Source organism: Leuciscus leuciscus (genome assembly GCF_965113295.1).
Source record: "Leuciscus leuciscus genome assembly, chromosome: 5".
In the NCBI taxonomy this organism is placed as follows: Eukaryota; Metazoa; Chordata; class Actinopteri; order Cypriniformes; family Leuciscidae; genus Leuciscus; species Leuciscus leuciscus.
The window spans coordinates 45331298-45475476 of record NC_138729.1 but is presented as its reverse complement, the minus strand read 5'-3'; the positions used below and the strand labels follow the sequence as shown (position 1 = coordinate 45475476).

Here is a 144179-nt window from a genome sequence, read left to right as displayed (position 1 = left end):
TGTGGAAGGGATTGTTTTGTTCACATGTTGTTTGCTCATGTCTTGATATTGAGCCCTGTAAATAATCATTGCTATTTTTTGCATTTTAAATGATTGCATTTGGGCATTAATAAATGCATTTTGCTAAAAGTTTGGCATGTTCATGTCTCAATCTTTTTATTTTTGTTTGTATGGTCCAGTGTTATTTTAGTTTTATTATAGTTGTATTAATATTTAGAATTAGCCTACATTTTTATTTTCATTTTTTTGTTTTTTTGTTTTGTTTACTTTTTAGTAATATAATAGTAAGTTTTAGTTAGATAGATAGATAGATATATTATTATTATTATTATTATTTTATTTAAAAAAAATTTTTTTATTGCAAATCAGTCAAAGTTCACTCCAAGAAAGTGGCATTACAGCACACCAAGCTAATTGTTTTGGTCATATTTTGTTCCTTTACAGCGCTTGACTGCTCACTATGAACTCTATATATATTTTGTGTTCCACAAAAGTCATTCAGGTGTAGAACTACATGGGGTAACGCGTTACAAACAACACGAGTTATGTAATCAGATTACTTTTTCAAGTAACGCAATAATAAAATATTTGAAATAACACAAATGTACTTAATGTATTTAATCTCACTTTATTAACCAATGTCTTTGCTGCAGACCTTCAATGATCCAATTCAATCATATTAATAAGCAAAAATGACTTTAGTTAAACCACATTTATGTTTCTTTTTTGTTTTGTTTTTATTGCTGAAGTAAGTGTGTTGAACTTATTTATTTGAGCTGCTAACTAATCCAATTAGTTACTTTTTTTTAGGGAGTTACGCAATATTGTAACGCATTACTTTTAATAGTCACTTTCCCCAATACTGATAATGAGAGCGTTCCTTATAATATCTCATTGAATAAGGGTTCGGACCAAAGTGAAAAAAAGACGTTTTCTAACTAAACCAATTGCTGTTCCTGTCATGAGTGCAGGTATTGTGTCCTCCAATGGGATTTACATTTCCAGAATGTTGAATGGAAAATCTTTGTAGTTCACACAATAGAGCAGTTCTCTGTTGTTATGGCTGCAATTTTTTTATGTCTTTTCCTGGAGGGGAGTTTCCTATGTTTGCTTTCTTTTGTCCTTGACTGTTCTTGCTGATTGTGTGGGTTTTTTTCTATTATTTACTTCTTTTTTTTCGACCCAAGCGTGTTTCATATACAGCCTCGGGAGCCAATTACACAAGCTGACTGTTTCTGAAAGTTATTGCCCATTTTTCTTCCTTCTGTCGGCATATGAGGATGAATCTCACGAAACCTGTCAGGTGAAGCTTTTCTCCTCAAAATCAAAATCAATAAATAAATAAATGATATATCTAAGTATTGTCACTTTTTATTGTTATGACAATTAATCATGTTCACATTAGAAATGACTTTGAGACTCACCACCGAGAATAATTGTAGAAAAAAAGAAAAGAAAAAAAATATCCAGCTGCATTACATTAATGGGAATTTGGGTCATGTAAAAGTTAAAAAAGATATATATATATATATTTGGTAAAATATGACCCATATACACACTACTGCTTAAAATTTGGAGTTAGAATAAAAAATAAAAAAATTAATACTTTTATTCCGTAAGAACTTAATTTGTTCAAAAGTGACATCATATCATCTATATACAGGTGCTGGTCATAAAATTAGAATATCATCAAAAAGTTGATTTATTTCAAGAATTCAACTTAACAGGTGAAACTAATATATAGACTCATTACATGCAAAGTGAGATATTTCAAGCCTTTATTTGTTATAATTTTGATGATTATGGCTTACAGCTTATGAAACCCACGAAATCAAAATCCCAGAAAATTAGAATATTACATGAAATCACACAGTAATCACACAGTGATACCATGGTCATTGAACCAGGTTTTGGTTCTTTTGGCAGTGTGGGCAGGTGCAAATCCTGCTGGAAAATGAAGGAAGCATGAAGTGCTCTGGAAATGTCCTGGTAGACGGCTGCGTTGAGTGGACAGCACAGTGGACCAACACCGGCCGATGACATGGCTCCCTAAACCAACACAGACTGTGGAAACTTCACACTGGACTTCCAGCATCTTGGATTGTGTGCCTCTCCATTCTTCCTCCAGACTCTGGGACCTTGGTTTCCAAATGAGATGCAAAATTTGCTCTCATCAGAAAAGAGGACTTTGGTCCACTGTGCTTTATAAAATCCAGAGTCAACGCAGCCGTCTACCAGGACATTTTCAGAGCACTTCATGCTTCCTTCATTTTCCAGCAGGATTTGCACCTGCCCACACTGCCAAAAGAACCAAAACCTGGTTCAATGACCATGGTATCACTGTGTGATTACTGTGTGATTTCATGTAATATTCAAATTTTCTGGGATTTTGATTTCGTGGGTTTCATAAGCTGTAAGCCATAATCATCAAAATTATAACAAATAAAGGCTTGAAATATCTCACTTTGCATGTAATGAGTCTATATAATATTAGTTTCACCTGTTAAGTTGAATTCTTGAAATAAATCAACTTTTTGATGATATTCTAATTTTATGACCAGTATATATATTTATGATAGTTTTATAATTCAAATAAATACTATTCTTTTTTTCTATTTTCCATTATTAAAGAATCCTGAAAAGAAATTGTCAGTTTCCACAGAGATATTAAGCAGCATGATGTTTTCAACATTGATAATAATAAGAAATCATTTATTGAGCAGCAAATCAGCATATTAGAATGATTTCTGAAGGATCATGTGACACTGAAGACTGGAGTAATGATGCTGAAAATTCAGCTTTGATCACAGGAATAAATTACATTTTTAAATGCATTAAAATAAATGCAGCTTTGGTAAGCAGTAGAAACTTCTTTCAAAAACATTACAGACCCCAACATTTTGGACTTTATATATGAGATTGAAGCGTGTCTTTCAGGACACTGAAGTGCAGATGATGTTTCTGTGTGTAAGTGATACAGACAGGTGTGTGAGCAGGTGTGTGAGCATGTCCTGGTAAACAACTTGTGGATGTGCCTTCTTCCGGCCATTACGTAACCCTGCATGTGTCTTCTGCATGCCCTGCTCTTGTGTGTGTGAAGTGATGATCAGTCAGTCTCTGGTGGTTTACAGCATCACTGAAGTCAGGCGGGCTCGTCTATAGGGTCAGAGTGCAGGAGGAAAGCCCATCCCAGTGCAACACACAAATCTGTCACTGTTTCCCGAATAGTTCAACTTCCCAGCAGAGCTCCACATGTTCCTCCTAACTGGCGTAAGCATTTCTCGTTTTCCCATACACTATTTGTGTGAAATTACTGTGTCTGTGAACCAAAAACAGCTATTTATGATGTTGCCAACACATTAAATGTGTTGAATAGCATATTTTGAGGCTTCAGCGTGTGTAATTTCTTTAATGTTGACCCCAGTAATGTGTTCGGAGAGAGAGATGGAGATTGATGGATACTAGGTTTGTCGTGTCACAATATATCGCAAAGCAAAAAAGCAACAATATGTATCGTGGATAGTTCAACCCCCAAAAAAGAAAAAAAATTACTATGTGAGGGAAAAAAATCAAGTTTTCAGAGTTTTATTGTCAGTACTACATTAACTACTATATATAATAATGCAATGGGGAAATATTTGTGGGTCCTGATAATGCCAAATGTCTTATGTTACCAGTAAAATGTGGCCTACGTTATTTTAGTCAGTGACAGAGTGCAAGCATATTCGTTCAGAATCATGAATATTTGTACTCTGGTGTCTCTATTTTCCTGTGCATTGGGTTTCCAGCACCAAGTCCAAGCCTATTCATTTCCACACCCAATGTAATACCAAATTTAGCATTTTAATCAACAGTTCGTTTTTTTGTTAACCTTTTATCATATGACTTGGTACCCTGGAAATCCAGAGTTCTCGCGAGAGCACAAGTTGAATTTGCTCAGCGAGTTTACTCTGGCGTCGATTAAATGATGCTCATTAACTATGCCCTTGTATCCAAGCTGCACCAATCACATCGGTGTATCTGATATAGGCGGGCCAGAGGCGAGCTAAACAGATGACGACAGCGCTGTGACGTCGAAGTCATTAGTAAACATTGCAAAATGGCTATGGATGAACACCGGTTGTTTGAAAGTTGAGTTAGATTTGGCTTTTTATCTAAAACAGGAATAGAAGACGGCGCTCGAATTGTTCCTTTGCAAGAAGGGCGTTTTTGCTGTTTTGCCGACCGGATACAGTAAGAGTCTAATCTACCAGTTAGCTCCGCTGGTGGCTAAGCGATGTTGTGATTGGTCGTAGTGTTATCCAATTGCGTGCAGTGAGATTTTCAAATGCATGCTTGGTGCCGCCCCTCGAGCTGGCTGATTTTCATTAGTCGATGCCAGACCATTAATCTTTCAGATTTAGGTCTGGATTTCCAGGCTAATGACTATGAGTATAGTATTGCAATAATATCGTATCGTGATATATATCGAATCGTGACATGAGGGTATCGTTACATAGCCTGGTAATACCAAACTCTGCTACTTCGCTTTGCTTCGTAGACAGAGTCTGGAATGGCATAATAGAGAAGTGTTTTCTCTCTCGCGGGGGGGCGCTTGACTGAAGTTTAAAATCATTGGTTACCCGTAAGCCAATCACATAACGTTTGGTTATGGTGTGTGTTATGCGCATGCTCAGCCGCATCTAACTTCTACTGTAAACACATGTATGATGCGAAAACAAAAACCATCGAGCGAAATACCGGAGTGAACATGGCTGTGAACGACTTTTGCAGATTATGTGAAGTAAATCTATGCATCCAATCAGCGTCTACGTCACGGCTCTCAGCCCGCCCTCTGTTCGTTGATTGGCCGGCTATTTTCAGGCCGGAGGAAAACGGAAAGCTATGACGCTGTCTCAGACTGAGTACAGAAGCGAAATGAAATTGAGCGGAAGTACGAAGTCTGACGTAGTCAGGCTAATTGTTACACCCCTGACGCCGGTTTCACACCGCAAGCGTCAGCGGCGCGTGAACAGCGCGTATTTTTTTCGGCGTCCATGTTAATCAGTGAGTGCATTCACACCGGGAGCAGGAGCAGCGCGTGAGCGTCAAGCAGGAGCGTCGCGTGAACAGCAGTGCAGCGGGGGTTTCGGCGCCGAGTCTATTTTTGCTGCGCTGCTTACGCTGAATTAAAGTGACAATGCATTGATCATGGCCAAAATACACCGGTTTTATCCAAAAAGTGCATTGATGATATCTATTGTGTTTTAAACAGTCAATCAAATGACCAACAGCAATTTAAAAAGAAAACAAATGTCCAAAAACAAACTTGTTGCCAGAACAATAAAAACAAAGATGAACCAAAAGATATATAAATGACATGTTTAATAAAATAAGCTTCTTGACAAGTCTTTTCTCTTAAATGTATTTGAAAACGAAATAAAGCAATGCCAACTTATCCATTATAGAGTACTCTGTCTGTACACACGCCGCGGTTCAGCCGGGCGTGACAAACGCTACCAGTGTGAAAGCAACACGCGCGTGTCCTGCTCCTGCTCACCATACGCGCTGCTCCTGCGCTGCTTACGCTCTGCTAATGCATGCAGTGTGAAACCGGCGTAATGGATACATACATATATGGATGGATGGCTACTTAGATGCTTACATTCTTATATGTAGTTCATCATTGTCATAATTGTATGTATTAAAAGAACATAATTATATAGTGCATGCAGTGGTTGAAACTGGTTCTAAAACCTGTTTAAGATTTAAACATTTTGAGTTCATGAACTCATCTTTAGCGGTAACCATCTGTTCCTGACACAGGATCCAGGAAAATGTCATGTTTTGTGCCATTTCTTTGATGTGTGAATGCCAGAGTCTCTTTGGATTGTGTTTAAACTGTGATGATGGACGGCACTGACTGGCATTGAGACAGATGATTTCACTTATTTAAAGCCTGAGCAGCTTCTTTAAAGTTTTGAAACATACAGTCTACATGAACTGGCATGTTACAGTAAGTGTTGTTGTGTCAAAGACTTTATAGGCCTCAGATGACTTGATACACTGCCAGTCTAGCAAGTTTGGAATAGATAGATTAATAGATAGATGTTTTTGAAAGAAGTATTTTATTCTCACCAAGGCTGCATTTATGTGATAAAAAATACAGTAATATTAGAATTTTAAATTATTACAGAATTATTACACTAAATTGTAATAATATTTCACAATGTTACTGTTTTTAAGGTACAGTACTGTGCAAAAGTCTTAGGCATGTTAATATGCGGGAACGTCTCCAAGATTTTTGAAGAAACCTTCCTGCAAAGCTCCCTGAAAAACCATGCGCAAGTGTACCTGGACAAAAGCCGTTTTAAACGCAAAGGGTCGTTACACCATATATTGATTTGAATTAGTTAATAGAAGTTAAATCATAAATAAATTCAATTTCTGATTTAATTTTTTGAAAGCATTCTCACTTTACAGCATTTTAACACAAGTGCCAGTACTTTTCACAGTACTGTAGCTTTGCAGGAAGGTTTCTTCAAGCATCTCGGAGACGTTCCCGCAGTTCTTCTGGATTTAGTTTGTCTCAGTTTTTTCTGTTTCTTCATGTAATCACAGACAGACTCGATGATGGTGAGATCAGATCATACCGGCTGTTGTCAGACTCCTTGTGCATACACAAATCTCACTGGATTATTACAATTAATGGCAAAAAGAATGTTTGGAAATGTAAACTGATATTTCCTACTGACACACTACAGCAAAAGATATAAATAACTGACTTAAAGCCATTTTTTGGGTGGGGGTTGGGTTGGGGGGGTTGCTCTTTGCTTTGTTGCTCTTTTTGTCATGTTTGGAGTTCAACAGCACCCATTCCCATCCGGTTTTATTATTTGGTAAAGAGCAGCAAGAACAATCTGCTTTTAAAAGACATCAGGCTAAATAAACGATAACATCATTTGTATTTTAGGGCTGAGCTAAGCCTTTATGATCCTGAAGCGCGTTGCGTGGATTGGATGCGTCAGCTGTTCTGATGATGTCATCACGAGCACCTGTGGCTTTATGAGATCAGTGTGTTTGAACTTGTTGGACAGTGAGTTGACAGTGACAGATGCACTCGGAGGATCGGTGATACAGCCGTTCAATGAGAAATGATCAGCGGTTATCGTCACTAATGTGTGTTTCTGAGGGAGAAGATCTGGGAATCAGCTCTCTCTCTCTCTCTCTTTCTCTCTCTCTGTGTGTGTGTGTGTGTGTGTGTATGTGTATGTACCTCTCACAGGCTGTTTTGCTGACAGAATAGGTGACAATGGCAGGAGCAGCTGCTGACAGTTGGGAACTTTCCAGCCCTGTCTGGTCCCCTGCCACCCCACCAGTGCCCGACCATCACCAGTGCACCATTACATGTGTTTGTGTGAAAGTGTGAAAGCGAGCTGCTGGGATATCTTGCATTTGAGCTCAGATATCTTGTTTGAGAAGTTGGTGTAATTATGAGAGATGAGTGCAGAACACACTTTTGTTCAAGTAAATGTATTTTTTTAATTAATTTAATTTAAATTAAAATAGTAATTTATTTAAATAGTATTTTTATTTTTTTTACATATGGTTTTATTTTTAAAAATATTATTTCATTTCGTTTTGTTTTTGTATTTTATTTCATTAACTTCATGCTATTTTTATTTATTGTTGATTATTTTTTATTTTTCTAATAATTATTTTCTTTTAATTCATTTAATTTTAGTATTTAATTTAATTTACTTTAAATAGTATTTTATTGTAGCACATTATACTTTTAAATTTCTTTTATAATAAACGTTTTTTCATTTTGTTTACAATTTAAAGTAGTGTTTCTTCTTGATTTAAAGTATTTTTTGTTTTATTTTAGAAATGTTTTATTTAGATATTTTTCAGTTTGTTTAATTTTATTTATTTATTTTAGATTTTTTGGGGTTCTTATTTACCTTTTATCTTTCAAATATTCAATTATTTCAATTACTTTTATTTCTTAATCCTTGTTTACTCAATTTCTACTGTTGTTATTTTACATGATTCTACTTATTTTGCATCCTCCTTTGGTCATACAAGTAAAGCACATCAAATAGGAAACCTGTTGATTTGGGGCTTCATCGACTAACCAAGTGTAAGGCCCATTGAGACACAGCTGGTGTGTTTCACAGGGTGAATATGATTCAGAGGTGGGAGGAGCCTGACTGACTGATTGTGCTCACACACACACATTATATTAAATACAGAGCGGGAGTGTGTATAGATGGATGGATGGAGAGAGACGAGTGAGGCAGAATCGGTTCGTCGAGCCTCAGCTGGCATTTTTAGTGTCAGCTGTAAAAAATGCCCGAGGCGCAAAATGTGTGTATCTATTGTGTGTCTCTCTCTGATATAAGTCTCAGTCCTTTTAAAATAGCATCTCCAAACTAACACTGATTGGAATAGGTGGTAATACTTTAAAGACCATATAAAAACAAATTCGACCCCATTTTAATTCCGTATACAGTAGCTGCTGTAAGCATTTTCTTTCAGCATCAAATGTCTTATTTGACAGACGACTGAAATAGGTGTCTTGAGAAATCACACCTGTTCCTGTGACAGCTCCAGACTCTGTAAGCAAAATATGTGTTAGTCAGTCTGAAAATGGGGAAGCTTGAGTTTGGGTGAGACAATTTGCTGAACAATGGTGGATGGAGGGAGTGTTTGGGAAAACTGTCTGGAAACAGTCATTATCCTAGCAGCACAAAATTGTTTATTGCAACCTTTAAAAAAAATCCCCTCTTACTGTCTGTAATTCTTCAGTACGTGTTTTTCTTTTTCTTTTTTCAAGAAAATATTATTTATTAGGGTTTAGGATTATGCTTTTATTCAATTATAATTATTCCGTTTTCTATTTGAATATATTTTATTTATTCCTGTGATCAATTTCAGCATCATTACTCCAGTCTTGATCCTTCAGAAATCATTCTAATATGCTGATTTGCTAATTTGTTAACTTTATTTTAAGGGGCAATAATTATGCGCTTAAACATTAACACACCACTAGTTGATGATTAACTGAACAAGTAAAGGCATATAAGACATTATTTATGTAGTTAAGCTTTAACAAACCAGTAATTAATAGTTAACTGAACATATATTTTGGGCATATTAGCATTATTTACAACTTCTCAAACATTTGAAGGATAATTAAGTAGAAATAAGCCAATAATTAATGATTAACTGACTGTTCAGTAAATACCTATCAGTGTTACATTTAATTTTGATATTCCACTTTAGACATTCCTTTGCTACTACATGTCAACTAACTCTAATTAGAGTATTAGTAGACTGTTAGGTTAGGGTTCAGGTATAGAATAAGTTGCCTGTCGCAAAGTCTGTTGTTGATCATCAAAATAAAGTGTTAGTAGATATTAAACAGACAGTACTAATACACTAATGAGAGTAAGTTGGCATGTAGTTACTTATAGTAAGTAGAATGTCTAAAGTGGACTTTTGATATAAAGTGTCACCCCTTTAAACCATTATTTACAACTTAAACTTTTTTGTGTGTGTTGTAAGTCAAGATTCGACTTATTCAAGATGAATAGAAAGTTCAAAAGAACAGTCTTGACTGTCACTTATGATCAATTTAATGCATGGTTGGTATGTCTAAATTTGGTCAGTCTAATTAAGTCATATTTCTTTGTTTAAACTGAAAACTCTGTCATCTTCTACCCATCCTCATGTTGCTATTTTGCCTGGTTGAGTAAGAATATATGCAAAGTCGGATTTGAAATTTTAAGTAGGAAAGTTGTTTTGGCCTATAGTGCACAAAAGTCCCATTAAAATCAAGCCCCACTATACATAAGTATTCTACTTGAAATATACAGCATGTCACATTATGGAAGAATGCATTGCAAATACACATTTATTGTTGTCTATGAGTAACAGGATAACAGCTGTATTAGTGGATTGTGTCCTCGGTGTCTCGCGGCTCACACTCACTCCTTAGCACTTCTCCCGGGCCAATCTGTTAATCCAAAGTCACCAACACCAATGTGTTTAGACCTATCACAAGCTCATGTTCTCTAGCACGAATGTGTAATGTTGTAACGAGGATGAATGAGTGGAATACAGGACTTTGGGAATAATGGATAGCCATAGAACATCATTTGAGCTTTCTAGCGTTTTCTGTTGACGCTTGCAACGCCAAGGTCATGGGTTCGATTCCCAGGGAGAGCAAGAACTGATAAGAATGTAAATGTGTACCTTGAAATGCAATGTAAGTCGCTTTGGATAAAAGCGTCTGCCAAATGCATAAATGTAAATGTTCTAAAGCACTCTTGGCCGCTGGTTGCGTGTTCCCCTTTCAGCTGTTATTATCCTTCTGAAGGGATGAGTCACCCCTGATGCTGCCACTATCTGTCTGCCTGTTTACGTGTGTCTCTCCCTCCATATAAATCACAGACCCAACCGCATCACTGCCACAACACAGCTTTCTCTCTCTCTACAAAACTCAGGAGAGGATCTGAGGTCAATGCATTCAATGCACTTGAGATGTGTTTTACCAGCGTATGGTTTGTCCTGCGTCACTGCTCTGGTTTCAGGTTCCTCAAAAAGCCTGTTCAGAGGTGAAAATATAGAATATCAGAACCAAATACATGAAAATACTCTTGACTTGAAGTAATTAATATAAAACTCATTCATTTTCAATGAGAGATTCCTTATATAGAACATTTTTAATGACATTTTAGTGGTAGTGATGTTCACCAGGGAAGAACTGAACTATATTTCAAACTTATAAATTGTAAACCATCACTTCCATCCAGTGGTCATACTGTATGTGGGTTCGTGAGTTCACGCTTGATTTAAATGTCAGCACATTGTGAATCTTGTGCGAGAAGTGACTGTCTTCTGTCACTACTCATGTGATGCAAGTTCTTGATGTGAACAAGCCTTAAGGTTTATTTTTTTATTTTTTTATTAATACTAAAAGCAGTACATGACCACTCGTAAAAATGGGTTTTCAACTAAACTTGGCTGCCTATATACAGTAAAAAGGCGAGAACATTTTTTAAATCTGTGCTACCTGACTAGAGAAAAAAGGCTGTTTTCTTCCCTTTTGCCAATTAGGTAGGAAAACTTCAACACCCACAATGCACTGGACATGTTACAGTCCCAAGGCCACTCCCACCAGTCTGTTATAGGCTTAACAGAGTCAAATAGCGCCTTGCTTTAGTAGAAAATACTTCTTAGCAAACTTAGTCATAATGGTGTAGTCTTGTATTGTTCCCGAGTGCAAGAATTCAAAGAGTAAACGTTTAGCAGGAGTGAGTTACTATCAGTTCTTCATGTGAAGAATCCAGCGCCTTGTAAGCAGTGACTAAAGGCTGCAAAGAATCATAAATATGGAGAGAACGCTGTGAGGGAAAATCTGAAAAAGGCGCCATTTCAAACTGGATGACCACAGTGTTTTAGCCAAACAGAGGGGGAAAACTGAAGGTAACAAAATGACCAAATAATCATGAATATCTCGGACCAGGTAACACGGTAATGAGTAAACATTGTTTATTTACACATCAACATTGGAACAAAACGACGCGGGTTGAAAATCGACATTGATAACAATAATCAGATCAGCATATTAGAATGATTTCTGAAGGATCATGTGACACTGAAGATGCTGAATTACATTAAAATATATTTCAAATAGAAGTTATTTTAAATTGTAAGAATATTTCACAATATTACTGTTTTTACTGTAGGCTATTTGTTTCAATAAATGCAGTCTTGGTACTCAAAAGAGACTAAAAAAATCAGCCCCAAACTTTTGAACGGTAGAGAATGTTTACAGTATACTACACTAAAGCTATCACTAAAAATGGAATATACAATATATATAAATAAAAATCTTAGATGAAAGTAAAAAAAAAAAGTATTTACATTATTTCACAGATCATTGCAATGCATACTGGGATTTCCTTTGAAGGTTACATAATTATGACTGCCTTAAAATGTAACCAAAAGAAGGTAGCATCTTTTTGTATATTTCTTTGGTAAAACTTTACAATAAGGTCTCGTTTGTTATCTCACGTTAGTTGCAGAGTGCATTAAATAATGTTAACAGATGTTAACTTTATGAAATTAAGATTAATGGATAGTTCACTGTTAGTTTAGGTTGACTGTTGACAAATTGTAAAGTGCTACCATTTTATTACTACTTTTCTTTCTTGTCTTTTAAAAATAATTTCTCCAAAGCAGAGGTGGACAGTAACAAAGTACATTTACTTTAAATAGTAAACATTTACATTTACTTCAAGTACTTTACTTGTGTATTATTTTTTCTGGAAACGTTTTACCATAACTTCCCTACATTTGAAAGACAAATATTGTACTTTTTACTCCACTACAATTCTGTCAGGTCCTTGAGTAGAAAGTAGTGACGTCAGTCAGGGGATGATTTTGGTTGCAGGTGCATTGTGGTTGGAAATGAAAGTCGGGTTGACATCAGAACCCGACAGATGTTGGTTTCTGACGTCAACCTGATTTTCATTTTCAACCACAATACAACGTCTGCAACTTTGGAGATTAAAGGGTAACTGTCGCCAAAATGCAACCTAGGGTATTTTTGTTAATATTTGCATAATCAGAATGGAAATGCTACTTTTAAAGGTATAGCGGAGGATTTTCCCGAATTTTTTAAAAGAACCGCCCTCTCCACTTTTTGAAAAAATGCACATGCGCAACACTCTACCTGCTCCCGAGAGGGAACGCCTATTAAACGCTAGCATCGCTAATCATAGCTTACATTAACTTTTACTAGCAGTGATTTTAAATGGATTTCTCCAAATAGCATGCCAAACTTTACCTGTCGAGTAGAAACTTCGCGACTGAGGCATTAGTGGGAAGCCCAACCTGTGCTTTTAGCACACAACAGCGTGTGAAATATCCCAAAAACACTGGTCTTGTTTCTTTCTTCAGAGGCCTTTCTCTTCTTGTCATACAATTCGTAGACACTTTTTCTCTTGCGACCCTCAGACATTTTGAAAAAACCCGGTGAGAACGGCGAGCTTCAATGAATGGCTGAAACCATAGCTCACCACACATATACACCTGAAAGTGCATGCGCAGAAAGGACGAGCACGTGCGACGGCCTTATGTAAACATATCACCAGAATGATTGACAATTAGGGGGACCAATAGTCTTGATGATCCACCCGGAAAAAGAAAATCCTCCACTATACCTTTAAGTTTGACCGTATTTTCGTTTTCGGTCAAATTGCCTTTTGAATGTGTCGAGCCTTCTTAGTGTTTTAAAAATAGCAAGTTTTGATGCTTTCATATTAATGCCCCAAGCACTCCCATTCAACAGGCAATTTGACCAAAAAATACGGTCAATCTTAACAGTGGCGTTTCCATCCTAATTATGCTTTTAAACGAAAGTTTGCCATAGATTCACAAAAAGACCCTAGGTTGCATTTTGGCGACAGCTATCCTTTAACGTCAATCTGGCGTTGGATTCTGACATCAACCTGATTTTCATTTTCAACGTTCTTCTAAATGTGAATTTTGTCATTGTTTTGGAGCACACTAGCTTATAGTTAACAGTAAGGCTAAGATACATTCATACTAAAAGCCCAAAAACTTTAAATAGGGCACAATTTGAGGGAACAGCCATTTGGGTGTCCGAAACGATTCTGGACGTTATTGAGTGCACTTTTTCAATCTCACATTCAATCCCACGACTACGGGAACTGTGTTCTAGAAATAAATTTGATATTGATATGAGGGTAGGCAGGCATAGATTCAGAGGCATAAGGTCCTGTAAGTATTACATAGAACAATGCAACAATAATAAAACAATGCATTGACATTTACTTTATAGATACTTAAGTACTTTTAAAAACGAGTACTTCTGTACTTTTACTTAAGTAAAAATCGGTCTTTACAACTGTTACTTATAACGGAGAAATATTTGACTAGTAGTATCTGTACTTTCACTCAAGTAAGGAAGTTGTGTACTTTACTTTGTCCACCTCTGCTCCAAAGCAATCAGTGTGGACATGAGGCCCATGCGACCGGCAGCTGGATTTGAGTTCTCCCCGGAGGGCCTCTGGGACTGTGTTTCCTCTGTATGACAGTATATGTACACAATCAGTGGGAGGGGCTTTCTCAACGGTCCTCTCTGTTGGCTCGGTCACACAGCCAAACCATATATTTTCTTTACCGCTACAGCAGAGACCAGTCTCCCCACAGTAAGTCTTTTTGTGTGTGTGTGCGGACCACATGCTGCTCCTGAAATAAACACTCGGCTAAATTTAGCATTAGCGCTGACCCCAGGCAGTGACTTCTAATGGATCACTAATGCAGCATTGAGACACCAGCCTGACTTCATAAGATGCGGATCTGCGGAGGGAGTTCGTGTATGTTTAGCTACTTTTTATTCCTCCCTTTCATTTCTCTCTCTCTCCCTCTCGCTCTCTCAGCTAATGCAGTGAAGGTTTAGGCGGTTGGTTGGTTTGTGTGTGTGTGTGTGTGTGTGTGTGTGCGTGTGCGTGTGTGTGGATCTGGAATCACGCCAGTAGCTTGTGGATCTGGAATCACGCCAGTAGCTTGGCTTGACTAGATCACGGGCCTCTAGTCCTGACATTGAAGCAAACGGGGGTGAAGTGTGGGGGAGTACGACTGTTTTCTTGCTGAATCTGAGGGGTTGATTCAGTAAAAGCAATAACATTATTACAATTTAAAATAACTATAAATAATTTTACTCGTTAATTTGAAAAATGTAACTATAAATTAATTTTCAGCATTTATTTAAAATGGAAATCTTTTCTAACATTATGAATGTATTTTACTGTCACTTGCTGAATAAAAGTATTAATTTATTTTCTTTTTTAAACAGCATTATTACATTTACAAAGGAAAGTACCTTAAAATTACCTTATGAGACCATCACTGTACCCTACACAAAAGTATTAGGACGGTAAAAGGTTACAATGATGGTATTGTACTGAGAAGTATACCATGGTATTTACATGGTACTCCATTGGACTTCCAAGAGAACTGTATAATATCATGATACAAATCCAAAAGGTAAGTACCATGTGTATTGATTAAGAGAACAGCTGAGTCATGACGTTTAAAACAAATATCCAGTTGGAGCCATGGCTCGGTAGTCTTGTGATTGATAGTGAGTTGTGCTCAGTTGAGAGATGCAGGTTTCAAATTTCTTGTCATTTCCCAATTCCGTTCTCCCATCATTTCCTGTTATCTCTCTAGTTTTGCTATCAATAAAATGGCGAAAAGCCTTCAAACATTTTTCAGAAGCAAACATCAACAGCTTTAAATCAGAAACAGCAAAACATCAGATTGAGGGAGAGAAAAAGGGCAGAGAGAGAAGATTAACAAGACTCTGATGAGACTGATTAGAATATGAAGAGTGGGAGACTATAGAATATGAAGAGTGGGAGACTATAGTAAAGATGCAAATGTAATAAAATAAAACAACAGAACTACTTCAGCAAAAAAAAAAAAAAAAAAAAAAATCATATACGCATGATGTTTCAAACTCGTAGGAATCTTCTTCTTTAGAACACAAAATATATTATTTAGAAAAATATCCTGGCCACCCTTTTATTATTAATATACTATTATAGTAAAAAATATATATATAATTGTAATTTTCTACATTTTAAATTTTCATTTTACTTTTCGTTATGTGCTTTTTTATTTCTGTTTAGTTTTTTAGTTTTTTTCAGCTATAGTTATTTTAGAACTTATTTTATTTCAGTTAGTTGCCAAGTTTTTTTTATTTAAGTTTTTCACCTAATATTTTATTTTTATATATTTTATTTCAGCTTTATTTCAATTAACTAAAACAGTTTCTAGTTTTAGTTAACAATAACAACACTGCTTTAGAGTCTTTTCGATGAATCAGTTGTAGTTTCAGAGTGCGTACTCACTGGCTCTGGTCAACAGTGGTTAACAGCTCACTGAAGGGGATCATTATCAGTGAATAATAACTTCAATTTCTTTGTTTTACCTCTCACAGAAAGCTATTGAATGACTGCAGAAGACTTGAAATATAAGTCATAGAATACAAAGTTCTGTCATGAAACTCTAGATGGCGCAGGCTGACAGGTCCTTCACAATCTGCTTGCAGTCGCATCATTAGGGCACAGCTGATTGGTTCCTGCTGTATTAGTAGCCAATGAGCTGCTCAATCTTGAAATACTCAGTCAGCATTTTCTGTAGCAGTTGCAGAAACCCTCCACCTTCCCCAGCTCCACCTGTATCTGCTACAGGTAATTCAAGCTATATTGTACAGCAGCAGCATGTCTTACTTGCTCACATCAGTGTGTCTGTGTATGTTTTGGCAGTAGCAAGTCCTGTACTTGCTCTGCAGCAGCAGCGTAGCAGATTTATTCCTCCAAGTCCAAACATTTCAGCATCGTCATATCCATTACCTTTCCAAACACTCCAAGAGTTGTCATGACAGAACTACATTTATGATACTATTTCTGTTTTCTCATTCACATTCAAAGAAAAGAGTGACCGGGATATTTCTCAGTTTATCTTTTATGTTCCAGAGGAGAAAGTAAGTAAGTTTTGAAACAACATTCATTCTTTGGTAAACTACTCCTTTAATATAGACACTGTGTTGTCCGTGTTTCTCTCTCTCTCTCTCTCTCTCTCTCTCTCTCTCTCTCTCGTTTATGTGTGTTTGTCTAGGTGGGTGGATGAGAGGAGAGACGCCACCAGCTGCTCTCAGAGTGAAAGATGTATTTTATTTCACTGCACATGATAACACTCTGTTCCCTCTCATTCAATAACCCCATAAACTACCTGGCGTCAAACAACAGGTATTTCTGTCCTTCGTTTTTCCACTGAACAACAACCATAGCCCTGTGCTTGAGGGCGTACGCTCGAATCAAGATAAATTCGGTATCATTTAATACTTGTGTGAAAAACAGAACAATGTGTCAGTGCTGTCACCATGGTAACAATAGATGTTGAGCGCTGGATCCACTGAAGTGCGTAGGATTCTAAAGTGTGATGACATCATAGGGGAAGACAACTTCCTGTCCAGATACAGGTCAAAATCAATCAGGTCTAATCACCATGGAGCTCTTATGAGTTACATAAAGTAAGGTTCACACAGACAGTATGAACGTTATGGAGCGTAAGGTATTAAATAGTGACTATTCTCATTTGTAATGTTTAGGGAATGTGTGCTTTTTACTGCTATACAAATGCAAACGTTTATTGTACTCTGTGTGTAAAGGAACAATCACATATAGATAACATATACAGCAATTTGGATTGATAAAACAACCAGAAGTCACGAATGAACAATGAATGAACATGGACTATTTCTGGCACATTGACAATGTGACAGCTGGGACAGCTCTGTCTGACGCACCCACCGCTAGCCTAGCTTAGCACAAAGACTGGAGGTAAACGGCTCCAGCTAGCATACTGCTCCCAATAAGTGACAAAATAATGCCGCGTTCCAGGCAACCTGTAACCCGTGTTTTTCCAACTCGTAACTGGGAGTACATTGTTCCAGGCAACCTGTATCCCGTGTTTTTCCAACCTTATACCCGTGAAAGTGCACTGGAACGGCAGTCAAACCCGTGACTTCCCACCCGTGAACTCGTACTAGATCGATGTACTGCCAATTACGAGTTGGAAAAACACGGGTTACAGGTTGCCTGGAACGCGGCATAACACCAACATTTTCCTATTTACATGTTGTGATTTGTATAGTCAAATAACAAGGTCACATGAGACACAGCCATCTTCTAACCGTATACATACTGGGAACTATATTCTATATACTATATAAGCACTGCTACTTCTGCGGAGTGACTTACTCCAACTCTGAGCGAACTCTCTGCTCCTCACCCCGGGGCTTCTCAGCTGCTGCGAGCAAATCACTCCGCCCAAGCAGTGCTTCGCCTTCTGAGAATATAGTTCCCAAAAACTTGGCATGTTCCTGTAAGTCATTTGAACTTAAGTAACATTAAACTGAGTTAAATGAGCTGAATCTTATTAAAAAAAAAGTTGAAAATTGCTTAACTTATTTTGATGAGTTAAAACCATGTAAAAACATATGTTGTTATAACTTATTAATCATAATTTTTACCTAATTTTAAGCTACATCGACAATGAAACTGAGAAAGTGGCTTTCAAAGATCAGTCTGTCTAGTCAAAGAGACCAGATTTTGGTCATCATTTTAACACAGTGTAAGTTACAGTATTTTACAGCCTTTGCATGCAGTATTCCTTTAAAGAATCAGTGTCTATATTTATTTTATTTGCAGGGCAGTGTCCAGGCAATGAAGTCATGTTTATTGTTAAGTGTGTGTGTCAGGTTATGAGTCATAGCATCGTGAATCTTGTTGCCAGGGCCTCCCTATGATGTCATCAACAGCCCAAAATAGCCGCTAAATGCTAGTAGGAGCCAAGCACTCTGGACACTTCATCTGTTTAAACACTCCAGAGAGGAAGAGTGAGAACGAGAAATCATAGAGTAAGAGAGCGGGGTAGATTTACAGTTATACAGCAGATAGAACAGCATCCTATAAATACTCAAGAGAGTGAGAGAAAACAGGAAGAGCACTCGGAAAATCCCTCTTTTTGGGAGGGATGGATGGATAAGGATGAGATGAACCAGACTTCCATCATGTAAAAAATCAATTCGATTGTTTGATTGAAATGTTTCTTGAGCAGCAAATAATTTCTGAAAGATCATGTGACACTGATGACTGGAGTAATGATGCTGAAATCAAAAACAGCTATTAATTTTAAGATCAAATAAATGCCACTTTTGAGCATAAAATATTGTATTCAGATTGTTCCTAAGCTCCTGCTTGCTACTCTTTGGAAGGCTAGTTCAAATAAAATAAAATAAAAAGTTAATTGTGAGTAAAGTTACATTGTAAGATAAAGTCACAAGTAGTAAATACACTCACCTAAAGGATTATTAGGAACACCTGTTAAATTTCTCATTAATGCAATTATCTAATCAACCAATCACATGGCAGTTGCTTCAATGCATTTAGGGGTGTGGTCCTGGTCAAGACAATCTCCTGAACTCCAAACTGAATGTCAGAAAGGGAAAGAAAGGTGATTTAAGCAATTTTGAGCGTGGCATGGTTGTTGGTGCCAGACGGGCCGGTCTGAGTATTTTACAATCTGCTCAGTTACTGGGATTTTCACGCACAACCATTTCTAGGGTTTACAAAGAATGGTGTGAAAAGGGAAAAACATCCAGTATGCGGCAGTCCTGTGGGCGAAAATGCCTTGTTGATGCTAGAGGTCAGAGGAGAATGGGCCGACTGATTCAAGCTGATAGAAGAGCAACTTTGACTGAAATAACCACTCGTTACAACCGAGGTATGCAGCAAAGCATTTGTGAAGCCACAACACGCACAACCTTGAGGCGGATGGGCTACAACAGCAGAAGACCCCACCGGGTACCACTCATCTCCACTACAAATAGGAAAAAGAGGCTACAATTTGCACAAGCTCACCAAAATTGGACAGTTGAAGACTGGAAAAATGTTGCCTGGTCTGATGAGTCTCGATTTCTGTTGAGACATTCAGATGGTAGAGTCAGAATTTGGCGTAAACAGAATGAGAACATGGAAACCATCATGCCTTGTTACCACTGTGCAGGCTGGTGGTGGTGGTGTAATGGTGTGGGGGATGTTTTCTTGGCACACTTTAGGCCCCTTAGTGCCAATTGGGCATCGTTTAAATGCCACGGCCTACCTGAGCATTGTTTCTGACCATGTCCATCCCTTTATGACCACCATGTACCCATCCTCTGATGGCTACTTCCAGCAGGATAATGCACCATGTCACAAAGCTCGAATCATTTCAAATTGGTTTCTTGAACATGACAATGAGTTCACTGTACTAAAATGGCCCCCACAGTCACCAGATCTCAACCCAATAGAGCATCTTTGGGATGTGGTGGAACGGGAGCTTCGTGCCCTGGATGTGCATCCCACAAATCTCCATCAACTGCAAGATGCTATCCTATCAATATGGGCCAACATTTCTATAGAATGCTTTCAGCACCTTGTTGAATCAATGCCACGTAGAATTAAGGCAGTTCTGAAGGCGAAAGGGGGTCAAACACAGTATTAGTATGGTGTTCCTAATAATCCTTTAGGTGAGTGTATAAACTGAAGTTGCAAAAAAGTCAAATTGTGAGATATAAAGTCCAAATTATAAACTTTTTAGACAGAAATGCACTTTCATACTACTGAGCGTCTCAAACAAAGTCAGAGGGATTCACGGTGAAACTTCACATCCAAATCCATCAACCGGATTAAAGCTTGTCGTTTTGAGAATTTTGTTTTTTTTTAAAAATTTGTTCAATACTGTATGCATCAAACAACCCAGTCCACGTGTTTACCATGTGAGCCTGATAAAGTTGAATGGCAGATATTTTGCTTTGTCTTTCTATGATAAACAAATCCCAATAAACTGTTCTCAATACTGTATTACACTTCTTGTTTTTTGTTCTAGTAAACTAACAGTCCCCTGTCTGGCATTAGGGGTTTCCTGATACTCTGGCACAGTTGTTCTGCAGGGACACAATGTCCAGACAACTGCTATGGTGGAGGAAGTCATTATGCCATCAGGACATCGTCTTATGTGATCAGTATGTACTAGTTTGAGTGTGTCTGCCTGACCTCCTTCACACTGACAGAGAGGCGTTCATGCTCCTGCATTCACTAATGTGATAGAAGTGGCATTCACTTTTTTTCAAATCCTTGCAAATAAAAATAAACGTCCTGGAGGGAAAGTGTTTGTATTTAAAAAACAGCCGTGCAAAATTATATCATTATATCATGAATAATTATCAGTGCATAAATCAACTTTTTTTCAATACGCATTATTGTTTTAAATATTTTATTATTACTGTATGCAGGCAGAGATGCACTACAGTTCAGAAGTTTGGGGTCGGTAAGTCTCTTATTTAAGCTTTCTTTATTTAAACAAAATACAGTACTGCACTGATAAAAATTATTTTGTGGTAAAGTAAATACTACAGAAAAAAACAATGTAATTTACATGAAAAAGTTAGTTCAAAATTAAGTAAATTCTATATTAGTACTCAATTCAAGCGTGTAGAAATGAAAGCGTAAATATCAACGTTATAAAATTAAGGAAAATTATACTCAACTTTTCTGATACTGGTGTTCCCATCATGCACTGGGCCTTGAATAATTAATGAGGTTGATTTTTCACTGTTTTCAAACTGTATTTACACTGTTTCATCATTGCTTTTGTTGTTAGGATTAGTAACATGCCATTTTGTGACATTTGGAGTTCATTTTCTACTCAAAATGACACATTCAAACACAAAAACGATCCATCAAATGTTACCGTCATTGTGTTTTGTCTACCAAGTATTGACGTCTCTGCGTTCACATAATGCTTAACATCTGATATGTAGATATGCTGCCTTACACAATATCTATTGTATTAATTACTTGGGTATTATTAAGTGAAGCATATACTTAATTCAATATCATATTGTCTGACTGAAATGTATTGCAAATGAAAATTCAACTAAATAAATATTACTCAACCTTTTACTAGCCAAGTTAAAGTACTTATTTTCTTTGTTGCTTTCACTTAACTTAGTTAAGTAGAGTTTACTTAATTCCATATGTGAAATTTACTTAAAAAATATGTGTGTGAAATTTACTTTAAAAATATTCGTGCAAAAACTTGCCAAAAGAAAAATTTTGTAAATTTTACTTATTGTTTTTTTCAGTGTGTGAAATATTATTGCAATTTAAAAATAACTATTTTCTCTTTTAATATAGTTTAAAATTGACCATTACCATCACAGAAATAAATTACGTGTCGGATGATCCTTCGCAAATCATTCTAATATGTTGTTTTGCTGTTATAAAGAAACATTTCTTATCATCAATGTTAACAGTTTTGCTACGTAATATTTTTGTGGGAACCGTGATACATTTTTCCAGGATTCTTTGATGAATAGAAAGTTCAAAAGAACAGCATTTGAAATATAAATCTTTTGGAACATTATAAATGACTTTACTGTCACTTTTGATTAATTTAATGTGTCCTTCAGAAAAACGAATCTTACCATTCCCAACATTTTGAACGGTAGTGTAAATCATAAAGAACAGGGAAGATGCTCACAGTAACATTAACTTCTCTGTCTCTCTGACATCAACTTAACTCCCACTGTGTCGCTTATTAATTGCATAAAGCAAAACTTTTCTCAATTTTTCTGAACTTGCCCTATCGTGTCATCCCTGTAATCGTCTCAGCAGAACTGGTTGTTCTCCCTGAAAATAAATGGCTTTTGGTTGCCTTGTCACTGCAGATGTCTGTTGATGGGAATCCACCTTAGGAGACAAGTAATGGAGCAGACAGTTTCACTCGTATACGAGGGAAGGAAATATTATATTAAATGTATCTGCGTCACTGTTATTATAGACTTCAGTCAGGGTACATGTATTTCATTTGAAGCGAATGAAAATGAGGCTGGAGAATAGAAGTACACACTGTTCAATTGTTTTACTGTTGTTATCTGGATAATTCAGCTGACAGAACACTGAATACATGCATATTCAAAATATGAAAATATGGTTTGTGCAAAAACAGATGTTATGTAAGCCCGCATGATAGGATGAATATTGAGCAGGATGTATGTTTATTATGTATGTCTCTTTTTTATTAATGTCAAATTAATCAGCTTTTTGACAACACTTTAAAAGTAAAGGCTCTAAAAGGGGGGTTTCGCAGCGATGCCCTACAATATCCATTTCCGGTTCCCTAAAAAAAATTTTCAGTGAACAGTTCTTAAAGGAATAATTATTTTCTAAGTGCGAAGAACATTTTAATTCTATAAAGAACGTTTTGTGCAATGGAAAGGTTCCTTGGATGTTAAAGGTTCTTCATGGAACCATCAATGCCAATAAACAATCTTTATTTTTAAGAGTGAAGATAACCATAAGTAAACAATTTGTAGGCTGATTTCTGATAAAAAGGGTAAACACTGTGATATACACACACGCACACGCACACGCACGCGCACACGCACACACACACACACACACACACACTCTCTCTCACTCTCTCTCTCGACTCTTGCATTGTCAATACAAGATCATGACCAAAAATGTATGCTCCTCTTGAAAAACATTTATTTCAAATTTTTGGTCAAGATCTTGTATCAAGATCAGCACATCCCCAAGACTTTCAATGAATGTAAGGGCTGGACTCAACGATTCTTCATGCTCCCTCCCAACCATTCTTTCACAATTTGAGCCTGATGAATCTTGACATTGACATCCTGGAATATGGCCATGATGTGTCTTCCTACATAGATGTTTAAGAAATGAAAAGCTACACACTCCATCAATTAGTGTTAGAAGAACTGTTGCCAAACATGTAAGATGCTAGAAACATTATAATAATGATCCAATCATAGACTAGACAGAAGCATGTGCCTTTAAATCCAAGCATTTAAATCCAAACAGTGTGTGTGTGTGTGTGTGTGTGTGTGTGTGTGTGTGTGTGTGTGTGTGTGTGTGTGTGTGTGTGTGTGTGTGTGTGTGTGTGTGTGTGTGTGTGTGTGTGTGTGTGTGTGTGTGTGTGTACTTGTACAACTATCTTTGTGAGGACCAGTTTGAGTTTTAGAACATTGGAGTGAGGACAAAGAGAGTAAAGTGAGGACATTTTGGCCGGTCCTCACTTTCTGAGACCCCTTTAAAGGCCTGTTTGAGGGTCAAGACTTGGTTTTAGGGATAAGGTTATAATTAGGTTTAGGGTAAGGGTTCGGGTTAGGCACTAAGTTGTGATGGGTAAGGTTAGGGTAAGCGGCTAGAGATTGCTTTGTGTCAATGAATGTCCTCATAAAGATAGATGTACAAGAAAGAGTGTGTGTGTGTGTGTGTGTGTGTGTGTGTGTGTGTGTGTGTGTGTGTGTGTGTGTGTGTGTGTGTGTGTGTGTGTGTGTGTGTGTGTGTGTGTGTGTGTGTGTGTGTGTTAAGCCAAGCCATTCATCTCTTTGACCTTCATGCACATTTGGAACAACTGTATTCATTAGCATCTATGTAGAAACGACTGCACGCTCAACCTCTCAGCGCATATTCTCAAGAATAGAGGCACACACTTTATTTAGGCATACATGGCACTAATTAAGATCTTAATCTGAGAGGATGTGGAGGGCAAGTTTCATGAGGACAACGCACACACACACACACAACGTTTGAGGGAAGTGCACAAAGCTAGTGGAAGAAAAAAACATGGAGATGGAGAAAAATAAATACGCAAGCATGTCATTATAAATCCCTTGGGTTTAGAAGGGACCATTTTCTTTTACATTAATGGTACGTGACATTTAATGATTAACCAGAAAACTGTTGTTGCACCAGTGGATCTAGAGTGGCCGTTTATGCAGATTTTGTCATTTATAATGTCTTCAGGTGAGAAAATGGACTTGATGTCAGTGTCTGGGATTCTGGGTAAATTGTCGTTTTTCAGTGAACGTCAACATTACTTCCATCTACCTTTATAAAAAGGAAGATCATGGCTATGATTTAGAGCCAGTGACGCAGGTAATCTAGTTGAGCTTTTAACCCTCTAATACTCATTGTTCTAACAAAGGAATATTTGTTACATATTGTTTTTATTACTGCACTTACAAAAGTAAAAAGTTTTTTTTAGTTTTTTTTTTTAAGAAAGGTGTGTGTGTGTGAGAAAGAAATTTGAATTTCCCCCTCTTCTGAACACTCAAAACATAAATCATAATTTATTCATAAATGCAGCTATTACTATAAACACATAAATAAATAACTTAATATAATTGATGCCACAGTCTTCCACTGTGATAAAGAGTTGCCATAGGGCAAGTTTATCTGTGGAGGGAAAAAAACAAACATTTATTTATCTTATGAAAGATGCATGCCATGAGGAAATCCAGATTTAGGTAAAAAAAAAAAAAAATTAAATGTGTCTATTGTAATTGAGGAGCATATCAGTGTGTCTTTAGAGTGACCTTAGAAAAAAAGTCATGGAAAGAAAATCAAATGTCATGTGTGTCATGTCTCTTAAAAGCAAATTATTGGTTGCTTAAAAAGGCTGATCTTATAATTCCAACAATGCAATATGTTGTAGTTTTTTCTTAATATGTCGTTCCAAACCGTAAGACGCTCGTTCATCTTCGAAACACAAATGAAGATTTTTAAACAAAATCCGAGCGATTTCTGTCCCTCCATTGACAGCTACGCAACTACCACTTTAATGCTTCAAAAAGTTCATAAAGAGATCGTAAAACTAATCCATATGAATCGAGCGATTAATCCAGATTTATATGTCCAGATCGCTCTATATGATGAACAGACTGAATTAAGGCTTTTATCCACATATGAACATTCATCAACACACACATCAGTTGTGACGACATGAGGGTTTAGCTGCAGGCATTTGTGAAGAGACACGTGTGAGTCCCGCACATGCTCATGTTACAACACCTACAATCTATAGGTTTTCAGGAAGCAACTCCATTGTTTACGTTAACGTGACATTTGACGCAATACTGTGGTGTTCATGTGACAGTCTTTGCTGTTGTGTGTAATGTATGTACAATGTCAATGCTGTATTGATGGGCGGACAATGTTTCATTGATTGTTTTTGCGGTGACCTTCAGCTCTGTGTGCAGGCCTGTACGGGTGAACACACAGGTTTCACTTACACTAACACACAGGACACCCTTTTCTCAGTGCTTAATGGTGATCAGAAGTATTCAAAGTACATCAGAGACATACAAATGAGACTAGAATTGTGACTTGCACATTCAGATAATTTGTTTTTGGAGGAATTTGATGAGTTAATTTTGAAATCATGTTATCTTGGCAAATCTGAGCATAATTGAAGACATCATTCAGAATACTGACATCTTTTCCCAGTAAAAATAAATCTGAGAATCTCACTTAAAGTGAGATTTTACCCTCAAAATACATATTGTGTCATTATTTACTCACCCTCATGTTGTTCCAAACCTGTATGACTTGCTTTCTGTGGTTTGTTTGTCACAATAAGTTGATCCAAGTCTTCTGAAGTGATATGCTAACTTTCTATGTATCTCATTGCTGTATAGAAGAAAGTTGAGAATCTTTTCAATGGGAACCCAAACAACAAGGAACTAGTCATATGTCTCTTCTGTCTTGTTACACAACAAAGTTGGTGATGTAATGCAGTGCACTTCAAGAAAAATAATCACAATGGATTGAGCTTGTGCCAGAAAAATCATAATTTCCTTTCCAGTTTCGTAACACTGGGGCAAACGGGGAAATCTGAAAGAATAGAGCATGTGATGAGAACTTTTGTCAGTCAGTAATGAATGTGACTATGTCCTCTTCTTTCAGACCATTACCACACAAACCAGGCAGTGTTATAAAAACAAAACTATTCTCTTGTTGCTTTTAGTGAACCTGCTTTAAAATGAAATGGCCACTCTGTGAGAAAGGGAAGAAAGAGAACAGCGGAAAAAACACTGACGTCAGAGTAATAAACAATGGTGTCCAATCACAGGACATCTAACGGGATATTTTAGTGAACCCGTGTCATCAAAATCCTCACGAGTGATGGTTAGAATGCTCTTTCAAAACAGAAACTACATGCATTCTGGTTCTGTTATTATATTCTGGGTTTAATATCACTTCAGCTATACATTTACAGGATTTGTAACATGATGTCAGTTCTCTCGGAAAAAACTTCTCCCTCAGTTTTAAAGGCAGAAATGAGAACCTTGTATTTTTGTCAAAGCATTTACATAAATTGTTCTGTAAAAAATTTTTTTTGATATATTTGAGCTGTAAAGTCTAAATTGGCCTTTTGAAATGGGACCGTGAGTGAATAAACTATGAGTGAATAACATCATGGCAATGTTTTCTGGTTTTATTAGTAGTAAATTTGGGTAACACTTTATTTTAATGGTCCCTTTTGAACATTTAGTTGACTATAAGTAACTTTGCAACTACATGTCAACTAACTCTCATTATAGTATTAGTAGACTTTCTGCTTAATATTTACTAACTATTTATTATGATGGTTTTCCAACAGACATGTCAACGTATTCTAACCCTAACCCTACCAGTCTACTAATACTCTACTAATACTCTAATGACAGTTAAAAGACTTGTAGGTGCAAGTTTACTTATAGTCAGCAGAATGTGTTAAAGGGACCATCAAAATAAAGTGAAACCTAAATTTGTAGTAATTTTCAGGCCTACCTTTTCGTACTAATCAACTCATACTATATCTTGTTTGAATTTTTATGACTTCACATGAGCTGAGTGTTGCACATATAATGTGTTACCGGTTTAGATAGTCATGACATGACAAGATTATTCTGAAAATATGACAAATTTATTACACAAGATATAAGCAGGAATACAAGCAAAAATGTTGTAGACTGACTATCCCAAAAATGCGGTTTACATGGAGCAAACTCCATCACATTAGAAATTAACCCGCCTAGAAAAGTAGTCCCACCCCAAAATGATGATTTAGATCATTTTGCAGTCAAATAATAAAAAAAATTACTGTATAAGTGCCATTAAAAATATGAGCTTCATGTGTCTGATTAGTGATTATCATCTAAATGCTTTTCCCCAAAAAAATTTTTTGAGAGAGAGATGAGACTATTTCTATGGTTATTAATACAGCCTGTTTTTTTTTTTACTCAGAATATCCCTTTAAACATTAGTGAAGGAGACATCCAACACATTTATGAACTTATATGAATGGTTGTTGTTTTTTCCCCGAGGCAAAAATGGCAGTCCCTTCTGGATTACCTAAAGAAATTTGGCCATTATTTTGGTATTTGAAGGTTACCATGGAAACAGCACTCTGTGTAGCAAGGCAACACAATCTAATGGTTGCTTTTTCACGATGATAAGCCATTGTAGCTAATGCAACCGCTAGACTAGAACTAATCAAATCATGATCTCTGACGATGTTTTATAGAGTTGCTATATATATTTAAAAAATCCACCTTCTTACCCTCACTCGATTGTGCTCTGTTTGCTGGCATCAGGAAAAGCATCGTTCTCGTAGACACGTAATAATTATGCATTAGAGTGCATGTTAATGCGTGCGTGAGTGTTCGCACATGGTCCTGGAAATAAATCATTCAAAGCTGAAATTGGAAGCAGGGAGATCATGTCACACCTGGTACATAGAGACAGAAAACTCTCGCACGCACAAAGAATGGCCTTATTTAAATTCAGCGTAAACACCCTAATATATTAAGACTATAAAAACAGGCCTTTCATTACCCACAATGCATATGGATACTAAACATTTACTTAGTTTTAGCCATAAAATGAGTGGACAAACTACATTAAGCCATTGTTTTGATTAAGTTACTCATGCAACTCTTCATCTGTCTTTATTTAAAGACTGGCAAATCTGTTAGTCAGTAACTAAAAACACTTAAACGGCCTCTAAGCCGCACGGCAATAAAGCGCCGGTCGCTAGGAAACCACAGAATATTCTTAGCACAAAAAAAGGGAGTGAGAGGTTGTTGAACGTCCTCAGTGGCGAGAGAGAGAAAATCACATCTTATCTGGTTTATCCAGGCACCTTATTCAACGGCCATCGCTAGTCTTTGTTCCCCATTTGGATTCATGCCAGCCATTGATAAGACAAAGGCGACCTCCAGACCTCTTACTCCTGTGCTCTTCGTTAGTGTGTCACTTACCATATTTACACACTTGATTGTCGTGTTCGGCTGTTAACTGAATATCTATGTCAGATCAGGACAATTTTCAAGTAAATGGAACGTAATGGAGCCATTGCCAAATGACTGAACTCTTGCCGTATTTTGTCTTGACATACAAATTAGTAGGCCTAGACATGAATACCATTGTGTTGAACATTCAAATCTGATGTTCAGCCAACCTCGAACTTTCAGAGCAGATGCTTCTTGATGATAAAAGGAGAAAAAACACATAGTAAGAGAGAAGTTCTGTTTTCTTATGATATAGTGATATTAACCATGCATTTAAAAAAAACAAAAAAAACACTGGCTTTCAAATGTTGTGTGCATGTTTAGTACTGATACTGGCTCAAACATTTTTTACCTGGGTGGTTTTGCATGATTTGCTCTCAACACAGGACTGAATATGTTTCAGTTTTCTGACGTTGTTTCTCGATTTTTTTTTGTTTGTTTTTTGCAAAAGAATTAAAATTGCCTCAGCAAGTATATGCAAAGATATAGTGACTAAAGTTAGCATATACAGTAGAGATTCAGTTCTGACATTAGTGGTGGAGGATTCCCTTGATTACAGAATAATTACTTCAGTGATTGTACATTTCAAGCTTAATCATTACATATGCTTATTAGCCTTAGGATTTAAACAGGTCTAGTGTGAATACAGACGTATATAGTCCACACTGACTGACTTGGGTTTCAGGTCAATGAATCAGGTCAAAGGACTTTAACGTAAAACTCTTCTTTACTAGTCTGACTAAACATCATTAAATGCTTTATTTTCCTTAGTGTATAACCCAACTTCGATATCTGATAGATGCTTTTACTTCAATATAACCTTCTCTTGCAACATTAAAGGCATGCTGTTGATTACCACAGTAAGTAATTTCAACTTGTGCCTGAATTTATAAAAACAGAAAAGATTTGAAAGAAAATACACCATTGAAGTCTATAGGTCGACAATAAATGTTTAAAAGAGGAAAGAAGAAAATGGCTTATATGGAAACTTAAAGGGTTCTGTCAGGCACTATACAATTGGGAGTTCCCATCATGGATTTATTTTTTATTCATTTTTAATTTTAATTAAAGCTCATAAACATACTCTATCATTAGGAAAACATTTTTTACCTGTAAAACATCAAAACATCAGTAAAACGCTGGCTATATATAGAACCCCATTATGCCATTGTTTTCTAAGGGTGTAACACTAAAACATTTGTCAGTATGAGAAATGTGTGATAGAATCCATTCCTTCAATTCATGCCGATATGCACAAAAAAAAAAATCTATTAAACATGGAAACTTTCACTTAAATGACTATGCATACAGCACTGATTTACTTAAAATGTAAAAATGTTACTTAAAAATGTAAAAAAAATCTGTCAATCTGTCCACTATGCTACAATCACCCATAGACTTTGTAAATGCATTTATAAACTAAATGTATGCTATTAATGGAATATTCCAAGTTAAATGAAACTGAAGCTCTATTATTTAATAGCCTGCATAATAGATTATGATATAAATCTAGACCTTTGTGATATCAGATATTACAGAAACTACATATCAGCAATAGTCAAATGCAAATGGCCAACGAGACTCAGAAGTGATAAAAGCATTTGCTAATGTTTCTGACAATGCATTGCTTTAATGCCACGACTTTTGAATTTTAAGCCAATATGCAAAGCTGGTGAGTGTCAATAGACCAAAAATACTCTAGAAAAGGATGTTTGATCAACAGGAGAATAAATATGATTAGAAAATGTAATGAAAAAAATGCTTTTTGATCAGTTTTATGAAGGACAGCTGAAGGATACTTGTGATTATTTTTTTAAGATATTAAATTAAATAAAAAAAGATCCAACAAATCCACAATACCATTTAAGCTTTATTGTGATATCGGATAGTCTACAATACAGTGAAAACAGACAAATGTGACTTTTCTTTACTAGGACAGAATGCAAAGCAATGTAATCAAGTAAAAAGAAGAAAAAAAGCTTTTTTTTGCATTGAAGAAAAAAAAAGAAAGAAAACCAGGCACGACTTAATATAGCCATTATAAACACAACATGCTTTAGACCTTATATTTTAACAGTCCTAAGAAAAGAACTCTGCAAACTTATACAATCGTTTCCTTTGCATACCACTGTCGCCTAAACTAGATGTCCTTTGAATGACAAATCTCAAATTAACAGCTCTAGAAATGTTTGAAACCAGTGTCACCAAAAGAAACAGCAAAAAAGGGAAGTAAACAATCTTTTCTACCGCCAACACCTCAATATGTTGCTGTAAAAGACAAATAACAATTAAAAAAATATTAATTTCCCACTTGGTATTCAGAGAGGCCACAAACTCACTTTTTGGTTTGACCAAGTGATTCAGTTTCCAGATTGGTACTATATGTTAAAAACAACGCTCTTGGCTGAAAGGTTTCATCATTTTTGGTGCACAGACTGCACACTGACAGTGACACTGGTTTGGATCTAGTTCTGATTCTGAAAGTCTTAGGGAAAGCTGTTTTTTTTTTGTTAAATGGTCTGGGTTCGGCGTTTCTATTGTGAAATTTCGGCAGGTGAATCCAGCTCACCGCTGACCATGATGCTAAAACACGACCAGCAGACTTTCTGCTATTAGGCTCTCAACAGGAAACTATCGAAGGATGAAAATCAACTTTAATATATAAAAAAACCACAAAAAAACAAAGCTTATTATCATCAAGCTAAGAGAGCACACATCAAAACACGCTGTGATACAGCAAAAGAAGTGTAATAAAGGAAACAGCACAGAGTAACTAGTGAACAACAGCAAAAACGGCTACAAATAAAGTGAGGAAAGTAAGGGAACACGCATACATGCATCCATACACACACACACTCACTCACTCGCTCTGTCGTCATTCACACACTCACATATAAAGCCAAAGGTACAGTGAACAAAAGTGCTTCAAGTCGGGGAAGTAGAGAAACTAACCCAGTAGAAATATGTATAAAACCTTAAATATGTTACTTTATGTACAAAACTGTGTGAGAGGGACAATGTATTGTCTGTAACTCTGTATCATCTTTCAAGTAAGATATATCTACAACTATTTTGTTTGCATTGTCTTTGACTGATTCAAAGGTCACGTGACCTGACTGACCTTATCGGTGACGAACCCTGACTGAGGGTTCGCCACTCGTTCTACTATTGCCCGCCGTCCCACCCGCCCATAAGCACGACAAAACCTCGATATTTATTCATATCATTCATTATATATAGTTATACTTGATAGAAATCTACATTAAATTCCCCTCTTTACCTCTACAGGAAGTAAGCTCCGCCCCCTCCCGCTCTAACCACCCCGCCCCCTTTTATATACTTTGCAGGATACAACCACTGTTTCATAACATCTCTAGCTTTGACATAGAACTATGAAAAAATACTGGATTATATTATGCTTCGGTATAGACTTTCGAGTGGATAGAGGTTCTGTGAGGTTCGTTTCCAAGTTCGTGTCGTTTTTTCGAGTTCGAGCTCCCGCTTCTAGTAGATGTGCTGGGTTCTCGGAGTCATGCGCCGCACAACAACAGGAGAGGGAGATTTCTTTTTTTAATCTTTTGAAGAGGCACAAGATTCATGCTGCTTAGAGGCAAAGACTTGGAGAAAAGCTACAAAAGGAACGCATGGGCTCGCATGCTCGCAGACAGTCCGGGTAAAGTGCAGAAGGTTTAAAAGTGAAAGCTCTGGATTGCATTTATCTCTATTAGCAGCAAAAGAATCACGTAACATCACTTTGAATGGTGTCTGATTGTTAAATTTGAGACCCGTTTCTGATGCGCGCATCAAATTGAACGAATTGTGAGCGTAGCGAACAGGTCTGCCAGCCTGTGGAAGAGAGCGAAAGCAGCAGATTTTGTGTGTTTGAAACGAGAGGGAGATGATCAAGCCAGCAACCACCCAACCCTGCAAATCATTCAAAGCATCTCATACAATCATTCGATTATTATCAATGAAAAAAGGCCATTCAATGGACAGACTTTTGCCTCTAAACCCATGAACAAGGCCTCTGCAAAGTGCAAACAAAGTAACTGCATTCAAGTATGCCATAAACATAATGCGTAAAACACACAGAGCTAACATGCGTGTGCATGTCCTAACGTGGTTGAACACATAAATTACACATAGCAATGAACATACACATGATTGTAATATCAACAACAATAGTTTTGTAAAATCATTTGGCGTGAAGGGGGATGAAAACGTAATGCAAACATTGTTCCGAGGAGGACACTAGTTTCAGTTTTCCCCTAATGTCCAGTGCATCCAACCGGCTGTAGCTTGTCTTGTGTTTTTCTCTCGTTTATAGTACGGTTGCAAAAATGGAACCTGCCACAAATGCCAACTCAAAGACGCGCGTTTGTGTAATCTCACCAAAAGCACCAGAGGCAACTAAAGCTCCTGTAGGGGTCAGACGCTACTGCTGTACCAGAGTGTCCCGCGAATTGCACAGTGAAGTCATCCGAGGAAGAAAAGAAACATTTCGATTCGGAAATAAAATGGTTAAAACGCAAGGGAGATCATAAATACAAAAAAATGCTATGCCACTGCAATGCTGAACGCCCACCCCATCCAAAATATACTGCTACATAGCCTCTAACGTATATGTCAATCGTGTCGGTCGCCACCCCAACGTGAACGGAAAGACAATCAGAACGGGTCGGACTCGGAGAAGGAGAAAAATGCTAACCAGTAACATCGGTCCACCAGGGAGGACTCCAGATTCCCGTCGAAAAGAAAGTATACACACTAGAGCGCACACCTCCCGCTTATTCACAAAAAGAGCGGAGGATGTTAAACGGAAAAAATGAGACTGTCTTCTGGATACTGTTGACAGCTTACGAGGAGGGCCGAGCACACCGAAACCAGTTAATGGGGCGGAAACTGAGTCCAACAGGAAAAGGAGAAGGTTCGGATCCCAAAGTGTTGACATGTACATCTCCGAAAAGGTCCTAGAGAGTCTTTCAGTGACCGTAGATGTCTTTGATACGCTTTCCGTCACTCTGTCTTTGAGTTTTGCGATGACCCAGTCAAGATGTGTCATGGTTGACCGTTGGCGTGTGTGTGCGCGCGCGCGTGTCTGTGCGTTTTATTTTCGTTTGTGTACGTGTGCGTGTGGTGGTGTCACTCGGCAAAGTCCACAACAGAGCAGCCCAAAGGTCACTGAGCAGAGAGAGGAAGTAGGCCAAGGTCACTCCCAGCCATTATCTTTGATCATGTGAGCCAGCTCGATGATGAATTTGCCTTCTTTGTATTTCTGACTGCTCTCAAATGCATGCTCCTGTAACAGAGACAAAAACAGACAAATGTTACAACCAAAAAAATAAATAAAACAAATACACAAAGCAGTGTTGACTACTGAAATCAGAAAATATTTTTGTCCACTTTTTCATGCTCTTAACTCTGTCCCCCACCACTGACGGAATTTTCCGGCAATCCATGTTTTCACTGTTATACGGTAGGGGGCGCTATTACACATCTTCTGAAAGAGTAAAGGATCTCGGGATCGAAAAACAAGCGAAGAAGCAGCAGCAGAAACAAGCGATGGAAGCATTGCTTACGCATACATAAGTATGTAAGCGAACATGATCAACAAACATTAAACAGCATATAAATCAAAACTGCCAAAACGTTACTTAATGAAATGTTGAACCCATGAAGAGGTATTTGATTATCGTTCTGAATCTGTCAGACATATCTGTTGATACGTCGTATGTTTAGATATTTATACATAAAAATATTCTGGGGGTCTTGAAAGTTTTGAAAAAAATTATCAAAAATGCTGCAGCTGGCAACTTTTGTAAAAAAAATTATAATAAAACATTTAAAAAAAACTGGCGGAGAAAGAGTTACAAGATCATAATCATCGAATTGCGATTTTCTGATAAAAAGAAATTGCGATTTAAAATGCGAATTTTTCAACAAATGAAAAATAAGCTCCAGGTTTACTGTACTTGTTTGTAAGGCTACACAATGTGGCCAAAACATTTCTGAATATATATCAATATGACAATAAAATAATAATAAATAGGGGGGAAATACAATGTTATAAACTTGTATGCTGAAATGATGGTCTTTTTAACCCCTTTTGAACCTCCTCTCACACATGTCCATTACTCATCTGGACTGAAATCGGCCCACTAGAGCAGTGGTGTGTCATCGTGCCTCAGGATGATAACCCTAAACTTGCAGCTTCCTGAAATAACAGCTGTTCCAGAGAAGTTCTCATCAGATGATGATGAAAAAGCTAAGAAAAACTGGTCTGTGATCAGTGTTCCAGAGTGACTTCAATCTGAAGGCTCTGTAATCAAACATGTGGAGACCTGAAGACTAACAAGATTGAGTCATGATGTATAAATCCCTCTTAACCAATCCCGAGACACGATTAGAGCTCCTGTTTAATCAGGAAGAGAACTAAATAAAGCCTCAATACCCGCCATCAACAAAAACTGAGCTTTCTTTTTATCATTAGTTTTAGGTGAAATGATAATAGATTACAAAAAATTTTTTTATTAACAATATACCAATGCTTTCCAAAGTAGAGATACATACACCTTTGCTTTTTCTCACCATAACATCCAATTAGGGAAGTCATTTTGAATAGGCATAGGCTGGAATATATTTGACAACTTGATTACATATTTTGCATTTAAAGTAGCTCATTGATGATCCAAATTTACATTAATCAATATTAAACCATATTTCGCATTTAGTTACATGTATACTGTTCAAAAGTTTGGGGTTGGTTCGATTTTTTAAGTTCGATTTTTTTTTAATTGTATTTATTTGATCAAAAATACAGTAAAAACACTAATATTGTGAAATATTACTACTTAAGATTATTAATTTAAAATAGCTGTTTTCTATCTTAAAATATATATATTTTAAAAAGTAATTTATTATATAAATGTCTTTACTGTTTGACTAATGCAATGTGTCCTTGCTGAATAAAAGTATTATTTTCATGATTTTTCAAACTATTTTAAATGCACATCACATGTGCGAGCATTATATTATGAGATAGTGTCTGTTTAAGGATTTATCAATGAACGTTATGATGAAGTGTTATTGGTACTGATCTATTAAGTGTCTGCTGTAAAGATTGCATATGAAAACGCAACAGCGTGAACACTTACAGCATCAAAGTGGGCCGTAATTGAGCTGTGAATAAAGACATATATAGAGCTATATCTGTGCTGGACTGCAGTGAGAAGTCAATGCAAGGGCATGTTAATACTGGTCACTGGAGCCCAGCTAAGTAACAGGATATCAGTAGACAAAAATAAAGAAACCCACACAGCTCAGATTTGCCAACTGCTGTCACTGCAACTGCAGAACAAGCTCTCTGACAAGCACATATCAGCAAAGTGCAACACATTGAAACAAAAAGCAGCTTGTATTGTGATGCAAGGAAAAGAAATGCAGGAGTTTAAAATAATAGTCTATAATTTGTGTGTAATGGAAGGAGAGTCAGTCAACTTACGTATTTCCAGCCCAGAGTGGTTTTACAATTTTCACAGTAGATGTCTGCCACAGCATGTAAACCTGTTAGGAGAACCCTCTCCTCCGCTGGACCACAACCGACATTCACACTGAGGGAAAAGAGGTTAATCAGTGGTCAAAATGATGATTCATGTGACTGACCTGTTTCCTGAAAGTCATTGTGGGTAATCTTTACTGGATGACCACTAAGTAGGTCAGAAGCAGATGTGAAGAGACCGACGGCCATGCAGCATCACAGTGAAACCAGACTTGGATACAGCTAGGATAACTTTGCCACATTTTATTGTAACATAAACCCACAGGCATTTAAAAAAAGACTAAGAACAAGAAGTTTGCCAAACCATACATACACAAACACAAACTGCAGCATTCAATTAAATGCAAATGACATAAGAATAGATTTGCAAATGATTTACACAGTTCTGCTTGTCTTTAATGGGGCTCAATGTCAGTAAAGTTACAAATTTAGAAGCAAAAGATTATTTAAATTAGCAGGTGGGGATCAGACGCATAATGAGCTGGCTTTGATGTTATAGTCAAAACTTATTTAAATACATAATGAATAATAAACTAAAAAAAAGTTTTTTTTTATGTTTGTGAAAGAATTCTCTTGTGTTCGCCAATGCTGCATTTATTTGATCAAAAATACAGTAACATTTTGTGAAATATTATTACAATTTAAAATAACTTTTACTTTGACACTTTAAAATGTAATTTATTCCTGTGATGCTGATTTGCTGCTCAGGAACATTTCCTATTATTATAATCAATTTTGAAAACATTTGTGCTGCTTAATATTTTTCTAGAGACTGTGATGCATTTTTTCTGATTTTTATTTTTATTCATTGATGAATAGAAAGTTCAAAATAACACCATTTAGTAAAAATAGAAATCATTTGGAACATTATAAATGTCTTTACTGTCACTTTTGATTAATTTAACCCATTCTTGCTAAATAAAAGTATTAATTTCTTTCTTTTTTTTTTTTACTGAAATCTTACTGAGCTTTTGAACAGTAGTGTATGATATATCTGTAAATATTGAGACGTGCATAAACGAGCTTTTTTCACACGCGTGATCTAATTTTGCAGCCAACTAAATTTGTTGCAATGCAATTCTCACATACAATTTCATAAAGTCTGTATAGGTAAATATTGTATTATTCAGTTCATTTCAGCATTCAGAATATTTCAAGGGACACCAAAGCTCTCTTAACAAAATAATCTTTCTTGCGTTTACATTAGAAGCCGAAACTTCCACATGTGATGACAGCAGTCTCTATATTTTTGCACTGGCAGTGTTTAACACTTGTGCTCTGCTGTTCAGTCTGTGAATTGCCTGAGGAGTGTCACACAGGTCACTAACACGAACAGTCAACCTCGACTTTATCATCGTAATATCTCACACACACCAGAGCGCTAGCTTAAACACACTGGTAGCGCAATGCTGAAATATGATGAATCATCAACTCGCATCATTAGATAGCAGTGCTATGTTTAGGCCTACAGCTCTTTTAAAATGCAAAACAGATTAATAGCCATTCCTCTATGAGTCTCAGACAGAGATATAAGGGATAATGTGCAGTCAAACGGTCATTTTCACAAAATAAACCCCTTCAGGGTGATATAAGACCCCTCTGCTTTGCACTCCCTCTGGGTTTATTTTGCAATAACATCCAGAAACATTCTCCCTTATATACACTACCGTTCAAAAGTTTGGGATCAGAATGATTTTTTTATGTTTTTGAAAGAAGTCTCTTATGCTCACCAAGGCTGCATCTATTTGATCAAAAATATAGTATAGTATAAAATATGAAATATTTGTATTTTATTACAATTTAAAATAACTGTTTTCTATTTGAATATATTTTTAAGATGTAATTTATTCCTGTGATGCAAAGCTGAATTTTCAGCATCATTACTCCAGTCTTCAGTGTCACATGATCTTCCAAAAATCGGTCTAATATGATGATTTGATGCTCAAGAAACATTTCCTGTTATTATCAATGTTAAAAATTGCCGTACTGTCAATGTCAGCTTAATATTTTTTATTTAAAATATAAATCCTTTGTGCCATTATAAATGCCGTTACTGTCATGTTTGATGCATCCTTGCTGAATAATTAATTATTTAAAAAAAAAACATTTACTGACCCCAAACTTTTAAACAATAGGTGTATCGTCTTAATTCACAACAAGAAAATGCTATAAATTGTTGATGTGAATGAGATAATTACTTACACTGAATTAAAGAGGTAGGCTCGTCCCTGGCTGCCTTGGAATGACTAGAGAGACAAAAAGAGAAATATAATGTTATGTATGAATGATAATGTTCAGATCAGAGTTCTCGCACACTCACACTCACAGATGCATCGGACACGCACATGGTTTTCCATGAAAGATTCACTAAGAGGCATTAAAAGAGAGTGCGTGTGGGCGTTATGGTGCTCTGTCTATGTTTGTTTGCGTGTGTGTGTGCGTGTGTGTGTGTGTGTTCATGGAAAGTCTGTCTGAAATACACGGTGTTCTGACAGCCAAGTTCTGGTCACAGGCCAACATGTGCATTTGATAAATGGTTCTTAGCATATGTGTGTGCAAGTATGAAACAGTGTTTCTCTTTAGAAAATGTGTGTGTATGTGGGCTTATGACACTCTACATAATAAGCTCCACACATTGAGCTGACTAACAGACAGTGAAGGAACAGAGGTGCTTTTATTCCTCCTCATAAAAATGGACATAAAGCTACACTGAATGGAGTCGCTTCTGTTGGGTTTCCATTCAGTGTTCAATGATATAGTTCACCCAAAAATGAAAAGTCTGTCATTATTTACTCATGTTGGTCCAAACCTGTATGGCTGTCTTTCTTTTCTTTAATTTTATTTGTGGAACACAAAAAAAGGTGAAACTTTGAAGAATGTCCTGGCCACTCTTTTTAAAAGAATCAAATCTGTCAAGTCCAAAAATGGCAAATAAATAAATTAAATTAAATAAATAATACAAATTAATTAATTAAAACACATCATAAGTGATCCATAAGACTCAAGATTGCCTCAGTTTGAATGGGCATAACGCCTCTGAACTCACATAAAGATATGATTAAAAAATTAAAAAAATAGCGTACAAGTCACTATAAGCTTGATATCTCCATTTCCATTCAGTGTAACTATGAGGAATGATCAACATACCCCTAAAAAGATCTTCTTTTGTCTTCCACAGAAAAAAAAAAAAGTCTAGAAAGTTTGGAGCAACATGATTGTGAGTAAATGATGTCAGAACTTTCATTTTTGGTTGAACTAATCCTCTAAGTGTCAGGTGTTTTTAAAGCCGTCTACGTCCTCCTTTCTTCTCTGTCAGTATCTCTGGCTCCTTAATCTCTTCTCTGGCCACTTTCTTCTCTTTGCTGATGGTTTTGAAAGCATTAACCTGTTTAGCATCTACCACACCCTAATAACACCGATCAGAGAGTTTAGTCTAATGAGGGCAAGAATACTTCAGCCACGTACACAAACAGCACTGCAAAAGCAGCATTAATAACAGCATACAAATAAAATGTAAATACTGTTCATATACTATAAAGTTTGTATACAACTTACTTTAAATATTATTTGGTTTATTATTATTAGTGGTCGACCGTCCGACATAGATTTTTCGCTGGCTGATATAAAGCCATTATCACACTAATTGATTTTAATTTGAAAATGCTAAGTTTAGAAAGGATTTTTTAACAACTTTACAAGACACTTCTTTTTAACATGTTCACATTCAGAATGAGCAACAATTAAAGTGACACTTTCCTTAGCAACCACCACTAATAACGGCACTCAGTGATGGTGAGAATATTGTGAGGAGACTGTGAACAAACACACAAGGGAACTTAGTCATAAAAAGTCGGTCTGTAATATATTCTAGCAGTAAGTCGTGTGCAAAGGTTAAGCAGACGCATTCATGGATGGAGCACTGAGTGCTCTGACGAACCAGCTAAAAATATGGATTACCAACAACAAGTGCGATGCTTTGCAGATTAGGAAAGCTTTTTTGGAAAACTTAAAACGGTTATAATAATGCACCACCAATGCATTCACACATGAATTTTCAAACTATCCACATATGTACATCCATGAGTTTTCTCCGAAAGCAGCGCATGCTTGTTGGTGTAGGTGGTTGGATTTAGGCCAGTGTGCTCCTGGTAACCAGCTGTCATCCTCGGTCGCAGGAGCTGGGGCATGGGCGAATCGGCTTTACTTTTCCACTGCCGGTGACCTGAGTTTAGCTACAAGCCTAATAAAGACCGTTAAAGCCCACAGCGGCTGTCTGTGCTCTTCTAAGAGGAGTGTCTAACCAGCTCACGCTGAAGGCAAACGGGTAATTTTATAGGGACATTGACACAATGAAAGGCCCCCAGCTGTGTCGTTTAACATTGTGGGACAAGTAAATCTGGCTGTTGTTACAATGGCAGTGTGTGCATAATGCACATGGGAATGAGAGGAGGGGCAAAAGCTGTGCATTTAGGAGGAAGAGAATGCATTCAAGCCAGATCGTTGAGATTTAATTACAGATCTGCCTCTATTATTATGTCATAATTACAAAAGCAGAACGCTACAGTCCTGGGAAACATTCAGTGCAAATACGCAAAGAGATACATTAGCAACTGTTAACAGAAAGTGTATTATACAAGCTTCCGAGTATGAAATGTTTAAGGTTTACTCTTTTGTTTCAGAGCTTCTCTTAAAGGGATAGTTCACTTTGAAATTAAATTTTGGTATGTTTTAGCTTACCTCAAGGGCATCCAAGATGTAGGTGTCTTTTTTTCCGCAGTAGTTTCAATTTTTATATTTTTAGGTCAAACCGTTCTTGTCTGTCAGTCATATAATGCAGGTCTATGGTCACTGTCTCAAAGAGCATGCACAGAGTCCAAATTAAAACAATTCCCCGTCGTCCAAATTAAACAATTCCCCATCGTAAGTACACATTGATGGCCCAAGACACGAAACGAGCGGTTTGTGTGAGAAAACAAACAGTATTTATATCGTTTTTACCTCTTGTACACAGCCACGTCCAAGTGATCTGAGAGCGCGGGCGGGTATAGATATATACAATAGATGTCGCATTGGCTACGGTTTCGTTCCAATGAACTGCAGCCAAGGTGACATCTAGTGTATATATCTATACCCGCCCGCGCTCTCAGATCACTTGGACGTGGCTGTGTACAAGAGGTAAAAACGATATAAATACTGTTTGTTTTCTCACACAAACCGCTCGTTTCGTGTCTTGGGCCATCAATGTGTACTTACGATGGGGAATTGTTTAATTTGGACGATGGGGAATTGTTTTAATTTGGACTCTGTGCATGCTCTTTGAGACAGTGACCATAGACCTGCATTATATGACTGACAGACAAGAACGGTTTGACCTAAAAATATAAAAATTGAAACTACTGCGGAAAAAAAAACACCTACATCTTGGATGCCCTTGAGGTAAGCTAAAACATACCAAAATTTAATTTCAAAGTGAACTATCCCTTTAATAATTTAGTCATTACAGTTACTTTTTTTTTGCAGCAGAAATGACTAGTGTTCCAAGGGACTCGTTTCTTTAAGGTTTTTGACATGCCTTGAGGATATCTTGGGTAAGTGTTGCTTGGTTTTGAACTACTGTAACCATAACAGCAGGCCACACAGAAGGGATCCCTGGGATTCGACAACTCACTCATATTTGCCCGTGGTAAATTTCTCTTTTAAAGCGATTAATGAACACTTTAATGTTTTTTTCCCCGTGACAAGGGCCAAGGCTATTTGGGTTAATCTGCAGATGCAATGAAGTGTAGATCAATTATTTTAAAATGGTGGTTTGGTCCGTGGGGCCTAATGCATAAAAGCTGCATACAAAAAAGGGGCTTTTGCCACAAGTAATACAATTTACTTCATCAGGATAAAAAAAAAAAAAAAAAAAACTTTCCAAACTTTCTACCAAAGCTATGCATACTTGTACTGGTGTTTTCATTTTAGTGACTCCAGTGGTCAGTGAGCAAACTGCACAAACAGATACAAGAATTAACTTTAGCTGAATTCAACAGTCATTTTGAAGCCATTGTTCATTTTACAAATATCTTTGGCATAATTTACTTTCAGATGTCAAACTGTGATTGCCTCGGACCAAAGTAGGTGATACCTACATTTTAACTAGTAGTCACATTGACAATTCACATCAATTTAAAACAATCTCTTAGCAAATATCTGAACTGTGCCAACTAGCTATATTATTAAGACATCAAATGGTAACATAAGCTGTGTGCCAGTTTAGAATATAGACAGGGAATAATGCATAAAACATACACTTACCATTCAAAAGTTAGTTTTTTATAAGATTTTATTTTATTCTGCAAAGATGCATTAAAATGATCAAAGGTGACAGAAAAGACTTTTGTAACATTATCATAAATTTCTTTAACTTCAAATAAATGTTGTCAAACTTGATAATATTAAGAAATGTTTCTCGAGCCCCAAATCAGCATTAGACTGATTTCTGAAGGATCATGTGACACTGAAGACTGATGCTGAAAATTCAGCTTTGATTACAGGAATAAATTACATTTTAAAACATATTCACATAGAAAAGGGTTATTTTAAACTGCAATAATATTTCACAACATTACTATTTTTAATGTTTTTTTTATTATTATTATTAAAAAGAAAGCAGCCTTGGTGAGCATAAGAGACACTTCTCTCAAAAACATAAAAAAAAATCATGCCGTACCAAACTTTTGAATGGTAGTGTATGTGAACGAAAAGTTAAATGCATTCTGGCATATATGCAGATAAAGCCAGTTGTGCATCCTTAAATTATATACTTCAGTTTGCACTGAAACGACACACATACTTGAAAATCTCAGAACCACTGCACTCTAAATCAATGGAGATTTGGAGCATGTGTATTATCACTTTAAATACCAATTAGTAGATTTATGGCATCAATTTATAGATTCATGCTCACATTATAAACTTTGACCAGTATCATCCACACACTTTCAAGTCAGAATATTTGGTCCACAACCGTAGAACATAAAAAAAACGGACATTTCTCAGGTCTTTATGCTAAATGTTCTTCCAACGCAGGCTGATTTTATTGTGAGGCTAAAACTTTCCACCTGGCTTGAAGACAAAACCACCCATTCTTTTACTGCCTTCATTTATCTATTGGCTGAAGATCTGCTCAGCACTGACTGGCTGACTTTCCTCCCTCTCTCACTGGCCTTAAACTCTTCAGCTAATGTAACCTGAGATTACTGTTGTTAAAACAGAACAAGTGGGTCATTTACTGTTCTCATCAAAGGCACCTGGCTCAGAGACAAACTGCAGTCAATGCTGGGTTTGTTCTAATTCTTTTCAATCACTACGTGATTGTGGGAGCAGTTATGAGGCACATCTGATAGTAGGGGTTTGGTAATTCACTTTAACTACAGAGGAGGAGAAATGGGGAGATTTACAGAAAAGGGATCAGAACCTGCAACCCATCAAATAACACTTCCAGATAAAGGCGCCAACATGGGCAGCATCCTAACTTCATAAACCTACACAGGCAGCAACTCCACACTTCACTTCAAAAATTCTTTATGGGAGAGTTGCATTGTTATCTAAGCATCTCTCTAATCGGACAATACTCTGATAAGCATAAAAATACATAGCACGCTTAAATAATTTTCAGTATTAAAAGAAAAATATTTATAAATCAACTTTTTTTCTTGCTTCATCCATCATCTCGGTTTTACTTTTTCACTAAATTTGGCATAATGCATTCTGGGATTATAATTTGGCAGTAATGAGATTTGTTCATTTCTAACCCACTTTCTACATCGTATATCACTTAATTCACTAGTTCGCATGCCCATTCAGTCTTAAAGGTTAATAGTAAACTAACTTGGCTTGCTGTCCTTGGAGGAAGCTCGAACCCGAGGCTCGGCTTGAGTTAAAATCCCCCTATGATGGAATTGTGCATAAGAGGATAGAGATAATTTACTGGAGGAGAAGGGGAGGAGGAGGACTCCTGGAAGAATTTGTCAATGGGATGACGTGCTTATATAGTACGCTCGTAATGATGATTGACAGGACTGAATGTTTAGGCTCCTCCTGAACCTACTGTACATTTGGAGCTTCATTACAAATAATAGAGCAATGCATTGTTTAGGTCAATTAATCTGACGATTTTTGACCGGTTTTCAAAAAATCATTCTGCCTGGTGTTACTTACAAAATCTATCAATAGCCATGTAAATATATGGTATACATTTTCTATTTTCAAATATTATTAGTGGATTTTGGGCAAATAAATATATAATATAAATGTAAATAAGTGTAAATAAATATTTATATACATGTGTACAAATACACATACGTGTGTGTGTGTGTGTGTGTGTGTGTGTGTGTGTGTGTGTGTGTGTGTGTGTGTGTATATATATAATTTTTTTAGGGGTGTAACAGTACCCTCATGTCACGATTCGATACATATCACGATACTGAACTCACGATACGATATTATTGCGATACTCAAGAGATATCATAAAGGTTAACAAAAATTAACTGTTGATTAAAATGCTAAATGTGGTATTAAATTGGGTGTGGAAATTAATAGACTTGGACTTGGTGCTGGAAACCCAATGCACAGGACAATAGAGACACCCGAATAAAAATATTCATGATTCTAAAGCTGAAAACAGAATTATTTTAGACAAAATATGCTTACACTCTTTCACTGACTACATATATTTAAAATAATGTAGGCCACTTTTTATTGGTCACATAAGACATGTGGCATTATCAGGACCCACAAATATTCCCCCATTGCATTATATATAGCAGTTTAATGTAGTACTGACACTAAAAAAACTTTTTTCACGCACAGTAATTTTCATTTTGGGTGAACAATACATATTGTTGCATTTTTGTATTGCGATATATATTGACACGATATATTGTTAAACCCCTGGATATTAGCTATTAATATCTGCTTTGGTGAATCACTGCAGTTTTAAAAAATTTACCAAAATAACATATCTTAGAAGGTAAAATAATAATGCTGCAATTTTTTTGGAGGCACCCAGTATAAGGACTTAGACACTTAGACTTACACTAGATTGCTTAAAGGGATAGTTCACTTTGAAATTAATTTTTGGTATGTTTTAGCTTACCTCAAGGGCATCCAAGATGTAGGTGTCTTTTTTTCCGCAGTAGTTTCAATTTTGATATTTTTAGGTCAAACCGTTCTTGTCTGTCAGTCATATAATGCAGGTCTATGGTCACTGTCTCAAAGAGCATGCACAGAGTCCAAATTAAAACAATTCCCCATCGTCCAAATTAAACAATTCCCCATCGTAAGTACACATTGATGGCCTAAGACACGAAACGAGCGGCTTGTGTGAGAAAACGAACAGTAATATCGTTTTTACCACTTATACACAGCCATGTCCGAGTGATCTGATCTGACGTGTGCGCAGACTGGTGCATAGATATATACACACTAGATGTCGCCTTGTCTACGGCAGTTCATTGGAACGAATGTCTTTAAGGCGACATCTAGTGTATATATCTATGCACCAGTCTGCGCACACGTCAGATCAGATCACTCGGACATGGCTGCGTATAAGTGGTAAAAACGATATTACTGTTCGTTTTCTCACACAAGCCGCTCGTTTCGTGTCTTAGGCCATCAATGTGTACTTACGATGGGGAATTGTTTAATTTGGACGATGGGGAATTGTTTTAATTTGGACTCTGTGCTTGTGTTTTGAGATAATGACCATAGACCTGCATTATATGACTGACAGACAAGAACGGTTTGACCTAAAAATATCAAAATTGAAACTACTGCGGAAAAAAAGACACCTACAGCTTGGATGCCCTTGAGGTAAGCTAAAACATACCAAAAATTAATTTCAAAGTGAACTATCCTTTTAAAGTATAAAGATCTTGATGTAGTGCTATACGACCCACTGTCCCATCTCCGGAGCAGATGGGGTGTCTGTCTGTGAGTCAGAAGGGTGCTTGACGATGACTTACTGACAAAGCCTTAGCTTAGCCTTTCCACAATACTGTCCGCATTCAGTCAGTGACGTTTGATGCCAATCCAATAGTTCAGCATGCAAGTCCTGCTTTTTATTGGCTAGCATCATGCCTGCTAATCCTTTCTAATACTGATCCAATATTTGGCAGGTTTGTGACAGCATAATGCAAGATATCATACCTCACCTCCTAGTTTATGAAAGAATGCATTAGTAGGACGCTATGCATCCTTTCAATGGGGAATTCACCACAATTAAATGTCAAGAATGATTGCATGATAACAACGAGAAGACTGAGAAAGATATCTGACATGGTAAGTCTCAGCAATGCTGGAAGAGTGAAAGTACGTCATAAACAAATTGGCCGGCTTTAACAGTTAAAACAAAAAACCACAACATTTTCCACTTTTAAGTGCTAACAAAGGCCTCCATTCTGAAATAAAGTGGGTCATCTATAACAAAGCCATCTTTAGGCATCATCTAAATGTCAGGATATGTGAGGAACATCTGTTGAGCTTTTCATTGTGTAATGTCAATTCTTGCCCTTAAAATCTCCTCACAGATGACAGCGCAGAAACAATGTACCTTTCATAATATACGGCCTGCCATTGAGCAGGTCCATTTGTTAATGAAATAAAGATGCGTGCCATGAAAAGAGCCCTTAGGTTTGGAGTAGCTACAGGAGAAAGGTGCCGGACCCAGACTATCACCCTCAACGAAATGACATAATCAGCTTAGAGGTAATTCTTGGCATTGAGGAGATGAGATAGAGAAAGGAAGTCGCAGGCGAATCCAGTGCAGTCATACAGTAAAGCAGAATCTCTCTTCACCAGAGCGACACACCTCCCCAGAGCATGTGGTGTTTTCCAAAGTGCTAAGAGCATTAATGCCTTTATTTGGACACACAAACAATCCTTGCCTGCTGGATGAAGGAAAAGAGACTTTCTGACAGATTCTGGAGGATGAACAGCTTGAGCTGAAGCCGATTGACATGAATTTTGTTTTGCTTACTGTGAAATTCCATTATTTGTCCTGAAGTTTGCCCCTGGTCTACCTTCATTTACATTTATTCATTTAGCTGACATTTACATTTATTCATTTAGCTGACGCTTTTATCCAAAGCGACTTACAATTGCTATATATGTCAGAGGTCGCACGCCTCTGGAGCAACTAGGGGTTAAGTGTCTTGCTCAAGGACACATTGGTGTCTCACAGTGGATTCGAACCCGGGTCTCTCACACCAAAGGCACGTGTCTTATCCATTGCGCCACTACCACCCCCTACCACTACCACCTTCATGCCCAAAACAAGATCGTCTAACTGGCATGGGCGCATACAGTCAGTCAATTAATCAGCGTGTAAAGAGGGCATGGTATTATAGGGACTGCTGCTCTCCACAGATCTTATTTTAGATTTTGTGTGTATTTATATACAGATTGCAATGCATCACCAACCATTACAAGTCATAACTTGGGTGGTCATATGATTCATACATTTCTACAGTACATTTTAGATATACTGTATGGAAATGTGTTTCTTAATATCAAAAAAAGACTGATTTAATTTAATAAGTATATAGTCTGTTTGCACAGTGTTTTAAAAGTGAAACCAGTGTTTTCCGTGTCTCTGAATGGCTCAGTTCACAGTAAAATACTCCATCTCCACATGTGAGTTTAGCATGCATTTGGGAACGTAGGTTATTTTCACATCTGCATAATTTCCTAAATGTTTATGGGCAGATGATTACAGCATTTCACTAGATTTGTAATGAGACACATTTGTAAACCCATTTTCACAGAAATGGTAGTTTGGTAGAACTGCAGTTCCCATCAAAATAAAAGCTCAAGGGTTTATCTCTTGCAAGTGAAGAAGTATTTCTAATTAACAACAGTATTCTAATTTCCCAACTGCAGCATAATGTCAAATTATATACTTAATAAATATTAATTTGCATTTGTTTTACAATATATAGGCTATTTCTCTCATAGGAATAATAATAATAATAATAATAATATACCATTATTATTATTATATTCTAATTGTTTGGCTTGCTATAACACCAGTGTGAATGTAATGTAGACCAAAGCACTATATAATGACTAAAGAGAGGGTTGATTCCCCTTTAAGGTTCAGTCAAAGTCAATGCACAGACTTTTTTCTTTGTTCAATTTGCAGACTGAACATGGGTTGGAGCTCTTAATTTTGAACTCTCAAAGTGCACCAGATTGATGAATTTAATTTAAAAATAAAACTTTTTCTTATGAGGCGCCATGCCCCCGGACCCCCAAGAAGGACAGAGGTCCAGTCCCCATACTCTCACTCTGGGAAACACTGTATGCACATTTAGCCTTGACCTCTTTGTAATCTTAATACAATACAGGATTGCATGACTGCATATCCACATAATCTATGACCTTAAAACAACAACAACAGTCTCTAAATACAAGTTAACCAACATTCCATTCCTCAGGTCAAAATAATCAATAAAACGTTGCTGGATCACTTGGCAACTCATGAAAACTTGGAGGACACGTCAAACAGCTTCAGATTTCGGACCCATAAACCAGCTATGTGACGTGGCTTCTTTTTGTTTGTAAAAATTTTAATTAGACCTTTTCTTTTCTTATAAAAATCAGAAAGCAAATACAGTGGCTGGATTCATGAAATTCTTCTTAAGAAGCTAAGAATTTTTGTTAAGATAATGTTCATAAGAATGTTCCAAAAAGGGATTCCAGAAAACTTCTAAAGTTATCAAAGATATTCTCTTAAAGGGATAGTTCACCCAAAAATGAAAATTCTGTCATCATTTATTCACCCTCAAGTTGTTCCAGACCTCTATGAATTTCTTTCTTCTGCTGAACACAAAAGGTATTTTGAAGAATATGGGTAACCAAACAGTAGATGGGCCCCATTGACTTCCATAGTATGGAAAGATAAAAATACTATGGAAGTCAATGGGTCTCATCAACTGCTTATCGACATTCTCCAAAATATCTTCTTTTGTGTTCAACAGAAGAAAGATATTTATACAGGTTTGGAACAACTTGAGGGTGAGTAAGTGATGACAGAATTTTCATTTTTGGGTGAACTATCCCAGCTTTAGGAATAATTGTAATCTTAAGGCGAGACACGGCTGGCAAAAACATATTTTTTTTTCACTGGTCAATTTTGAGATTTTGGGATATTTGTCTTCAATAACGTCTTCTTTCAGACTTGTGATGAAACAAAGTCATCAAAAAAATCCAAAATACACATTTAGGTCTTTATTTTACTACACTTTGTCTGTTTGCGTCTGTAGATTTCTCCTAAATTCAACAAAAGTTGGTGTTGTAAATCATCCCCCTACTCCGCGACCGTTGTCTGCACCCTGTCATCACACACACCGTTAGAAAGCTCTCTCTCTCCTGTACAATGCTGTCGGATCCAAATATGGTCATTTCCTTTTTATCAGCAACCAATCGTGAAAGTAAAAGGGGGGATTTAACTCTAAATGCGCAATCTCATTGGCTGATATAAATCTTTAAAGCCCATTTCTCAAAATGACTTTTCTGAGCCTGGAATCTCCACTTCAGTAGCACCTATATACACCAAACTTTCCAGTCTTGTACCTAGTTATATTATGAAGACATTTACAGAGGGATTTGTAAATATATTACTCCTAGCCTGATTTATATAACATTTTATTCCAAAAAACATGGCGAAAATCTAATTTTCTAAGGCTATTGATAGTATATTCTGATTTACAGGATAACAAAAGTAGATATCCATAAATGCCTCTGTAATTTTTTTCCCATCTAATATGTGAACACAATGAAAAAAGAATTTTGAACCTGGCTTTATCCAATACTCAGATTTTGTTTTTTTAAATATATGCAAATTAGCGCATATTTAATTAGATCATTCCTAATTTGCATATTTAAACATTAAATTACAAAAAACTTGTAATAGATTTTTTCCTCATCTTAATGTAGGTAATCAACTGGGAATGTTTCATGGTGATATCTGCTAGTTAAAATAGGCTAGGTTCACCTGTAGTGTCTCGCAAATTTTCAAATCCCTTTAGCCTGGAAAACAAGAAATCAAACAGGTTAACAAAACCACCTGTTCCCAGAACTACAAGAGTGGTTCCGACTGATCCTGACAGGTGCTGTGCATACTGGGAAGTGGATCATCTCTTGCAGTAGCGTTAACAGCTTAGCCATCTGGGAGAGTGGCACGTGCCTCGTGTGTGAACATATCCTGCTAAATCCACCAAACAAGATGCAAAGTGTCTGCTGTGGTATCGCAGTATACCATACACAAAACCATACGTCAGCTAGACTGGTAAACCTATTATGGGTGCTGTCAGGAGACACAAAAACCGTCTAAGCACAGCAGAGACGTGACTTACAGCATGCTGCAAGGTAACAGAAAAATGTTATCTAGTTTATTACGCACACATATACATATGTATATGAGAGTTGTCATTTTCCCCCACTAAGTTTATTATTTTAAAATTAAGTAAAATTACTAGGTAAATCATTTTTAAAATCTTTTATCCAAAGCAACTTACATGGCATTTAAGGTATGCATTTTGCAATTATGCAATCCCATGTCCTTGGTGTTCCTGACGCCATGCTCAACTTGTATGAACTAACTATTTCTTTTAAGTATTTTGGTATCAATATTTTTATGTGAGGACCGTTCTTCTCAACTCGTGTTTCTTGAAAGCTACAATACTTGGGCTATGATGACCACAGTGCTGACTAATGTAGTTAATTTAGTAGCATCGCTACTTTTAGTTAGTTACTCCCCAACACTGCCTGTAAGTCCATTAGAGTCGCCACTGACCTTTGAGATGAGCTCATCGTGATTGGCGAGATGTGCCCGGCAGTGGATGCAGCTGTAGGTTCGGTGACAGTTGGGCAGGTAGGCCTGGAAAGTCTTTGACTTTGTCATTTTGACCATCTCACAGTCGTGGTTCTCTTCACTGGGTTCTTCTGGGCTGGCACTAGACGAGTTGCAGCTTTGCTGAACTTGCTGACAGAAGAAACACTGGAAGATGCAAGCAAAAGCCGTCGTTGTTGTGGAGTGGGTGTGTGGCACGCTCCACACAGACACCACGGGAGAAAATACGACCTGGAAAAAGAAGGCAAGAAAAGGAGGATGGAGAAAGTCATTATTAATTGGCTTCTACCAAGCTATAATAAGATAGGGTAATCTTAAACTGACCTTTAGGACCCAAAAATCCTCATGATTTTCATCATTTACTCAACTCATGTCATTCCAAAACCCTATGACTGTCTTTTCTGCTGTGGAACACAAAATGAGAAATTGCACGGGTTACTTTTCCATGCAATTACGATGAATGTGAACCAGAGCAAAAGCACCACAGAAGTAGTTGTAAGCTTCACAAAAAAACATTCTTTTGAGTCGGCTCTCAAGTGATCCAGTTCACAAAATTTTGAAAGAGTGAATCTTTCAAGAATTGGACTGATTTGGTTCTCTTGATCCTTCATTTAGTCCAACTCAATGATCCGTTGCATTTAAACAAAATTTAACTAAAAGGCTCCTTAAAAATATGGTCGTGATGACTTTGAATATAGTTCACGAGTTATATTGTCCACATTTATGATACTTTTATGGTACTCTTGCATCCTATTTGAAGCTTAAAATTGCATGGAAAGAGTAACCATTAAATGATGACAATGTTTTCCATTTTTGGGTTGAACTTACATTTGCATTTCGGCATTTAGCAGATACTTTTATCCAAAGCGGCTTACATGGCATTTAAGGTATGCATTTTCAATTCAATGCGTTCCCTAGGGATCAATCCCATGTCCTTGTGTTCCTAACGCCATGCTTAACATGTATGAACTAACTATTTCTTTTAAGCATGAACAATTTGTCTTAAAATGGCAACAAACAAAAATGTTGTATGCAAATGAGCAGCTCAAATCAGATAAAAGCAAAAGAAAACAATTTCCTCTTCACCCTTGACAGCTTAAGCCTGATCAGCCTGTGAGACTGATGAAGTGTGAATAATAAAGATTTTCCCTCCAGCGAACACCACATATTTAACATTCACTTTTAGACAAGTTGTTTAAGCATGTCAAAAATGGCAGCTAGTTGCCCTGTGCACCAAGAGGACCAAGCTAAGCTCTATTGCCACTGTGGGAATCTACAACACAATAACATTCAAATCATCTTGATTTACCAGACCAGACTGCCCCCTTTTTACAAAGCCAAAATAACACTAAAGTAGTGAATTAATTGTGGAAAGTTATTTATACATCAACGATGTTAGCTAAAGCACTTCCTTTGATTATCATGCAAAACCTTTGAACATGAACATGGCTTTCAAAGTACCATATTGCCATGTGATGCCACTGTATCATGGAACTTTTCTGCAATAAGAATAATTTCACACTTAAAGAGACAGTTCACCCAAAAATGAAAATTCTGTCATCATTTACTCACCCTCAAGTTGTTTCAAACCTGTATGAATTTCTTTCTTCTGTTGAAAACAAAAGATATTCTGAAAAATGTCAATAACCAAACAGTTGATGGACCCCAATGACTTCCCTAGTATTATTTTCTGCATACAATTGAGGCCAATGAGGCTCATCAACTGTTTAGTTACCCATATTCTTTAAAATATTTTCTTTGGTATTCAGCAAAAGAAAGAAATGGATACAGGTTTGGAACAATTTGAGGGTGAGTAAATGATGGCAGAATTTTCATTTTTAGGTGAACTATCCCTTTAAGGCACTGGTTGATTTTAATATGTGGCTTTTCTAAAACACTGTCTCTTTTTGACATTCATCATTCCATAGTTCCCATGCTGTTCACACAGACAAACAGAAAATAACAGGAAACTCTGTATAATGCGCTAATGAGGGGGCAACAACACTGTATGCTAAAGAAAACAGTCACTTCCGCAATAGCACAGGAAGCTCCAACCATGCCGACCAACAAAGCGCTCTGGCGCCGATGGGTTGCCAGATCTCGCTAAAAACATGCAACACACTCTGACTTGCCTAACCAAAATAAGTCTGAAGAAGCAACCCCATGCTGCTTTTGTTTTGCATAAAACATACATTATCAATGCAAAATTAATTTTTACGCTAAAATGTCTTTTCGAGAACCATATCCTTTTCCTTAATCATTTAAATGTCTCACATATTACAAATGACCCCATACATAAATCTCACTCGTGCACACACGCACACAGATAATCTGAGGAAAGCAGACACGGATGACTAAAGAGGAACTGTTCAACAATACACTGGGATTCTTCGTACAGCAAGTGGGAATATTTGACATCTGCTGCTATTAGTGGTCGATCATACGTCATTGTGATGTTATCAATCTCAAATATGCAACTGTATTATGTTAACAAGCCCTCAAAAAGGCCCATAAATTATAAGCGACTTTACGTAAACAAAACACAAATTCGCTTATAATAAGCGGAGTTGGCAACACTGTCGCGCGTGCACGAAGACAACAAGACCTCGCGCAGCGCTCGATGTGGCACGCGTCTCGGTGGAAATGAGAACTTTACCTGTAAACATTATATCTATAGATATTCTGTACTACATTATTGATTTTTTTTTTCATCTTACAAATCTATTAATCACATAAATATGCACGAAAAATATCGAGATTATTCCCTATATTTAATGTAATTAGTACAAATTATAATGTAGCCTTAACACAAAAATAAGCACTAACGTGCTTGCGCAAATTACACGTCAAGCGTGCTTTTACAAAGACAAATTAACTGGAAAGAACACAGACATCTGTAACATTGTAAAATTTGCGAAAAATATGATCATAACTGTTCAGTTATAATATGTTTATAACTTCTCACCCTGTAAAAGCGCTGAAGTTTTGCAATAAAACCAGAGGACGGTCGATCTGAAGGAAGATCAACAGCAGACAAACAAAGGAGGCTCATGAGCGCGTGTTAACCTGACAGGATAAGGCTAATCATGAGTATGATGGCTTGAGAAAAAACAATAACAGCTATAACAAATCTTACTATTTAAAAGCTCGAATAGCTACTAATCGCTTATAAATCTAAGCAAGTTACTTATTCAGTGCAACTTATTCCGCATACGCATCTATTTGTCTCTTTTGTTTTACTTCCATGTGACAAACAACTAAAGCAAGATGTTCATAAAAGCAATTCAGTGCGTCAACAATAGGCAACCAGTTACAAAAGGTGCAAATAGATTGTTGTCAGCGGGATCTTTAGAGCAAACAACAAAGAAACCGTGAGACCAACGTGGATACAAAACAAAGGCTCGTGCGTTGACAAAACCAGGAAGCGCAGTGACAGAGACCAAATTTGAGTCTCGGTATCTGCAAACACTAATGCCAACGATAAATGGTCATTCTTTATGCAAACCAAATACGATATTTGTGTTTTTGTACCGTGCAATTAACTCACAAATCGCGAGCATGCACCCAACTCCACATTTTTTTTCAAAGGCAGACGAGAGATTTAGACAAGGAAATGTTTTGAGCTTGTGTACATTTACTAATAATCGTTCTAAAACAATAATCTTGTTTTCACATATCAAATATACAAGTATATTAGTTTGACATGAGCAGAAACTCATTAACTTACCACTTGAACTGGATCTCAATGCGAAGTTTGGCATAGATTTTCTATAGGGAAGCTGATATTTCTTTCCCCTCAACGTATGATTTGTGATATTTATTTATTTATTTTTGGTTCTGGTTGTCTTGTCTCGGTGCAGGTTCCGTCTGAGATCTCAAACTGAGACTATCTGACAGTTTTGTGTGTCGGTTAGGCTGTACATTTCTCTAGTCTTTGTTGCACTCTTTGTGTTTGTGTGATAGACTTGCTGCTTTGTGAGTGGGCGGGGCGTCGCATTACTGGCGTGTAAAGCAGCCAATAGCAGGGCTGCGAGGGCGTGGCCATCAGTGAAGCGAAAATAATCCCGGATGTGTAAATAAATACAATGCAACTCAACGATTATATAGGTTAAGATGATGACTTCATCGTATCCATGTTTTGCATTATGTCCCCAGGCAGCTCTCAAAATGGAGAGCTGTATGTCCCAATGAAGAACAATTCAACGAAGTGTAATGGATTTAAATGTTTAGATTTTAAAAATTGAATTGAGTTAATTGATTGAATAGTTCTTAGAATAGTCTGTAGTCTGTGCCCTATAATGTCACTGATTCCTTTTTATTATGATACATACACCCACACAAAGTCCACATGTGAAACATGCAATTCATGTCAACGTGTCAAGACAAGAGTCATCATAGAGCAATATTGCTTAATTAATGGTTTGGGACTTGTGTAAGGGTGGGATTCACAGCCTGACAGCATTAAAGAAATGGCCCCATCTTTATGCGTCAGAGAGCATCTGCTACGCCTTATAAATAAGTGAAGAGACTGCCTAAAATAAATGATGGTCACAAAAAAACAACCCAGTATTCTAGCAACTGTGCACAACTATAAAGCCAGATGCAATGCATAAGATAAAACTTATCCTTACTATATTGACATGCATGTCATAGTCATCATATTCACTGACAGTGCGCTGTTCAAAGATAAATAACCCATTACCTATTGACACAGGCAGACAGACGCAGTGTTCCGACGATAATCAATACTCATCAATAGTTTCAAAAGCGAACAGGAAGGCGTGAATTCGTGGAATATTATCAAGTCTTCGGGTAAATAAGGAAGCCTGTCGCGTCGCCACCACTGTCCTGATGATGTCATATGTTTTCATTCTGCGTCCCATTTTATAACTCCGCGCCATAGTAACCCACAGTAAAGCTTTTCACACTGACTCAAGGCAATTATTACCCAGCTCACCATATAAAATCAAAATACAGAGTGTTACGCTTGACAGCGTCGTGTTTTAACTTGCTGCCTGCTGTAGGGATATAAAAACACAGCACTCCAATGTGACCTTCGCTGAGGCACTTATGGAGTCTTCTTAAAGCAACTCACACAGTCGGGTGTTTGCACAGGAAAATATCAGCGAATTTATAAACAAAACATGCCAAATGTTGCACGACGCAGAATGTGATACCTTTTAGGTGGCCGTGGATCAGTTGTTCTCCCCACTGCAGGGTTTCTCATTCAGGAGCACTGCTGTGGTGTCCGCATGTGTCACGACGGTGCAAGATGCTGTTGTTGTTGTTGTTGTTTAGAGTCTTCTGTTCATATTTCTTTCGCTCCGACACTCTTCTCTGCGGATGTTTTTTTTTTTTTTTTGAATGAGACTGTGATGCGATCACGTAGGCTACGAGGCGGAGGTCGCTATTAGTGTGCGCTCCACGCTCACTAACATTTACATCTGTCCCGTCTTCATTCACAAATATTTTGCAAGCTAAACAAGTACGCGACTTTTTAAAAATGCATTAAAAATAAATAAATAAAATAAAATAAAAATCACAATTTGGGAAAGCTCCATTTGAATTTTAAAGAATGTAAAAATACAGTTGCAAAAAATGTTGCCTATAGTTTTTTTCACTGCTGTATGTAGGCTAATTATCCTATTATGATTAATTGAAAATGATCACTCTAATTCAAAAAGAATCAGTTTAAGCATGTTGTGGTTCACTTCAATTTAAATATCAGCTATACTGCAAAAAAGAGAAAAGAAAATATAAAATAAATTACATATATAGGCCTAATAAAAATAATTACTTTGTTAAGCTGACTAATATTTATTTCGCATCTTGATAGTTTCTGATTTATTTCTAAAGAGTTATACTGTTACTGCTAGGGAGAATTTGAGGTACAGCAAGTAGCCTACAATTATGTGTGTCGGAAATAATAAGACAAATTTATAATAAGCGTAATTTATTTAAGATAATTAGTGAAGTCACCACTGAATGTTCTCATTAAATTTCCGTATTTCTTTCTTTAATAATTTCTGTATTTGTACACTTACTGACTCGCTGGGTAGAATTCATTGTGAACTTTAAAAGACACCTCGTCATCTTGGTTGTTTTGATTAATTTGCGTTTGCTTAATTTGAACGTTTCCCTCGAAAATATTTGAGAATACGTAGGTTAATCATGACGGTATTCTCTTCCGCAAATATGACAACTAATCAGGTTGAGAATTATTTGTGTCAACCAATCAGCTGCCGAGACAGATCGCTCACAGAGCCAATCGCCGAAGGCTCCGCGCTCCAGACAAACACAGAGCCCGCGCTCACAGCATCTCGCTTGTTTTCGATAATGCGCGTTCACTGCAGAGACACGTGCACGGCAGCGCGCTCCAGTCCTTAAAGCCATAACACGTGGTTCAGGTAAACAGTGCAATGGCCCGGATGTTGGTGCTATATTTATCGTTTAAATTAAACAGCAAGGTCATAAGTTATAATGGAAATATATTATGTAACGATAATAATGATGTAGCCCTAGTGATTATTATTAACTATAAATAAAACTGTTTGGCGAAATGGAAGTAGAGTTCTTGATTACAGTCTCGAATAGGAATATAATAAACGATACGTAAAAAAAGAAAACGGTCCTCTCACCCAATCTAACTTACATTCTCCATCGGCAGTTGTAGTTTAGAAACTACGGTCAATAATAGGTATAACTACGTAGAATGAAAACAATTCTTTATTATTAATATAGTTAAACTCTGTCGCCATCTAATGTACCAACACTGCAATTGCTCCAAACGCTACAGACATTTTCATTATGATCAGAAAAATACTGTGCTAAACTGCAACGTATTACAGTTATATTAATAATAATAATATAATATTTATGATAATTATAATAATTATTATATAGTACTATTTTTTATTATATATATTCATTACATGAAGAACTGATTAAGGACAACTAGACAGACATTTCTGTTCAAGCAGGGACCTTTTTAATAGTAACTTTTAGACTATTATGCCAAAAAAAAAAAAAAACTCAAAAATAAAGATCCTCTTGAAAGGGACACCCTTCATAAAATATACAGGAAGCTATAGTATGTTCATATATACAGTACCTCCTGCTTATAATGTGTGAGGAAAAATAATATAATGATATTATGTATAATTATTTGCATTGTGAGAACTTACCCCATAATGTGACAACATGCCCCACTGTTTTACAAAATACTTTTTTTTAATGAATTGTGACAACAGCATGCACTGCTGTTTTACAGGAGGCATTTTCAATGAACAGCATCTTTTTTCCTGTCTGAAATCTTCAATACGTTTTTTTTTAGTCAAGACAGATGTCAGATTTTTTTTTTAATGTGACAACTTGCCCCAGTCTCCCATATTTGAAAAAGCCTATTGACAGTTGGCGGTTCAAATAAATACCTTGCCATCATGCATTAGTGTTGGATAAGGATCTAAGCATGTATGATGAATTATTATGTTATAATGCATGTCACATTCTCACAGGAAAGCATTTATCCTGCAGTGTGCTTGTCATCAAGAACAGCAACAGCACTGTTAGCTGAGGGTTAACGCAGAGACTCGTTTATTTTGATCGAGCGTCTAAATAGTTTTCATCAAGCTGCCACTGGTTGTCATGGATGGCAGCCGCTCATGCTTGTTTTATTACATCACTGCACTTTACCTTTTCTTATTCACTCAATCAAGAGTGCAAAGAAGCACTTCTGTTGCCGTGACAACCAAGACAACACAATGGAATCAGAGTATGACGTCGCTGTCGCTGCCCTACAGACAACCTGAACAATACAGGTTCATAAAGCTCAAGCATGTTTGCCTGATGTGTGAGAACCAATGAGGTTCATTCTCGTGTTACGCAGCACGTTTGAGCATCCACAAGAACCAATGAGGTTTGTTCGCACGTCAAGTAATTTCGGTTGCGCTTCTGTTCATGTTCACGGATCAATATGTGAATAAAAGCCTAAATTCAATCTGTTCATCATTTAAAGCGATCGTGTCTCTTCAGAAAATGTGGACTAAACCGCTTAATTCATATGTATTCATTTTACGATCTCTTTGTAAACATTTTGATACCAAAGTGGTAGTTGCGTAGCTGTCAATGGAGGGACAGAAACAGCTAACATTTCATAAAAAAATATCTTCATTTGTGTTCCTAAGATAAACGAAAGTCTTATTAGTGCAGCAGATTAATGGCATATTTCAAGAGAATCGTTCAAATTGGTATAGAAGCATGAAATTTGACACAGATACTCTCTAAGGGTCACTTTTTGGGAAAAAGGCGTTGGCCACCGAAAAATTCAACATGGCGGCCATTTTTTCAAGATGGCCGCTATTTCTGTAAAATGCTCATTATGTCAATTGTTAAAACAGTGATGTAGGCATAACATTTTGTGAAAATACTCTCTTCAGAATGTTTTTTTGGAAAACAGTGCTTGTCCCTCAAAAATTCAAGATGGCTACCAGTTTTCAAGATGGCCGCCATTTCTCTTGAATCCTTACATCTTTTTTTCAAATGGTGCTGCTATCATGAAATTTGGTACAAATATTCTTCAAGGAACATTATCATGGAAAAAGGTGTGTGCCGCTCAAATTCAAGATGGTGACCATTTTCAAGATGGCCACCATTTCTGTCAGAGCTCAATTGAATGTGTTAAGGAAGGTTTTGTTTAATAGAGTGAACGTCATTACACAACCAGGGCACACTGGTGACTTAACTGCTGTGGAACTCAGCATGGGGTTCAGTGTCAGCTGATCTAGTTTTACTTACACTGTAGTTCTTGACTAGTAGTAATAGTATAGCTAAGTTTAGTGTCCCAAATGCTGTCTACCAGCCCCTCATCAATTAGCTAGTAATAGATGTAGTTAGATAGCCGCACCTGAATTGACAGGTTGTGCCAGCGCGGGAGAGCCGAGCCAAGGGTAAGCGGGGCAATACATGACTTGTTCATGTATGCTTACCTGGAAGGTGTACAGATCACACGGGACTTAAATGGCACTGGATGAATGATCGGGCTAGGTGTAGGTGACCCGTACCTAGTTGTATCCCATACCTGAATGTGTACTATGTCTATGATTGAGGTGGTAAAAGGATAACCCCTTGGCCTTAATCAGACAACAAACCCCCAAAATGGCAAATGAAATTCCCATGTCAGCCAAGAGGCCAACTGATTGGAAGAAATGTTGTCTTTGTCAGACAGACACAAAGGAACCCCTCCAATCGCCACCTACCCATCATGTTTCTCAACATGATGGCTATAAAATGATTGCCACCAACATTCCACTCTTACACAAGATGAACAAAATGCCAATGACCCTGGACCTGGAACGACTGGATGAAGGTGGTGGTATAGAAGCTTTGAGAAGGAACCAAGCAAAGTATCACTACAATTGTCGACTTCGGTTCAACCACACAAAGTTACTTCGTGCCCAGAAGCAACAATCCGATGCTCAATGTAGTGAGATAGATGAAGGCCAAACAAAGCATCGCAGAACCATGATGCAGAAAAGTCTAGATGATCAGGTTTGCTTTCTTTGTGATAACATATCTCCTGAATCTGACCTACGTCAGGTAATGACACTGCAACTGAATGACAGACTACATGAATGTGCACAAACACTGAATGATGCTAAATTATTGTCTCAACTAAGTGGTGCTGATGCCATTGCACAGGAGCTGAAATACCATCATTTGCGTCTCATTTATCTTTACAACAGAGAGAAACCTCAGAAGGCTTGAGAAAGAGTCACAGAGTGAAACGATTCAACCAGCCATCTTTCCTATGGCTCTTTCTGAACTGGTCACCTATATTGTTGAAACCAGTCTCAATTCTGATGGTCCTTCCGCCTTCCGTCTCGCAGATACAGTGGGGAGAACAAGTATTTGATACACTGCTGATTTTGCAGGTTTTCCCACTTACAAAGCATGTAGAAGTCTGTAATTTTTATCATATGTATTCTTCAACTGTGAGTGACGGAATCTAAAACAAAAATCCAGAAAATCACATTGTATGATTTAAGTAATTAATTTGCATTTTATTGCAAGACATAAGTATTTGATACATCAGAAAAGCAGAACTTAATATTTGGTACAGAAACCTTTGTTTGCAATTACAGAGATCATTCGTTTCCTGTAGTTCTTGACCAGGTTTGCACACGCTGCAGCAGGGATTTTGGCACACTCCTCCAGACCTTCTCCAGATCCTTCAGGTTTCGGGGCTGTCGCTGGGCAATACAGACTTTCAGCTCCCTCCAAAGATTTTTTATTGGGTTCAGGTCTGGAGACTGGCTAGGCCACTCCAGGACCTTGAGATGCTTCTTACAGAGGCACTCCTTAGTTGCCTTGGCTGTGTGTTTCGGGTCGTTGTCATGCTGGAAGACCCAGCCACAACCCATCTTCAATGCTCTTACTGAGGGAAGGAGGTTGTTGGCCAAGATCTCGCGATACATGGCCCCATCCATCCTCCCCTCAATACGGTGCAGTCGTCCTGTCCCCTTTGCAGAAAAGCATCCCCAAAGAATGATGTTTCCACCTCCATGCTTCACGGTTGGGATGGTGTTCTTGGGGTTGTACTCATCCTCCTTCTTCCTCCAAACACGGCAAGTGGAGTTTAGACCAAAAAGCTCTATTTTTGTCTCATCAGACCACATGACCTTCTCCCATTCCTCCTCTGGATCATCCAGATGGTCATTGGCAAACTTCAGATGGGCCTGGACATGCACTGGCTTGAGCAGGGGGACCTTGTGTGCGCTGTAGGATTTTAATCCATGATGGCGTAGTGTGTTACTAATGGTTTTCTTAGAGACTGTGGTCCCAGCTCTCTTCAGGTCATTGACCTGCCGTGTAGTTCTGGGCTGATCCCTCACCTTCCTCATGATCATTGATGCCCCACGAGGTGAGATCTTGCATGGTGCCCCAGACCGAGGGAGATTGACCGTCATCTTGAACTTCTTCCATTTTCTAATAATTGTGCCAACAGTTGTTGCCTTCTCACCAAGCTGCTTGCCTATTGTCCTGTAGCCCATTACACAGCTCTCTGGTCTTGGCCATTGTGGAGAGGTTGGAGTCTGTTTGATTGAGTGTGTGGACAGGTGTCTTTTATACAGGTAACAAGTTCAAACAGGTGCAGTTAATACAGGTAATGAGTGGAGAACAAGAGGGCTTCTTAAAGAAAAACTAACAGGTCTGTGAGAGCCGGAATTCTTACTGGTTGGTAGGTGATCAAATACTTATGTCATGCAATAAAATGCAAATTAATTATTTAAAAATCAAACAATGTGATTTTCTGGATTTTTGTTTTAGATTCCGTCTCTCACAGTTTCGGTGTACCTATGATAAAAATTACAGACCTCTACATGCTTTGTAAGTAGGAAAACCTTCAAAATCAGCAGTGTATCAAATACTTGTTCTCCCCACTGTATGTGCAACCTGTACCAGCAGCGTATCCTTTTTCTAACAGTGGCAATTCCTCTCTGTGGACTACACCTTGCCGTGGTGGAGAGGCTTGTGTACTCCAATGAACCTGAGACCTATGCCGGTGGGGATTTTATAGCCCTGGCAAGTTTAACTAAGCTGGACAGGTCAAAGGAGAGGAGGCAGACAAAGCAGACATTATGACTATTTGACAGAAATGGTGGCCATCTTGAAAATGGTGTCCATCCTGAATTTTTGAGTGGCACATACGTTTTTCCAAAAGAGTGTTCCTTGAAGAATATTTCTGCCTAATTTTATGCTTGCATCACCATTTGAACACTTGAAATAATTAATATTCGACAGGAACGGTGGCCATCTTTAAAAATGGCGGCCATCTTGAATTTTTGAGGGACAAGCATCTTTTTCTATTAACATGTCCTTCAGAGCGTATTTGTATAAAATGTTATGCTTAGATCACTGTTTGAATAATTGATATAATAAGCATTGAATAGCAATGGCGGCCATTTTGAAAAATGGCCGCCATATTGAATTTTTGAGTGGCCAACGCCTTTTTCCAAAATAGTGGCCCTTAGAGAGTATCTGTGCCAAATTTCATGCTTCTATACCAAAGTGAACGATTTTTTTACTAATCTGCTGCACTATATGGGTTTGGAACAACATGAAGGTTAGTAAATGATGACAGACTTTACATTTTTGGGAGAACTATCCCTTTAAGGCTGCCAAATTACGCCTGCTTTGACTAGGGTTGGGTATCGGTTGGGTTTTATCCGATACCAGTACCTACTCGGTATTTTTCAAACGGTTCCGGTGCTTAAACGGTTCTTAAACCGGTACTTAAGAAAACGAAACCGCACACACTTTATCAAAAAAAATAATACCTGTGTGTGTTTTCTGAAAAAGATTTTCTGATTTCTGATTAAATAAAAAAATTGTGCCGTTTAAAAGGCTACTGATGTAGCCGAAAACACTTAAGTTAAGATAAAATTTTTGTCTTCTCATATTATTTATATATATTATATATTAGGCTATATTACGTATTATATATTATAGACTTTTACAAAACAGAGAAATATCTGACACTGAGCAGAAATATTTAACACACATAGTATAGCCTCATATAAATATACTTGATATACTTCATACTTGATATGCAAGATTTGCAGTTGGCATTAAAATACTAGACTTACCCGAAGAGGAACACTGCAGCTGAACTTGAACTTTAGTCAAGAATGTGAGAGGTTTTGGGTTCTAATCCGCCTTCGTAGTTTTTTGTTTGTTTGTTTGTTGTTGTTGTTGTTGTTGTTTTTTTAAACCGATTATGCTCATCAGTGGTTGTATATCAAGCAGGGACACTTTGTGTGCATTAGGCTATATTTTTTTATTTCACCAGAACTCTCCACGCACATACTCATCTGAGACGCGAGCGCACACACACACACACACACACACACACAAACTCGCGCACATACTCATCTGAGACGCGAGCACACACACACACACACACAAACTCTACACACACGAGACGCGCGGAACTCTCCGCGCACATACTCATCTGAGACGCGAGCTCACACACACACACACACACACACACACACACACACACACACACACAAACTCACGCACATACTCATCTGAGACGCGAGCACGCACACACAAACTCTCCGCGCACATACTCATATAGACGACGCCTCATAAATAGATCGATCTCTGCAACGTATTGAAGCGCGTCCGCGTCCAAAGTATTGAAGCGCGCGTGAAGAAAGTGCGGTGCGCGAGCCACAAGAATCCGCGCCACTGATCGCAGGCAACGAGCACTTTGATCATTTAAAAAAAACACAATTCAGAGCTAGATCGTCTCTTATTTAACAAACGAACTAAATGAATGCTCTGCTGGTTAACTGGAGATGTTTTGTTATTGGATCATTCGTGCCGCGAGATGTTTTATAGGGGGCGGTGAAAAAAGTCAGGCACCGAAAGTTGCGTTCTTATTCGGTCTGGTTACTACCGTTTACGTCGGAACCGGTTCTCTATTGGAACCGGGTTTCGGTACCCAACCCTAGCTTTGACCCACCTCAGAACCTAGTGTCAAAGTATACAGTTGAAGAAATTGCTATGTAAATGCATTTATGCCACCTCTGACTAAGCAGCATTACAAAAAAAGCCTGTGTAAAGACACCATAATTCCAGCACAGTTGTGCTTCTGTGCCTCTTTTGCAGTGTACATTTAGATTGATCTAGACGGAGACATTTCTGTTGAAGCAGGGACCTTTTTAATAGTAATTTTCAGAATAATTAATGCAACAACAAAAAACTCAAAAATGAAGATCACCTTGTGAGGGACCCCCTTCATAAAATATTTATTTTCATGGATATATACTGCTTAAAATGTGTGAGAAAAATACTATATACAGACCCTTTCCAAAAAATTTGAATATCATGGAAAAGTTTATTTCTTTCCATAATTCCATTCAAAACGTTAAACTTCCATAGATTATAGATTGAGGGCCCACAACTTAAACGATTTCAAGTATTTAGTTGTTTATTTGTACATAATTTGGGCTTCCAGCTCATAAAACCCACGAAAACAGGATTTAAAAAAAAAATTGAATATTACATGAAATCACACAGTAATTACACAGTGATACCATGGTCATTGAACCAGGTTTTGGTTCTTTTGGCAGTGTGGGCAGGTGCAAATCCTGCTGGAAAATGAAGGAAGCATGAAGTGCTCTGAAAATGTCCTGGTAGACGGCTGCATTGACTTTGGATTTTATAAAGCACAGTGGACCAAAGTCCTCTTTTCTGATGAGAGCAAATTTTGCATCTCAGAGTCTGGTCCCAGAGTCTGGAGGAAGAATGGAGAGGCACACAATCCAAGATGCTTGAAGTCCAGTGTGAAGTTTCCACAGTCTGTGTTGGTTTAGGGAGCCATGTCATCGGCTGGTGTTGGTCCACTGTGCTGTCCACTCAACGCAGCCGTCTACCAGGACATTTTCAGAGCACTTCATGCTTCCTTCAGCAGACAAGCTTTATGGAGATGCTGACTTCATTTTCCAGCAGGATTTGCACCTGCCCACACTGCCAAAATAACCAAAACCTGGTTCAATGACCATGGTATTACTGTGTGATTACTGTGTGATTTCATGTAATATTCAATTTTTTTGAAATCCTGTTTTCGTGGGTTTTATGAGCTGGAAGCCCAAATTATGTACAAATAAACAACTAAATACTTGAAATAGTTTAAGTTGTGGGCCCTGAATCTATAATCTATGTCAGTTTAACATTTTGAATGGAATTATGGAAAGAAATAAACTTTTCCATGATATTCTAATTTTTTGGAAAGGGTCTGTAGATACTTTGTTTCCGAAATGAGTTTCTTTTATTTGACATTGTACTAAAAAGCCATAACAAATCTGAATTATTTTTTTAATTTATAGCATTTCTGTTTTCTACAGAATATAAGACTACTTTCGAGTCAAGGCTGATTGCAGGTTCCCAGTGTGACAACATGATTCTGATGTATCTGATATGTTCAACACATTTGTAGTAGACTTGAATATTGAAGATTGGCCTATACACAGTCCAACACATGAAACACTAGCAGTAATATCAAGGAGACATGAGGCAAACATATAATACAATTTGTTTTATTCTGCTGTTTCTAGGTTACATGACTTGGCAGATGCAGAGATCACTATCGGTAAAGAACCTTGGCTGTCTTTTTGAGCAGTAAAAACAAGCCTTTGAGACATAATGTCACCTTTTTCAATAGATTCAAAAGATTTTAATATATTTTTGAAATGTTTGTAATCACAAGTTTCCCAAGTGACTTTACTGACACCCTCTGAAACTCATCCGAGGGTCCGAATCCCGGGAGTTTCGAAGCTTGTAAGTGAAATTCACAACAAGAGTCGGCCATTGCTAACAAAAAGGAGATTAATACACAGAGACATTTTTTTTTTTTTTTTACAAGATTAATAATAAATCACTAGACAATAATTTTTTACAATAAAAACAGTTCTGCACAAAACTTTCAAGAACTGAAGGCAAAATGCAACAGGATCAAACCAAGTAGGGCAAAAATAAAAGGTGTATTTATTTTTCTTTATACTTCCTCAAATCACAAAAGGTGTGACAAATAGGACTTAAAATTACATAAAGAGAATTGAGATTTTTTTTTTGGTTTTCACGGGTTTTTTAAATATATATATATAAATGTATATATATAAGTTCAAGAGTATACCGCAAAAAAAGTCACAACTTATCCCCAACAAAACAAAGCTGCACGATAAATGTTTTCGTGATTCATAAAGGCACACAGAAACAGACAGGCTGCACACTGATTCGGCAGAAGCTATCTTACAGAGTTTTGCAATTTTTTTACATTTTATTTTTTTATGCATGTATTTAAGATAATAGCCCATTCTCTCCTTGATCACTAGGTGGCCCCTTGCCAGATATTATATAGGCGAAAGTAACGTGGAGTTAGTAAACCAAAAAGGAAGCAAATGTGGGAAAGAAACACTTCGCAAAAGCCATGCACATGTGCGCACATCAGTATCAATAACTTAGTATCTAAGACATCGACTGAACTCCATTATCACAAACCTTCAAGGGCTATCTCGCTCACTAATTGCACAAAAGTTTGCATCATAGCACATACAGTTCCAGGTAGACATTCTCTCTCATTTCGTCTGGGTCTAGCAGACGAGCAGAAAATATCCTATGATTGAAATGGATTAATAAAAGGTGCATTTCCATGGCTAGAGTCCCCTAACTTCCATATGGAATTAAACCTGACGTTCTGGTTGAGCTGACTGATTTAGGTCATCTAAAAAGCTAATCTCGATTTTTTTTTTTTTTTTTAAACACTGAAAGGAACATGAATTATTAAAGAAGTGCAACCAAAATATACAAGCAAAACAAAGGAGTGTTTTTTTTTTTAAACTCATAATACTCTATATAGGAAATATGAGACCACAAAAGGTAGGTTATAACAAAAACCTGAGAGTCCAATAGCGGAATCCCCAGCAGTGTGGCACTTCCATTTTCTTTGTATAGAAAGCTTTTTAACAGTCATGCAAGGGCACAGTCTTATTGATACAAGGCGGCTGGGGGGGGGGGTGGGACAGGGAAAGCAAAAAGACAAAGAAATATACAAAAAGAAAGAATGAATGCAGATGAGCAGAGCAGGCACTGTACGTTTATAATAAAGACATCGATTCGAAATTTACCAGTTATGACTGAAAAAACACGAGATTGTTCTTCGTCCCTTGGCAGAAGTTCCTCTAAACCTAGCTAAGTGATAAAGTCCAGTTCCTAAATGGACCTACGTGCATCTTTAGATTCAAAAACACCTGGATTTTGGGAAATACATTCACCTGCATAGCACTTTTTTTTTTTGCAGGTAATGTGGTCACCTTTTGGACAGTGGTGTCGTAACATCTTCAAAGCGGCCTTTTTCTTTGGCTCTTAAGCAAATTTAACAGATTCGTCTATTTTCTAAAAGTGATTAAGGGTTTATGATTGAGAATCAATGTACAAATTTCTATATTTCTATATTCTATATCTGATTGGAGGAGTTAAAATGTACAAAAAAATAATTTGATAAATTAATGAAAGATTTAAGCAATTTTAAGGGGTTATTAGTAAATACATATTTGCATTTATGAAAATATATTAAAGCGTTAAAAAGACACCGTGGCAAATTTAGAGCTCTGTGCACTTTGAGGAGATTGGCGATGCACAATGTGGATAAATGCTTGTCCACTGCATATATATATATATATATATATATATATATATATATATATATATATATATATATATATATATATATATATATAACAATAGAGGAGATCTGCGCCCTCGTTCTCTCCCTGTTTGACCTCTGTGGGACTTCAAAATGGCTTACAGACACCTTAGAAAAGCAGCTTGTTGGAAATATTAACAGGAGGCTAAAAAGAAGCACGACACTAACACAATCATAGACGTTTCTTTTTATGTATCAGAGGACCGAGAGAAAAAGGGTTAATCGAGATGGGTCCATAAACACACACACACAGGCACACAGGCACACTTTCACACAGATAAGCAAGAAGAGAGAAGGATGAGATGCAGAGGAAGAGTGTGAGAGAAGCTCTACACATTTCTTCCATTGTAATGAGATTTGAAGAAAGCAGGAGGGCGCAGGAGTCCATGTTTTCAAATGGGGTCAGATGAACTTTGAAGGCTGCCTGTAGTTTTAGGGTTTAGGAAAAGGAGGAGATAACGATGATGATGATGATGATGGTGATGAAGACCAAAAGAGGACCACAGCGCACAGTGGTGTGGAGACAGAAGCATCAGCATGATCGAATCCAGACCAACACCTACAGACAGAAAACATAGGTTTAGTTATGGTCGAAACAAAACACAATGCGAATAGTTCCAGTCACACTTTACTTTAAGGTGTCCTTGTTACAGCGTAATTATATATTTAAGTACAGAGTAATATTAATTAACAGCATGCACTCACTAAAGGGTTAGGGTTTGGTTTAGTTTAGTTGCATGTATTTACGTCTAATTTATAGTTATTTCTACATGTAACGTGTAACAAAGACACTGTAAAATAAAGCGTTAACCAAATTCCATCTGGGGTCCAAAATTGATGTTTGCAAAATGCCAAAAGACAGTAAAAATTGGCTTTTCAGAGTAAATAAAACACATTAGCAGGTACACTAGTAGTATTCTAAAGTTTGGGGTTAGTATGCAAGTAATCATACTAATACTAATAATATTCATGTTCTTGGCACTGTTTTGTAATCCAGGAAGTGTAAAAGGAACAACCTCGGAACAGCTGCTCCCTCCCGAGAGTCATCCGGAAACATTACACGTCTTTACGCTACTGACACACACATTTATTTCTTTATTCTAATCACATTATTAATGTGTTTAACAGTTTGGGCTCAGTCTTTAAAGGTGCATTGCGCAAGTCTCTGAGTTTTTGCAGAACTATGCCCCCTCTGGCGGCAAGCGAAACTGCAACAACAAAAGTTTCTTTTTTTTTTTTTTTTATCTTGCGTGGAGTTTGCGTTGGTGTTTGAAATGAACTACAAGCCGGTCTCTTAGAATCCATCTTCTACGGAGAATGGCGGCGAATACACAAACCTGCCAGACATAGCCAGGTGAGCGTGCCGTGAACCCGCATGACGTCACGCCCAGTCTCAAATTCCGACCCGAATCCCTCTTATTTATTTTACTGTACAGGATTATAGAGACAATCTCAGTGATCAGAGAAGGGCTCATTCAGCCCATCAGGCAATTGTTTAAGCATGTATGGGTTAGAGAACGGGTATTTTTAACATGAAAAGTTGCGCAATGCACCTTTAAACACACTTTCTATTCATGAAATAATCTTGTATTATCGTTTCCACAAAAATATTAAGCAGCACAACTGTTTTCAACATTGATAATAATAAGAAATGTTTCTTGAGGATCAAATCAGCATATTAGAATGATTTCTGGAGTAAAGATGCTAAACATTCATCTTTGCATCACAGAAATAAACTACATTTTAAAATATACAAAAATAAAGATAAGTATTTGTAAATGTAATAATATTTTAGAATATTACTTTCTACCATATTTTGGATCAAATAAATGCAGCCTTAGTGAGCATAAGAGACTTAAAAAAAAAATATTAAAGAGTCAGACCCCAAACATTTGAACAGTAGTGTACACTCCTTAAATTACAGTGCAAAGATATTTAGTCTTATTGGTGTGATGCATGCATAGTACTGAAATGAATTTGCAAGTGTTGAACAAAAACTAAAAATTTTAAATGTCTTGCATGTGTGCTATGAATCATTTAAGGGTTTAGAAATAGACAGAAGGAAACTTCCTCTTAAAGAGCTCAAAATTATTGGATCCTTTGCACTTGTTCATAGTTATTTTCCAGGTATGCAAAACACACTCACACTTCTTTCTTTCACTATGTGATTGATTCTTTTGTCCATTTAACACAAGCATTTGGCTTCAGCAAATATTCAGTTTACCTGAGCGATAGGCTATGGTCTGAAGGCTAGTTGAAAGCGTGCAGTTTCTTGAAAGATCAGGTCTTTCAAGGTCTCTTTGGGCAAGTCATCCAGCTCCATTTCAAACTTAAACGGAGCTTCAGCAACAGGCTGTGAAGAATAAATAAAGCATGGGATCATGGGATAAAATGCTTTAAACACAACTCTTTTGCTTAAACCTGTACAACAATATTATTCACTAAAGCTGTTTTTCAGTGTTGGTAGATAAAGTCCTACACACAAATAGCAAATGATATTCATCAAGTACAGTGTTCAGTGTAGTTATTTGTGCAATAGGGCGGGTGCTTAACTCCATGCAACTACGTCATTCGTAATGTTTTGATGTTATAGACAAGCATTGTGAAAAAGACACAAAAAATACAGAAAATACTGATCACACATGACAAGGTAGCATCAGTAATCTTGCATTCATGCTTAAACCTCCAATCGCTTCTTAACAGACACTCTATAGATAGTCAAAGGTTATTGTGGTCATGTGGCTAATAAAGTGCACTTCATAGTGCTTATGTTAGAAACGCTCAACCTTTGATCACCATAAACTCTAAGATATGAAAAAGCGGAGACAATGATGAAACTAGTGTTCTTGAAAGCAGAGGACAGCAGAATATACATTTTTACATTTATCCTTTACTTTATTAAAGTCAGTCACCCAGAATCCCAAAATGACTGTGACCGGTATGGGACATGTTCGGTTCACATAAGTCTTGTTGTGGCCACGACATATTAACCTGTGGGAACATAATATGTCAAGGCCACGATTCATTAATTGGTGGGAAGGTCATATTAACTCGTAGCCACGAGATCATTTTGTCGAGGACTTATGATGTGGCCACGTGATGTGAAGTCATAGCCTCAAGATCCTATGTTGACGAGTGTAATGCATAAACAAACCTGTGTGACCATGACAACCTGGGATTATCAGAATTTGATTTTAATAATAAATGAATATAACACTTTATTTTAAGGTGACTACGTTACTAGTACTTTCTATAGTAATAACAGTAAATTATGCATGATTACAACAAGTAACTAACTGTAACTCTATATTAAGTACAGGTAGTTAATAAATATTACTCAGTACTTATTCGAGTAAGCACAATGTAACTATGTCACTTTAAAATACAGTGTAACCTAAATTTATATTTAATTTTGAATTAAGAATGACAAAGAATTGCGGAATTAAGAAATTATTATTAACCTATATTATAGGCCTACTATTATATTATATTGCATGATTTTGCCTAAATTCGAATAAGGTTTGTTATTATTAGTAAATGTTAACATAAGACGTAAGAACATAAAATAATATAGGCCTACAAGAAACAATTATCCATTCCATCCCAAAGTCTTTTAAATCCATTAACAGATCGTTTCATTTTTAATATTTGTACATTTATATTTTTACTATTAACTAATATTGTTATGTACTTTTTCCAGAAAGAGTCAGATACTAATCCTTTAATTTTTGGTACTTGCCGATACCTTTCACTGCATTTGTCATTTTTAAATATATTGGTTAGAGAAACCAATTTTGCAATCATATTAGTTTGTTTAGCAAATACATATTTCCTTTAGTTATTTTCATGCATAATGAAGCCTGCTAAAATGTATTGAATGAGCTTGTTACTGTCACTGTTCCTTCTGTTGCTCGATCATATTTTATCTTTCATTTAATTGGACAGCACATATTTAGAGCTTCTGAAGCAGGACTCAGTGCTGAGGATTGGGTCAGCAGTTTAAATGTTTAGTAATAAAATAAGAACAAATAAATCAAATTACAAATTGCAAAAAGAAATACAATAGAACAAGGAAAGGATAGAAATAAATTAAACAGTAGTTTTTGACCTGCAAACTGTAATGGTCTGTAATAATGTAGGGAACCACTGGTTATACATAAATAACTTAACGGTTTATGTTTAACTTACACATACAATTTAGTTTTAATCCGAATGACACGCGTGTGCTTGAGTGAACGATCAGGAATCAAGAGCATGCAACAGAAGTGCTCTCTCTCTACCGTCAGTTAAAGTTAATAATACATGCCTCCTCGTTTTACTTTCTTTGCCATTGACATCCGACTGAACTACACACTTTCCACTGATGTCTGTGAAAAAGTGATACACTCGACAAGCTAGCGCGTATATTTTTTCCTACATACGTTTTACAAAAAATTGCTATTATCAAGAGTTATCCTGCTGGAATTAAGAAAAAGTAGTAGTGAACTGACCTCATCTGAGGGGTCATAGTACTGTTCCAGGTACGGGTGAGCAAGTGCCTCCTCTACCTCAATCCTCTTATGAGGGTTAAAGGTCAACATCTTATCCAACAGGTCCAACGCTACAAGAAAACAGAGCCAAATATTTACACAGTAATCAAACCCAAATATCACACCAGTTCATTAAAAACAAACTTAGCGGATGCTACTTATTTTTAAAAGATGTTACTAAGTGCACGCTTTTAATTGTTATAACAAGAAATTCAAATACCAGTTGTAAAATTGCTTGCAAGTCAATTGCGAGTATGCATACTGGTATTTAAGGTGACTTTGCCTCCAAAATATGAGGACTAGTTTCCTTTAATCAAGGTGTGTGGAGGTGACCTCTGACCTTTAGGATCTGCGTTGGGAAACAGGCGGTTCCAGGGCACTTTGCAGCGGAGAGGAAGTGACAGCAGGTAATTCCTCGCCTTAATGTTGATGATGCAGTTCAGGTCCTCCTGAGTCGGGGAGCCCAAAATACCTACAGGACAAAGAAAAGACAAATAAAACCGATTAGACTAAAGAGGGAGGAAAGGGCATTAAAAAAAACCCATAAGCAATCAAGAGGATAAAGCAAAAGTGAGTATAGAAATTATGAAAATATAAACAAGGAGCTCAAGGGAATAAAAGCAAAAGAGAAAAGGGGAAGCACTCCTTTCTTTCAGATGTGCTTAGTTTTGTTGCATCATTCCTTGCCATCCTGGCCAGCTAAAACAACTGCAGCTTTCACAAGTTTTATACTTTACAACATCACTCATCACTAAAAGATTATCCTTTGTCTTTTGAAATATGAATTTGATATTCTCTAATGTTGGTAAGATCTTGTGTTTTTAAAAAGAAGTGTCTCTTGCTCACCAAGGCTGCATTTATTTGATCTAAAATACAGTAAAAATAGTAATATTGTGAAATATTTTTACAATTTAAAAGAAATGTTGTCTATCTTAATACATTTTAAAATGTAATTTATTCCTGTGATCAAAGCTGAATTTTCAGCATCATTCCACCAGTCTTCAGTGTCACAGAAATCATTCTAGTATGCTGATTTGCTGCTCAAGAAACATTTCTAATTATTATCAATGTTGAAAACAGTTGTGCTGCCTAATATTTTTGTGGAAAACGTAATGTGCTTGTTTCAGGATTCTTTGATAAATAGAAAGTTCAAAAGAACAGCGTTTATTTGAAATAAAAATATATTACTGTCAATTTGATCAATTTAATGCTCTAAAAGTATTAATTCTTTTATCTTTAAAAAACTTTTTTTAGTGTACTATTTAAAAAAAACCTAACATTCACAAAACCGCTTCCTGAGTCCAGTTTATGAAAACAAAGCTGCAAAAATGGTTCATTCTGAAATGGTATTGACATCAGAACCATGAGCTCATTAACATATAACTGCTCATGTTTACATAACTATTCAGTAGCAGTGATTGATGACAATGTGACTATACAACACGGATTTGCATGTGGAAATCTTTGAAGTACAGTAAGAGAAACAGCCTATAGTATTTCATTTGAAATTACTAAACAACAAATGCCACAATGGTAGAATATGGCACATTTAATAACCCAACAACAAGATGACACTTATTTTTGGTTGCTGTTGACTCCAATTTGAATATATGCAAGAGAAGAAGTGTTCAGAGAATGAAAGACGGTACAACAATAACCCAGCGCACCAAGCTAATGTGCACACGCAATCTAAATGAGGAAATAAGTAGCGTTATCAACAGGGAAACATCTGCTCACACAGGCCAGACGGGTTCAAAGACACACATGTTAATGGAAGAAAGTGTTACTACACACAGATTGTCTCTTCAGGAGCCATCACTATGGGAAAACACACACCCTCAAACACGCGTAGCAGCATGGACAACGTTATCAGCTCGTTGCAGGGTCAAAATCAACAGCATCTCTGACAGGAAACACTGAGTTTTTAACTCATGCGACGGACAGAGAAAGGAAAAATAAAGAGAAGGGAAGCGACTGACATCTGATGTGCTTCAACTTGCAAGGGAAATGATGATTAAGCCTTCTTGGCGATAACCATCAAATGCTTATCTCAGTCTTACTATGCAAAACTGACCACAATGCATCATGTTTCAACCCAGAGATGAATGGCCTATGCTGAGCTTTTGAAGAGCGCTCAATGTGTATCAATTATTCAGAGTGAGTTGAGCATGTTTTCCATTACAGATGGACAGCTTTATGAAAACTGGGGGAAAAAATATATTAAAAAAATATAAAAGTATATTTAGAAGAAGAGTTTGATTTCAATTAACACAATGTAGAGTTTAGTACTGAATATGTCCCATGTGATTTAAGTACTCACCTAAACATCAACAATCCACATGAAAAGTTCGTAATTAGATCTCCATGATTTGGGGAAAAATCGAATTGCAATTTTTTTAGATAAAAAATGCGATTATGATTTAAAATGCAATATTTTTTAATTAGCTCCAGGTTTGCTGTGCTAGTCTATAGGACTGCAAAATTTGGCTAAAAATGTACCAATATGACTTAATAATAATAATAATAATAACTATTATTATTATTTAAATGTATTAAATAAAAATAAAATATCATAATTATTATTTGTTTATTGAATAAAAAAAAGTAAGAAAAATATTATTAAAATAATAATTTTATAAAACTAATATTTAGTCTCAATTTCTTCCACAGGGAGCCCTTAAAGCATCTCCTTTGTTGGCAACAGGTTTATAAATGCTTTAATACCCAGGAAACCTATCCGTTAGAGTTCCTATTCATCTCAATGCAGCTCTGGAAGTACGTGACTTGAAATCTACAGCTTTTTGAGTTCCAATCAGCTATAAATGTCATGTGACTAAAGACACTATACTTACAGGAAAATGACATCATACACCCAAACCCTTTACTAGTGGCTATTCTGAGCTGTGACGTCAAAGGCTGCATGCAGGGAAATATATAAAGTCCACCGGGATGTTTACCTAAGATGTGGTTAAGCTGGTCCAGATAGTGTTTCCCAGGAAAGATGGGTCTATTCGAAAGCATCTCAGCCAGAATACAACCAACCGACCATATATCAATGGACTTAGTGTAGCCCTGAGAGAGAGAGAGAAAAGTGTTTTTATAATGCATTTTGTGGGGGTACATATAGTAATATGATATGGCGATCTAGGAAGTACTGTATCATGGTACATGAATATTGTACCATATTTAAAATCATTAATTTCATTTTTGCGTGAACTATTCTTATAAGAAATTAAAAACATCTGTTTAAATTCAGGGTTTTAATCATTAACTAAATAAAAAACAAATCTAAGTAAAACCTCTTAAGTAAAATGGTAACACTTTACAATAGTCTCACATGTTAACATTTAGTTAACATGAACGAACAATGAACAAACTATTTTCACAGGATCTATTAACCTTTGTTTATGTTAGTTAATAAAAATGTTCATGTTAGTTCTTAGTGGATTAACTAATATTAACAGTTACAACTTTTTATCTTTAAAGTGTATCAGTAATGCTAAGATTATGCCAAGATATGCTGTAGAAGTATTAGTGTTCATTGTTAGTTCATGTTAACTAATGTAGTTAACTAATGTTAAAAAATTAAACCTTATTGTAAAGTGTTGGCAAGTAACTTTAATAAGTTTAAGTTCAAACTAAAAAAAATTTAAAACAATTAAAACTTACAAATAAGTTAAACCTAAATCGTAATATAAAAATGAATTAAAATGACAAAAAAGCACATAACAAAATTACAAAAATTAAACCTAAATTAAAATGAAAACTAAAAATATAAAGATACATGCCAACTTAAAATGTATAAAAGTATATATGTCTTGAACACTGAGTAATCCTTCAGGAGAGAGAATACAAACATGTCATTAATACACAGACATTGCCAGAAACCTGAATTCATTTCTTACGAATGTATTGGCCGAACACCAAACTGCTGACTGACGGTCGCACAGAGCAACCAAACAAACGCTTGAGACAACACCTCACCTTAGAATTGAGCATAATCTCTGGTGCGCGGTACCAACGTGTAGCTACGTACTCCGTCAGGAAGCCGGTGTGGTCATGGTCTGGATCGGCCACCCGGGCGAGCCCAAAATCACAGATCTAAGATCAAATAAGCAATAACAAAGAGGTTACAGAGACATATGTGAATATCCATCGATATCCTAGCTGAGCCTGCTGTGAATTTAATTCAATAATGGTATGACGTGGTGACAATGGAGTTAAAGGTTTAAAGGCAGGGCTTGACATTAACACCCAACAAATGCGGGTGGATTTCAGCAGTGGCGTGTAACTCAGTGACTCCTACTAGCCACTTTAGCTGGTTGAATTTTATGTAGAATATATAAATTTTTCAATTGTCGCCTTTTAAAAGGCATCTGAAATAAAGTAAGTGCAATCAATGTAGTGTTTTAAAAATATAGATTTTTCGATACTGAAATAACTGAAACACTTAATACTCATTTTCCACAGTTGACACATAAACCCGCCTCCCTTCACTCACTCATTTAATGTGCTCTGGATGGATATTGTTGGTGTTACAGGGCTTGAATTTCGGCGTGAGATTGCACATCATTTAACTAATTCCCGCACACCCAAAATGCGGCATAAAGCCGCGTCTCGGTACTAAATTGAGTTCGTTTTCACTGCTTATTGCGATTAAACTGTCAAATACACAAAAAACAAATGTCTAAAAGCTGGCCTTGGCGAGTATTCACGAAAACAGTCAGTTATGTTTAAGTGAATGAAACAGTTGAGAAAGAAAACGCACGTGTAACAGTATAACGGGGTCTTAAAGTGACAGCAGCCTAATATACCTGCTGCCAAATTATGAGATAATGTTACAAATATCTCTATATGGCAATTTTTCCCCATGGTATAATGTCAAAATTGTGGCCAGTGAAAATGCTGAGTGCCTAGTAACTTTGTAATCCACTAGACACAGTGGCTGGTGAGCAAACAAGTTAATGTCAAACACTGTTTAAGGGTGTAATTTTTCCTTTGTTAAATTACTTTCTCATGTCTGAAACCGCAGAAAAGTCTAAAATGACTAACTTATAAATAATGTAAAAAATAAAATAAATGTTTTACATATAAACGTATACAATTTATTATACAAATATATGACCCAAATTTAATTAAATTTACATTTATTATACAAATATTTGATAAATTTTTTTAATTCCATTTACATTTACATAAATGTTGTATGGACAAGCTGTTTTGTGAAATGGAATAGCTTCATATTTAATATTTATAGAAAATAATATTAGTAAAATGGAAATGATGTGCTTTTTTGTACAAGCGTTCTGAAAACATTTGTTCAATTCCATGTGGTGACGCAGAAATGGCACACAACCTTTAAATGTGTTTAAAATGGCATGATGGCTTAAAGACGCAGTGTGCTTCACCTTGAGGTCACAAGTAGTGTTGAGCAAAAGGTTAGATGGCTTCAGGTCTCGGTGGAGAACGTTTGCCGAGTGGATGTACTTCAGGCCACGCAAGATCTGGTACAGGAAGTAACAGATGTGGTCATTGCTCAAGTGCTGCGTCTTCAACAGCTTGTATAAGTCTGTCTCCATCAGATCCTGTACAATGTAGCTATGGTTTGTCAATGTCAAGGTCAAACACAAAGCTTGGGATTCAGAAAAGGTTGCATATAAGAGCTGATAAAAGCTTATGGTACATTCACACACTTAGACTGGAGATCTCAGTATGTGCAGCCAGTTAAAGAAACATTACATTTAATGTGAGAATCTTCTCAACCTTTTTGTACTTTAAATCAGATTTCAAAATAATTCATGTTCTTACTTTCACCATAAACAAATTCTACAGATTAAGTCTGAAATGACCCATCTATCTAAAAGGGTTTTTTTGGGTTTTATTCAATGTCTATAAGCTTTCAGATATCTACACTACTGTTCAAAAGTTTGGAGTCAGTCAGTCTTTTTTTTTTTTTTTTTTAACAAATTAATAGATTTAAGGATGCATTATTAAATTGATCAAAAGTGACAGTAAAGGCATTTAATGTTACAAAAAATTTATATTTCAAATAAATGCTGTTCTTTTGTTCTTCATCAAAGAATCCTGAAAAAAAGTAAATAAAAAAAAATAAAAAAAATAAATTAAGCAGCACAACTGATTTCAACATTGATAATAAAAATTAATGTTTCTTGAGCAGCAAATCAGCATATTATAATGATTTCTGAAGGATCATGTGACACTGAAGACTGGAGTAATGATGCTGAAAATTCAGCTTTGATCACATGAATACATTTTATTTAAAAATACAGCATATTAATATTCATAAAATATATTATCCATATGTTAAAATATAAAACACTCAAATTGTAATAATATTTTACTATATTAATCAAATAAATGCTTCCTTGGTGAGCATAAGAGACCTTTTTTTATATAAATCTTTTGAACGCTAGTGTATATGCCAGTTAATCCTAAAATTTGACCTTTTTTTATATGCGATTTATTCCTCAAAGGTGCAAACATGTAAATGGCATCACTACAGAACTGAAACAGTCTTATAGAACTGAATCAGATTTAGTTAAACAGTTCTCAGTTCCCATGCCTACTAACAATGATAAGTAGTAAATCTTTGTGTATTTCAGGCTTTGACAAACTAAAAGCTCCTGGATATTTAAAACAACCACCACCACCACAACAACAAAAAAAGCACAAGCCTTTTGATATGTTCGGTATTAAATTCAACAGGAAACACAGAAGCACAAGAGAGAAAATTGTAAATCTTGTTTCTACTCCCTTCAGCAGCTCCGGGATGATGCGAATCACACAAGAACAACACAGCGATTAGATCATACAAAACTACTCTCACTATCCACACGCCTACCGATTATTGATTTCGGCCCTAAAATGAACTCTTTACTAGAGATTTTTGCATTGTCTCAGCCTACACAGTTGGAAAAGATCGTTGTTTGTGGCAGAGGCCGTATTTTCAGCCTGAACAAGTATATTTAAAAAGCTGAACTGAAAAATTGAATGAATTTGAATTTAAATACATCTTAATATGTCTCTTTTTGCTGTAATGATGGCAACATTTTAACTGATAAACATAAAACCTAATGATCATGAACAAAAAAAAGAGCAGCTGACTGTACAAAGAAGCCACATGATCATTGTCACATTTACTTATTTGATTATTTACTTAGAAATATTGGTAACACTTTACAATACGGTCTCATTTGTTAAAGGGATATTTCACCGCTGGAAAGATGAATGTGTATTTAAATTTGGTCATTTATGTAGTAGAAATGTGAAATTATTTTATAAGTTGGTGCCTTCTAGACTGAGAAAAGCCAGAAAATGTATTTTTGACTCATGTGGATGAAAGACAACAACTCCCAGAATGCACTTGGTTCGCTGCCCTACGAGGCCACTCCCAAGCCACGCCTACCGGTTACAGAGGGCAGTATCGGAAGAAATGATACAACTGGCTACTAGTTGACTCGAAACTGAAAAGACGCCGTTTTATCGTGAGATCTCCCTACAGGCGGGTGGAAGACATGCGGAACGAGCTCCTCCTACTGGCTGTAGTCTCTCGCCTCTGGCCAAAAAAGCCCCCAATGACCCAAAATTATGTTTTTTTTCCAGACACACAATACAGAAATCTCTCGTCTCAGGGGGGCATGAGGGAGGGAGGCACGGTCAATCGAAAATACTACCGGGTTTCTACTGATACAAAGCTTAATGCTAATCGGTGAAGTATCGCTTTATCATTAGTTAATGTATTAACTAACATGAACAAACCATGAGCAATACATTAGTTACCGTTTGTTAATCTTTGTTAACTTTAGCAGATAAAAATACAGCTGTTCATTGTTTGTTCATGTAACTACTGTTAACAAATACAACATAATGTATTATTACATTTTGAAAGTAACATTAACAAAGATTAATAAATGCTGTAGAAGTGCAGTTCATTATTATTTCATTTTTACTAATGTAACCTTATTGTAAATCGTTAGCACTATTTCTAAGTAAATTATCAAATAAGTAAATTAGTGACAATGCTCCTGTACAGTCAGCTGCTCTTGTTTTGCTCATCCTGCATTGCAAAGTTGTTTCAAAATCCTAAAGCGTTGTTTATTTCCAGGTTAAAATAAAAAGGATACACGTCTTTCATCTGGTCGATGGTGGGTGTGCGGATGATGTCATTGATGCTGATGATGTTCTCGTGCTTGAAGCGGAGCAGGATTTTAATCTCACGGAGTGTGCGCTGACAGTACGTCTGGTGCTCGAACGGACTGATCTTCTTTATCGCCACACGCACTTTATTATCACGATCATACGCTGAGCTGAAAAGAAGCAAAAGAGGAGACATCTTCAGATCAAGCATCTTTTCTCTTAAACTGGGTTCACACTGTACGATTTGTAACAGTCCTCAACGACTGTTGCTCGTCAGACTGTACGAACATGATCCCCGCTGTAAGCCATGTCACACTGTAGGATCACAGATGTCATTAATGTCAGACTGTATGCGTTAAAAACTGAGTTTTACATCATCAATTCGTGACACGTTCAGTGATGTGAGCTGCATTTTCATTCGGCATAGAAATGGTGGCTCGCAAACAAAAGCAATCTCTAGCACTAATTCTGATCATGGCTTGTCTTGAAAAGAAAAATGGAAGAAGAAAGAAAGCAAAGTGGAGCAAGTTTGTTGTTGTCTCGTTAATTGCATCATCAGGTTCTGGTTTATGACTTGACGGTTTTCTTAGGGAGAAGTCACAATGCAGGACTGTGGGTCAAAACTTCTGACGCTGCCAGAATTTCAGCAGATTTTGGCCTAGGATCCGGGGAATATTTTAGGATTCTCCACATTTGTCTCAGACAGCCAAATCGTGGTCCAAATAGTACAGTGTGAATCCGGCTTTAGTTACAAAACATAATAGCTCATTCATCATAGAATAAAAGACTACTGCACAAAAAATATGACATTTTTACCAAGTGACACCAAGTGTCAAGTACACAATATAAGAGGTGTAATACAGTGGAAATGACAATGTGAACGTAGATGGACTTTTAAATTTTGGCCACTTCTGCGGACTTTTAGAACTTTAGAAAAGTTCCTTTAAAACAGTTACACAATGTAAATGTGGACGAAGGGTCGTAGTGGAAAATATGTTTGAAGGACTGAAGAATGATCAAAACGCGTAAAAATAAATAAATAAATAAATAAATAAATAAATAAATAAAATTAGAAAATTTGAGATATATATATATATATATATATATAAAATTTTCACGCAATACATATTTAAAAAATGGTTTATGATTTTTTCACTCTTTGTTTAGATTTATCATAGACTTTTTTTTTTTTAAGTATAAATATTTTCATGATGATTCATATTTTAAACATTTCAGAAGTAGCAAAAACAAAAGCATGGTTTGAAAAAAAACCTTACAAGACAGTTATGACCTTCATATATGTATTAAAAAAAAAGGTTAATTAATAGATAAGTCAACCAAACATTCAGATAGATTTAGATTTATCATGTTTTAAAAATGTAAAATAATGCTAATGACGCATTTTCATATTTTGAGCATTTAAGAAGTTGCAAAAACATAATGTGACCTTCACATAAAAGAAAAACTTAACTTTTTCAGAAGTTTTCAAAAGGAATAATAATAATATTTTTAATGGATATTAATATTTTTAGCATTTGAGAAGTTGCAAAAAACAAATGTTTAAAAACATTTCCAAGACAGTTTTAATGTGACCTTTAAGTTAAATAACAACTAACTAACTAACTAACTAACTAACTAACTTACTAGGTTTTCAAAAGGAATAATAATATTTCAATGATGGATATTAATATTTTAAGTTGCACAAAAAAAACCCCCAAATGTTTAAAGAACATTTCCAAAGACAGTTTTTAAGTTACCTAACTAAAGTTTTCAAAAAGAATAATGATGATAATATTAATGATGGATTTTAATTATTTAAAAAAAAAAACTTTCATAATTTTTTTTTTAATTAGACCATTTAAGAGAACCATTTATTACAGTTATTAAAGTTATTAAAATAAATAAATAATTCATTTTCCAGTCAATCACCCCTAACCTTTAGCTAAACATGGCTTTGCGTGCGTCACTCTTCTTCTCACATGGACTTCATGAATGCAAAGAAATTGAAGATGTAATCTCAACTTCATCGTAACCATGACCTGATTCAAATGGTTTCTCTGAACTCTCCGCACTGCTGACACATTGTTAATGCTAAATCTGTGTCAGGTGCAGCGATACTGCAACATCTGCACCATTTTTTCTTGCACAGCAGAAACATGGTCAAGCAGGTCAAAATTTATGACGGAACGGCTGCATTTAAACTTGCATTTTTCACACAATGGCTCAATATGTCTGGAGTTTTTTTGTTGTTGACGCAGATTTCGATCTTGACAAGTGTAAAGTTCATGGATCGAGCATCTGGCTGGCACTGTACACACCACACTCTAAAGGGCAGAAAGTGGAGAAATTACACAGAGGTTAAGAAAGACCATCAAAGAGAGAGAGAGAGAAGCAGAGATGGAGAGACATAGCAAGACAGCAAGAAAAAGGGAGAGAGGCATGGTTTCCACGGAGACGGACAGGCGAGACTTTGTGGTTAGGAGTTATGCAACAGGCTGTTGCCATGGTAATGTGAAGGAGGGGGGCGGAGACAGGCTGAACGTTCGTAGTGAATTTACACAATGCTCTGACAATGCCAGATACCCTTGGTGCGAAAGAGGAGGGGGAAAAAGACGCTCCAATGGCGTGCTGTCATGCCACCAAATAATAAAGATGTCTATAAATAAAGCAGGGTCTGCGTGGAAACTGTGGAGGGGAATGACTGCTGCATGTGAACATCTTGAAGACTGAAAACCAGCACAAACCCTCGGTTGAGGTGTAGCTGAAGGTCTGTTTGAAACAACTGGACAAGAAGGAAAAGCAAAGCCACTCAAAATGGCTTTAGTATAACTGCTTTAACTTATGAACACTGTGTGATTTGGGTAAAGCTCATTTCAAGTTCAGATTTTTTAAAAATCATAACAACAGTGATAAATTATTTGACCATTCCAATTATTTACGTCGCGACTTCATCATGATTGTTAAACAAACACAAAATTCTCATTAACATAATGGGCCCAACATTTTTTTTTATCATATTTAAAAAATAAAATAAATCAGATGAAGTTAACATTAACAAACATTACACTGCATAAATACCAGGGCTATCCCCGACAAAAGATTTTTCTAGTCGACTAGTAGTAATTAATTTAAGCCATTAGTCGACTAATCGTCAACGCACGTTTATATTAATTTAATTACTTAAATATATACTGGGGAGGAATACTAAACCTTTAATATAGGCGTAATATGCCTATTCCGAGCTCAAGCGAATGCATAGCTTGTCACAAAGCACCGGCAAAAGTAGCGGATGATTATAAATGTGTCGGGAAAAAAACAGCAAGGAAACATTTAAATGATTTAATAAACTAGTGTTTTCTGAGTCAGAGTCGGCTGCAGACTTGAAGTTGACGATGCTGACTCGCCATCTCCGCATTATAGTGGACGAGCCTTTAGAGAGAAATGCACCTTTCATACGGATTACATTACATTTCATAATCAGAGAGTATTTGTTTTCCATTTGAATTGGTTCGTTCAGAAGTAGACATTTCAAGTTTTCTTTAGATAGGCCTATATTTCTCATGTTTGTGACGCAAGAAGCCTAGTTTCGGTTAATTTTTGTGACGCGCTCCAGTTCACGGAGATCGAGACGGCAGAAAGAGCATATTCTTTTCCTATTCACTTTACAAAAGCACAACATTTTGTTGTTATTGCGGGTTTACACAAATAAAAGTAGACCCTCTACAGTTTTTAATGATTTATTACTCTCATATGTATGACCAAAAATGATGGAGTATTTTAAGTAATTCCGTTGTTATCAGGAAAAAATGCAAGTGATCGCGCCGGCTAATACTTTAGCTTCAACACTCTGCACAAACACTTGGATATGCGCTTAATAATAGCACACATTTATCTAGGTTAACGTTAGAGCGAGCGGGCAAGTTAAGTTGCTACTACTTAAGGCAATTAAATAAATAATAATTAAATAAATATATATGCCATTAAACTGTTTTGCATTGTGACATTTTTCATACCTATTAAGCAAATTTTTTCACCCCAAATTCTCATTACCACAACGGGTTCAGAAGTTGTTGTTTTTTCAAACCATATTTTATTCTAATAAAATCAGCAGATGGCAGTACAACAAATATAACAATGCATAAATACTTCATAATTGAATGTGTTTTTTTTTTTTTTTACATTAGAGTAATGAGAATGAGATAAGTTGCATTACGGAGAACTGGGAGGAATGTGCTTTATTCCTATCAAAATTAAAATATAAATGGATAAATTAATCAATAATAATCATAAAAAACTAAATAAATAACACTTTTTGCCCCAAAATTGAATTACCATAACATGACAAGAAGTTATTTTAATGTAGTTAGATCATTTGCATTACATTAATGAGAACTGGGAGTGTATATATTTAACTGTCATTAAAAAAACGTCATATAGTATCCAAACCCTAAAATTACTTTCATTTGGTTTTGGGGTGAAACATAACCCAGACAGTTGCTCTGTTTCATAAGATTCACCCATTTATATGTGTTATGCAATATGGCATTATCCATGTGTTTTACATGTCTATTTGTGGATTCATAAGATCCTTTTAGTATGCTTCTTCAAATACTTAAAGAAAACAGAGATGCTTCTATTTCAATGCACCTTCTGAGGGTGAAGGCGCTTCTAAAGCTCGTCGAAATGGGGCCGGGACACCACAAGGCTGGATAATCCTTTCTTTTCTGTTCCTAACCCAGAACGCCTGCACATTTACATCTGTGCCAATAAGAAGCTTTTCACATTCTATAAACCAAAAAAATCTTAAAGACATTAACTAGGTTGAACGGTTTCACCATTCTTTGGAGACTGAACAAGCGGATCAAACAGGCCTTACTAGCCAAAAAAATTGCTTTTTACATTTGAAGAAGGAAATGTGAGGGGAGTCTGCCAGGGCAAAAGTCATCATCACGATGCTACAGGTTCACTGGGGTTCTAAATAGAATCCTAGGGTTCTTGATTCAATTTCAAAGAAGTTCCAAAAAGTTTTTTTTTTTTTTACATAAGGAGACATGCCTTTAGCGACTGCATAATACTTTCATGTTTAACGTGCTATTTAATTTTTTGAATTTTCAATTCATAAAATGAAAACAAAATAAATGAATTAAAAATAACGAAATTTAATTAATTAAAAATAAATCCATAAAATAATCCCATATGGGAAAAGGTATGAAGTGCCAGACAGAACACTTAAGGTTCTATATTAAGGGCCAGATTTACTAAACACTCAGGGCAAATTACAGTGAGAGCGCAAAACCATAAAAACACAGATGGGAGTGGAAAGTTCTGAGCGTGATCCACTGACGACGTGCAAAATAAAGAACACCGATGCAGTCGGATCATTTCCATAATGACTATCTACCAAGACCAGCGCAAATTAGCATCTGGTTTAAGACATGCTTTTTTGGGGGTGGTAAATAATGGTGCAAATACCAGTGAAATTGACAACTGCGGACCTTAGTAAAATCACCTTGCATGATTCAATTAAATACTTTCCTCCCATACATTTTGCGTCTGAAAGGGAAACTCCTAGAAATGCATATACAACACCGTCAGCCGCAAAAATAAACCTGTCCACATTTTTCAAATGTGTCTTTAGTAAATCCTGACAGTAGTTTTTAATGACAAAAGAGGGTTTGTGCTGTGCCAAGCTGTTAGTAAATCTGGCCTTAAGTGTTTATACTACAAGCCATTACTAGAAGTTAATTAAAGGTTATACCAACAGAGAAGATTGCCTTCGAGATTTGGCAAACACGACTAATAATAAATTAACCATCTTGATTTGCAACAACTTTTTACTAACGTGAAACAAGTTATTTTCCACCCTGATATGGGCATGTTCTTGACATGCCTTGTCGAAGTCTGCAAAAATAACCAACAATGCACATAAGAACAAAATTAAGCGCTCTCCCTCTCTGCTTTCTTTCGCTCTCTCATTTGCCTGCTTCTTATGACACTCCTCCCAGTCAGACTGGTTCATGTGACGGCGGATTGACGTCCTTGGCAGAAGGGTTGCCATGGAGACTGGCACCGTGGCAGAGTTTGGCATGGAGGCACGGCCCAGGCAGTAGCCACACAGCCTGCACTCAAGCAGCGTGTGTGTATGTGTGTAAGCGCAGGCATGTGTGAGCTTGTGCATGCATTGACTAATATATTTGTCTGTGCATTTGTGTGCAACACTTGGGTTCAGTAAGTAAAAACATTCCTTAGACATTGATTTTAAATGATAACTTATAAACCTTTAAAGACAGATTTACTGTGAGATACGAGGTTGTTAATGGTATTTGCTTCTGCTAAAGCAATCAGCTTGCATTTTTGCAGCTTATTTTTAAAATAATTGTTTAACACTGGAATTCCTGGTGAAAAACTACATTATCCATGACGCTGTAACAGAAAATTACACCAATCAGAGTCGAAAAAGCATCACACTCCAAAATAGCTCTTATGTTCTGCCCATTCCCATGAAGCACTGCAAATGGCGTATCGAATCGATCTCCCTACGCTCTCTAAATACTGAAATGTTTGTGTATGTCTATGTATATATATATATATATATATATATATATTATATACTTACTAAATAAACAAATAAATAAATAAATATTTATTTTATTTATATAAAAATTAGAGAATCGATATGGGGTGTAAATCAGACAGTTCATAATGATACGATATGATATCGATTCTCTCAGCCAGCGATGCAATATTTGCCGATACCTCAAAAAATTCTATGATACGATTCAGGGCTATATCGATTAATTGATCGATATTTAGATATTAGTTTACACAACCAGTTACATTTTTATTACCTCACAAATGCAACCAAAATATAGTAATTATCTACTAAGTAATTAGTAATTAAAAATACGTTTAATAAACTCTTTGAAAATTGCACACCCTCTCCCATTTGGGACATTTACAACAGAAGAGTTAATTTGCAAAAACAGATAACTATCAATCAAACTGCAGCTGAGTTGTTTTGATTAAGTAATAATAACTCAAAAAAAATACAGGTTACTTACTAAATTAAAGTATGTTTTTTTATATTAAAAGTTAGTTTTTTGGCAAAAGCAGATAACTCCACATTTCATGTTTCAGAGTTAAACAAAACCAAGTAATTGCTACGATATATCATAAAACACTCGGTTAATCTATGTAACGTTAATCTCCTCAGCTGACATAGACACCTGACAAACTTTGTTGTTGTGATTACACTCAATACAGGGAGCTTTTCCTTCACCGCTGTAATGTGCTGCTTAAGCAAGGTTGCGTGAAAAAGTTTCAGCTTTTATTTTCCTTTTACGCTCGGAAGAAGATATCACGGCATCAAGACATCAAGCATCAAGTTCAATGAAATTATCCATCCTCGATCACTTTGTCAGCTTTGACTTAACTCCTCTCAGCTAGCTCGTCTTTTCGAAATGACAAGCAGCCTTGTCACCTGACCTGAATACTGCGCCCTGATTTGCTAAAACGCACTTATCGGGTTGTGTTCACCAACATATGCAATAAATTTAAAATATAGTCTATCATCGTTTTTATACACAATCAATATTTGAAGAGTTCAGATGCAAAAGCCTCTAAGTGCCATCTGAAATTTTCTTCTAGAATGATCATTTTTATCAAGCTTGTATATTTAAGTTCAGTAATTTCACTTAAATGGCATTGAAAATTACCTATTAATTGTCATTTAAGTGAAATTACTGAACCTAAATATACAAGCTTGATAAAAATGATCATTCTAGAAGAAAATTTCAGATGGCACTTAGAGGCTTTTGCATCTGAACTCTTCATTTGTAAATGAGTAGTTTTATATTTCTCCATTTTTAATACGATTATGGCAATGCTTCATGGGACTGTAGTTCTTTCCCTCACTAAAGCCGTTAAGTACACAGTCTTGAACCTTTGTCTTTTTGTCTGATTTTCAAAAACTGTTTTGCTTCAAATCAAAGTTTGTAGTGTTGTGATTCACCTTGTAGCTGATTGGCTTGATTCGTGGCTTATAACTCTTTAATGATGACTATTTTAAAACCCCTATGAATGAAAAGTGAATGAAAAAAACAACAATTCCGGAACCAGAGCTGATGAAAAAGGGTGCAGGCTCTGTCTCACTCTATATAGTCTCAGCCTCAGACGTCACGCCCACAAACCGTTGGCTGAACGTCTGATGCATATGGCACACTTTTCTGGAAACACTTCAGGAGTTTCGAAGTCGCGATCTGATTGGTTGAATTCTACAGGATGTCCGGGAGACATGTGTGTCGCATTCTTTATCGGCCCGCCTGGAAACAAATGCCGTGATGCCAAAACCCCTCGTGGAAGAAGAAAGCCGTTGTGTTTACAACTGCGACAATAGCGCTTGCCAGGATCAATTAAACGCTGGATTTTCAAAAAGTATGTGAAGTTTGCGGCTCCATTGTTGCAGTAAACTTGCACAACGTTCATGAATGAATAATTTATTAGATGCACACCGGTCTGTTATTGTAGGGACATCGACATTATATTGCCACGCCCCTAAACATGACGCGGAACAAAACGAACTGTGATTGGTTGGGTTACATGTCAGTCAAACGTCCTCTTGGGCGGTCCTTGGCCAAGAAAAGCTCAGATAGAGTCCAGACCTTCTGCCGCCAGTCTGAAGGTCTGGCTACGCGAGACTACACTCTATATGACTATCCAAACCTGGTGCAAATCATGCTAGGCTTTAATATTTCCCAAAATGCATTAAAAAATTAAACTTGAAATCAGTTGTTCATGTGTCAAGTGTGTTTTTCTGTCCAAAATTACTCATTGATTACCCTACCAATTGGCAAACAATAGTCTAAATGACTTATGGCATCAGTTGAGGATCAGGGGCCGGTCGCACCAGCTGGACGTAAAAAAGTTGGGTGTAAGCTGAGCTCTACACTAGGCTTAGCTATGTCCAGCCTTCCGATAAATATTTACACCTGTTGCACCAACTAAAACAACAACAACAAGGTGCAACTACACCCAGTGTAGACGACGCGCGTCCACACCGACACATTCAAGCGCAGTAATAGTTGAGATTCCATTCATGATACTTACAAACTTAAATTTGCTAATAATAAAGAACTGAATTTGCTCATGACATCATAACAAATGAAGCCACTTCACCATCTGATTTCAATGAGTAAACGTTACCAAACGAGTCGGTTAATAATCCCATAATAATAATCCCAGATATGTTCATATATTTTATATTTCCTAATTACATACAGAAACGTAGTGTTAGGTCAGTTACCCATGTCGGCAGTGTGCAGTAGACACACCCATCTTAACTGTAAGATTTAGTCTCAGACAAGCGCTATGGCTAGATGGTGCAACAGGTATTAATTCTGCAAAGAACTGAAGGCACATTTCACTACAATAGCAAACATTGTCGAGATTCATGGTTTGCAGATATCAAAGACTTTTATGCTTGAATAATCAAGAGAAGCAGAAATGGTGGTTACAAATAAAATCTGATTAATCGTGCCGCCCTAAGGTTAATATTATATTATATTATATTATATATGTTGGCAGACCAAGAAACAGGTGCTCCAGAAATTGTTATTTTAAAGTCATAAAAAAACTCTTGACCCGTCTCAGCTCAAATCTAATATACAATTCTTAGCGATGCACAAAGAAAAACAGAAACATATTCGATTCTCATCACAGGAAATTCGACATGCACAAACAGACTGCATTTACTGAACTCAAGCTCAAGTGGACAAACAGTCAATATAGTAATTATTATTCGTAATTTGAACAAGAATGAAGAGGTGCTTGCAATGAAGGCACAGATCTCGCTTTATTACAGCTATAGAGAACATGCCTCTGAATGAGTGAGTCAGCCTGCTAAAGCAAACAGCCATAGAGAGAAAAGCCTTTACACCAGACCGGAGTGACGCGTTTAATGGTCGCAGCTACAGGAAACTCTTACCCTCAAACAATGCAGGAAAATTAGTAAAATCACCTAATAAACAGAAAAACTAACTGTGGTTATATTACTAGAAGCACAATATAACTGAGATGACTGAGATCACCTAAAGTCACAATAAGGTTTAATTTGTTAACAACATCAGTTAACATGAATTAACAACAAACTATATTTCTAGTAATTAATCTTAGTTTGTTACTGTCAACATTTACTAATACATTTTGAAAATGTAAAAGGTTAAAAAAAAAGTTAACTTTTTTTTGAACTAACATTAACAAAGATGAATAAATGCTGTACAAATATTGCTCATTGTTACTTCACGTTAGTTAATGCATGAACTAATGTTAACTAATGAGACCTTACTGTAAAATGTTACCAGATAATTGTCTTAAATATATTACTTATGAATGTTTGGTGTGCTATTATTACATGTTTCAAAGCATCATGGGCTCTTTTCTGGAAACTGAAAGTGTGAATACTTAAAGCATTCATTCTTGGAGAGCTACCACAAAAGTAATCTCACAAAATAAACCAGAAGCCACCCAATTTGCGGAAGGATGCTTTTATGACACTAGTGAAAGTCGTTTGTAGAAAATAAAGTGGAAAAAATACTGTGAACTTACCGTGCAGAATAAAATTGAGACTAGCGCATTATGCTCCAGTATTTTCCACAAATGTATGCATGCTAAGTGAAGTAATCAACAAATACGATCACTTTTACTTCAGTGTCATGACCATAGCACCCGAGAAAAACTATGAAGTACAGAGGCAGGGTTATGCCCAGAGGAACTGGAACTGGTAGTCAGTCCTGCAGCATTCCTCCTCATGGTTTAGAGCCACTACACACAGACAGAGCCACTTCTGCAATAACAGCACACCACATAAGTGTCGCAACACTTTTGAGAATTAAGCCGGCAAGTAAAAACATATTGTAGTCAAAGTCAAAGGATTAGAATACACACAACATAATCTCTGCAGTCTTCAGGGCCAACAGCCAACAAGTACTGCGCACCAATTAAACAGCCCCTAATAAATAAATGCATCTGATCAAGGTCAGGTGAACTGAAATGCAGCCTAATAAGCAATTTAACAGACATACAATAAACATACAATAACATAAAACATAAGAGATATCAGTAAACAATATGTACATCTGAAAGAGGCACATATTTTACAATTCAGACGGTCATCTAGGTGAAAGATGCAAATATATTTCTCAAAACAAACTTACATCAAGTCATAAACTTGAGCCAAAGGCAAAACCATCCTGCATTAACTATCTCTGGAATATGTGATCAAACCAGAAAACTTTTAACAGAAATGTTTAAGAGATAATTGGTAACACATACGGTCACAATATTCGGTAACATAAACTAACAATGAACAATACTTCTACAGCATTTATTATTATTAATATCAACATTTACTAATACATTCTTAAAATGCAAAATAAAAAAAAAAAAAAACGTTTTATCTGTTAACATTAAAATTAAAGGTGGCATGGAAACGGCTTCTCAGACGAGAAACACAAATGGGTGGAGCTTGAATATGTCCATTGGGAACTGATAGTTGGATAATTGAACAAAGATGAATAAATGTTGTGAAAATATATTGCTTGTTGTTAGTTCATGTTAGCTAATGCATTATCTAATGCTAACAAATGAGACCTTATTATAAAGTGTTACCAGATAATTGTTTTTTAAGCATCTATTTATTACTTATGAATGTAGCCTATGGTCTAGCGCATGCATAATCAAATTATTTGGTGATGCTTTGAAATTGATTATGGACGCATCTCAAAGCATCTATGGACCCTTTGAGAGATCTGCAAAACGTTTGCAAGCTCCAGCTATTTAGGCACAAACATTATGCCAATCCTCAATCTGCAAGACAACGTGTTCAATATCAAGAATATATTTAACATCTCGTCCATTTATACCCAAAACACTAAAAGCTGTATTTAAGTCTCGATAATACAGCTTAATTACACTTGTCATGTGAATCTACAGAGAACGTCACCTCCAGTAATTAGACGCTGTTAAACAATGGGCACAAGCGTGTGTACACACACACACACACACACACAGATTTGCGGGAATCGCCGCTTCAGTGCAGCAGAACAACAAAATGGACTGCAGCCTTTCGCCTCACTTTCTCCATTCCTAAATCCACTTACCCGCCCCTTCCCTTCCATTTCCTGCCCTCACTTCGCTCATTCACTCGCTCTCTGGTTTAAAACTAAAACCCAGCATGTTCCCAACCTCCCTCAGTAACACAGCTAAACTCCACATTCTCCAGCTATTACATCACAGGGGGCCTCTCAGCGAATGACGGGCCGGTGGATGGTATTGCAGGAAACTGACCCGCAGTTGCAGTTACTGGAACGGTTTCGTGTTTACAAATGAGTCTGGTATACAAAGCAGATCCAAGATCATGGACGTCATCGGTTTAGATGATCTGCTGCAATGCTCCTGCAACTGTAAACGTTCATATTCTAGAATTCAAGGAAATTGGTGATTTGGTGTCTGATTGCGATCAGACAGCCTATTGTTTATGACTTGCATTACTGGCTTGCCAAAATTACTGGCAGCAGCATATCTTGTTTTGCATAATACAGGACAGGATGGCGGTCACACGAAACGCTTCCTCATGGACAAAATCCATTAGAACATCCAGAACTCCCAATCGGCAGCGCAGCATTTAAGGACAGTGAAACCGCATCTGTAGTATACGGCAAAAATTGGTTCGCCTCAATTGACTAACTGAATTAAAAGGAACTATTAGGTAAAATTCACTCTCACTGGGAATCAAAGGATATTATGACTCTTATAGACCTTAGTCAGGGTATAGTGCCTTATTTCATTTTTGACAGGAATGAAAACAAGGCTGTGAGGGATAGAATACAGTGCATTCCATGGATTGTATCCATGGCTATTGTTCAGTTGACAAAATGTCTTTCCAAAAAAACAAAAACAAAAAAAAAGTAGACAAAAACTCTTTTTTTTTTTTTGTGAGCTGTGAAAATTACGTGATCTCAGACGTGCCATTGTACGTCTATCCCTCACAGCCTCGTTTTCAATTGTGATAAATTCATTATGGTGTCTATTCTGACTAAGGTGTATACCTGAGTAGACATCAGCAGCTCTTCATATTAATGGTACTTCAAAACAGATGTCAGCAAAAAAAATTAAAAATAAATAGCTTTTGTGCATTAATGAAGGATCATGTGACACTAAAGACTGAAGAAATGATGCTGAAAATTCAGCTTTGCATCACAAGAATAAATATAAAATCTATAAAAAAAAATAACAACTTATTTTCAATTGTAATAATATTTCACAATATCCCTGTTTTTACTGTATTTTTATCAAATAAATGCAGCCTGGGTGAGTATAAGAGACTTCTTTCAAAAACACAAATCTTACCCAACAACCTTTTGTGTGTTGTTTAGGCTACATATATATACACACACACACACACACACAAAAGTAGAGAAAAAAAATATACTTTTTTGCAAGGGTACAACATTTAAAGTTATAGTGGAGGATTTTCTTTTTCTGGGTGGATCATCAAGACTATTGGTCCTCCTAATTGTCAATCATTCTGGTGATATGTTTACGTAAGGCCGTCGTACGTGCTCGTCCTTTCTGCGCATGCACTTTCAGGTGTATATGTGTGGTGAGCTATGGTTTCAGCCATTCATTGAAGCTCGCCGTTCTCACCGGGTTTTTTCAAAATGTCTGAGGGTCGCAAGAGAAAAAGTGTCTACGAATTGTATGACAAGAAGAGAAAGGCCTCTGAAGAAAGAAACAAGACCAGTGTTTTTGGGAGAATATTTCACACGCTGTTGTGCGCTAAAAGCACAGGTTGGGCTTCCCACTGATGCCTCAGTCGCGAAGTTTCTACTCGACAGGTAAAGTTTGGCATGCTATTTGGAGAAATCCATTTAAAAATCACTGCTAGTAAAAGTTAATGTAAGCTATGATTAGCGATGCTAGCGTTTAATAGGCGTTCCCTCTCGGGAGCAGGTAGAGTGTTGCGCATGTGCATTTTTTTTAAAAGTGGAGAGGGCGGTTCTTTTCAAAAATTCGGGAAAATCCTCCGCTAAACCTTTAAGACACCTTGTCTTAATAAATGACAGCAAGCCTATCATGCATGTTTATCCTCATATCCTCATCCCCATGTTTATTTTCCTCCAGTATAACATCATATTGAATTATATTATCAATCAACATTCTTCTTAGCTCAAACTCTTTAGCAAAGGCTGTTGTTGTCAGTCAAAAGTAAGGCTGCATAAAGGCTTCAGTACCGTTACAGCCTGTTCAGCACAACATGTTACAGGCCTACACGTCCATATGACAGTCAACCCAGGGTGGCTTGTTCTAGTCTGTAGCTGTTGGAAGTGGGTGTGAACCATTCATTCATCCGTGCGAGAAGAGCAAAACTAGGCCTGCCAGCGATGAGCTCATTCGTTTAGCCAACGGACTCCTCTCACCAGAACAGATGGGCGATCAGACTGCAAATTTGAGCCAGCAGTCTCTCAACTGTAACAAAGCTAACTTGAAACTGAACCATGACAATTCTCCTTTGTTATACAATTTCAACACCACTGTATAAATCTAGCCGTATACAAATTTGATTTACAAATTAGGTAACATTCACCAAGTCTTGGGAACCTGGTGATACATTTATTTTTGGAAAAAATGATGCTCATCCACTCTAGTATATCTAGCCAACGGTTAAAGTTAGAGTCGGTCCAACTCAAGAACTATCAATTTCAACTGTTTTTCGTGGGCAGATCCAACAGCGAAATGCATCCAAGTGCCTCTTGTTCCTACCACTTTTGCACAACCTTGGGGAGCCCGCGCCCACGCCGCCGTGGAGAGCCCTGCCACCTTGACATTCCTGGAAAAGCACTGCGCAAATTTCACGTCTATACATCCATAAAGTTTTAATCAATGCCTGATGTCTAGTTTTAGCTAAAACTGCTTAATATTGTTGTATTTACAGACTGGAACTGACCCACAGATCATGCACAAGTGCATACAATAACATGCACGTTTCAGCAAATCAGTGCAAAGCAATTGTGATATTAAATTTAGTGGGAAGTACATCAACTAAATTTTATTACAATGCCATGAAGCTGATAGTTAAACAAAAGAAAATACGTTTGACAGAGAGGGGGGGAAAAAACAGCCTAAAAACTAATGTGCAATGCAAAATGACTGAATAATGAATTTCCAATAGCAGCATGATCAGAGCTGCTTTGACAGATGTCAGACTCTGTGTGAACTTGTCTCTTTCAGTCAACTCAGGGGGAAAATGCTTAAAAGTCCAGCATAAAAAAAAAAGAAAAGTGCATGCAACTGGTTTCAAGCGAAAGCAGCACGTCCATGTTAACGAGAGAAGTGCATAGCGCTGTGATTGAATGAACAAATCCAAGCAAGAAAATGAAACAATTACAATAGTAGGCTACTCGGGAAAAACAATGGTAATGGTAACATGTTTACAAGTATAAATGTATCTTACCAAACCATGCCGTATGCACCTTCTCCGATGTACGAGAGGTTGCTGTAACGCGGCCCGACATCGAAAGCTTGACCGCGGACCAACTCGGCACCGGATCCGGGGTTCGGGCCGCCGCCAGCAGGGGCAGATACCGCAGCTGTCGCCATTTCTGAGAAACTGGGCTGCCTTTACACGCACAACAAACGCGCTTTTCTTACCCAAAGCAGATTATAAAGATCAGGAAAAAGCTCCTCGGTTGAATAAAACACGGCAAGAGGCAGTATAAGCGACGTGTTTAAACGAAACCGAAGACTTCGCGTCAAAGTGAAAGGAAAGGTACGGCTGGAACGTTGTTGACTGGCATATATATGTAGTGATAGTAATCTGCGCGTGGTGAGACTGACTCTGACTGCAGGAGCAGAGGTAGCGCGAGCGAGAGAGTGTTGCCGCAGGAAGTAACGGAGCAGATCACGTGTGCACAGGGAGCGGAGAGTGGTTACCATAGAGATAGAAGTTACACTTCAGTTCTCAAGAGGTTTTAAAGATGCCTTAATTTACGAAGTCAGACGAGGATAATCTTTTGGTAAATTGGGATTTATGATGGGTATAGGTCAACCTGATTTTATTAAATCATAAATCTTCTAATTAGGAAATTATAAACAGATCTATCATGTTGTGGAGACTATTTGTAACACGGATTGAGTTCAGTTTAAGCATAAGCACTTATAAGCAGTGTTCGGGAAAGTTACTTTTAAAAGGAATGCGTTACAATATTGCGTTACTCCCTAAAAAGTAACCAAGTGCTTTGTTACCTTTATGGAAAGTGTTGTCTTGCGTTACTTTTGTTACTTTTTCTCACCTGGGCTGAGCTTGCTTGTTTTTTATTTTAAAAAAAGTAAAATTTTTGGCAAATGTTTAGACCCTTTCACATCAAAGGTGAAATTAATAAATTTAACGCTGAATGAAATGCAAATCCACGCCTGCACCTTTCTCCTGATGTTTTTTTCTTCTTCTTTTTTTTTCAACACTAGGACAGGTGTCGGATTATAAATGGGAAAAACAAAGTACTGGCGTTACTTATTTTAAAATGTAACGATTACGAACTAAATGTAGCAGCTAATGATATTTTGTTGTAAATTTAAAATGAATGTGTTACTTTACTAGTTACTTAAAAAAAAATCTGTTTACGTCACAACTTGTAATGCGTTACACTTACCCCCAACACTGCTGAGCTAAAGGGGTGACAAACAGTATAAGTTATAGGCTACGTCTCTGTGTAGCCTACAAACAAAGCATTTACAGGACAAAAATCACTTTATTATTTGATTTGTGCAATGATGTTAATATTAAATGTACTAGAATTGGTCGTCGCTCACAGGTTCTTGTGTTTATGTTTATATGCAACATCTATTTAAATCTTTCATTTTAATGTTAAAAAAGCAAGAAATATTATGTCTATGCTGAAGTCCGAGTCATTCGAATGATGCAGCCATTGATTTTAGGGATGCATCTTATGTGTATCATTATATTGGATCCGTACAATCGGTCTTAAAGTGACAACAACCTATAAATACCTGCTGCTGTCTAAGTCATTAAAGGGATAGGCCTAGTTCCCCTCAAAATGAAAATTTTGTCATAATTGACTCACACTCATGTTGTTCAAAACAGAGTTTATTTCTTCTGTTGAACTCAAAAGAAGATATTTTAAAGAATGTTGGCAATCAAACACTTGACGTTGACTATTGACTTAGTATTTTGGAATCGTTTTTTCTACTATGGAATTCAATGGGTGCTGTCAATGTCTGGTTACTATCATTTTTGGGTGAACTATCCCTTTAAGTTAATCGAACAGCAAAACACAACTTAAACAAAAAAATCTGTTTCATTTGTGAACAACAATGTTATTTTACATTTATGCCTAATTATTACAAGCCTGTACCTAAATACACTAGTTTCTGTAAAATCTTGCTTTATTTGTAACTTTGTTGTATTGTGTGTATACATATGTATGTGTGTATATATATATATATATATATATATATATATAGCCATTTTGTTGTGACTGTACAATCATGCTTGTACATTTCTCTGTGTACTAAATTTGCTATATCTGCAAATCTTAAATCAGTCTATCAAGTTTTCTCGTGAGACTGTAAGCTCCTGTGAAAGGAGATCATGGTAAACTATAGTTGAGTGGGTTAACTTGTGCCAACCACACTAGACACAGCTAAACTAAAACTGTCAAGTGTGTAAACCACTAGTGCAGTCACAGAAGAAAATGTTGAAAAAAAATTCAGACACCAAACATATGTGAAAAGTACTTTATTCACATTATATGAGATTAAAGCCCAATGTTTGTATCATTGGTTCCAAGTCCATGAAAAGATGCTTAAGAGATGCTTCCCAGAATTGCAGGGAAACGCCACAGGACTGCACATTCAGCTATTATGTTTTAACAGACATAAAATAAGTCGCAGACATCAACATTACCCCATGCGAGAACATTTAGTTACACGATTCACTGTAGTACTGTATACTCAGTGTGGAATTGGTATGATTTTATCCAGTATAAAACTTAACGAAACGTTACTTGTACACAACATTAGCCAGTAAGGAGACAAAGTTAGGTCCAAAAAGAGTCTGATCCCTTAGGTTTATCAGTTAAGTTGACTGTACAAAAACGATTAAAAGCTGATTCTGAAAAAGTACATTGAGATAAGGCACTTTATCACGTACATGGTCACTTTTTAGTTAATACAAACAGCAACAATTACAAAATGTCCTGTGAAAAAAAATGCAGGCAAAAAGTCTGTATAAAATTGCACATCAGCACAAAATCTACTGATGCATACGTTCAAGATTTCTTTATCTTTTCTTTTTACTAGACAACAACACATGTAAGCCTAGTTCAGTGCTCAAACCCTTCAAAAATACAACATTAATACTACTAAGTACAACAAATGCATTAGAGGTTAAGATCAATGCACATTTTGAATGAACAATTTCATTTGGCACTACTGTGAATGTAAAAGCAATAGTTCAAAATGAAAATTCTGACATCATTTACAGTACATCATTGACTAGATATTATGAAGAATGTTTTAACTGCCCATGCAATGAAAGTCAATAGGGTCCAAAACAACATTTTTCAAAATATCTTCTGTGAGACACACACACAAAAAAAGACAGTGATACAGGTTTAGACCAACATTAGGCTGAGTAAATGATGACAGAACGATGACATTTTGAGCAGAAACAAGGCACTGCGCATTTAAATATGGCAAAACAATAGCCAAATTAACCACTGTGATGTTACAAAATTCCCCATCGATGGCGCATCCCATTTCCTAATGAACACCGTGCTGATTATATGCATAGATTTTTGGCTTTTACAGTCATTGACAATTACAAAACTGATACAAAGGGGAAAACAAAACAGAAAAATACATATTACAGAATTACCATCCCATATCTAAACTGAAAGAGCAATTCCTTTGTTTGTCAATATAGGGGAATTAACACCATATTTACAAAATATAGTGAAGTCCTAAAGTCTGAGACCACTAGCGAAAATGCTTTTTCATATTGAACTATCTTAGTTAAAAAATTTTTTTTTTTTTATTTAGCAAGGATGCATTAAATTTATCAAAAGCATCAGTCAAGACTTTTACAATCGTACAAAAAAAAATCTAATTTCAAATAAATAGCGTTCTTTTAACATGTAAAAAAAAGTTTCCACAAATATATTAATGATGCTGAAATTTCAGCTTTGCCATCACATGAATAAATTACATTTTAAAATATATTACAATAGATTTTTCTTTTTAAATTGTAATATTTCACAATATTACTGGTTTATTGTATTTTTGATCAAACAAAAGCATCTTTTGTGAGTATGAGAGACTTCTTTAAAAAAATGATAATTGTAGTGTAAATATTTTAAATCCCAGATTTTCATTGTGGTCTCAGACTTCAGGATGCCACTATACATTTTGGAAATTTTTTAATATGCTGAATAACGTGCATTGTAAGGTAATCTCAAGCAGTCTTTTTTTATTCAAATATCGAATGCATAGGACTGAACCTACTAGGGACAAACAAGACATTTTCCCCATACAAACACCAAATCAACATATCACTCTGTCTTCACCTTCCTCATATGGTCTACGTTAGGATAGCGATATTCTTGGCCTTATCACATTATAGTGACTGTGCTACTATATCAGCTACTCATCACGAGGCTTTCAAAATATTGAGTGGCTGTAATGTGAGACGACTTGCAGCATGCAGGACGTGTGGTTTGCAAAGTCTGGCTGTGATAATACAACACACACCAGTATTAACACTGATATTTAGGGAAAGAAGGCACTGCAACAAAACATATAAGGAAATGAGATGAATAAATAAAAGTTTACTGTACATTTAGAAAAAAACTGCAGTAGCTTTCAGCAACCGAGAGACGATCTTGGCAAAGTCAGACTCGTAAAATACATTTTTGGCACATGAAAGAGCGTGTTTACACAGTACAGTACAGCCATAAATATATATTTTTTCAAATAAATAACAGTTTTAAAAATACTAACCACCTACAACACTGGATAAGTACATCTGCTGTCAAGAGCTGAAGGCCTTACGGGCGATTATTTCATTATCGAAGCCGATGTGGTCCGAAACGCAATGCAATACTGTATCTGTTAAGACAAACTAATTCACATTAGTTTTCTCTCTGTTGTAACAGTCGTATCAAATATGGAGCGCAACCAACAAACTAATGATCTGATCGCATTTTCTTTACATGTCGCAAAGGTTTTACATAGTTTGAGATATTAAGCACCAGTAAATGTAAATATAAGCAAATAGGCAAATAGTTAAAAAAGGGAAACAAAAATGAAGGCAAGTTCAGACTTAGCAACAAAGAGAGTTAATAAATGACCAAGGATCAGACATTCTTGAAAAAACGAGGAAACGCCTTTCACTGACGTTCAGTGCTTTCTTCTGAATGCATGAATGGACTCGTTTTGGATGACCTCAACAATCGCGTATTCTTTTCAAATTCAACAACTCACATCATTCGAGATGGTGTAAAGACCATCAGCTTCTATCATGTATCATTTCTTCCCCTTTCAGATGACCGTGGCTGCAGCCGTAGCTCCTCCTTCCTCCGTTCTCGAGCTCGTCTCGCGGGTCAACAGTTGCTGCGGCTCCTTCAGGAACACCAGAAGAACTGTGATGTTATCACTGGATCCAGCAGCTTTGGCCTGGGCCACCAGACTTTGGGCCACGTCCTCCCCCGAGCCTCTGCCCTCCCTCAGAGCTTCCAGGACCAGCCCCGGGACGTCCCCAGGCCGAATCACGTCAAAGAAGCCGTCACAGGCAAGGAGGACGTAGTCTTCATCCCCGTTCAGATGGACCGATGAGCTGTCAGCTTCATTAGAGACGTACGGCTTCTGATCAAAATCACCTTTTGAGGATAAGAAAAACATATTTATAAATACTATTACTATAAATAAGTACTACATTACTATAAAAAAATAAAAAAAACATTTTACAATAGCAGCAAATTAATCAATTTAGCTATAAATAGAGCTGGGAAATACAGCTAAAAATATACATTATATAACATATACTGTACACTATCGTTCAGATTTGGGATCAGTCTGACTTTAAAAAAAATTATTAATCAAAAGTTACAGTAAAGATATTTATAATGTTACAAAATATTTATATTTCAAATAAATGTTGTTCTATTGAATCCTGAAAAAAAATGATATCAGTTTCCAGAAAATAATTAAGCAGGACAAACTGTTTTTAACATTAATAATAATAATCAGAAATGTCTCTTGAGCAGCAGATCATCAAATTAGGATGATTTCTGAAGGATCATGTGACACTGAAGACTGGAGTAATGATGCTGAATACTCAGCTTTGCATCACAGGAATAAATTACATTTTACAATACAATATAAAATAAATCTAAAATAATATATATCTTAATATTTTTTATCCTGATATTAATGTATTTGCCCTGAACTACTTAATTACTTTTATTTATTATTATATATAATTATTTTAAATTTTTTATAATAGATTAAAATTGTTTCCCACAGCATGTTAATAATCAGCAATATTTACCTACATATATTTTATCAATACATTTTAGTAAATGAAAAGATAATTTCCGTGAACATATTTGAGCAATTACTGAATCTGAGTTTTGTATTGATACACTGAAATGAAGTCTCCTTTTCTGCTACTGAAATGTAAATCAGAGACACTATTAAAGCGTCCATCTTATTACTTAACAAATAAAAAGCACATTAAAATCACCGAAACATTCACATTTTGGAATTTTTTAATATCTTGCGAATATTCAATATATCGGCCAGCCATACTTGTGACCACTTAAGGAGCGATTCACACTGTTAAATAAGCAAGATGCAGGTAAGTGGAACGAGAGAGAAAAAAGAAAAGAAAAGACGCGAGATGTAAGCACAGCGGTTAAAGATGCTCAAGTTAAAGATGCGTTTACATTGAAACTAGTGCAGTGGAATGGAAAGCAAAAACACATTCTGTGTGAAATATCCAAATGTTTTTTTTTGGTTTGCTGTTGTTTTAAGGCTAAGACATTCACCTATTGCTCTGGAAACGGCGTAGGTACCATTTACCCGCCAACAACCCATGAAAGCGATGCATCCACCCAGATCCTCAATCCTTTTCTTCTCATCCTGCACAGAAGCACAAACAGTCAACATACTGGAGCTTATACATACTATAGTGAAGTAGGACAAGCAAACCTCTGTATTTACCTGATTACAAATCTCTTAAAGGGATAGTTCACCCAAAAATGAAAATTCTGTCAGTAATTACTCACCCTCATGTTGTTCCAACCCCGTAAGACCTTCGTTCATCTTCGGAACACAAATTAAGATATTTTTTATTAAATCTGAGAGCTGATCACTCCTCCATAGGCTTTTAAGTGATTGAAACTTGCTGGCCCAGAAAAGTTATTAAAGAGATCGTTAATATAGTCCAAGTGACTCCAGTGGCTCAATCTTAAGTTTATAAAGCGACGAGAATACTTTTTTGTGCGCAAAAACAAACAAAAATAACGACTTTATTCCACTATTCATTTCCTTCTCTCTGGGCCTCGAGTGAGTTTACGTAGTGTTTTTGCGCTGCGCGTCTGTTACACGTCACCACGTAGGCTCACTATTGGTCGACGCTTGTCATGTGTGTGATGCGTGGTGACGTGCAACACAGACGCGCTACGCTTAAACACTACGAGGCCCAGAGAGAAGGAAATGAATAGTGGAATAAAGTCGTTATTTTTGTTTGTTTTTGCGCACAAAAAGTATTCTCGTCGCTTGATAAACTTAAGCTTGAGCCACTGTAGTCACTTGGACTATATTAACGATCTCTTTAATAACTTTTCTGGGCCAGCAAGTTTCAATCACTTAAAAGCCTATGGAGGAGTGTCCAGCTCTCAGATTTAATCAAAAATATCTTAATTTGTGTTCCGAAGATGAACGAAGGTCTTACGGGGTTGGAACAACATGAGGGTGAGTAATTACTGACAGAATTTTCATTTTTGGGTGAACTAACCCTTTAATCTTTTGTAGAACTAATTATATACTTATTTTGCATGCAAAATATGTTCAGAAACAAGGATTTGAAGTCAATCACTGCCTCTCTAAAGACCGTTCTGGTGCTTTTGGCATTCAGTCGCTGTAGTAAGTATGCAGCATACAGCGCTAATATTGATTCAGCATGTCAGCAGTCAGTTCCTCTGTCTCACATTTCAGCTGCTCACAGAGAACAGATGAGCATCTGATACGGCCCAGTGGTTCAGTCTCTATTGGTCAGCAGTGGCTTGTAGTGTCTCGTACCTCTCTCTCCGGTTTGTGCGGGTCCATTAGGGTCACTGGTTCTCCCTGTCGAACCAGCATAGCTTGAGAGTCGCCCAGCCAGGAGACAGTGAGCTGATCAGAGGTCAGTAAAACAGCCACACCGGTGCTGCCGCTGCGCAGACGCTGAAGGAGACACAAACAAAGCAATGTTTAGTTTGCCATCCTTTGGTCACTGAGAGTGAGCCACATTTTTATTATTTTTTAATAATTATGATTCTCATTACTGTAATACAGTAAAATACAGTACTGAGATAAAATGTATTTTTAAATCAGCATAAACTGAATTTAGTAAAAGCAAATACTGTCACCATTTACAAATGCTAGTGCTGTCAATCGATTAAAACTTAAATCTAATTACAATATTTAGCAAATAAATCACAATAAATTTTTATTGTGCTATTATGTTCAAAATTAACCGCACTAAATTAAATAATGAATTTAATAGAATTGATAAAAGTAATAAAATAATAAATGAACATTTTTACAATATATTTTTCGTAGCGGGTGCTTAATTGTCATGTAAATATTTTCACAATGAAAAATATTAATGGTTAAAAAAAAGAACCCATTTATATTTAATATTTTTTAAATTGTGCTATTATGTTCAAAATGAACTGCACTAAAATGAAATAACAAATTTAGTTTTCCATTAAAATGTAAATAAAATAATTAGCGCATAATTCATTTTATTGTGATATTTTATTCAAAATTAACTGCACTGAATGAATTTAATTAAATATAATTTAATAAAATAATTTGTAGAATTTAATATTTTTATTTCATAAAACTAAAAAAAATATTGACAAGAATTAATTGCTTAATTTACAGGTCAATAATTTCACAATGCAACTAAATAAATAAATAAATAAATGTATGGGTCCAAATAATTATTTTACTATTTTCATTTACTACTCTACAAACCTACTAAGTTTTTACCATTTCATGACACCTAATTTGGTATAATTTAAGGCTTTCAAAAATTAAACATTTTCATAAAAAATGTATAATTACTTGTTGAATTAAGTGGTATTGACTGGCCCATATAAACTGTCAAGTGCATGTCAATTATTAACAGTAAAACGAATTCTTGTTTACTTCCACAGTCCGTGTCAGTGAAACAGAAAGCGTTTACTCATATCTGTACCTGTGGAGGCAGACAGAGACTGCAGCAAGATTGCTCCGTTTTCTTACCATATATTTAACCACAGGGGGGAACATGAGACTATATTTATCTGTATTTATTACAACGTAGGAACATTAGATACACATAACGGTTGCATCTTAAGAAGTGGGAGAGGTGTGAAAAGATTTCTTTCCATCGTGAATTTCCACAGAATGCACCAGCTTGACAAGTAAGGGGAAAGATAATCTAACCGCTAAAACTGATTGTGCCGTGTTTTCAGAAGCAGGTAGGCTGATAAAAAAAACAAAACAAGTGTACACTTTAAAGAAACCCAACACAAATGTCAGCTAACTAAATGTTTTTAGTAGCGCATGTTTAAAAGTGGTGATTCGTTTATACGTTACACATACAGTCTGGTTCAAAAGTCTAAAAATAAGTTTTCAGTCACTTTTGTTTGATTTGTAAATTTCAACCTTTTTTACATTTCGCCGATAAACCTGATTTGCAATGGGGGTTGAATAATTTTGATTACAACTGTATATACATTTTTCTAGCACTCTAATTGATATGCTGACAATATAATTTTCAAGAAAAATGAGAAAAATGCAAGCATCTTTTGGTTGTTCTTGCCTCTCTCTTGGCTTTGATCTTGAACATGTCATCTGTTTGTGTGAAGCTGCTTTTGAAGGCTGTGGCAGCATGGCTGTTTAGCGCCTCCTGCTGGCTCAGGATGATATGCAGGTGAGTGGCAGCATATGTGGCAGCATCCACTCCTCCATGTCCATCAAACACTGCGTAATACTCTCGATCTACACCATCCTATAGAAGAGAAACGGAAATCAGAATCATTCTTCAGACACAATTTTGAAGATTCTGTTATCATTCACTCACCCTCAAGTTGTTCCAAACCTAATCATCTAAAAGAGGATTAATCTCATGCTGAACATAAAAGAAGATATTTTGAAGAATGTTGGTAATCGAACAGTTTCTGGTCCCCACTGACTTCCATAATTGTTTTTTCTAGTATGGAAGTCAATGGGACCAGCAACTGTTTGATAACCAACATTCTTCAAAATATCTTCTTTCGTGCTTAAAGGGTTAGTTCACCCAAAAATGAAAATGCTGTCAGTAATTACTCACCCTCATGTTGTTCCAACCCCGTAAGACCTTCGGTCATCTTCAGAACACAAATTAAGATATTTTTTATTAAATCTGAGAGCTGGCTCACTCCTCCATAGGCTTCTAAGACACTATAACTTGCTGGCCCAGAAAATGCATTAAAGAGATCGTTAATATAGTCCAAGTGACTCCAGTGGCTCAATCTTAAGTTTATAAAGCGACGAGAATACTTTTTGTGCGCAAAAAAACACAAAAATAACGATTTTATTCCACTATTTATTTCCTTCTCTTCCTTGCACGTCACACACATGACCAGCGTCGGCCAATAGTGAGCCTACGTGTGACGTACAACACAGACGCGCTGCGCTAAAACACTACGTGAACTCACTCGAGGCCCAGAGAGAAGGAAATGAATAGTGGAATAAAGTCGTTATTTTATTTTTATTTTTTTTCGCACAAAAAGTATTCTCGTCGCTTTATAAACTTAAGATTGAGCCACTGTAGTCACTTGGACTATATTAACGATCTCTTTAATGCATTTTCTGGGCCAGCAAGTTATAGTGTCTTAGAAGCCTATGGAGGAGTGATCAGCTCTCAGATTTAATCAAAAATATCTTAATTTTTGTTCCGAAGATGAATGAAGGTCTTACGGGGTTGGAACAACATGAGGGTGAGTAATTACTGACAGAATTTTCATTTTTGGGTGAACTAACCCTTTAAGCACGAAATATAAATTTATACAGGTTTGGAACAACAAGGGTGAGTAAGTAATGATCGAATTTTCATTTTTGGGTGAACTATCCCTTTAAATAAAAATTGACTCCATTTACTATCACCTTTCTATTTAATTTAAATGTCCCAAAACATCAGTCCAAATAGAAAACTTTTTAACTCCCAATATTCTCCCGGTATTGTTCAGCTTATGAATACTGCATATTCGGATATACAGTACATACAGCATTTTGCATCCTATATAGTGACATATGCCTCTAAAGTTCAGAAATCTTTGCAAGAAATCCATTTAGTTTAGAGAGTATATTCAAGGTACCCATTCAATTTAGTTTAACTCAACTCTATACTTTGATCGTACAAATTTTAAATTACAATACAAATCTGATAAATACTTGCTGAGGATTCTGTTGATAGCTTGCAAAAAAGCTATAACCAGAAAACAGTTAGGGGAAAACTGATAGGGGATCTGGTACCCAATCTACCCGCTGAGTAATAAATATACACTCACCTAAAGGATTATTGGGAACACCATACTAATATTGTGTTTGACCCCCTTTCGCCTTCAGAACTGCCTTAATTCTACGTGGCATTGATTCAACAAGGTGCTGAAAGCATTCTTTAGAAATGTTGGCCCATATTGATAGGATAGCATCTTGCAGTTGATGGAGATTTGTGGGATGCACATCCAGGGCACGAAGCATTTTGATGCTCTATTGGGTTCAGATCTGGTGACTGTGGGGGCCATTTTACTACAGTGAACTCATTGTCATGTTCAAGAAACCAATTTGAAATGATTCGAGCTTTGTGACATGGTGCATTATCCTGCTGGAAGTAGCCATCAGAGGATGGGTACATGGTGGTCATAAAGGGATGGACATGGTCAGAAACAATGCTCAGGTAGGCCGTGGCATTTAAACGATGCCCAATTGGCACTAAGGGGCCTAAAGTGTGCCAAGAAAACATCCCCCACACCATTACACCACCACCACCAGCCTGCACAGTGGTAACAAGGCATGATGGATCCATGTTCTCATTCTGTTTGCGCCAAATTCTGACTCTGCCATCTGAATGTCTCAACAGACAAGGCATTTTCGCCCACAGGATTGCCGCATACTGGATGTTTTTCCCTTTTCACACCATTCTTTGTAAACCCTAGAAATGGTTGTGTGTGAAAATCCCAGTAACTGAGCAGATTGTGAAAGACTCAGACCGGCCCGTCTGGCACCAACCACCATGCAGGGTTTCTGCAGGGTTTGGTCAGTCAAATTTAAGACTTTTTAAGACCTTTTTATGACCATTATGATTGAAATTTATGACCTACACGAATTACGAAAAATCATTAAAATTCCTTTCAAAAGTTTTTTTTTTTAATTGACTTTCATTGAAAGTAACAAGATGTATTATTTAAATGCCTAAAGACAGCTCCAACGCCTTCTTAACCAGTGTGCAATATGCTTGATACTGATTATTTGCAACAGGCTTGAGCCAACTACTAAACACACCATCTTTGAGCCATGGCTCGTTAAATGTACACTTTCCCATTGTGATAGACCGGGAGATTTCAGTTAGGGCTGTGCAATATGGCCAAAAACAATTATCACGATAATTGTTTTATATTAGTCAATATCGATAATTATCACGATAAATGTCAAATCTTTATTTCTTTCAAGTTTAAAGGCAGACTGTTACTTCTAAGTGAAAGTTGTAGAAACCAGAGCTTTAATTGTGGTTTTAAACTAACTTTACTCTTTATTGTCAGAAAATATAATGACAAACACTTGCTAAAACAGGTGAACATTTCACAAATCTGAGGTAGGACATTCAAACATTTGTCATTTGTCCTTAACAAAATAAATATCTTTATTGGGAAAATAATTACTTAGTTTCTGCATGTGCTAATAGGGGCCAAGTCTTGAAACAGGTTTGTGTTGCCTAACTTTGATGGCACATATCTTCAGGAAATGTATGAAAAACAGTAGCCTAAATACATTATTAAATACTGTAAATATTCCATTAGTCCTTTAATACATTATCAGCACTAATAATATAATAAAATTCAATATGTATATCCCACATGGTGCAGTTAATATTACTAGGCTAACGTTACAGTAAATCCATGATAAATGATGGGAGATTGTAGACGGAAAAGCCTTCAGACTGTATCGTTGTGCAGAGTTTCTCCTGTTGGTCAGCGCTGTTTAATCTGCCTTTAAACTGGTTTAAATCACTGAGACAGTGTGTTCTTCGCTGAATTCAAGCACTTCTCACTGGATCTTGTGACCGAGACGATCAGAGTAAACGCATCAGTTCTATTGAGCTCGCGCTGCGCTGCCGTTTGGACTTGGAGCCGAGCGGGTAAATGGTTCGTGTGGCGCGCGTTTCAAATGAGCGTTCCGCTTTTGGCGCATTTAACCTGTGCATTTAACATTATGCCGCCAGCGCATTTTCAGGGGGAAAAAGCAATGGTAGAACCAACGAATGAACGAGCATATCAATTTAAGACGTGGCTAAATGAAATTTATGACCTTGTATGGAAAATCCGGACGTTTTTATGACTTTTTATGGCCTAAAATTCAGATTATTAAATTTAAGACGTTTTATGACTTTTTATGACTCCGCGGAAACCCTGCCATGCCACTCTCAAAATTGCTTAAATCACCTTTCTTTCCCATTCTGACATTCAGTTTGGAGTTCAGGAGATTGTCTTGACCAGGACCACACCCCTAAATGCATTGAAGCAACTGCTATGTGATTGGTTGATTAGATAATTGCATTAATGAGAAATTTAACAGGTGTTCCTAATAATCCTTTAGGTGAGTGTACAACTATATTGTTTATTGAATTACAAAAAAGGCTGTATTACTGTAATAGCTAACATTATTTTGTTACCACAATTTATGTCTTATTTGTCCTTTTTTTTTTTTACTACTATTATGGATGTAATTTCTGTTTCTCCTATTTATTTATTTATTCATTTATTTATTTGTCTTTCAGCCAATATATCCAATTGTTGATTATCTTTACTAAGATTTCAGTTACCATTCAAATTAAATAAATACATTTATTTTTATTAAATATTTTTATCATTTTATTTATTAAATAAAAAAAAATAGTGAAATATGCATATTGGTTGGTTATGGTATATTATGGTATGCACATGTTTGGTTAAATATCTACCCATGCACCCCTACAACTGATCTACCCAATCCAATCCTTCATTCATTCAAGTCTTGAGGAAATATGTGGTAGCCTCACCTTCAATCCCAGAAGCTGGTTAAACTCTTTCAAGATCATGTGACGATCCTCCATCTTCCTGCGAGTGTTTCGAATGGCGTGAACAGAGCAGCTGTGTGTCAGTGAAGAGGAAGAACCAGGACTGGGCAGCTGTTTCTGCCAGGCCACACACACCTCTCTCAATTTATTTATAAAGAGGCGCTGTAGTGGCTCAGACTGCAACACTAAAGGGTCACACAGACACATACACTCATCATGATACAACAGTGTTTGAATAGAAGTTTAGAAATCATAAATTCAGACTGAAATAATGTAAAGAGTCAACAACACAGGCATGAACTTTACCCAGGAGAGATAAGTTTTCAAACATAATGTAAAAACAGCACCTTCATGTACTACTTTTGTTTGAACACTAGAGGGCGATGATCAAGCACCTCAGAGCATTACAGGTGCAGTAAGCGATTTCTGGAAAAAAAAAATTTGTTGACCAAGCAAAGCCACTTGAAGGCAAGCCAGCAAACTGAAAAAACTAACACTAGCTAAAAAAATGTTTTAATGGATGTCAATGGAGGAGAGGCTTCACTATGCTGAATCAACCGCTTTTGTGAGGAAATAGCTTATTATTTAACGGATCGACAGCCCATCGGCTAATCTTCAACATGTTTGCTCTTAAACATTCTTTTTGGATTGATCTATTTTTAGAGTTTACACCAAAAAAAAAGCTGTTTTATAAGAGAAGTCACGGACAATTGTGCGACAGGTATGATTCAGTTTACGGCACTTCTCATTACTCTGATTTGAAGAAAGACTGTAGAAAGAGAGATGGCTGAGAGACATTATAAAAGAGAAAAGGTCAGAGGAATATCACTGGGAAAAGAAGGGTTATGATCAGGCAAGAGCTTTAGGACCCGTGTTAAAATAATAAAAGCGTTCCAGCGCTAAAATACCTAAGCGTGAAAGCCTGAAAGGTTAGATTTTTGCATTTTTTTAATGAAAGCTCAAAAGGATAATCAATGCAGATTTATTTTTTTACAGCCATTTTTGAGTATATTTACATTAATTATGACCACAACTGTATGTATGTATGTATGTATATGTATATGTATGTATGCATGTATATATATATTAATTAAATCACACACACAAAATACAATAACCCAAAATGTCATAAACAGAAAAGAACAAGAATCAAATCAAATGAATCACTCACAAACAACTCCCTGTTCATCCTCCGGTTGCTGTTCAAGATCTTTGGGGCAGTGGTGAGGTGAAAGGTCATCTTTAAGCAATTCAGTGACAGCAGCATTGCACATCGCAGCAGCCAGCCAGGATGGGGCATTTCTTTAAAAAAATTAAATAATAATCTCATGTCACCAGTGTGACAATAACACACACACTCAAGTAACTTGTATTACCGTTCAAAGGTTTGAGGTCGGAACTATTTTTATTTATTTATTTATTTTAAAGTCTCTCATGCTCACCAAGGCTGAATTTATTTCATCAAAATAAAAGACAGTAATATTGTGAAATATTATTACAATTTGAAGTAACAGAATCCAATTTAAATATTTGAAAGTGTAATTTATTCCTCTGATGGCAAATCTTAATTGTTCAGCATCATTACTCCAGTCTTCAGTGTCACATGATCCTCCAGAAATCATCCTAATATGATGATTTGCTTCTCCAGAAACATTTCTTATTATTATCAATGTTGAAAAAAAGCTGTGCTGCTTAATATTTTTGTTGAAACCATGATTAAAAATAAAAATTCAAGATTCTTTGATAAATAGAAAGTTCAGAAGAACAGCATTTATTTTAAATAGAATATATTCATTTTTAACATTATGAAATTCCTTTACGGTCACTTTTGATCAATTTAATTTAATTAATCCTTGCCGAATAAAAGTATATATTCTTTGGAGAAAACAAAAATCATTTGAATAGTAGAGTACACAGTCAGAGCATGTTTAGGTAAAGTAAAAATTTGACTGACAAATGTAAAAAAAAGAATAATATTGTGATAAGTTCATTTCTCTCTAAATCATACTTGTGGATTCTCACAAACTGGAGTAAAAAGCACATCTTGCACTAGTGAATTTGTTCTGTTTTTAGATTAGATTTAGCACTTTGCCAGCTTGAGCTACAATTGGCAAATGGCCCGACCACCCACTCATAACACAACACAAGAAGCATTTGGCGGCGTGAGATGTTATCTAATGACATAAGATGTGAGAAAAGAAACTCCTTTTTGTCCTACTTGACAAGAAATGCGGTAACGTCATGCATCTCTGACCTATATCATATCACGAAAAGGGTTAAACCTGACAAATCTGCACCGTGCAGACATCTACATTCGGCACAGCTTCCGACAAAGAGGAAATGAAGTCTAAATGTCAGGAAGTGGGTATAACAATAGTGATTCCACAGACAGGAAGTCTGCCCTGAGAAATGCGTCAGGGGAGAGAGAGGGAAAAGGATACAGAAAGAGATTAAACAAAAACTCCATTGTTAATTTAAACTTTAAAACTTCTGCACCAACGCTTTCACTTAATGCTTGGATTGCCACCGATAGTACACTGGGAAGAAAAAGAAAAAAAAGCACCAAATCTCTTAATCAGCTCGTGCATAGTGCAACATGCTGATCTGGGACAAATACTGTCTGCAAATTACAGAGAGAAAGCAAGTGGGAGAGAGAGACAGGAATGACAGGAATGAGAGGAATGACAGGCTCCTCTGGTTAAAGAGGACAGGTGGCGCAACATTTCAGGCCTGCTTGTGGGCCTTTTAAACATTCCTGTGCATGTTTTTATTTTTTTATTACGAAGTAAATTCAGTACATGCAAACACAAATATAAAGCCGTATTCATAGCTGAGAGAAGAGCCTGCCATCCAACAGAAAATATAAATGCATTCTCTCTTCTGCAAAAACCTACATCAGGGGTTTTCAATCAGGGGGCCACAAGGGAGTGCTAGGGGGCATTTAGAGAAAAACTGTGTAAAAATAAAGAAATACATAATAAAACAGAAGATCTAAATAAATAAATCAAATTATTAAAATAATTAAACATGATTAAAATAAAATATTCAAATAAACAAAATTAGAGAACCCTCAGGGGGCCTGCAAGGGAGTGCTGGGGGGTCTGTGGAAAGCATTGTAAAAAAATTAAATAAATAATAATAATAATAATAATAATAATAATAAAACAGAACACCTAACAAAATAAATAGGTTTAAAAAAAAAATTGTGGAAAAGTTAGTAAAATAATAAAAAATAAAACATAAGATCTAACTAACTAAATAAATAAAGATTAAAATATTTATTTAATAAATAAATAAAAATGTATAAAAAATTAAAATAAAAAAAAGCAAAATAACAAATAACAAAATTAATGTAACATAACAGAAATTACATATTCCCAAACAATATTTTACACATATTTATAATATACATTTTCCACAGCATAAATGGCATCTTTATACATGAAAGGATTTAGCTGCGTTTTAAATTATAGGATTGGGGTCCCTCGCATGAGGTTGGGTGTCCATGGCATCTAAAAGATTGAAAACCCCTGACCTAGATGACATTCAGATTATGCACATAACAAACCTGTCTGAGAGCAGGCGGAGGCCAAGATCCAGACTCTCTCCCTTCACCTCCTGCAGAGAGACTTTGCGGCTAAGCGGACTGACGGGGAGAGGGTCTTCAGGGCCAAGTGGGTTTGGAAACTCCTCCAGAAAACTCTTGAGAAACTTTGCAGCATCGCCTTGATTCGCACAACTCATTGTATGGAATTGCAACCTTTACCAAGGTAGGAAGTCAGGGATGTTCAAAGCAACTTGGATGTTTGACTCTATGCACAAAATAAATAAATTAAATAAAATTAACACAATATAACCATTCATAATCACCTAGGCTACTTGTAAATGTACTTGCCTCTATCAGTTCAAAAAGCAATTATGTTGCTAAAGGTAATAGTACAGAATAATATATAGATAAATGACAGTTAGCCAATCAGAACAATCGGAAGTAGCCCTCTAGTCATCCTCAACCAATGGCGTGGGTTTGGGAAGGGGTTGTTTGATAGAGAAACTTTTTTTTTATGCTTGATGATTATTTAAATGAAACATATGCATTGTGATACACCTCACAGAATGTATCCAGTATGCAGTACACTCAATTCATACTACCCCCAGATTTTCACGTTTTCGCAAAAACATTACAAACTCAGCAAAAGTGAACTTCTTGCAAACTGCAGTGCATTACATGCAGGAAACTCTGGTTAGTTCACAACTGCAAGGATTCATTCAATATGACTCCTTACGAAAAGAATTGCACGTACTGTCGCCATTTGGAACCAGAACAACCGGGCCTTCAACTACAAATAGCAACTGGTTAGTTTAATTAACAACATAAAAGAGAACATAGACGTGCATAAACGTGCTGTATTTACCTTTACGGATGGTTGCGGTTGCTTTATGTGCCGACACTCCCTTTTTCCCTGACGAGTGCGTATTGAAGAGCTCGTGCATGAACGCACGCCCTTTCAGTCACTACACAACAAAAGCCAGTCCATCTGCGGAAGTCCCTGTGACCGAGAGGAAGTACAAACATGGCGATATACAAATGATAAGAACAGTGTGAGGTGCGGAATAGACTTGTTAGAACTGGACGAAGTCAATCCGTTTGGTTGTCAGATCGAGATGGCTGACTGGGCGGAGATAAATCTATCTTATGAATATTAATACATTTCCTTTAATGGTCCAGCCAATGAGCGTCCAGTCAATCGCTTAACTTAATTAATATTCATTAGCCAAGGTCTATTGCTCAATATGGAAAGAAATGGAAGGTTATTTCTGTAATAGCAACAAGCTTTTTATAAATTATTTACATTGCATATGCAAAGGTGCACTAAGATGGACAAATTCAAACATGTAATATTATTATTAAACATGAAATTGATAGACAAGTGAAGTGGCACCTTTACTCTTTTTGTTTTATTAAACGCAACAACATTTTCTTTATCAATTTTCTCTACTCATGGACATGGTTTGCATAATGTGATCAGTTAAACATTGTAAAATGTTGTTCATTATATACTCTGAATGAACATTTCTCATGATATTATATGTTAAAAATGCGTATAATCATAACAAAAGTGTTTGAATTCTTGAGTACATGAGTGCTTTGATAGAGACGATATTTTTAGCATGGATGTAACTGAAAATGTGTTTTTAACAGTGTCAGACATAAAATACATAGTAGTACTTTTTTTAAATATATATATTTTTTTTAAAGAAGCACTGTTGTAATACCATGGTACATGTAAACAGAAACATGCTTTTGCTGTGGTACCACGTCCAAAAAAACAAAAAACAGAAGTATTATAGTCTGTTTTAGTTTTTGTTGTTTTTTGCTACTTTAGGCATTTGTTTATTTGGATCATGTTTAATATGTTTCGGTGAAGTTCATGTACAGTGATCATTTATAGTCTATCTATAAAATTAATGTTGCACATTGTTGCATATAGATGTGTTAGCCAAAATAAGAAGCTACATGTATAAACAATTCAGAGGAAGGTGTTTAAATATCATTTTGTTTTTCAAATGATGCACTGAATATAAATTACGCAACTTTATTTTTAAAATCGGCATGCAACAGAAGTTGCAATAGTCTTTTTTCTTATCTATTGAGATATTATTGATATATCTGAGTGAAACGAGGGGGGAAAAAATGTGCGGCGGGACTTGATTTAGTCCATCACGCATTGACTGGATGGTTGTGGTTTGCTATTGGTGGATCTCATGTGAGTGACAGGTTTGTCCCGCCCTCGCACCATTAAACACGTCATCAGAGAAAAGATGTCGCTGCAAGTGGGAGGGGAAGTTGATTAAATATTATCAAAAAATGATGATGAGTATAGATAAATAATATATAATAAACACTGCAATATTCCATAAAAAACAAGATTTTTCTATTTTGATTTCATGGTGACTAAGTCGCTTTGGATAAAAGCATCTGCTAAATAAATAAATAAATAAATGTATAAGCAGACACACACACACACACACAAAAAACAGCACAGACTCGGTTTAACTAAAAACTTTATTGCCATTTTCATCTTTTTAGTTTGCACATTGAGACTAATTAAGCTGGCTTTAATTTTCTCCTGCAAGACAAATAAGCTTTACAAAACAGTTTATACAAAATACGCTGCCAGGGCTGCCATTTTGTCTTTAGGCTTTTTAGGATTCCCTCTCCCCATAGGCCTCCTCCCTCTCCCCTTCCCTCTCCCTCGGCGGGCTCCTCCGGCCCGGTGCATGGGATGCCGCATGGTCGCATGTTTCAGCTCCACCAGATCCTGGAACACATTATCGCAAAACACGCAGCCAGTGTGCTGCGTTTCACCATCAGGCAATGGTGAGCGCGTCTTGTTGAAGTCCACTATAACCAGAGAGGCTTCGCAGGAATCACAGCTGTCCTGGGACACCTGCACTTTATGGGCGTGCTCGAAGAAATGCACCACCACGTTGCATTTGTTGCAGGCCATGCGCCACTTTGGGCCCGAGGTGGGATCGAAGACCAGGACACCAGTCTCACATTCAACGCACTGACCGATGCCAAGAGAGTTGAGGGAGTGCTGACAGGAAGGGTGGGTGCACTCGTTACAGCCCATCCCTGAGGGAAAGAAAAAGAGAAATTACATAAGGGCTATTCTTTTAGGAGAACTCTTATCTTTTCTTGTTTTTAAGAGTGTAGTTCCTGTTTCAACACAAGTGTTAAAAGGTTACATTTGTCAGAATTTCTCTATCTTGAAGAATCTTGGACCTTTCCCCCACCCAGATGTTTTTATTTGACCTCATTACCTTACATTTTTATATTTTATATGTTTATTTTAAATACACTACTGTTTAAAAGTTTAGGGTCAGTAGGATTTTTGAATGTTTTTAAAAGAAGTCTCTTACTGTATGTTCACCAAGGCTGCATTTATTTGATTAAAAATTACAGTAAAAACAGTAATATTGTAAAATATTATTACCATTTAAAATAAGCTTTTCCTATTTGAATATATTTTAAAATGTAATTTATTCCTGTGATGCAAAGCTGAATTTTCAGTATCATTACTCATGACACATGATCCTTCATGATTTGCTGCTCAAGAAACATTTTTTATTATTATCAATGTTATTAAAAAGTTGTGCTGCTTAACATTGTTGTGGAAACCGTGATACAGTTTTTCCGAATTCTTTGTTTCATTTGTAAAACTGTAAAAGTCTTTACCGTCACTTTAGATATATATATTTTTTTTAAATAGTAATTTATTTAAAAAAAATCTTACTGACCACAATATTTTAATAATATAAAATGTATATGTTATATTAAAATAAATAAATAAATATACATACACACATACATATATATTATATACATATATTAGTACTGTGTGACAGTCTTAGGCACATTAGTATTTTCACCCCAAAAAAGTTAAGCCAGTTATTTATATCTTTTGCTGTAGTGTGTCAGTAGGAAATATCAGTTTACATTTCCAAACATTCCTTTTGCCATTATTGTATAATCCAGTGAGATTTTAGCAACACACGGAGATCCGATCTCACAAACATCGAGTCCATGATGGATTACTTGAAGAAATAGAAAAAACTGAGACAGCATAAACACAGAAGAACTGCGGCAACGTCTCCAATCCCTTCCTTTTTAATTTTCATAAACTTGAAAGATTGTTTATCCAACCAGTATGCAAAAAATATCTTCATCACTTTATATGAAAATGCAAAGGTTTATCAAGGGCATAATCAGATCTTGATTACTGAATATGTGGGGGAATTTTCTTTTTTTTTAACATATATGAAAGCGTTTGAAAGACTCCGAACTGAAGAACCACCCAAAAACAATTTGATTTGAGAAACAGTTTTTTAGTCTCTCCTACCTTTCTTCATGTCTCTGAAGGGAGGGTTCCCAAAGCAGTATGGACACACAGGGTAGCTTTTGCCCCGAGACCCTGAGGTCCAGAGCACCAGCTCAAACTCATCCAGAGGACACTTGAGCTCTTTGTACAGCTTAATGGCTCCGTTCTGAGGTAAACTGTACGTCTCGTCGCAGTGAGAGCAGTGCAGACGACTGGGCTTAGCCTAGGGTGATTACAAATGACAGTTTAGACCACATTTGATACTACATCATGATTGACCAATATATTTAAGTTTTTCTAACTTAATTTTCCACAAATTTTACTGTCCACAATGAAGTAGCAGCAGCAAAAACATCTATACTGTGTAAAGACTTCATTCAGGACATTTGGATCGAGAAAATCAGCATGCAAGCATTGGACATGCAGTCCATTTAACAGGAACATTAGACAGTCTAAGGTTGTAGTTGAATGATGAGGGACATTGATGAATAATTTGAGTTATATCACATTCAGATTGAAACAGGAGAACATTCAGATAAAAAGCTTCCTCGCTGAAGGTCATTTTCAGGTGCACGGGTAGGCGGAGAGAACAAGAGACAGATGAGAGTCTGTCTAAAAGCCCAGAGTGTGTCACAGCGGAAAAATATATAAACCATGTGATTTACGCAACGGCTATACGGATGGTAATTAGGATCAAAGTTAGTGTAGATGTAAATGCTCTGGGATGGAAAGGCTTGAAGTTTGGCTGCATTACTCACTGTGCATATTCAACATCACTGACCTCTCAACCTGATGTCAGATTTTTAAACAAGGTATTTTTGATGTACAAAGCATTAAATACTTACAATAAAATACTGTTATTCAGCAAGAACGCATTCAATTGATAAAACGTGACAGTAAAGACATTTATCATTTATACATTTCTATTTCAAATCAATTCTGTTCTTTTGAACGTTCTATTTAGAGAATCCTGAAATTTTTTTATCATTGTTTCCACAAACAATATTAAGTATCATAACTGTGATAATCTTCAACATTGATAATAATAAGAAATGTTTCTTGAGCATCAAATCAGAATGATTTCTGAAGGATCATGTGACACTGAGTAATGATGCTGAAAATGCAGCTTTTCGTCACAGGAATAAATTACATTTAAAATATATTTTAAGAGAAACCAGTTATTTTAAATTGTAATAATATTTCACAATATTTACTGTATTTTTTTTATCAAATAAATGCAGCCTTGGTGAGGATGAGACGTTACAAAAATGTAAAAAAGCGACCCAAACTTGTGAACTGTAGAGTTAAATGGTTACTAGAAACTAAGGTGTGGTGGTAGTTGAGAGGTCAAAGTTTTACAGAAGGCCAAAGCCCTCTATGATGCGTCACAATGCTAACATAGGTCAATCAGTTTGGGTCAGGGTCATGGATCAAAGCCCAAGACATAGTGTTGCAATCCTTTAATTGAGTGTGCAGAACTGAACTTTGCACCATATTGAGACGAGCGTGTTTTGTTAAATATCTAACATTCTTCCATTTTACCCTTACAGTCAACAGTTCAAACTAAGGTCAATGTTGGCAAAGAAAGAAGCTAAAACACAATGTCTGTACATGCTAGTTATGATCTGTCTACTGTGAAAACAAAGAGATGAAACCATGAAAGAGTCATGCAAAGGGAAATGGGCTTTTCTTTGATCTTTTGATTTAAAAGAGTTCGATGCACTATGATTTTCACAGCTTTCTGACATCAGCCAAAATCATACACTACTATTCAAAAGTCGGTAAGATTTTTTGGTAACACTTTACAATAAGGTCTCTTTGTTAACATTAGTTAATGTTTTATTAACTATAATGTTATAACTAACGTGAACTAACAATGAGCAATACATTTGTTACAGTATTTATTAATCTTTGTTAATGTTACTTAAAAATACTGTCATTCATTGTTTGTTCATGTTAGTTCACAGTGCATTAACTAATGTTAACAAATACAACTTTTGATTTTAATAATGTATTACATTTTTAAATTAACATTAACACAGATTAATAAATGCCATTGAAGTATTGTTCATTCTTATTTCATGTTAACTAAAGTAGTTAACCAATGCCAACTAATGAAACCTTATTGTAAAGTGTTATCTTTTCTGCTCACCAAGGCTGCATTTATTTGATCAAAATACGGAAGAGGATTAGGGCCAAGCTATAATAAAAAAATAAAACCATCTCGAGATTAAAGTCATTATAATGCGAGATTAAACTCGTTAAATTTCGAGAAAAAAAAGTCGAAATACAATCTTGAGAATAAACTCATTACATTTCGAGAATAAAGTCGTTGTGTTTCGAGAAAAAACTCGTTAAATTTCGAGAATGAACGCGTAAAATTTTGAGATCGATAACGATTTGAGGCCACATTCATCCTAACATCGAGCCTACTGCATGCGTTTCAGCCATCGACGCGAGCGAGTGAGTGAATTTTGACTTCATGCATGTATCTTGTTGATTATTGGGGACTTTGTATACCATGTGCGCTGCAATAGTGCTATATACCGTATCAATAGTTCCTAAATGGTCCAAGAACTTTCTTTGTTACTGAAAGAAAGTCTCAAATATAGCTTGACTAAGTGATCCAACTCTGCCATGTCCTCTATCAGTTTGCAATGAACACTGATCGAATGCGTTATTCTCTACATTTCATTTCGACTTTTTTTCTCGAAAAACAACGACTTTATTCTCACGATTATTTCGACTTTTTTCTCGAAATTTAACGAGTTTAATATCGCATTATAATGAGCATACTCGCATACTTTAATCTCGAGATGGTTTTATTTTTTTATTATTGCTTGGCCCTAATCCTCTTCTGTATCAAAAACAGCAAAACAGTAATATTGTGAAATATTAAAATTTAAAATGGTCAATTTCTATTCGAATATATTTTAAAATGTTATTTATTCCTGTGATGCAAAGCTGAATTTTCAGCATAATTTCTCCAGTCTTCAGTGTCACATGATCCTCCAGAAATCATCCTAATATGATGATTTGATGCTCAAAACAAAATTCTGATTATTGTCAATGTTGAAAACTGCTGTCCTGCTTCATATTTTTTTGCAAACTGTGATATTTTTTTTTTTTTTGGGGGGGATTCTCTGATGATAAAAAGTTCATAAGCATGTTATAAATAGCACTATAAACATTTTTACTGTAACTTTTGATCAATTGCATGCACTTACATCTCTAGATCTCTAAAACTCTAGAATAAGAAAGCCAGCATTTTAAGTCTGTTAGGGCAGTGTGAGTCCTTACACACCTGGATGTACTTCATGAAGCGACGGCATTTGCCGCAGCGAGAGAGTGGTTTCCCAGTAGCAGCGATTGGAGAGAAGGACACCTCCATCAGTTCATCCATGCCTTTTAAATAAACATTTAAAGAGTGAATAATTAGTAAAACCTCAGAGCAAACATAATTTAGGCAAAAAAAATGCATATTTAAACTAAACTTTAAGAAGGCACAAAGCAGCCTTAAAGGAACAGTTCATTAAAAAATGGAAATTCTGTCATCATTTACTCAAGCTCAAATTGTTTCAAACCTGTATGAGTTTCTTTCTTCTGCTGAACACAAAAGAAGATACATTTATGGAAGTCAATGGGGACCATCAACTTTCTGGTTACCGACATTCTTCAAAATATCTTCCTTTGTGTTCAACAGAAGAAAGAAACTCATACAGGTTTGAAACAATTTGAGCTTGAGTAAATGATGACAGAATTATAATTTTTAAGTGAACTATTCCTTTAACTTCTTATTCATTGAACTGTTGTAAAATAATAAAAGAATTTTATTTCAGCTAGTTGCCGAGGCAACATTTCTTATTTTCATTTAGTTCAACTTGATGTGCTAAAATAACTAAAACTGGAAAAAAAATCCAAAAACTAGACACATTTACAAAAAGAATATTAGTAAAAATGACAAAAACACAACAGAATTACTTTAACTAAAACTAAAATAAAAATAAAAATGAATTCAAAAACTATAATAGCATCTAATTTAGGAATGTGCCTGAAACCTAAATCTGAATTCGGAAGGGTTACGGAATATAACTAAAGGGATGTGGTTAGACTTGCTGCAGTGGTCGGTTACAGTACAGTACATCATGATTTCACTGATCACTGAAGATAGTAAGGAGATATGACTGACAGGATGATGCGTAACAGATTGTGAACATTATTGACAAATATCTTATCTAAAATGTGTGGTCAGTACCGCCGCTCGCTATACACAGAGTATAAGTGATCTCGAATTAGAAAACGAAAGTAAAAAGTGAGCGTGCATTCAAAAGCAAAATTTCAATAACCCACATATTGATAGTGGCTCCGTGCTGCATGCAAATGATATACAATATAATAACCCAACTTTTTTTCAAAATGCGAGAGAACGCAAAAGCATTGCAATATATTTTTTCCTCCCATCTCATATTTTTATTTCATCACCATGTCCCTTTAGGGGCTTCGCAGAATGCGTAACTTCCTGTCCGAACAGAGCACTCTCAGAACATTCTAACTCAGATTTTTAATTTAACACCGAAATAAGAAAGTAATTCAATTCTTTTCATAGGTTCACTGTATGTGACATTACCTGCAATGGAGTCCACGAAGTAGTGGAACTTCCTCTTGAAGATGTCCAGAGTATGCTGTAAGACCTGTTGGAAGTTTGCCTTTCCTAAAGCGATCAGAGTGAGCTGCTTTTCCACAGCACTCCGGATTGTGGGAAGAACCAAATCTGCATCTAACACACACACACACACAGATGCACAAGGAAAAGGATAAGCATATACAAATGAGTCCATACAAATTTATCCAACGCTTTGTTTCAAAGTAACTTATTGCACACCTATTACAGACACATCTCTGTGAAGTGCCCGTTCATGAACAGCCCCTTTTGGGGTTTCAGTTACCAGGCCAAATTTTTAACTACTAGGCTACTGACACACACTAACGAAATGCTTGTTGAAAATATTCCCCTTACCAATCTTATAGTAACCATGAACCAGGACAATCCCCAGGTTGGTGGGTTTGAGTCTGCGGCCACTTTCAACCGTCACATAGTTCCTCTGGCAGATGTTGTTAATGTGGACGGGGATACTGGCATCCGTACCTAGTGGGAAAAACATTTTTAATACAGTTCACACAACCAAACAGTTGTGGGGCACCATTGACTTCTAAAAATACTATGGAAGTCAATGGTGCCGTCAACTGTTTGGTTACACACATTCTTCGAAATTTCTTTCTTTTGTGTTCAACTGAAGAAAGAAATTCATACAGGTTTGGAACAACTTGAGGGTGAGTAAATGATGACAGAATTAAAAATTTTGGGTGAACTATCCCTTTAACTTCTTATTCATTGAACTGTTGTAAAAAAATCAGTATCACATTTGAGCGCGTGCTATTCTGGACAAAAACAGCACTCGTTTAATATTGTGCTCGTTACTCATGCGATACCTATTGCTTAACTATATCATGATATAAATATGAGACAAAAACTCTTAAAGGGACTTATGATATCTTTCATTTTAGGGGCTAACTGCATTCTATAGGCTACATCACGTAGTAAGTTGTTGCCCTGCATCATGTTCGTCACTAATCAACTTTATGAAAGTTTACGTAGGTCTTGGGTGGGGCGGGTGTGTTAAATCCGTAAATTTTAACGCGTTATTTCTTCCCCATAACTAATTAACTAAATGAACACATTAAATCAACAGCCCTAAATATTTCACAATATGAGTGTTTAACTGCACTTTGGATCAAATAAATGTAGCCTTGATGACAAGAGACTTCTTTTTCTTTCTTTCACTAAAATCTTACCGACCCTAAAATTTTAAACTGTATGTTTATTCATTCATATAGCCTGGTTAAAACCAGACCATTCTCAGTAGTAACTGAGTTATGGTCTGGCAAAGCTTCATTAATAACTCATTTCCAAAGGGGCGTCACCAACGGACGTCGCTCAAATGCCTCTGGGCGCAATTGGATAGACCTAAAACCAGATAGGCCAGCAGCCATATCACCCTGTAGCCCAAGACTGGTTGCCCACTGAAGCTAAGCAGGGCTGAGCCTGGTTAGTACCTGGATGGGAGACCTCCTGAGGAAACCAGGTTGCTGCTGGAAGAGGTGTTAGTGAGGCCAGTAGGGGGCGCTCACCCTGTGGTCTGTGTGGGTCCTAACGCCCCAGTATAGTGACGGGGACACTATACTGTCAAAGAGCACTGTCCTTCGGATGAGACGTTAAACCGAGGTCCTGACTCTCTGTGGTCATTAAAAATCCCAGGATGTCTTTCGAAAGAGTAGGGGTGTAACCCCGGCATCCTGGCCAAATTTGCCCAGTGGCCTCTGTCCATCATGGCCTCCTAATCATCCCCATACTGATTGGCTTCATCACTGTCTCCTCTCCACCAGTAAGCTGGTGTGTGGTGGGCGTTCTGGCGCAATATGGCTGCCGTCGCATCATCCAAGTGGATGCTGCACATTGGTGGTGGTTGAGGAGATTCCCCCTTCTATGTAAAGTAGAGCTGTAGCGGTGCGTCGATGACGTCGACGCGTCGACGCCAAAATTACGTCGACGTCATATTTTTTGCGTCGACGCTTCTTTATTTATTATCTTTTTTTTTTTTTTGCACCATTCCCGGAGGTACAGCTCGCCACACACACACACGTCTCCTTTCTCTGCAGAATGCCACAAATCCGCTCAACCAATCACAGCGCACCATTCCACGCATTGTAAACAGTAACGGTGGCGCTCTGACACCCGGCATCCTAGTTTTCCTTATCTACTTTGCACTTTTTGATCAACAAACAAACAAAAAAAATAATACATTGATGAACCTGTGGTGGATTCTGCCGTAGGGAAGAAACGTAAGCCATCGAAATCTAATCATTTACGTGAGGAGATTAAGAAGATGAGGCACGCGGGAGGAAGAGAAATGCCGACTGATGCTTGTTCTCACACGACAGCGTCAAACTTCTGTCGAATGCTGACACGTTAACCCCAGGGGATCTTTTAAAAAACTTTAAATTCTTGTACTCAAAGTCAACGAAAACCGAGCAGGACCTAAGCCATTTTACAGCTGATCGCCGTCAAAAAAGAAGGTCGCCGTCGTTCAGAAGGTATTTCTAGCGATGGCTGATTGAATGTAGCCTATGTTTAGTCCAGATTAGTATTGACCGAGTTCAGAGGCTGTCATATGTGGATCAACTTACTTTGTTGTGTATTTTCAACAGTTTCAATGTGAAAATTAACTTTTATATTGATTCAATGGATTAATTGCATGAAAAAAAAAGGATTTATCACATTTATACTATATTATTCAGAAGTAAACATTGTAGCTGACAGTGTGTTTATGTCAGAATGTTTATTTTTAAACCACAACCTTCTAAGTGCTTCTTTTACCAATATATTTAACATATCTTTTGCATTTCTCATCCAAACAACGTCAAACTTGGCACTGCACTTACTCGTGCCCAGACAGCTGTCGAGTTTGAAATCCATCGGAGTAACGGCTCGACAGAGATATGCGAATAACAGACAGGATAAATAATTCCAATTAGTCGTTAGATTAGTCGACTAATCGATAAAATAATCGCCCGACTAATCGTTTAATTAATAATCGTTTACCCCAGCCCTAATGTAAAGCGCTTTGAGGTCTCAGAAAAAGCGCTATATAAATGTAACAAATTATTATTATTATTATTAAAACCAATCAGAGCGATCGTCATCGTGTAAAGCCATATGCTGCGTCCCAATTCGCCTAAGTTACACTACGCCATAAAAGTATGTACTCTTTTTGTGAAGAAAAGGTATTTACTTTTGAATGTGTAGCAAAAAAGTAGGCAAGCTTTGGGACATACCACTTCGTCATCTTTATCGGACGGATCTGTCGCGTGCATCGCCATCCTGTCAGTTAAACTGCCCTGTCAATCATCTTGTCACAGTTCAAATCCTCTATTAAATCTAATTTAATTTCCTACCGTTTCGGAGAGAAATGTAGTAGTACGTTCATCTGCCAGTGGGTCTTTCATGGAGACTGTCCTCATGTGTTTGCAATTTGAATATAATAATGCATTTAAAAGTTGGTGCGCTTCACCAACGGACGTCGCTCAAATGCCTCTGGATAGACCTAAAACCAATCAGAGCGATCGTCATCGTGTAAAGCCCGCCTCAACGTTTCTGATTGGTGCCTCGATTTGAAATGGGCTTGAATGAGCTCTTTGCCAGACTACTTGCAGAGCAAATCTAAATTTGCCGGAAGTTTGTCTGGGTTTTCCCAGGCTAATTCATTCATGCACTAAAACTTGTAACAACATATAAAAAAAAAAAAAAAAAAAGTGAAAATAGTCCTGAAATGACAGCATAAAATTAATAATTATGCATGAAACACTTTTTAGAATTCATTGTGCTGTGAATTCTTTATGCATTTTAAACTGTAATTAATTTAGCAGTGTTTTTATGATACTGCACACATAAAGTTACCCAAATGTGTACAGTGGCAATAAACGGACCAAAAGGGGGTGAAAAACTAATATAATAAAGTGTACGTCAGGGATAAAATGCATTTTAAATTTAAATTTACTCTGTGGCCTTATATCTCACACAGGATGAAGAGGATAAGGTAAATGAGTAAATCTTCCTCTCTTCTGTGAACTTGTTTTCTAAAACATCTGTTAAGCATTAAGCATTGTAAGCATTAATGAAACGGATCTCACCAATGCCGTGTTTCTCCATGAGTGTGATGAGCTCGGCCTCAGTGAGATAGTCTGGTGGATTGGTCTGTTTCTCCAGTAGTTTGATCTCGTCCACCGTGAATGTGTCTCCTCTCTCACACACCGGCAAGGCCTCTTCCAGCGGAATACCCTGCCAGGGCATCACTTCAGTGTAACCTGAGACAGAGAGAGATATTAATAAGCATCACCTCTCCACTAGAATATCATTAAAAAGAAATGGCAAAAGTAACAAGAAAGTTAATCAAGTTAATCTGATGAAGCACGTACCAGGAGAGATGAGCGTCTTCCCGCTGCATGTGAAGCTCTCTGTGGCGATGCTGAAGGAAATCGTGGTCTGCAGGTATTTACAGTCGGGGCTGACCGTCGCTATGAAGTGCCGTGTGATGTAATCATACAGACGCCAGCCATCGCTGCCTGCAGAGAAAAAAAGATAGATGGCCTTTTATAGCTCTGTGGTCTTAGATCTTTTAAAGATTGGATTCTAGTGTTAGGATGTTTCTGCAATATGGCCCCTGATTTGATTTATGGGCTGCATCCGAAATCACATACTTCCCTACTGTATAGTCGCCGAAAAACAGTGTGTATAAAGATGTCTGAATTTACAGTACACATGAAAGAGTAGGCTAAAATATTCCTGGATGACCTACATCTCCCAGCGAGATTCTGAAGTGTGCTTACGATGGACAATTTATTATCCCATGAGGCCACGAGAGAGGATTTATGATTGACAGTGAAACGACGTAACGGACGCTTGTAGGTCACATGATAATGACAGTATGGCAGATGTAGTGCATACTTTTTTAGCAGACGTGAAGTAATTACATATTCAAAATAAGTACCTACTCAAGAAAGTGTTAGTTACAACATAGTTACGCTACCGTTAAAAGGTTTGGGGTCGCTAAGATTTTTAAAAATGTTTTTGAAAAAAAAAGTCTCTTATGCTCATCAAGCTTGCATTTATTTGAACAAAATTCAATACTGTGAAATAAGTGTTTTCTATTTTAATACATTTTAAAATGTAATTTATTCCTGTGTTGCAAAGCTGAATTTTCAGCATCATTACTCCAGTCTTCAGCGTCACATGATCCTTCAGAAATCATTCTAATATGATGATTTGCTGCTTAAGAAACATTTCTTATTATTATCAATGTTGCAAACAGCTGTGCTGCTTAATATTTTAGTAGATTTATTGTCACTTTTGATCAATTTAATGCATCCTAAAATGTATTAAAATCTTTAAAAAGAAACCCTTACTGACCCCAAACTTTTGAACAGTAGTGTTTAGCTAATTAAGCTGAACTTGACAAATTAAAGATATTTTAGTCTATATTTTCTCTTCTTTTATTCAATAATTAGAAACAGGATCATGGATCTTGCCCTGCAACGCCAGATATGAATCATTGAATGACCTGGTTGTGTTCCCTAATATCTCTCTGCTTGACCTTTCAATATCACACATGATGTAACACATTAAATGTGAAAATATGCAGTCTGACGGTCGTACCCAGCTCGCTCTCAGAGGCGGCTCTCATGGGTGTGATTGGCGGATGGTCTCCAGCGTCCGATCCTTTCCTTGGCTTATTAATGCCCTCAGAGAGAAGTGCTTTTACCTGTATCCACAAACACACACACATATAAGACAATATTAATCACTTTTAATTATTTATTTAATTGCTCATTAAAACAAAGCTTATCAAATAGGTGTAAAAATAGTTCTTCTTTAGATGATCTCATCAGGGCGTTGGAAAGGGCACAAGCTCACCGAATCACCCCAGAAGGAGCTGTTGGCCTGTTGTTTGAGGGTGCCCTTCAGGTCAAAGTTTTCAGGGTAATGTGTTGTCTCTGTGCGAGGATAGCTGATATAACCCTGTGTGTAGAGACGCTCTGCTATCTGCATGGTATGCTGGGGACCCATTCCTGAGAAATACACAGATAAAATCATATATATATATATATATATACATTTATACCGTTCAAAAGTTTGAGGTCAGTAAGATTTTTTTTTTTTTTTTTTTTGATAAATGCTGCTGTTTTTTTATTTTATTTATTAAAGAATCCTGAATTTTTTTATCACGGTTTCTACAAAAACATTAAGCAGCACAAATGGTTTTAACATTGATAATAACCAGAAATGTTTCTTGAGCAGCAAATCTGCATATTAGAATGGTTTCTGAAGGATCATGTGACACTGAAGACTGGAGTAATGATGCTGAAAATTCAGCTTCGCATCACAGGAATAAATTACATTTCAAATATATTAAAATAGAAAACAGTAGTAATAGCACTTTTAAATAGTAATAATATTTCACAATATTACAGTTTTTACTGTATTTTTTATCAAACAAATGCAGCTTTGGTGAGACTTCTTTGAAAAACTTCTTTGACCCTAAACTTTTTAACGGTAGAGTGTTTACCATTTTCAGTCTAATTATTCCTTTGTGAATAATACTGCAATGCTATACAATTGTCTTAATTATTTGCCAAAAGGTTAACCATATAAGGTTCTTGACCATATAACGCCAAAATTACTTGCCAAAATGTATTGGTTGGTTTTATTGCCTCCTTGGATGAATACACTTAAAGGGATAGTTCACCACAAAATTAAAATTCTGTTATCATTTACTCACCCTCAAATTGTTCCAAACCTGTACGTTTTTTTAGGAGTTTCTTTCTTCTGTTGAACACAGATGATATTTTGAAGAATGTTGGTAACCAGCCATTGACTTCCATAGTATTTTTTTCTTACTTTGGAAGTCAACGGCTAATGTCAAATGTTTGATTATCATCAACATTCTTCAAAATATCTTCTTTAGTGTTCAGCAGACGAAACAAACTCATACAGGTTTGGAACAAGGGTGAGTAAATGATGACAGAACTTTTGGGTGAACTATCCCTTTAAGATGTCTGTGTAAAGCTTGGTCTTTCTTTCCTCATTCAAACCCTATTTCTTATGCTTTCTGATTTGCAAATACACATTTAATATCTCAAGGGAAGCAGCCCACCCAAAGCAGAGCTGGCCACTCTTAACATCTCCACTGTATTCAATGCGAGAGGTCTCTGCTTGGCTTTCTCTTTCTTAGTCACAGATTCAACCTGCAAAGAAAAGACACATAATAACTCATGCAGTCCCACTTAAAGTGCTTTAGCACATATGCCATCACTGAAATAGGAAATTACCTATAACTGAGATACAAATACATACTTTAGCCTCCTTAGCAGTCTTTGCCATGTTGACAAACATTTGACCAATATCTCGGTCAAAAACTCTAACGCGGTCCCAGTCCAAGATGAGTGGGCTGTCCTTTCCTTTAAAAACCTGTTTGCACCAAAAAAAGAAAAAATGGAAAATGCGGAAAAGCAAGTATGCAATGCGCTATGACATACAGCTATTCTGTAAAAAATAAATAAATCTAAAATTGGATTTTGTCATTCAAGTGGTAAAGACCAGAACTGACCTTTGCTTGCACGACCCAGTATGCTTCAGGTTTGAAGGACTGGATCTTGTCGTGACGTTCCACACAGAACCCCAGTGTGGGAGTCTGACAGGGACCAAAAGAAATCAAGGAGGAGTCCAAATTCCCATATTTCCCCTGGAAGTATTTGGTTTGGAAACTAAAATCCAGAGACAATGGTTAGATGTGATGAATGAAAAATCAGACGTCAGAACAGTTTGCACTACTGTTCAAAAGTTTGGGGGTCAGTAAAAATCAGAAATGAATAATTTTATTCAGCAATGATGCATACAATTGATCAAAAGTGACAGTAAAGTCATTTATAATGTTACAAAAGATTTCTATTTCAAATAAATGCTGGTATTTTGTACTTAAATATTCATGAAAGATCCAGAATTTTTTTTTTATCATGGTTTCCAAGAAAATATTAAGCAGCACCACGCACAGGATTAAATTATATTTTGAAATATACTAAAATAAAAAATAAAAAGTTATTTTAAATTGTAATAACATTTCACAATATTACTATATTTTTGCTAAAATAACGGAGGCATTGGTGAGCATAAGTGACTTTTCAAAAACCCTAAAGAGTCCCTAAGAGACCCCAAACTGTTCAACAGCAGTGTATATTGCACAAAACAAGATTGCATTGAAATGGACCTGGTATAAAAATATATTTAAAAAACAAACATTCAAAGCAGGTCTGCTCTACCCAAATGACCTCTTTCATACCGTGTGAAAGCACACCCGATCCTGAGGTCCAGTTCCTGCCGAGCATCTACGGACAGAGCCTCGTTCTTGTTGGGTTCTCCGAGTCGAGCCATGGCGTTACAGATATCGGTGTCTGTGATGGAGCTGAACTTGGCCCGATATACCGTACGCTCATTACCGTAAGGCTTATTCATCCCAGGCTGAATGGCATCCAACACCTGAGATGGTACAACACACACAAATGGAGAAAACACACTAAAAAAACAAAGGCCAAACACCTCAGCCCCAGTTATCTGGACAAACTTTAGTTGTATTTTCTTTCTGTCGATTCAGACTCACCTCAAAACAAATGTTCTCTCCTTCTTTGTCACAGTCCAACCACAGGACGACAAAGTCACAACCTTTTGCTTCAACCTGTCAACAACAGCAACTTAGGTATTTTAAAAATGTATGGAAGGATTTTTAAATATAATATAATGTAATGTAACATAATATACCTGTCAAAAGTTAGGAAACAATACATTTGTTTTTTATGTTTTTGAAAGAAGCCTCTTATGCTCACCAAGGCTGCATTTATTTAATAGAAATTACAGTAAAAACAATAATACTGCGAAATATTATTACAAATTAAAATAAAGGTTTTCTATTTAAATATATTTTTGGTATCGTCACTCCAGTCTTCAGAAATCATTCTAATATGCTGATTTTATGCTCAAGAAACATTTCTTATAATTATCAATGTTGAAAATGTTTGTGTGGAAATTGTGATATTTTTCTTAGGATACTTTAATGAATAGAAAGTTCAATGAACAGCATTTATTTGCATTTATTAAATTGATTTATTAAAGCATGTATTAAACAAATATTTTGTAACATTATAAATGTCTTCTGTCACTTGACCAATTTAATGCATCCTTGAAAAATAAAAGGATTAATTTCTCTCTTTTTTAAATTTTACCACAAATGTTTGAATGGTATCATTGTTTCCACAAAAATTTTAAGCAGCAAAAACTGTTTTCAACATTGATAATGATAATCAAATCAGCATATTAGAATGATTTCTGAATGATCATGTGACACTGAAAACTCAGCTTTGCATCAGAGGAATAAATTACATTTCTAAATGTATTCAAAAAAGAAAACAATTATTTTAATTTGTAATAATATTTCCCAATATTACTGTTTTTAATGTAATTTTGATTGAATAAATGTAGCCTTGGTGAACATAAGAGACTTCTTACAAAAATAAGCTTTAGAAGGGGTCACAGATTTAAATAGAAACATTATTGAAGCAATGAATTTTGGAAGATGAATGTCATGATAATCATATTTTATTCTATATATACTATGTTATTTAATATATAAATTGAATAATTTCTTTAACATGCTTGGAACGGCAAATAAAGAGGGTCAAATCTGATTTGATGTAGTCTTTAAATACAGTTTGTCTTAATGTTTAATTATTTTAGACAATGAATACACCAAAAGCATTCAGGTAATGAAAGATAAAGTCACCTGAAGGAATTTGACCATATTTAGTTTGGGGTTTGCTTCCTTCTTCTCAGTCGGAGCCTTGCTGAACAACTCAGCTGGATCGACTTTATCCCAGTTGTTATACTTTCCTGTAAAACATTAAGGATAGGGAAAATCACACTCAAGTTTGCATCGTCTTGACTCTTGCACATTACAGAATTTTCCTGCATTTTAAAAAGCAGCCCGACTGAAGACGAGACACTTGCCGATAAAGTCCAGACTCATGACGTGTCCACACACTGACGTCATCTTAAACCTCACATTTTGGCCCACAAAGCTTCCTGTGTACTCATGGACTGAGCACGCTCCATTTAGGCCTTTTCGGGTTGAACAGCTACCTATAAACAAAAGGAAATAAATGAAATGCTCATACAACTTTTGACTTAACTGCACCTGTCAATTGCAAATGGCTTATTGCACATTTAACTGGAATAAAAGAAAGTTGTTGTTTTTATCATAAAACAACACTTAACCTTAAAGATACACCTTTAGGTGCACTTCAGTTCAAGTAATCATCCAAACACAACCTTACACTTTTCTTATTCCATTGATCCCAGAATATTTGCATTGAGACTCTTTCCAAAGTCTGTAAAGGCAACAAACACGACCACGTGAGCTTGACTAATGCATAAGCGTTCTTACATAAACATTAATGGTGGACATTGACGAAATCAGGCTGAGAGAAGCTGGTGCTGGCATTGAGCGATCCATCATAAAGTGAAATGAGAGAGCAAAGAGCTGATTATGCATTATTCTTTTCATTCATTTTTTTCAATTTTGTGCTCAATCAGACTTAAACTTGAATGACGCCGATGGTCGCCGTTAGCTAATGAGATGCTGTTCCCAAGGCTGAACTCTCATATCCAGACGGAGTGAATGAGCCTAAAAAAAAAGCATGATGATGATGTTGATGATGAACCTTGAGCACCGGCTGACGCTACGGTCCTTTGGAGGTCTCCATTGAGACTATGGCACATAAATATAGGCCCGAAACGAGGGGATGGACACATTTGGACCAGCAGATTTACCCCTACAGACAACAGCAAGCCTCCAGCATCTCATTCCCCTCCTCTCTTCCGTTCGTCCACGATACAGCATGCAACAGCTACAGGTAAGTCACCAACACCATCCACACAAGACTTCAGTAAGACTTTCAATGCTTTTGAAAGAAGTCTCTTTTGCTCACCAAGCCTGCATTTATCTGATCAAAAATACAGTAAAAATAATAATAATAATATAACAATTTAATATAATTTAAAATGTAATTTATTTATCTGATGCAAAGCTGAATTTTCTGCATCATTACTCCAGTCCTCAGCGTCACATGATCCTTCAGAAATCATTCTGATATGCTGATTTGATGCTCAAAAATATATTTCATCACATGTAGAAAACAGTTGTGTTCCTAAATATATTTGTGGATTCTTTGATGAATAGAAAACAGCATATTATGTCTTTACAGTCACTTTTGATTCATTTAATGCATCCTTGCAGAGTAAAATAATTTATTAATATAGATTCTGGTTTTACCATAAGGAAGAACTAACATTTTACCTGTTATTGGCCAAGCTAGCACAATTAGCGCTAATCTTAAATTGGCCAAAAGAGGCCTGGACGATTTAGGTCTATAGCTAAACTAAAAATGGGGATTCAAACCTGAAAGCTTGCCAATACCTTAGGATAAATCTGCTTGTTTATCATAAATTGGTTAAAAAAAGCCACAAACCTAAAATTGCTATAACCGATAGCCCACTAAAGCCTAGTTGTTTATTCTTCATCACTGAAGATTCAGATTCATCACTAAATTGCACTGGATCTGTGAATGTAGGCTGTATAACTTGGCATTAGCTTTAATCTATGAAGGTGTCCACAATGGAAGGACTGAAAATATGCATGATACTACTGTCATCCACAAACCACAAATAAAGAAGCCCACATGACATGGTGCAAACTCATAGGTGCTGATGCCTACTTCTCATTCTCTCACTCAGATTCTAGGATTCCTGAGCATTTTCCTGCTGGTCTTGGACCCCAGCCAGTGCAATCCGATCACGGCCCAGTGTGTGGAGCACACCTACTGCTCCTCCACGCTGAATGAGTACCACACGCAGCTCATCAGCCTGCCCAGCAGGATCAACGAACGCAGCGTCGCCGCATGGAGCTACCAGTGAGTTGAGCAGATGTTTGAGCCCTTTTAAAATATAGATTTACAGCCAATAACAGTGAAAGTATACTGCAGGTACATTTTATATAGGATGCATGCATGCAATCGTGTACATTTTGCTACAATTCAAGAATTTGACGCTCTGTATTTGTCCTAATTGGCATCAAAATGCAGACAATGTAATCTGAAAGACAATGAAATGTGGTATATATGAACATAAATTCTTCTGCACCAATAACAGGGAGAACCTCGACCTGGACCGTGTGCCACAGATCATCTATGAAGCAAACTGCCTGAACAGTCATTCCTGTAAGGGGGTCGACAGCTCTTCCAGTCTGGAGAGCATCCCCATTGCAATCAAAATGCCCTTTCTCAGAAAAAACCCAAGATGCCCCACTTACGCACTGGAATTCGAGGATGTCAACATCGCCTGTATATGTGCAACATCCAGACAGAATTAGAGATGGGTCTGAAAATCCATGCACTAGATTCCTTTTCAATTATTATAATTGTGTAATTTAAAATGAATGTCAACCACAAAGAAGTCTACTGAATAATAATGCTTATTATCTTAAACACCACCACAACGCATATACTGCAATATTGATGTCTTAAGTTGCCGAATGCTTGTAAATGTGAATAAATAGATTGTATTTTATTTGTTTTGTACCAAAAAAGATTCGTATTTATTTAGAAATACTCATGTTAAAAAAAAAAATCCACCCTGCTTTTCCTGGAGTTTAATAAAATTAAAAATATTTAAAGTAGTCTCTAAATTAATATGTGGCCAAAACGGCATGTATTATAATTTTTAAATAATTAGAAACGAAACATGCTATTCAAAACAGCTTTAGTCCAGCATCTCACATTGCAGTGCAGGTGTTTGTCATGTTAACTACTCAACTTGTTAAACAGGTATAACGTTAGACGTAACATTAATAAATGAAAGAGTAACTCATCAGATCAAACAGGATATGAGGGTGCTGTTGTATTAATAAACTACCCAACCAAACCAAACCATTCTGCATGCAGTAGCATCATTACGTGCAGTAGATTTAATGTATATACATATCACACAGACTCACCTTTAGAGAGGATTTTGGCAATGGATTGAGCCAGAGAGGGCTTCTCGGCCACCATAAACACAGTCCTCATCGCTGCTGGTTGTACTTATCTGTCATAAACACCAACGGGACCTGACAATGAAATAACAAAAGTAAATATCTTATTTCAAAGTTAATAACTACAGCTAAAATAATACAAATAAACGTATTAAAACCAATAACCGAGATAATAACACACCGGTATATGCTGCAGCCACTACTTCAGGCATGTTAACTTCCGGGTTGTTCGTGTTTTATCAAAATAAAAGCCCCGAGTTTTGTCCAAAATATTTTACTACATTTACTACATCTGTGTAACCGGGGGTTAAAATAACAATTAAGATTAAATAATAATAATAATAATGAAAATATTTTTTTACAACTATCAACAAACAAATAAAACACTTCATGTATGAATAATGTTTGTTTATTTATATATTATTAATATATTAAAATAATATTTTATAAATAAATAAATAAAGTTTTTCTTATTTATTTAGTAATACGGAACAATACTCAACATCTATTTGAGCTCTAGAAATGGAAGCAATAATTGAACTAATGTATTTAAAAGGTAAAAACACATTTTATATATTCACATTTCTGTATGAATTATTGAATATTCTTCATAGTCTCCAGCAGGGGAACATTAATAGAACACTTGCCCATAGCCATATTTTGTTTCCATGCCAATCCAGACTGTAACATGATGGTATGATGTCATCACTCACTCAAATTCGCAGCAACGTTTGAATTTCAATTGCAAATTATTATTATTATTAGTAGTAGTATTATTATATAAAAAGGTAACTGTCAATATTTGTATCCTAGAAGAATTCAATTGTTCAATATCTTCTTTATTTGTCAGTGTCAGGGCATGACAGTTTCTCAGTAATCTCCACATGATATGGTGCACAAACTTCTAATCATGGAGATCTACTGCATATAGCTTGTGTGATTCCCCTTCTTTGATACAGAGAGATTTCATTCACAACATATAGTGACTGACATATGCTTTTTTTTTTACCTAAACAATCTTATGCTAAAATAAAATAAAGTTGTTCTTTTTAAGGGAATCGAGCTTGTGACATTTTATAGTAATTTTGCTGTCAGTTTTCTTCCAGAAGACTGCTAATTTTCCACTCCAGTGGATATTCCTCTGTATATTTTTTAAAGTCAATTTCTATAGGTACCTTGCAGTCTTGGCCACAGGAAAAAAGAAAAAAGAAAGAAAAGAAAGATAAAAAGTACAAATTCTGTCATAATTTACTCACCCTCAAGTTGTTCCAGATCTGTATGAATTTATTTATATATATTTATAAACAATACACACAAGGGGGAAATAAATGACATTTAAATCAATTGATCTTTATTTTATTTTATTTTAGGCCTATTTTATTTTATTTTTATTTTATTTTATTTTATTTTATTTTATTTTATTTTATTTTATTTTATTTTATTTTATTTTATTTTATTTTATTTTATTTTATTTTATTTTATTTTATTTTATTTTATTTTATTTTATTTTATTTTATTTTATTTTATTTTATTTTATTTTATTAACGGACGTCAGCAGTATTGTCGCATGCGATCGCATTTAACGGCCACTAGATGGCGGTGTGACATAATAATATTAATAATCTCTTGATCCCTCACACAGATTGTAGCAGCATCTGACTCCAGATCGCTCATGTGAAATCCTGCCAGTAAGAAAATACAGCCCAGGACAGTTCAGTTTGTTCAGTCAAATGTCCAATGCTTTATAAAAAACGAGTCGAGTGAGCAAAAAAGAATGTAATGAAAAGGGAAGACGAGTCTGTGAAATGAGCTTGTGTCTGCGACCCCACAGATGGCAGAGGGAGGGTGGAGTTGAGTTGGTCTCCTTCAGCGGACTGATCAATTGAACACATATCCAACGCACAATGCCTGCCTCCCTCCTCCAGTATTGACTCATCTGGACTGTCACAGCACACACACTCACACAGATCATTGGATGACACAGATAAACCGATTAAATCATGATCCAGATCCTATTCGCCATTACTGTGCAAGAACAGAACATATAGGCTTCGGTCAAGGAGCAACTCGAACATCGATCCGCAAAGAGCTTCACGTGTACATGCATCTGATTGGGTGAGATGAGTCATAGTTTCTCATTTTCATCACTCCTTCATCTTCTCTTACTCATAGACAGACACATAAACACATTTAAAGCAAGGGGAAAAGCAGTGTTTAAGAGCAGGGGAACATTCAGCACGTTGAAGGAGGAGGACAAAGACAAAGAGAGAGACAAGTGAATGATTACAGGGCCTAGGATGGATGAAATTACAGACATGGGTGAACAAACAGCACTTATTTGCTGCTGTTTCTCTCTCTCCTTTTCTCTCTCGTGCTCATTCACAGATACAGTTAAAGAGGTTTTGATGGATTCACTTTCAAATGTACAATATAAGCATCACAATACTGTATGTGTTGGATGAATGCTTGAGAGAGGGCGGAATTGACTGGCAGGACGGGGGAAATGATCTTAACCATTAAAACTCTTGCCAGTAAAGATGTGTGACTCACCCACTTGATCTAACCAGTGTTGTAACTATAGAAAGCAAACAGAAGAACTGAGCTGCAGTGAAGATCTCACTTCTTGTTGTCTCTGTCTCTTTCTTTCTTTGCCATGATTTTTTGATGATCCTAAAAAATTCTGGGTTGTTTTAACCCAACATTGGGTCGAAAATGGACAAACCCAATGGCTGGGTTAATTTTTTTTAAATTACATTTTTAACCCAACGTTTGGGTTTGTCCATGTTTGACCCAAAATTATGTTTAAAAAAGCATTTTTTAGCATCAAACCAACACAGACTGGAGTGTTTTCTTTCATGCTAAACTCGTATAAAAAATCTCAAGCCTTGTGAATCATATTTGATAGATGAATTTCTAAGGCTTCTAAATTATGAACATGATTGCTAAAAAAAAAAAAAAGACCTTGAGGTTGTGGTAGGCTTACGTGCATGTGTCTTTTTGCTGTAAATACTCATTTAAGAATAACTAGTGATATTTCAAAATGAACACTTACTGGACTGAAGCAGCTTAAGTCTGTTTAGATTATCAGTACATTACTTTTTTAGAAAAATCCTATTCAAATGTGATGATCATTTATGATACGTCAGGCTTTTGAGGAACGTTTATTTGTTCATCTCAAAGTCATCTTTGTATTGCATTACATTGCATTACATGTTTTGCCCCCCACAATAAAAGCAACAGAGCTTTGATCATAAAATTAAGCATTTGGATATAAGACATATTATTGGGACATATGACAAATGATATTATGTGCATTTTATGTAATCTGTAGTATTGCTATGCAAAATCTCATTGATTTACATTAAAGCTATCAGAATTGCATCTTATCAGCAAATGCATTACGTTGCATAATTTTGCTCGGTTTTGACCTCTTCGAGTATGAACTCAATTCTCATATCATACAAGCCATAAAAGCATGATGCCTCAAATATCAAATTTTTTTCTGAAAGTTTTCCATTTCAAAAAAAAAAAAATTCTGAATACTATTTCAGCTTTAGAGGTAAATATCACAACTGTTTCTCTTACAGCAATGAGATTAAATGGAGACCAAACTGAGACTTTGCATGTGTCTCTTAAACATGCAAGATAAAACAAGATAAAAAGAATCTGAGCTATCTAAATTAATTTCTTATTTACGTCTAATGTTTAATTTTTGGAGAAACATCTTGAAACCTGCACAAACTTGTCTGAGATCTCCATTAAGTCTAAGTAAAACAATTTTACTCTCCACAATCCATTTAAACATAAAGGATCAAGAAACATTTTTATTTTTTTTATCATTCCAAGCAAAAGGTCTAGCTGGTTAAACATCAAAATATGATTTGATTTTTTTGATGATGATGTTTTTTTTCTTCTGATAGTTAATCAACACTCTTCGAAGAAAAGGTTCTATTTGAGGTTCTATTTTGTGAGGCATTAAACATATAGCTATAGAAATCATTGGATCATTTATGGATTTTGTTTCAATTAAATCATTTTGTTTTAATTCATTTTTTAAACATACTTTATCACGAGAAAAAAATGTAATAGTCTGCTTAAACTTGAAAGTATTATGCTATCATTTAATACATTTCTCCATATAAATAAACTTTTTGGCATAAAGGGTTCCTTAATATTCAGTCAACACTGTAAAAAAATGTCTAACCTCCCCAACTCAAAATTTTCTAGTGACTGGTCACATCTTAAATTTTCAATTGGCCCAAGTGAAATTCTGTAAATTTAATTTTATCACTTGGGCCAATTGAAAAATTTAGATGTGACCAGTCACTAGAAAATTTTGAGTTGGGGAGGTTAGACATTTTTACAGTGAAGGAACCACATAGGGTTCTATTTAGAACCACATTGAAACTTTTTTTTAAAGAAGGTGTGACTAAATTAAATTCAAAGTTAAAAATCTTTAAAGGGATCCTGTTTGAAATAACTTTAGATCAATGAGGAGTAAACGTGAGCAGCTTTATTCCCAATACAGATCTAAAAAAAAAAAAAAAAAAATTTAATAACATAAAACATTAAAGTGTTTGATTCGTGCGAATGTAATTCAAATGTTGAAGAGAGAGCACACACAGCTGATGTGACTTTTGTTGTGTTAGTTTAGTCACTGAACAGGAACAGCTACTGAGCACTAGTTAAGAAGCAACGTAATCATCAAAAAATGTATGTTCTCATGTTCTCTTACTGTAATTAACATGGACATATAGTTTCAGATATCAGGTTAATAGTTGCCTATCTCTTCTACTTGATCATCATCATCATCATTATTGTCAGGCTCTTCCTTCTCTCGTCTCCTGTCCTTTTCCTGTCTTTTATCAGTGTCCTTCTTCCCTCTCATCTTCACACGTATCTATGAGATATGCAGGAGTACGAAGCATTCTGGCACTCCACTGTGAGGAAGGTGAGGAGCGGTTCAAGGTGTGATGATGAAGGGAGGAGGGGGAAACAAAAAAGAAAGCTGCTTCTGGAATTGTATTGCTTTTAGGAAATGTAAATATATAAAAGACTTAAGTTCGGTTTACATTCTAAAAAATAATGTTAACCAAACTTCATTATTTCATGGATTACATTTTACATGTTTAAAAAAAGAAAGAAAAAAGAAATCAATACTTTTATTCACCAAGGATTCAGAAATTCAGAAAAGGCATTTCTAATGTTACAAAAGATTCTGTTTTAAAAAATGCTGTTTATTTGAACTTTCAAACATCAAAGAATTCAGAAAAATGTATCAGCTGTTTCCACGCATAACATTATCAACATTCTTTTCAACATTAATAATAAGAAATGTTTCTTGAGCAGCAAATCAGAATGATTTCTGAAGGATCATGTGACGCTGAAGACTGGAGTAATGATGCTGAAAATTCAGCTTTGCATCACAGGAATAAATTACATAGTAAAATATATTAAAATAGAAAATGGTTGTTTTAAATTGCAATTATATTGCAGAATATTTCTGTTTTTAATATGAACAGCTGATGAATATTTGCTGAACATCTGATCAGTGAAAGATGTCATCAAGAATGAATTTAGTGTTACAACAAATTGTTTGGATTGTTTTCCAGAAATAAACAGACAAATTGGGGTTAAGTTCTGCCACTCTTTAGAGAAACAAAATAAATCAAAATATTCTTCTGATTTTAAATATCACAATTTTCACAAATTTTGAAGAGGGAAGGGAATCAGCTTTAAATGGAGCTTTAAAATTACATCGTTTAAGAAAATGAAGACTCAAGTTACTTTCGATATTTTCAAGCGTTGTACATGCAAGAATTCAATTTAGCTTCTATCTTTCCAAGATTATAAACAATTATATTATTAATAGTTTGTTCTTAAAACTAAAGCTTCCAAAAGGGGGTTTTCATAACAATGCCAGAAGAACCATTTTTGGTTCCCCGAAGAACCTTTCAGTGAACCGTTCTTAAAAAAAAAAAAAAAATTCTTAGTGTGAAGAACATTTAAAAAAATCTAGAATGTAAATGTTCCATGGATGTTAAAAGTTCTTCATGGATGCCAATAAACAACCTTTATTTTTAAGAGTGTTGTTCTCCTCTCCCCCGCTCACTGCCTCCCTCCTCCATCTTTCACTCAGTTTTAGTTGGGAACCTGGGATTCCTTTATTGTTTGAACAGGGTCCTCACATCAAGGCCATGCCTTTAGCTAGGGGCTGTTGCCCTCTGACCTCTCCTGCATTAGGTATGTGCAGCGAGACCTCAAAGAGCTGGAATTCGTCTGAAGTCAAACCTGTGCGCGAACACACAAGGGAAGCACACACACCATGGAGGACCACCGAGGGGCCGGGAAAATGTAGAAAACAACACGTTTTCAACAGGAACTCTCTCCATCACACGCATGCAGAAAAACAAGAGACCTCCTCCATGTCCTGAACTCATCACCTCACACAAAAACACTGTGATGGCCGCTAGTTTTTGTTCTGTTTTTAAGTAAAATTGAGGGGTTTTTTTCAATCTACCACATACATGATCGGGTTTAAAAAAAACTATTTTCTCAGTATAACACGAGACCACAGTGGGCCAAACTGTGACCGGTGTCCATCCATCATGGGAGACTTCACTGAAGGCAATGATTAATTACTTACAGGTCATTGGTTTCTCTAACTGTAGGTTTTCATCATCCTCATCCTCACATTGTCAAGGGGTTTTACTGTAAACAATTATTGTAAGTTTAACTTAAAAAGTTAGTAACCTGGTTGCCTTAAAATTTTAAGTTCATTGAAATTGAAAAATTGAGTTAAAACAATGATTGGTTCAATCAACAGAAACTCCAAATATTATGTTATCTGAACCACTTAAATTATTAAGTTGATTTGACAAAAGAAAAAAATGTTGTGATAACAAATCATGAAAAAATATATTTTTTTAGATCCATGTAAATCATAATGTTTGATGTCACAGAACTAATATATTTCTTAAGAAGAATCAGGCATGATTCATTCCCTAAAGTTATGAAGATCGCCTTTTCCTTTTCATGGAAAATGACATGTGACATGCATTGCAGATTTTTTTCATGTATATTTGAGTTGTTTCTTTAACGTTTAATGCATTGTAATAATCTCTATAGGAACATTAAACATATTCCAAGGATGATTTAGAAGATTAAAAGGCCATGTTTGCATCAAAATAAAGTTTCTCTTTATTTTCACCTGAAGTTTAGCAAAGATCACTGTTCTTATTAGGATGTTTTTCTAAGTTATATTGTTCTTTGGAGCTTTAAAAACATATTGATTTCACATTCAGATCAGTGTAATGTTTTTAGGTTTATTAAACTACCATGGTTTTCTAAAGAACTAGAGAATGAAAATATGAAATAAAGTTATCCTGTGATAGAAGGTTGATTATGCATTTTTGTTTGATTGTATCTTTTGTTTTTTAATTGTTTCATTTAAAATGTAGAGAAAAATATAATCATACTTTTGTATAAGGTGAATAACAGTTATTGATGTGTTAAACAATTTTCATGGAGCAGACTTTTAAGAATGTTTAAAGTTCCAGTAAAGTAATATTGGACAAAATTATAATTGCTTATGAAATCAAATTAAGAAAGGAATAGCAATTCCTGTGATTATTGAGATCTTAATCATTACAGAAATGACTAATTCTTTAACAAATGTGTCCTTGCAACTCATACTTTGTGCTCATTTTGGTGTCCTAAAAA

The 144179-nt window shown here is 36.2% G+C and overlaps 6 protein-coding genes and 2 long non-coding RNA genes across 12 annotated transcripts in view; 2 read left to right on the top strand and 6 right to left on the bottom strand.

Moving 5' to 3' along the window:
- The window catches only part of ppil2 (peptidylprolyl isomerase (cyclophilin)-like 2), a 36385-nt gene extending 36253 nt beyond the window's left edge, over positions 1-132 (top strand). Inside the window, exon 20 of the mRNA XM_082170841.1 lies at positions 1-132. This exon is cut by the window's left edge and continues 242 nt beyond it. The gene's annotated coding sequence lies outside the window, so the exon portion shown is untranslated.
- Positions 1-3445, bottom strand: part of LOC309499578 — a 3469-nt gene extending 24 nt beyond the window's left edge. The window contains exons 1-2 of the long non-coding RNA XR_014206286.1: positions 819-3445; positions 1-776 (exon numbers count right to left, since the gene is read on the bottom strand). The exon at positions 1-776 is cut by the window's left edge and continues 24 nt beyond it. This is a non-coding gene — a long non-coding RNA (uncharacterized lncRNA). The remainder of the gene's footprint in view (positions 777-818) is intronic.
- Positions 3446-30631: 27186 nt separating this feature from the next.
- ypel1 (yippee-like 1) lies at positions 30632-56605 on the bottom strand. Of its 5 annotated transcripts, none has more exons than XM_082170880.1 (6): positions 56409-56605; positions 51556-51635; positions 51175-51462; positions 38535-38578; positions 36276-36384; positions 30632-34073 (listed from the first exon to the last, which is right to left on the bottom strand). In XM_082170880.1, exons 3-6 carry the CDS (start codon positions 51289-51291, stop codon positions 33984-33986), a joined length of 360 nt encoding a protein of 119 aa, XP_082027006.1. In that variant the 5' UTR covers positions 51292-51462; positions 51556-51635; positions 56409-56605; the 3' UTR covers positions 30632-33983. The 5 variants fall into 5 exon arrangements, with proteins under 5 accessions (XP_082027006.1, XP_082027005.1, XP_082027007.1 ...); XM_082170879.1 differs by lacking the exon at positions 56409-56605 and adding an exon at positions 54959-55300; XM_082170881.1 differs by lacking the exon at positions 56409-56605 and adding an exon at positions 54959-55300 and having other exon boundaries at positions 51556-51632.
- A 9714-nt stretch (positions 56606-66319) lies between these two features.
- mapk1 (mitogen-activated protein kinase 1) lies at positions 66320-97115 on the bottom strand. The gene is made up of 9 exons (XM_082170857.1): positions 96695-97115; positions 81174-81356; positions 78438-78627; positions 77014-77130; positions 75987-76101; positions 73370-73501; positions 72991-73100; positions 70725-70853; positions 66320-69059 (listed from the first exon to the last, which is right to left on the bottom strand). The coding sequence occupies exons 1-8, from the start codon at positions 96838-96840 to the stop codon at positions 70737-70739; spliced, it is 1110 nt and encodes a 369-aa protein (XP_082026983.1). The 5' UTR covers positions 96841-97115; the 3' UTR covers positions 66320-69059; positions 70725-70736.
- Positions 97116-98980: 1865 nt separating this feature from the next.
- Positions 98981-115396, bottom strand: ppm1f (protein phosphatase, Mg2+/Mn2+ dependent, 1F). The gene is made up of 8 exons (XM_082169300.1): positions 115240-115396; positions 114396-114639; positions 111999-112129; positions 110810-111012; positions 106334-106522; positions 104560-104703; positions 103305-103398; positions 98981-102134 (listed from the first exon to the last, which is right to left on the bottom strand). The coding sequence occupies exons 2-8, from the start codon at positions 114569-114571 to the stop codon at positions 101797-101799; spliced, it is 1275 nt and encodes a 424-aa protein (XP_082025426.1). The 5' UTR covers positions 114572-114639; positions 115240-115396; the 3' UTR covers positions 98981-101796.
- A 1477-nt stretch (positions 115397-116873) lies between these two features.
- top3b (DNA topoisomerase III beta) lies at positions 116874-136703 on the bottom strand. Its single transcript, XM_082169244.1, has 18 exons — positions 136639-136703; positions 136422-136532; positions 133379-133510; positions 133155-133261; positions 131979-132053; positions 131661-131857; positions 130932-131088; positions 130679-130792; positions 130479-130569; positions 129239-129393; positions 128981-129086; positions 127744-127890; positions 127459-127632; positions 123728-123856; positions 123338-123487; positions 122015-122115; positions 118732-118933; positions 116874-117464 (listed from the first exon to the last, which is right to left on the bottom strand). Exons 2-18 carry the CDS (start codon positions 136489-136491, stop codon positions 116986-116988), a joined length of 2586 nt encoding a protein of 861 aa, XP_082025370.1. The 5' UTR covers positions 136492-136532; positions 136639-136703; the 3' UTR covers positions 116874-116985.
- Positions 123872-126569, bottom strand: LOC309498478. The gene is made up of 2 exons (XR_014205961.1): positions 126453-126569; positions 123872-124735 (listed from the first exon to the last, which is right to left on the bottom strand). It is a non-coding gene; the product is annotated as an uncharacterized lncRNA (long non-coding RNA).
- Positions 133522-136412, top strand: LOC309498477 (interleukin-17F). The gene is made up of 3 exons (XM_082169245.1): positions 133522-134283; positions 135164-135339; positions 135578-136412. Exons 1-3 carry the CDS (start codon positions 134173-134175, stop codon positions 135795-135797), a joined length of 507 nt encoding a protein of 168 aa, XP_082025371.1. The 5' UTR covers positions 133522-134172; the 3' UTR covers positions 135798-136412.
- Positions 136704-144179: the final 7476 nt, after the last annotated feature.

Excerpts from the sequence above, each read along its gene's own strand:
- ypel1 (XM_082170880.1), bottom strand. The coding sequence starts at position 51,291 with ATGGTCAAAATGACAAAGTCAAAGACTTTCCAGGCCTACCTGCCCAAC. Across the intron at positions 38,579-51,174 it reads ACGATGAGCTCATCTCAAAG|TCATTCCAAGGCAGCCAGGG; the intron begins GTCAGTGGCGAC and ends TTGTCTCTCTAG. Across the intron at positions 34,074-36,275 it reads CCACTCTGGGCTGGAAATAC|GAGCATGCATTTGAGAGCAG; the intron begins GTAAGTTGACTG and ends TCTCTGTTACAG.
- mapk1 (XM_082170857.1), bottom strand. The coding sequence starts at position 96,840 with ATGGCGACAGCTGCGGTATCTGCCCCTGCTGGCGGCGGCCCGAACCCC. Across the intron at positions 78,628-81,173 it reads ATCGACCAGATGAAAGACGT|CTACATTGTACAGGATCTGA; the intron begins GTATCCTTTTTA and ends GACAAACCATAG. Across the intron at positions 73,101-73,369 it reads TCCCAACGCAGATCCTAAAG|CGTTGGACCTGTTGGATAAG; the intron begins GTCAGAGGTCAC and ends GTTTTCTTGTAG.
- ppm1f (XM_082169300.1), bottom strand. The coding sequence starts at position 114,571 with ATGAGTTGTGCGAATCAAGGCGATGCTGCAAAGTTTCTCAAGAGTTTT. Across the intron at positions 106,523-110,809 it reads ACCAGCTTCTGGGATTGAAG|GATGGTGTAGATCGAGAGTA; the intron begins GTGAGGCTACCA and ends TCTCTTCTATAG. Across the intron at positions 103,399-104,559 it reads CGCACAAACCGGAGAGAGAG|GATGAGAAGAAAAGGATTGA; the intron begins GTACGAGACACT and ends GCTTCTGTGCAG.
- LOC309498477 (XM_082169245.1), top strand. The coding sequence starts at position 134,173 with ATGGACACATTTGGACCAGCAGATTTACCCCTACAGACAACAGCAAGC. Across the intron at positions 134,284-135,163 it reads ACAGCATGCAACAGCTACAG|ATTCTAGGATTCCTGAGCAT; the intron begins GTAAGTCACCAA and ends TCTCTCACTCAG. Across the intron at positions 135,340-135,577 it reads GTCGCCGCATGGAGCTACCA|GGAGAACCTCGACCTGGACC; the intron begins GTGAGTTGAGCA and ends CACCAATAACAG.
- top3b (XM_082169244.1), bottom strand. The coding sequence starts at position 136,491 with ATGAGGACTGTGTTTATGGTGGCCGAGAAGCCCTCTCTGGCTCAATCC. Across the intron at positions 131,858-131,978 it reads GAGAGAACATTTGTTTTGAG|GTGTTGGATGCCATTCAGCC; the intron begins GTGAGTCTGAAT and ends GTACCATCTCAG. Across the intron at positions 129,087-129,238 it reads GCTCCTTCTGGGGTGATTCG|GTAAAAGCACTTCTCTCTGA; the intron begins GTGAGCTTGTGC and ends TTGTGGATACAG.